This window comes from Anastrepha obliqua, chromosome 5 (assembly GCF_027943255.1).
Source record: "Anastrepha obliqua isolate idAnaObli1 chromosome 5, idAnaObli1_1.0, whole genome shotgun sequence".
In the NCBI taxonomy this organism is placed as follows: Eukaryota; Metazoa; Arthropoda; class Insecta; order Diptera; family Tephritidae; genus Anastrepha; species Anastrepha obliqua.
Window position 1 is genome coordinate 88513418 of NC_072896.1, and position 122320 is coordinate 88635737.

Consider the following 122320-nt stretch of genomic DNA (forward strand, 5'->3'; position numbering starts at 1 on the left):
ATCATCCAGTGACCGATAAACACAGCTGCGAGTTTGGAAATTGAATGGCGAGGAGTCCAAAGGAATCCCCCGTATATTATACTGGGGCCAAAGGGTTTTCGAATAGGCACATGAAGAAATGGAGCTCCATCTTTTCTACGCTTTCCTGAGAAATAATTTGTGACGTTCCCCTTTAATCCCCCTGTCAGGGGGATGCCGATGACCGGGTAGAAGGTCTCTGAGACCAATTCAGTCCTCTTTCTGGCAAGGTTATTAGCAATTTCATTTTCCTCTATGTTCCTATGCCCTGGAACCCAGATTAGAGAAATGTTACCTGCACACCCAAGAGATTTCATCTCCTCCACTAATTTCGTTTTGCACCATGGTGTCTTCAGAGCCTTGATTGCGACTCGACAATTGGAGAAAATGTTAAAATCTCCCTCACTCCCGCGTTCCCTAAGCATTTTGCATGCCTACAGGATCGCAAAGGCGATAGAGAGATCTGTTCGAAGTTCGGAAAATTACGGTGTTAACTGCCCGAAAATGCTACCATGTCCCTTGAGAGATTGGCGTCAGAGGCTAACCTCCTTTAACCTGATTGCACTTTGAGCTACGATGGAAATAACAGAAAAGTCGATGGGAAGTAAGTGCAAAAGGACATTCAGCGCAGTACTGGGGCAAGTTTTACATGCTCCGGTGATGCCAATGCATGCAGTCCTTTGCACCTTCCCCAGTTTAGTGTTATTATAGCCATTTCGAAGAGCTCTCCACCAAACCAGGCATCCATACGTTAAAATTGGCAAAACCACTGCGCTGTACATCTACAGCACGACCTATGGCTTGAGCCCCCATATTTTACCGAACATAGATTTGAACAGGAGTAGAAGCCTATACTAGTCTTCTTTCCCCGATTTTCAATGTGTAGCTTCCAATGGAGTTTGAAGTCAAGTATCACTCCAAGATACCTAACTACCGATAAGAGTGGGAGAACGTGGTTGTTTAATTTGGGAAGTCGAAAGGGTCTAGTCTGGGTCTAGTCAGAATTGACTCGGAGGCCGCAATTAGCAGCCCAGCGATTGAGTACTGAGTGATACTGGACTATATTTGACGATAATTTGTGCGCAAAAAAGGAAAGTTTAACCTAACTCGGCATAAATGAGAAATAAATAATTCCAGAGCTCTGTCGCATCGTGCGCTCTGCCAAATACTGGCACAGAATACTTCACACTTCACTAAACCCGGTATAACAAATTTGATGCCGATTTGACCGTGTCTAGGCCTTAAGACTTTGTCATTTAAAACCTGTTCTAACATTTTACTTAACAATAGCTTACATGCCATGAATATTTATTGATACGCTTTTGGCTACAGTGACTAGTTGCAGTAGAGGTGACTATCCCATGCACTCTGCTCTTTAATTCAACAAAACTCTCTTTTTTAGCAAATGCTGGGCTGACTGGCAATGTACACATCTTTTAAGCCAGCAATCTATTCTATACCATCAACTGATTTTGTCAGTTTGTCAGGAATTATTTAGTTGATTCGATGCTATAAGTTTTAAATAATCTCGCTTATGCATACCCTGCTGGAAAATTTATTCATTTCGAACTGGTGATTTTCTAGTCAGTTTGCAACCATATAGACGATAAAGATCAGCTCTTTATGGAAGTCAGTAATTTATGAATTGGTTCAGCGCTGTTGTCCGGGAAAATTAATTCCGCAGAGTGACTGTGTCACTTACTTTGAGCCCATCTGGAAGAGAAACCGGCTTGGCGAGAGCACATCGAAATTAAGAAAATTCAGTGAAACCCAAGAGACAGTACAAGGCGAATTCATTCAGGGTGATAGCAGAAGAACAAAAGCAAAAAGTTACATGTACTTGTAATTTGTTTTTGCTTTTTGGGCACAAGTGGCAAAATAATTATTTCGAAGGCGAATTGGGTTATAAATAATAAAGAAACGTAAACAAAGTTTTTCGAGTGTCGCGTTAAATTGTTCGAAGTTTATTTGTCTTATTACGAGTAATAGTAAAATTATTAATTTCTGGGATTATTATTTACTACTAAGCTGAGAAGTTGCAGCATTTATGATAACAAAGTGTGCAATATAGACAGTAGTTGTCACTGGACGATTAATGGTGCTCACAGTTACCAACTTAAACGCAGGCTCGTGTCAGCTGACACGATGAAACTAATGAGAGACCCTTGTAAATGGATTCTCACCACTCTTCCGTTCCGTAGTATCGTAGATTTTATCATAGGATTAACTCTTGCTGGCTGCTCTGCTTGGAGCAAGGCGAAACTATAAAATGTGCATCGATTGACCAGCTGATTTGTTATATTTTTCTGTGTATATTCAGATGCAAGCGCAAAATGAAATGTCGAAAAGCCGTTCCATTCGCACAATCGTGGTATGCTTCCAGCTTCAAATGCATGTCGGCTGTTCAACGCACATCGTCTTTTCTTTTTTCTTTTCTATTTTCTTCTGTCGACATTCCAGTATACAAAATGTTCTTGTTGGTCTAGTGCTATCACTTTGGCTTGGCGTGTAAAGTTCTGCTTTTTATCACCATACGACAACCAATCTGGACGCATCAGCCTGAATTAAGGCGCAACACAAGCAACAGCAATATCGAAATTATTCGGCGAGTGCTATCAAAAATACTGCGAATGATCACTGGTATGCTAGGACAAGTTAAATTAAAAAAAAGTATCATTAATAAATGCTGAAAGAGGAATACTAGGGAAAGATTTGAAATCTTATCTGGCATTTGTGAAAGCGAATTCATTGAAAACGGTCAGCATTGTAGCGGAAAAACTTACTGCTTTTGCACCACTTAATCGCACTCACTCACAAAACTATTATTGTGAATGCGTTTCTATCCACTCGGGCTCCAGCTCACCTTTTTCTCTCTCCAAAGCTCACCTTAACTCTTCGAAGCGTTGAATCGCTTGTGCTAAAATCGTATTAAAAAAATAAATCGGTTTATTATATATTATAAAAATCTTGCTCTCATAAGAACGTTGTAAGTCATCGAAACAGTTGACCAAGATTTTTTTTCGCATACAATAAATGGAACTAGAGGATCGGCCTTAATAGCCGCCGGCTAGTGATTAAGGCTTTTGTTCTTCGCTCGTAGTTTGTTTTAGGACGCTGGATAAACGCTAAAAAAAAAACACTTTTTTCATGAATTTATTGTAGCGAAACGGTTCAAGTCAGTTAATTAAAAGTTGTTGCATATTATAAAGTAACATTTCAAAAATATATGATAAATTTTTCATGTAAAAATATTGCAAAATGAGCGAATGAGAGCACATTTACGTAGACGTCTTTTCAAAAATACATTTTGCAGTAGTCAGCATATCTTAGCGTAGAATCATCTGAAATCAAAAAAATCGAATAATTTAGTTAAAGTATGAGTTAAACTTCCCCCCAACGTTTATTTTGACGATTTATTTTCATTTTCAGCCATTTGGTAGTCGTTTGAAGTAAAAAGTGATTTTTGACGAAAAAATGCCGCCATTTTGTAGGTGTAAAACCACCTTAATATAAAAAAAAATGGCGAAAAAAAAACGTTGGGAGGAGGTTTTTTATATGTAAAATATGTGTGCAAAATTTAAAAAGTATCGGTTGAGTAGTTTTCAAATGCCAATGACTACGCACTTTAAAAAAAAAGGTTCGAGAAAACCGCGTTTAAAGTTTGTAACGGACTACGCGCGCAACTGCTGCGTCTCGGCAGATGTTTGAGGCGGCTCGGCTTTATGCTCTATAACTTAAAAAGTTTTGCTCGGATTGACTTAAAATTTTAACACGGTATTTTTGAAATGTTTTACTACAATAACATGCAAAAAAAAAATCGATTTTTATCCCTTACCCCCCCCTTAAAAAGAGAATTAAGTGATATAAAAAGTTCTTTTTAAAGTTCACTTAAGAATTTATTTCGTGCATACACATTTTAATTGATTAAATATATTATAAAAAATAAATTAATGGATAAGTTCGTGCGGTTTTACAACAGATGGCGTAACTTGATTATTATTCCATCGATCCACATTTCCAAACATTCATTGGAGAGCTACTGTCGTAAGGCACAAACGTCAGTATAAGTTTTTTATTTGAAGCGTAAACAACAATATTTTTACCACACTTGAAAATGTCGAATTTCGTGCCAAATAATGTGTTTTTGCGGGGAATTCTTCTTCATTATTTTAATATGAAGAAAAAAGCAGCCGAAAGTCATCGTATCTTGGTGGAAGTTTATGGTGAGCATGCTCTAGCTGAGCGAACGTGCCAGAAGTGGTTTGCACGCTTTAAAAGTGGTGATTTTGGCCGCGCCGCCAAAGTTCATGGATACCGAATTGGAGGAATTGCTCGATCAAGATCCGGCTCAAACGCAAGAAGAGGTTGCAAAAACTTTGGGAGTTGATCAATCAACCATTTCCAAACGTTTAAAAGCCATGGGAATGATCCGAAATTCAAATTCCGAAAAAAAAACCGCACGAACTTATTCATAGACCTATTATTAAACGGCGAACGCAACGTCTACCGAGTCTTAGCGAATTTTGCTGAGTCTAAGTTAACCGCTTCGTACATGCGCCGAAAAATCTCACACTATTTGCTCTATGAGATTCAAGAAAAATTCGTAAAATATTGAAAACCGCGTTAAAACAAAAAAATTCGTGTAAAAAAATTATTTTTTATCTTTTTCACTCTTGTTAAAATAGAATAAGGTGCATTTCAAAATTTTTTAACTCGTGTACAAAAAGAATTAGGTGCATTTCAAAATTTTCCTGCAGGACATGTATGTGCGCGCCTACTCTATGACTAGTATGTGGGTACCTATGTTAATTTAATTATTGTTGTATTGTTTTTCATCTCTGCTTTCCCAGCTTGGTGTAATCACCTAAGCCGGCAACCGTGCTCATTAATCTGCTCATGCTCTGCTAGTGGTATCTCATGTGAGAGTATTACAACAACTGCTTGGTTGTGGTCGCAATCAATCGATTAGCTTGCATTCTCCTATCTCTCTCTCGCGCTCGCTCTTTTCGAACGCCAATCAACCATGCCATTGGTGGCGGCATTTCTTACAATTCTCTTACACTTCTCCTACCATTTTACGCATTTCATTGTTGTTGGCGGTCGTTTACTTATTTGTATCGTTACATATTTGTATTGTGATCGTGTATGCCCATCTCCCAAGTGTGAATATACTTACTTACTAGTTTTCAGTGAGTTGACTATGAGCAAATCAGTCAACGTTGTTGATGTATTCGTTTGCGTTCATGTGAATGTGCTGTGTGCGCTGGTTTTAATTCACATAAAAAAAAAACAAAAAAAGAAAAGGTTTTATTTAAAATTCAAATTTGATTTTTTAAAAACATTTACAAGTTCAGTTTCGTCTGAGACGTGCGCGTGTACGGACGTTAATTCGTGTTTAAGTGCTCGTAAATAAATAAAACTTAAATAAAGGGGGTAAATGTGCAAATAAGCACAAACAAAAAAATAAAAGTGTGGAGAATTGAATTTTGTAAATATTGAAGTGCAACAGGTTGGTGCCATGAGTGAGCAAAAATAAAAATAAAAAAAATATTTATTTAGTGATGAAAGTGTTTTTTCTGAAGAGCATGAAAAAAAAAAAAATTGTATAAGTATAAATTAAATGCTGATTAATAAACGATTCAAATGCATTTCACTTGAGTTTATAGAAAAATATATATATTTTTATATCAGGGTAGTTCGCAGTTGAATGCAAATTATGATGCAAATATTTACAGTTTAATATTTATATATTTTAGTTGTTGTTTTGCTAGGGCATTCTTAAAATTCCATATTGCCAATTTATTTGCACTTAATTGTGAACTATCCTATTACATATAAATTTTTCTAGACATATTTAATTATTTTATATAAATGGCGTTTAAGCCCCTTAGTTAGAAATTTTTTCGGGAGCGCGTCCTAAAAATGGAATAGCGTAAAGTTTTTATTTTTTATTTATTTTTATTTATTTATTTTTTTTTTTGTTTTTTTTTTAGTTTTTGTTTTTTTTTTTTAGTTTTACTTTTTTATTTTAGTTTTACTTTTTATTACAATATTTTTTTTTTAATTTTTCATGGAAAGCTTTTTCAAGGCAAAAATTTACTTTTTCCATCATTCGATGCTTCCTGTGTCCACAGTGGCCATCAAATGGTAGCCTAGTGAAAACCACTCAACCACTCAGCTACCTACGATAATGACTTTTATAATAAATAAAATACTATCATTGGAAAACACAATCAAAATTAGCAAAAAAAGCAATTAAGACCCCAATTTCAAGTGCACTTTAGTCTTATCAATTTTTTATAGAGCTCAGTCTTAGAGTTCATCATTCAATTAAGATTTTCCTCCCAACTTGCAGAACTTGACATTGCGGCTTAAGTTCAAAAAATACATATCAATGTTTTCGCTTATATGTATGTGTGCCTGCATGTACATATGTATGTATGCACGAAGTCTATTGTTTTATATTTCTTATTGTTTGTCTGGCCGCTGTGATCCATTAAGAGGTTATCTTTCTTGAGCTCGTGAGCTGCAGCTACTCGCATTCGCTATTTTTAGTTATCAAAATTCTTTAAAGTGAATCACAGAGTGATTTTCCTTTGCTAAATGTGTTAGCTATTGACAGATAAATACATGCATAATCAGCAAGCAAAAGAAGAAAATATAATAAATAGTGACAAAAAAAAAAAAAAATGGTTTACTTAGCTGAGGGAAATCTCTTTCGTCGACTTGATGCCTTTTAACTATGAAGCATTAAATTTGGTTGTTTTTATGCAATATTTCAACTATTATTGCCTTCTTTACAAAAGCAAACATTTTTTTAAGAAAAATTTAATTAAATAATAAAATTTTTTTATTAGAGTTAGGAGAAGCCGTGATTTTAATCTGAGAGCATAAACTGTTGAGACGAATAAGCAAACAAACAAAAATACATTCCGTCAAAAAAGTACCGGGAGTTGTTCAATAGAAGGCAAAATAATTGTTTAATTATCAAACTTTATTTTGTCGCCTTCAAAATAGGCTCCATTCGAAGCAATACACATATGCCAACAATTAGTCCAGTCAGCAAAGCACATTTTAAACGCGCACCTTTCAAGAGACCTTCTTCAGCTCCTTCAGCGAATTCTGCTTAATGGCCTCTATCGATTCAAAGCGGCGTCCGCTGAGTGGCAATTTAAGTTTTGGGAAAAGGAAAAAGTCACAGGGTGCTAAATCCGGTGAATACGGTGGTTGCTCGATGATATTTGTCGAGTTTTTGGTCGAAAAAGTGTTCACAATATGAGCCTTGTGAGACGGTGCGTTGTCATGGTGCAAGATCAAGGAGTTTTCTTTCCACAAATTGGGCCGTGTGCTACGCACATACTCGCTCAAACGTCGCATAACTTCCAAATAATATTCTTTATTTACCCTAGAACCATTTGGAATGAATTCCGAGATTCCGAGTGCACTACTCCATGATAATCAAAGAAAACGAGTCACTTTTGACCGACTTCTACGTGGTTTTTTGGGTTTCGGCTCATGTGGTAAGCGCCATTCCAAGTAAAGCGCGCTTTTTAAATGAACAATTGCCGTTATTTTTTTAACAGAATGTAAACTAAGATGTACTGCTGGGTGTGGTTTTTGTTTTGGTGGAATAATTGGCCCGTTTTTTCATCGAAGATGAAAATGATAGAGCAATTACTGTCAATGGGCATCGCCATAGACAACTGATTGAAGATTTTTTGAAGGAATAAACATATGGTAAACGATTTTTTTTCAACAGGATGGAACCACATAGAATACATTGCATTATTGCGATCTAAGTTTCCCGGTCGACTAATTTCCCGTAATGGTAACAAAAACTGGCCACCTAAATCATGCGATCTAGTACCACTAGACTAAGACGCAAAATTCAAAAGTTTTTCTCCCACAAAGCTGGCCATTTTTGACGAATTCGCGCTCGCAAATGCCGCCTAACGCCTCGATAATATTCGCAATTCACCGTCTAACCTTTGCTTTTTGAAATTGAAATTTTAAATAATCTGTTGATAGAATTAATTTATGATAAATAAAAAAAAAAAAATGTGTGGTAATGCAAACTTTTTTGTTGCTTTTTATGAAATTTGCACCATCTTTTCCTAAATTTTTTAGCTTTAATCACAAACCGCCTGAAGAGATACTGAGCTTCGTGGATTACTGCATTAAATCCGGATATCGACTACTTCAATTTGTACTCCATGAAATTGAGGCCATTTCTTGGTTTTTTAACTCAAAATAGCCTAACTTTGGCTGAATTATGATAGAGTGAAACCACTGTTCTATCGTTTCCATGTGCTTAGATTTTTCCAATATTCTCTGTCTTCCAGTTTTTCTTTGATAAAGGCGAAAATGCGAAAATGCAAGACAGACCGCTGAAATTGTGAATGGTGTTTATGCTGCCGATCCTGTAACAATTAATTTGGTGCAATTTTGGTTTCGTCGATTCCGTTCTGGCATTTTTCATGTTAAAAAAATATCGAAAATGTCAATAAAATCACAGAATTATTGAAATTGACCGGCAGTAGTCGTAGCACCGCCCAGGAGCTAAAGATCGGCCATATTTTTTTTTTTTAAATCGAACAGTTTTAAACCATTTGCGCAAAAATTTTACTGATTCACTTTGTGATTGCACTGCTCACATTCCTATTCGATTAGACGGGCATTTTTAGGTATCAGTATTTTCAGCGATTGGTCTGCAATAGCGTGGCTCAACTTCAATGCTTATATTACCAGAACGGAAATGTTGGAATCACCGATTTGATGTTGTATTTTTTTTTCTTTTTTTTGGTTTTAGTTAATTTTTTAGTTTATATTTGCCCTGCGATTTTCTGCCATCGAAAAACATTTATCGATACATTTGAACTTTTCACAAAAAAAGCCGTTATCCTGCCTGAACAACCCAACTTTCTAAAGTTGACCCTTTATGACTTCGTTTGTGTTTTTTTTTTTCTTCTTCAGAACAGAAAATACCTCTGAAAAGACGAAGATTTGCGGATCGTTAGAAGCGCTATTTGGTCAGAGGTGGTTCAAAGTTTGAAAATAGCGTTGGATCTGGTGTATTATATCCAAAGAGGAGTTCTTCGTTCGTTATTTCGAATATTATAAATATCTTAAATGGCTGTGATTATAGGGCTTTTTTTTGTCGGGACAACTAATACAACAAATACAGCACTCAGACACAGTTAAGTCCATGTACTGCACTCGGATTCCCTTTTAATTTTCTAAATTCTTAAATCTACCCAACCTCCTAAGAAATCTGAGTAGATCTTGTGGTGCCAAGGTGGTCGCTTCTAAACACATTAATGACAAAGACCTCAAGCCTGACTCGAGCGAAGGCGGAGCTTTATATAAATATTTATCCTGCTGTCTCAAGTATAGGCAAATAGTTTTAAATGAATTTTCATAACTACTCTTCTGAGTTTAAACAATAATATTTTGTGCGTACTGGAGTTTTAGTTATCGTTTGCATTTTTGTAATAATGCACTTGAACCTTTAAATCCTTTGAATTAAAAATGCAGAAAATGTGCCATCAAATACTTATTGTAAATTATTCCGACTGGCAACATATCAATGCTATAGTCATACATTCTCATAGATACATGCATACTTCAAAGGGGGCAAAATAGATGTTGATGCAATAAATATTTTTCGAGAAAAATAAAAAGGTGAACATACCTCGTTTTCGTTTTCGTTTCTTTTTTTTGTTTGTTTTGTTTTAGGAAGCCTTGTAATTTCCATTACCGCAAATTCGCTTGCGGTTTCTCGAATTATTAAAAAAAAAAGATAATATAAAGCAAGTAACTTAATTTTAAGGCGGCTGCGGTTACCGAATGGCTTGGTGTGTGACTACCGTTCGGGAGTGCGTAGGTTCGAAACTCCGTACAAGAAAGAGCAAAATGATATGGTGGAAAAAGTTTTTAAAAGCGGTCGCCCCTCGGCGGGGAGTGTATATCTGCCACGAAAAAGCTCCTCATAAAAAATATCTGCTGTTCGGAGTCGGCTTGAAGCTGTAGATATCTCGATTTGTGGAACAACATCAAGACGGACACCAAAAATATGAGGAGGAGCGCGGCCAAACACCTAACAGAAGAGTACACGACAATTATTTATTTTAAGTATTATATTTGATCTACAAAAAAAAAAATAGGACAATTTTCCCACTTTAAAAAAATGGGAAACCTTAAAATATTAAACCTTAAATCTTAAAAAAAGTAATTTATTTGTAAAAACTGAAAACCAAACACTTTACATATTAATTTTATTTTTAAATAAAACCTTGCATTACAATTTTTTTTTATACATTCTGTCAAAAAAATATCCGGAATTGTTCATTTAAAAAGCGCGCATTGCACATAAATCTAATATATTTTTTTTTTGCTGGAATATTGATACAACTGTCCACTATAGTGTCGCAGAGTTTAAGGGTGTTCTGTGCATTAGCTTGTTTTTGGCAGTTAATTATATCAGTCAACCGCAGGTGTGCTCTGCGATTTGCACTATGGATAAACATATCGAACAAAGAATTTATTTTAAATTTTGTTTTCTGAACGAGATTTTGTGTGCCGAATCGTTAAAAGTGTGGAAGAAAGCCTACGGCAAGTGTGCCTTATCAAAAACACGGGTCTACGAGTGGGGCAAGGCTTTTGCAGAGGGCCGTGAAGACGTAAAAGATGTGCCGCGATCTGGTCGCCCATCAACGTCTTCAACGGATGAAAATGTCGACTAAGTCAAGGAAATGGTGCTAGAAAACCATCATTTAAGTTTAAGGAAGGCAGCTCATGACCTTAGCGTGTCTCACGAATCGATTCGCAATATTTTACACCATCAAATGGGCATGAGACGCCAGGACGCGTGGTTGTTCGACTCGTTCCAAAAGAGTTGAATTTCTTTCAAAAAATTCATCGGAAAAAGATGGGTGAAGACATGCTTGAGCAAGAGAATTCGGACCCAACCATAACCCAAATCCAGCGCATCTTAGCAGGTGATCAGACGTGGGTAAATGCGCTTGCCATGCAAACTAATCAACAGGCGGCTGAATGGCGCTATCCACATGAGCGAAAATCCAAAAAAACACGTCAAAGTCGGTGAAAAGTCAGTCGTGAAAGTCATGCTACTTTCATATCAAGGGGTTCTACGGTAAATAAATCGTATTATTTGGAAGTTATGCGACGTTTGAGCGAGTATGTGCGTAGCACACGGCCCAATTTGTGGAAATAAATCTCCTTGATCTTGCAACATGATAACGCACCGTCTCACAAGCCTCATATTGTGAACAGTTTTTTGACCAAAAACTCGACTAACATCATCGAACAACCAAACTTAAATTGTCACTCCACGGATGCCGCTTTGAGTCGATACAGGCCAGATGCGGCAATTTTGTTTATTGACAAATCTATATAGTGTGAGATGAGCGTAAAAAACCAAAATTATGTTCAAAAAACTAATTCACGAAATTCTGTTGGCTTGAATTCTTGTGTTAATTAAACTTTGTAAGGATGCAAATGCAAATCCATATGTGAAATTCGCCAAAAAATCGATTCATGAATGCCTAACTGTTGAGAACGTTGAGTTACCGTTTTTGGAGGTTATTCGGCAACATTTTGCGCTACAGCAGCAATATTTTCAACATAACGGCCAGATTTTGGGTCTGCCAGTCAATTTTCTATTCTTGAAAGAATCAGGTTTTTGGCATTAATGCACCAACCTTTGAATTGTCGACTCATTTGGATGATTACAACCAACAGAATAAACAACGAATTTCACCATATGTTGTTCTTAAAGATTGCCAGTTTTCATAATAAGTTTCAATAGTCTTAGCGCGTTGTTCCATCGTGTAAAGATGTGCGTCTGTCTACTTGGCAAATGTCAAAGATGACATGAAAAAGGTATCGTCTAGGAATTATTCACTACTGACACCTTGGCGTCACTTTTGAAAGACTTTATTATTGTGAGCTCCGGTTCCACGGACCTTTTTCCCTTTCTAAAACACGCAGAAGACATAAAATGGAATTCCCCGCTAGTACTGAAATCGATTCTGACGACTGGATTATTGATCTCATTTCAACAGCTGCCTAGTTTGAAGGTGACACAATAAATTGAATTGAAGCGTAAATATTTTTTTTATTTTATTGTCCAAATTCACGGTGCTTCCTTTACAGACTGCACAATGCCTTAGGCGTTACTATTTTCTTTAGTTAGTGGAACAGTAAAATATTCCAAGAAAACAATAATATAAGCAAACATACAACTGCTTGTGACAATTCATCGAACAGGTTTTTGAGAAATTTAAATAACTTTTACGATTACGAACAAATAGTAAAAAGCTAGAAGTAAATATGCAAATAGTTTGCATAGCTAATGAGGCGATTCCAACTTCTGTCTGTATTTCCATTGTGCTTCTATGCTGTTTTCTAGCCTCTTTGTTTTTGTATGCCTCACTTTTAATTGTGTAATAAAAATGTTTACCACCAATCAAGAAGAAAAACGAAAAAAAAACGAGCAAGAATGTTTAGTAGCGTAAATAACAGTAAAGTGCGTTGTAGAAAAAAAAATAAAAAATTAATGCGTGAAAAAATGCACGAAAGATATAAAGTTTTCGATTGTGCACGTGTATGTGGCTTACGTCAATTCAAAGTTTTTTGTTTTTTTTTTTTGCTATGATATTTATTTATTTATTTATTGTCTTACAGCCTAATACAATTAGTTAAAGTTTACAAAAATATTAAGTTTGACTTGTATTTAAGTCACCTCTGTTTCGTTAACCTCAAATTTATGTTTCAAGAAAAATGCAAAAACTGAGAACCCACAAAACTGTTTGTACAAATATTCCTGCGCTCGATGCCTTATTCCTTGTAAATGTGAGAAATTTTCGTTTTTGTGTAACTTCGAGCATCTCTATGCAATTACACTGTGTCACAAATTTCAAATCGGAACAATCGAAATAAAAAAAATGAAATTTTAAATTTTTGGGTAATTCTGTAATTTTTTTTTATTAATTTTATCTCGTAGGTCGCATTTATTTAATTTTTAAGCATGAAATGTGCACCGAAGTATCGGATGCATTTTTGTATTAGCTGCATGAGAAATATCGACATCGATAACTATGATTCGACAGCTGAGAATGGCAAGTCGGGTTGATATTTGTGTTCAGTTAGGCTTAGGGCAAAATCGCGTTAGCGGTTGTCGTGCCAATCAAGAAGAAGGAGACGGTTTGGCAAGTCATTATAAATGGTTGAAGGGGTTAAGAGTAATCAGAGGCCCGCAAAAATGATGATTTTCAATAAATTTTTTTTGCTAGTCAATTGCTTTATTTTACAAAAATAAAAACAAAGCATTAATACATCAGCTTTCGAGTTGACTTTAGCAAAATTTCAAACAAAAAAAAAATTAATAACTGTGAAAGTTATCGCTGTTTATGTGGAGCTCGTTTCTCCAGAAGTCCCCTGCGGTGATCATCACAAGCTCTTGGATGTTCATCTAAAATCAATCGGACAAGAGAAATTATTTTTATTAATAGATAATCTTGTGCCTGAAAAGAAAAAGAAAAAAAAATTCTGCTCACGAAATTCATAGAGCGAAGTGTTGAAGAATGCGCCGAAATGTCGACTTCTTCGACTACGTGAAGCATTTTGGCTTAGGTTAGGCTAAGTGTTTGTCGGTTTAGAATAGTCAACTCACTTAGACAAGGTGGGTACATTGTGTTAGCACTGCGTAACACGGGAACCTCAGTGTTTATTCAGCATGGAACCTTTCAAACGTTCTTATGAAGCGTAGGATAGGTTTTATCCCAACACCGGAAACTTCCGGAAGGGAGTCAAAACCAAATTTTCCTAAAAACCTTGCTCTACTCTTAGCTAAGGCTGGACAATTACAGAGGCAGTGTTCTACTGTTTTTTCTTCTTCCTCGTCTCTTGTGAGAAAATACTCCTAGTTTAGAAGAGTGCCTACCTAACAGCCAATGATCGGTGACACCAGCCATCACCTTCGAAATGTTTAGTCCGGGAGCCAGGGGTTATTTTGACCTCATCATTTCATGCCGACTGATTTTAATATTGAAGGCAGACGCCATCCAATGGATGACGAAACCAACCGTCAGCTGGTCCAGTAGCGGTGGATACGTGCGTGGGATGCTGCGAAACGTGCCGAAAAAAATTTTTAACAACTCATTTAATAACGGCTGAATTTTTTTGAGTATTGTTGACCTTTAGTAGAAAAAAAAGTCGGTTGCGCCGTAGAGGGGGGGGGGGGAAATACGTCAGCTGAACAGGCGAACTTGTAAAATAAATTAAAAAGTAAAACTACTTATGCCGATTGAAATTTTTTTACATAATTTTGAACACATATGAAAATATAATAATGATGGTCAGCTGCGTTTATAGCGGTGGAAAGACCGTCAGCCGAAGCATTGAAAATTAATTAATTAACTATTTTTATTTATTATTCATTCCTTAACTCGTTCTGAAACTAAAACAAAAGAAGGAATATTGCGAGGCCAATAAAATCTATAGTTCTTACATATTTTGACTTTTAAATTCGGTCGGGTTCACGATATTATCACGCATGTGAGCGCATTAGATCCTGCAATGCGAACACACACACACACACACACACACGCGAACGCGCAATGTTTGTATAGGAAGAATAAAAGGGCTATTTTAGGGCTTTCCCGGAAATTATTCGAATTTTTCTCACCGTACACACCATCCTTGGACTTCAAGGAACATTTTAAAAAAATAATTGTTAAGATTGGTCCATGAGTTGGTCCGTTGAGTTATGAGCTTACCAACACATTTTGCGATTCATTTTTATATTATAGATTTGCAAGTTGTCATAGGAATTCCAATATTGCCTTTGTTTTCAAGCAGTGGAACATTAGTGCTCTTTCTGGCTAGGCATTCCTGCCCAACCTTTGATCTTAGTATAATTGACTCCATTGATTTGATGGCCGTCTGGCCGTTCGAGAAGATATTTATCGTAGTTGTTGTTGTCGGTTGTGTGTTAAGGTACACAGTTATGGCTAAGATTTCTGCCTGGTAGACGCTACAGTAGTCCAGAAATCGTTCAGATAATTCTAGTCCTAATTCTTTTGAAAAAACTCCACAGCCTACTTTAATTTGTAGCTTGGATACATCCATGTAAAAATGTATGTCCCCTCTTCTCTGTGGTCTTTAAGTTTGCCACTCTCTTCTTGACGGGATGTTAGTCTTAAAGAGCCGGTTGAAGGTGGGTTTAGGGAAAGAGTAGTCGTATTTTCTTATAAAAATATTCTAAATTCTAACAAATGCTATTTTACTTACGAAACAAAGAAATTTGTATTAAAAAGTATTCTAAATTCTATAAATATTCTATTTTAATAAAAAAGTAATTTTCCTTATGAAAATATTATTTTTTCTTATAGATGGCTGTAGTGATCGATATCTCGTAAAGTGTTGATAAAAAAATTCATAAATTGTCAAGGGGACATTTCGCACTAAAAAAATTCTTTAGCTGTTTTTTGTTTGTTCCATACAGTTGTGAGTTAAAGGCTGTTAGCAATGAAAGTCAAGAAAGAGAAAATTCCGTACATTTTACAGTTTTTCTTTGATAAAGTCGAAAATGCAAGGCCTGGCTGAAATTGTTAATGGTGTTTATGGTGCCGATACTGGAACAGCTAATTGCGTGTAATTTCGGTTTCGCCGATTTTGTTTAGACATTTTTGATGTTAAAGAAAATGCCGATAAAATCACAAAAATAATCACCCGGGGACTAAAGATCGAGCATAAAACAGTTTTAAACCAATTGCGTAAAAATTTTACGCAAAAACAAAGGATTTATTTTTTCCCAAACTAATACTTAACACACATTTTTTTTCGCATGAATGTAAAAGTAATTGCAGATAATGCAAATAATTAAAATTGTTAAGTTCTTTAAATTCTTATTTTAATTTTATATTTCTATTAACTAAAAACAATTATTATTACAATTTGGCCTTCGACTTTAATTCATAAAATTTTTTGATATATTTTATTATTAATTAAATTTTACTTTTTCTCTTTGCAGTTTTGTAAATATATTAAGTGGAACGCCCCCATAACAATACTTGCTGAAGTCTCGATTTTAAAGTTTTTGCAGTAAAATAATATTTCACTAAAAGTATTATAAAGTTATTTATTAAATACTGAGTGCTATTAACAACAACAACGCTAGAAAATGGCATTCTCCACAGCATCCAACTCGGCTTTCATCTCTCTAACTGTGATAGTTACAATATTTTCCACTTTTATCTTATCAGGTAAGTTTTAATTAATCCAAAGATGCGAATGTGGATATGTATTATTTTAAGTATTTACATACAGTGAAGGGATGCCATTTAAAATAGTTTTAATTTAACGAAAAATTAATTAATTAATTTTCATTATCTTGTTTTAATATTTTTTTCAATTAATACATAATTTTTTAAAGCAAAGTTTGTTGCTTTCATAATTTTTTAAATTCAGTAATTGGTTCTCATTATTTTTTTATATCTGAAAATGTCTATATTTGAAAAAAATATTAAGCAAATAATAAAAAAAAAATATATAACTTTCTGCTTTCAAATATTTTCTTTCAAATATAACCTACCTAGTATCTTTTATTTTGAATGCGCCCTGTTATGAAAGTCTGGCGTTTTCAAGAGTTAATAATTAACCTTCCGTTGGACATCCGGGTCTGGCCAGATGTCTCTGGCTAGACCTTTTCGTCTTTATCCTTGAATTTAACATATTTTTATTAAAGCTAAAGACTAGAGCTTCCAGGTAGCTTCCTTAAATTTAATTGTTTATCGATTTATGTATATAACATTTTAAAAAGGGTCTTCGAACAGGGCGAAGGTTTTAAAAAAGAGGTCTAACGTATGGTTAAGCTTCCTAATCTGAAGTTATAAGTATCTACTCATGGTAATGAATGACGCAAAACATCCCTCATGCATGAATGCTTACATATATGTACTACCTATACTACTACTTACATTAGGATGGGTCCCAAAATATGTAAATTTTTTGTTGTCAGAATTATAAAATTTATTAAATTTGAAGACTTCCGCCCAACAATTTCTTTAAAGTTTTCTCCAAAAACAGTCAAAAATAGCATAAAAATGACAAAATAAATTTTAAAAAAATTTAACATTATTTAGAATTTTTAGTGGCCTCGATTTGGAACAGAAACAACCAGGAGTTTCTGAAGATTACTGCTAAAAAAGATCGAAATATCTAAAAATAAATAAAGGAATAATTTAACTTGTTTTTTTATTTCAAATGCAACCTTGAGCTTATAAAAAAAGTGCGTATAGCGTAGTACACATAACAGAAGTGAAACTTTCAAGGCAGACAAAGAAAGAGGGACAGACTCGAGAGAGAATGAGAGAGAGAGAAAAGAATATATTTCTAAATAAATTCACAACATTTGCAGGGAATACAAATAGACAAAATTTACAAAAAACGGAGAAGGGTCGACCGGTATAGGTAAACGCCGGACACAAACCGTGTCAACAACGCGCACTACTCCGAGCTTTTATCACCCAAACGGCACAAATTACCGCAAGGCAAAACCAATAAATCCGACGCCGGCATGGATAGCACTTTATAGTACGCACAAGCACTAGCCAGGAAACAGAATTAAGCGCCAAAAAGTAGGCAGAAAAAAACACCAAAAAATTAGGACCAAAAAACGCCCCAAACAGTAGGCACCAAGGAAATATAATGCCAAAAAGTAGGCCCCAAAAATATATTTCCTATAAGTTTGCACCAACAAACAAGCGCCAAAAAGTAGGCAGTGTTATTTCTCACTAGAAATTGACAACCTCAAGGAAAAACTCAGGAAAAATAGCCTATAGTGTATCTAAGATATAGCTCTCTCTCTCTCCTTTTCCTCTACGATATATCTTTTTTCTCTCTCGCGGAACGAAAATGCCCAAAACGTTGCATGGCCTTGAAATTTTACTCTCCATTCTCGCTCGTCCATCGACGCCTATGAAGTGTCACTTTAAAAAATACAAAAAATATATATTAAACATTTTTATACACATCTTTTAGGCTTAGACCTTTCTATCATCAGAGGTGATGCTTAGGAAAAAATATTATTTTCATTTGTTTTATTATAACAGTTTTATTTATAAAAACTCAAATTTCGGAAGTACTACCAAATCAATTCGGCTCACTTAAATCTAAATGTTTTGTTTTTTCGAAATATTTTGACGGAAGTCCAAAATATAATACATTTTATAGTTCCGAGGGGAAAACGGTACTAATTTTTTTGTATGGCGAGTGATGCGCTCTAATGTGCATCTTTACTTATATTCCTTATTATAAAATATGAAAGAAATAATGAATAGATAAAATAGTTTTCCACTATAATAAGCTCCATTATTTAATTTACTCGTAAATTTTAAACGCACCCTTTTTTTCAGTAAGGAATGTTTTTTGATTCCACCCACACCACAAAGACTTGTTTAAATTAGAATTTGGTATCTGCTTTACTATCCAGTTTCCGTGTTTATAAGTATTATTATGCAACTTACTAACTGCTATGCATAAATTTTACGGTCGACTTTATTGCCGTTATAAAATGTTACTTACTGCTACGCGTCTAGATATAATGAGGGTATTCACATGGAGCTGTATTCTCGAACTGCAGACACAAAGTAGTTCAAAGTTCAACTCGATGTACAGGGTCCGGCACTCGAAGTGTAACCAATTAAAAAGGCCATAAATTTAGTTTGGATTATTACTTTTATTCAATTCAAAGGAAAAAATGTATGAAAATAATGCAAAATTAAGAATCAATTCACTTTTGCTCGATATGACCACCTTTTGCCGTGGCTAGGGCCTTGAGACGGTTCAGAAACGAATCGCAATCTGCCCGAATGTGATTCGCAGGTATTTTGGCCCACTCGCGGACAATTGCTTTTTTCAGCGCCTCGCGACCGCTGAATCTTTTAGTTCGGACTTTGCTCTCCAAAATAGCCCAAAGGGAATAATCCATCGGATTCGCGTCAGATGAATTTGTGAGCCATTGTGTGGACGTTATGAAGTTCGGCACGTTTTTATTTAGCCATTCTTGGTTCACTCGAGCTTTGTGAGACGGTGCCGAGTCCTGTTGAAACGTCTATGGTCTGTCACCAAAATGTTTGTCTGCGCACGGCTTCAAAGCAACCTCCAGAATACTTTACCGATAATATTTCGTATTTACGAGGAGAGCTTTCACGATTGGAGATCACCCATCTTCGATCAGAGCGGCCCAAACCATTACGTGGGGCGGGTGCTGTCTCCTGGTGGCCAATCGATGACTCAAATTATCGTATGAATAAACCCTATCGTTTTGGGAAAAAAATTTTCTCGTCAGAAAATACAATGTTTGGAAATTGACCGCTTTCGGATAAGCGAAACAACTCCTTCGCCCTCTCAAGTCTGACTTGTTGTTGCTTTGGTGTGAGATCATGCGTCTTTTGGATCGTGTAAGGTGTGACTTTGAGATAATTTTTCAGTATGCGGCGGATGCTATGGTCAGATATTTTCTGTTCTTTCGCCATTTGGTTGGCACTTCGTCGAGTATTTCGCTCAAGTCGTTTCTTCACTTTTTGAACCACTTCACGTGACGTTCCAGTCTTTTGATGACCACCTCCATGACGTTTCGCGATGCTACCAGTATCATTGTAACGAGTAATGGTGCGATAAACAAAAACTTTAGTTACTTTAAGGTGCTCCAGCTCACGAACAATTGTTAGTTGTGATTTTCCAGCCAAATATAATGCAATCACACTTTTACGTTTGAAATCCATTATTGATTTTCTTTTTTCGCGTTTACTCTCGAAAAAATGCTTTTGCAAGCTTGTAAACAATTGTCTGGACTGTTATTTAGCCTACTAACAGAGAGCTGATGCCGGTATATCACCTGCGCGAGTGGTCTGAAGTTGGTTACGCTTCGAGTGCCGGACCCTGTAATAATTCAATTGAAATATTGAAGAAATTGAAAACTTAAAAGTAAAAAAAAAAATGTAAATGAGGAATTACCCGCGCCCCTTTAGCCTTCAGTTCCTTTCTTAATTGACACAAAACTAAAAAAATTTCACCCTTCATGAATACCCATATTTTTTTATATTCAGCAAATTTTACAATGGCGCCTGTGGTTAAGCGGCTAAACGAGATTTCCATTCATAAATCAGTTGTAATCATTATCGCGCATCGTTGCTTACCTACTACGGTTTTTATTTAATTTTGCTGCTGTAATTATTGCATTAACTGGTTTCCTCCTCCAGGTACACTTGGCTTAAGCATCAAATAGCAGAGTAATGGCTCAATTACGAACATTTAAATATTTGATTAGTGCACAATGTAGGCAATGGCATATAATTTTACATTTGTTAAGTGGCTTAAATGAAGCTAGAAAAGTTAGTACCTACTGGGTAGGTTCGGGGGATTAGAACGATTTGTAAATGCTAGTTGACCTGTGTAACCAAATTAACTCACTCGTTGCGCTTGGTGTTTTCTAGAATTGGAGGGACCTACAGTTTCAAGCCGACACCGAACGGCAGATATTTTTTATGAGGAGCTTTTTCATCGCTGAAATACACTCGAAAGTTTGCCATTGCTTGCCGAAGGGTGACCGCTATTAGAAAAAAACTTTTTCTTCATTTTAGTCTTTCACACCGAGATTCGAACCTACGTTCTCTCTGAATTCCGAATGGTAGTCATGCACCAACCCACTCTGCACGGCATCCGACATAAAAGAATTAGAGGTCGAAAATTTTCCTACCGCTCTCAATGTCTTCTAACGTAAATGAAGTGTAACTAAGGTGCCGTTACCATAATCATATAAATCGGCTGTTCCAATTAACTTCATGGCCAACACTGCCTTAAAACACATAACTTGCGAATCTAAAACCTACAGTTCTTCCTGTTTTCCAAGTTAAGTGGAGTTTAGACTAATCAGAAAAAGGTGATGTTGCTACCATTGCAGTTATGTTATGTGTTAGTGGCCGAAGTTATGCAAAATTATGTCTAATAATATTTTTCCATCAAAGGCAAACCCAGAGTTTGCTAAGGATGCTCCAGAGCTACTTAAGTAATCATGAACTACTGTACGACACACCAGATGGTGAGGAAATACAAACGGTAACGTCTGGCGCAGCCCAACGATCTATTCTGAGCTCCGATCTCATTAATCTGGGCTATGATGAGATCTTGAGTATAGAAATTTCAGAAGTTGCATATCTGGTGGGATACGCGGACGATACAGTGCCGGTCATATCAGCCCGGGACACTGAATACCATGGCCTAGAACTCGCCAAGCATAAGACCGAAGTCATCTTGATGACATGAGGTCACATGCCACTCGAGGTCAGCATGCAAATAGGTGACACGTTCCTAGTGACCCAAAAAGTAGTGAAATACTTAGGTATTCAACTTGACTGCAGGCTTACTTTCTGGACCCAGATACGGCATGCGGCTACCAAGGTAGCAAAGGTCACAGGAATGCTAAGTAGATCAATGGCAAACACAGGACAAAAGAAGGCTAATTACGGCGGCCCAAAACTCAATTCTCCTGTACGACAGCGAAGTGTGGGGATATGCGTTAAACTGCAAAACTCAAGCGCAAAGCACTGGAGACTGTGCAACAAACTGCGGCACTTAGAGTTGCTTCAGCCTATCGCACTGTCTCTGGTGCTGCAGTCTTTGTGATCAGCGGGGAGATACCCGTCGACCGCATGGCCCGGGAACGAATGGCTGTGCGGAACTCCAAACTTTTAACAAACACGTTATCACTAGCGTCGCGGAACGGAGTTGCCAAACCATGCTGGGGTGGCAAAGCCGATGGGACACTGACAGACCGAGTGACAGATGGACGACCGAACTCATTCCATCAATACGACAATGGGTACAAAGGAACTTCGGGTCAGCAGGATTTTGGCTCTTCGTCACATCTGAAACAAAAAAGTTAAACTGATTATTATTCTGCAGGCTTGTCATTCTAGCAGGTGCTACTTTCGTTTCTTTTCAGCCTTGGTTCCACCCGAAAAACATTACTTTTCATTTCAAAAGTCCGCCATTTTGTTATTTTTCAAAAACATTTTCCCTTAAGCTCGATAATTTCATGCATATTTTCATCGTTAAGGGTCCCGGTAGTCTAGAGCTCGAAAATATAGGGTATTTTCGGGAATTTTTTTTACAGTAGAAAAAATGAAAAACGATATTTAAATTTTTTACGCTTTCTATTTAACTTCTTTTACATACAAAAATGAAAAAGTTTTCTTTTTTTTAATTTTAATAATTTAAAAATGGCACTCAAGTGGACCCTTCCGAAAAAATTGAACCTGCCCATTTTGGCTCCTCTATTTACATGAAACACAAGAACCAAAAAAGTTATTTATCAGTATGACTGTCCCGTACTAGAATAAAAAAAAATTGATAAAATGGCGCGATTTTGAAATCGGATTTTTTCAGTTAAAAAAAAAAAAAAAAAATACGAAGTGATTAAAATAATAACATGGTTTTAGTACGGACGATAGCCATTGATGTTGTGAACCAAATATTAAAATTTCAGACGATTCGGTTGAATAGTCGAAAAAATTCGTTTCGAGATAAATGAGTTTAAAGTTTGTGGTATAGGAGCGCGCGGCCCGCTTTCTACCTAGCTAATGGGCTGTAGAAGCTGTAATATTTGGAATTTCCGCATGAAAATTTCACAGTATATTCTTAAGAAATATCTAAAAAACAGAAAATGGATTTTTTTTTTAATTTCTAGACCACCGGGTTCCATTAAAGGGACAGATACCTGTAAACGGCCATATTTTCCCTGATTTTCATTAAAATTATAGAAAGTGAAGAAGTTCATATATTTTTTTCAAAATTGGGTTACAGTTTATTTATACATTAAAATAATATAATTTTTTTTATTTTAATTATTTAATCAAATCTTCCAGGAAGGTCGCAGCGGGGCTTCTTAATCGGCGGGCATTGTAGCATCGGCGTCAGTGACCTAAATACATAAAACCAAACATTTTTTTGTTCATTAATGTCATAATTTCTATATGAATTAAAAAAAATGGAGGAAAAAATTGAATTATGGGGCGAATTTTCCTACTATTTTTGCTTCGAAACAATTATTTTTTCGAAAACTTGTAAATTCACATAGAAAGTAATGTCATAAAAAAGATGTGTGCAAAATTTCAGGGAGATCGGTCAATAACTTTTCGAGTTATCGTGTACGCCAATTCGAAAAATATAGTTTTGAGAAAAACGCTTCTAAAGTCGGCAACGTAACTATACCTCTACCAGCGCTCGAACGCAAAGAATAGAGTCGTCACGGTTGACGACCTATAATATAAGATATACTTAAATTTACGTTCTAAATTTTTTTTTAAATATTCTTAAAGGATTATATTAACATTATATGAAAAAACAAAATCGAAATTTTTTAGGTTTCCGTCTACTTAAATGTAGATACATTTGATTTTAGATGCTATGATAAATATTGGTTCTTTTGAGAAGTTAAGTTATTAGGGATATTGATTCCACAGAAGGGACTAAGAGGTATCAAAATGGGGATTGTGTTAGTAAATATTTGTTCGCTATAGGTGGCAATGGGCAGCTCAGTAGAAGATGAGTGACTGTGGCTATGATAGCTTTGCAGTCTATTGGGTTAGTATTATTCATAAAATGGCCGTGTGTTATTTTCGGGTATCCTAACCCAAGGCGTTCGAATTGTATAATGCTTAGTCGGGTATGGGTTTGTTTTTTGTAGGAAGTCTGTTTTATGGGTATTTGTGTAGTTAATGTTTTTATGCCAGTCATTGGTTACGTTCCATTCGGGGCGTTGTTTGTTGTGGAAGTATTGTTCAATACGATTTTTAATATCGAGTAAGTTGAAGTTGTCTGTGCTCTAGTTAGTGGACTTTAATTAGCGGCTGGATGGGCGAGGTTATTCCCAACAATATTATTCTGATTAAAATAGTTGTGGGATAATATTTCTGATATTGGTTGTGTAATAACTGCTGTTATTTATATTGGCTATGGAATTAAGACCGGAGAGAGTCTGAGCGCATGGCAAACTTTTTCCTTTTGTGTTTTACTAGGTTATGTTTTTAGGATATTGTGCGGTTCTAGGATATGACAATAATTTCGGCTGAATACACAGAACTATTATATGGAATTATTGATATTTTTATAATATAATTTCATTTTTTAAAGGTTATGCTGTGTGCTTCGATTATCTTAACAAGAATAAATCCAAAATAAGGCAATTCAAAGTGGAATTTTCATGTCAACACTAAATCACCAATTTAAAACTTTACATTCCTTTTATAACCAAATATAAAATTGCTCAGTAATCAAAAAAGCGTTTTAAAAGATTTGAATCAAAAGTAAGCCTACAAAAAAAGGTAAAATGTTCAATAGCAAAGGTCTTAGATAGGTTGCTATTGAAATGTACCCCATGCGCAGCTCAACACGTGCTCGTATACCTAAGCACTAATACATATGCAGATCCAAATATAACCTACGTAGGTATTGTGTGAATGTTTATTTTTGCATCTGCACCATTGTCGATTGGGCCTTTATTTCAAATAAATGTGCAAAGTGTGCGCCAAGAACAAAAGCGCCACATACGAACAACTGCAAGGCGCCGATGCGAAACGATACATTGACGCTTTGACCTTTGTGGATGAATAAATCTGTACAATTGCCAAAAAAAAAAAAAAATAAATAAAAAGAATTAAAAAAACAGATAATGAAAAAGACAAATAAAAAGAAAATAAGAAAGGGAAAAACAAAGTAAAAAAAAAAAACAAAATAAAAATAAAATAATAAAATTGCGAATAAAAATAGATAGAGGTATAAACAAGTAACGAAGTCTATGTATGTATGTATAATATAATATATAAATTTGTACTGTCCCTAACCACAATTAATTCATTTCCCAACGATTTCTTTTCATATACAACGCGTTGCAAAATTTTAAGCACACCACTATTTATTATTTTTTTATATTTTTTTTAATACAGCATCCAACCATATAAGACGAAATTTCAAACTGTGTAGAAAATTTTCAAACTTTAATCAAAATTTTAAACTTTTCACCAGCATTTAAAAAAAATTTCTTGGTACTACGTAATTCAATAGTCCATGAAGTTTATTATCAGAAAGTACACGTTTACCTGAAAGGGAATCAGCCTTACACGAGGTCGTAGGGACTGTGGAAAAATCTCTGAAAGGCAAACAATTCACTTTGGCGGCCTTCATAAATATAGAAGGAGCTTTTAATAACAACAGAGCGGAATCAATTATCATTGCGTTTGATAGACTAGAAGTGGAAAGACCTATCTGTCTCTGGATATCACTCATGCTTAGCTACAGGGAAGTTAATGGGGTCACTAGAGGGGCTAAAGTCACTAGATTCGTTCACAGGAGGACGCCGCAGGGTGGTGTTCTTTCGCTCCTACTTTGGCTAGTTGCTATTGCCGAAGTTCTGATAATGCTAAATAAGGGTGGGGTTGAGGTAGTAGCATACGCCGATAATTTCGTCGGCTCCTCTGGAGCCAATCTCTCAAGGGACATGGTAGCATTTTCGGGCAGTTAACATCGTATTTCTCCGAACTTCGAACAGATCTCTCTATCCGCAAACTAGAGTTTGAGGGCTGTGGTAGGGCAATCTTTCCAAATAGGCAGGATTGGATCGAGGGGAAAATCTGCACCAAAGCTTGTACCTGTCTTCACTGACGGTTCCAAGATGGAATTGGAAGTCGGAGCAGGGGTTTTCTCTAAATCAGCCAATTTATCTACATCTTTTGAACTGCTGAACACTGCTAGTGTTTTTTAACAGAAGTCTTTGCGGTTCTGCAGGATGGCATGCAAAATGCTTAGGGAACGCGGGACCGAGGGAAATATTAATATTTTCTGCAATAGTCAAGCCGCGATCAAGGCTCTCACTACGCTAGAAACAAAATTAGTAAACTCCGCAGAACGATATTAGCAAACTCTTGTAAGGAGGAGATCAAATCTCTACGGTGCGCAGGTAACATTTCTCTTATCTGGGTTCCAGGATATAGGAATATAGAGGGAAATGAAATTACGGATGAGCTTGCAAAGAAGGGGACTCTGAATTGGCCTCAGAGACCTCCTACCTGGGCATCGGCATCCCCCTGACAGTAGTTAAAGGGGAACTGCAGAAATTATTTTTCAGGAAGGCGCAGAAAAGATGGAGCTCCATTTCTTCATGTTCTAATTCGAATACCCTTTGGCCCCAATACGATATACGAAGGACTCAGAAAGTTCTTTGGACTCCTCGCCATTCAACTTCTAAACTCGTAGCAGTGTTTACCGGTCACTGGTCGATCGGCACATACGCGGAAAAGCTAGGGTTACCACTTAACCCCCATTGTAGAAGCTGTGGGGACCTTTCAGAGAAGGAAACTGTAGAGCACTTTCTCTGTAAATGTCCGGGCTTGGGTGCTAGGCGATTAAGATCACTGGGGGCTCCTTTCTTCGACAGCCTGGGACAGTGCGCCAACCTAAATCCCATCCACCTTCTCCATTACACCAACTGCTCTGACTGGCTGTGGATATCTGCCTGTTGGAGGTCTCACGTTTCAAGTGATTTTTTGCAATTTTTTTTTTGACACCTCAGCGAAAAAAAATTATTTTTTTTTATAAAAAATGTTTCAACATTTCATCGAAACTTTAAACTTTTAGTGACAATTTTTAAATTTTTTTGGGTTCGCAATTTTATAGCCCATGAAGTTTATTATCACAGTGCGCAATCATCAAGTGACTACAAAAAAACATTGATTTTTGGGAAGTTTTTTGCTTATCATTTTCTTATATTTAAAAAATTACGGGAGATATTTCGTATGGAAGAAATGTCGTGGCACCTCAGCGAAAAAAAAAAATAATCAACAGTATTTTGCACTTACCTACTTGAAACTCAGTGAAACATAACCTCAAATATTCTTCAAAATCGCATTTTTTGCACTTTATGCAATCAATTCTGATTCCGTATTTGGACCCAACCTATCGAAAACATTCGTAAAATTATACACAGATTTCTAGTAAAACAAAAATGTGTTATTATTCAAGTTAAGGCACGTGTTGAAAATTTGCCCAGATCACAAAGTTACATATTTGCTATAGGTTAATTTATACTCCATTTATTTTTATATGATTCTACAAATGAAATCTCTAAATATGATTTAATTACCTCCAGACACGTACATTTGATTCCCACAGTGGTGCTAATCAATTCCACATACAATTAAAAATATTCATTCATTACGAAAAACTGCCTAATAACAACTTAAAATGCGCCTTAGTAATCGTGTCTATTAATTAAAAATATTGTTTTAATATTCCAACACGCGAAGTAATGGGTGCTTGTTTTAAAGATTTACAGGCATGCGACTTGAAATCATTGCGATTTAAAAATTCCATTTCGGAGATACCTTAGCAAAAAAATAAGTGTTTCTATCAGTTTCCATTTGGAAAATTTATTATTTCCATTACATTATGCAGGATTTGCCTGATAGAATTTTTTTTATAAATAACGAACAAAATTGAGAAGGAAGCTGATATTTCGGCATTCAGTATTTATAAATAATTTTAAGAATCCGGTCAATCTAATTAATGCAGTCCTAAAAATTGTACAATCTTTATAGACTTACCTCCACCAAACCTTACCAGTTTTGTTGGCAGTCAAGTAGCGATTAAGGCACTGAACTCAGCGCACATCAATTCAAGATGTGTTAAATAATGCAGAAGGTCGCTCTCGCTTATCCAACAACACAACACCAAACTTTACTGGTGTGGAGGGAAAGAAATGAAAGAGCGGATGAGTGTACCTGAGCTTAACCTTCAGCGGGTGGTAGAAGACATTAGCATTCTTTTATACCCTGCGATTGACTTGAGCGTAATCGCGGAAACCAATAGAAGGTGGTCGCTGATTACTAACTGCAAGGTCTCCAAAACTGAATCTTAAAAGAACAAAATGCCTGGATTCAACAGATCAACTACCAGCGTCTTTACAGGTTTTATAAAGGGTCATTGCACTATTGGCACTCTAGTCAGTAGAACGGGTGTACCTCTTAAAGGCATATACAGGAGTTGTGGAGATGAAGAAGAAATTGAGTCGGTACAACACCTCCTCTGTGAATTCGTTGTGCTTCAAAGAAGCCGTGCCAAATATCTTGACGATTATTTCTTTGTCGATCAAGGAAATTTGTATAATGTCTCATTGGAGGGAATAGTTACCTTCTTTAAAAAATCTAAGTGGTTTAAGCAACTTAGTTAGAGAATGGAAATAAAATGCAGGTATCCCAACGCGGCCGCCGTAGCCGAATGGGTTAGTGCGTGACTGCCATTCGCAATTCACAGAGAGAACGTCGGTTCGAATCTCGGTGAAACACCAAAATTAAGATAAACATTTTTCTAATAGCGGTCGCCCCTCGGCAGGCAATGGCAAACCTCCGAGTGTATTTCTGCATTAAAAAGCTCCTCATAAAAATATCTGCCGTTCGGAGTCGGCTTAAAACTATAGGTCCCTCCATATGTGGAACAACTTCTAGACGCACACCACAAATAGGAGGAGGAGCTCGGCCAAACACCCAAAAAGGCTGTACGCGCCAATTATATATAAAATCCCAACGCGCCTTAAGGGCACCGAATGTCTTGTCTTAGACAAGCAACTTGGCTATCCTAACCTAAACTTATTGATTATTACAAGTCTCCCTCATATTCTTCAAAGTAATTCCCCTTCGCCAAAATAAATACACCCACAAAACACATATACCATAGTTTCTTTCATTGGTTTCACTCTTAACACCTAAATAATTGCCACTTTCGCTGCACGCTAGAGAGTTCCGCTGCTCGACAAACGGAGAATTTGTATTTGAAAGTAACAACAGTTTAGCGATGATTAACCGCCTCCGTTTATAGCCGCTTAACTCACAAGCGATATGCTTAGGCCAGTGCTTCAAAGTATAAGTAGGATATTTTTTTATCATATCTACAAGATGGCGCAAAATTAACCATTCTATATTGTTCTTGAATAAATTTTTTTACTAGATAAAAAATTGGTTTTGAGTGATGGAATTCTTTATACTGTAGTATGATTATAAGTCGGATATTCCTTAACATTAATATTCATAAACATTTATTGTTTTGTTTTGGTTTTAAAATAATTTATTGTCCACTTATGCATTCACTTTGCTGTGCCGTTTAAATAATATCATATTTCTTAAAAAAGGTTCATTATACTTGAAATTAAATGCAAACATAGCTAACGTAATTCTTTTATGTTCGGCGCGTGAATGCTAGAATCATATTACATAAGTAAACACCGAAAAATTATTATTGATTTGCATTGACTAAAATTCCTATAAAAATGCTTGTACGTAGTATGTAAGAAATCAGAAATAAAACAATTGCTTTACAAGCTAGATGCCCAGCTTGAAGTAAAAATAAAGAAATATAAAAGAATTTTTATAAATTATTTGATTACAATACTGCAGCTGTCCAGTTCACAACTGTCAACTATGATTGACGTATGACGTCATTTGCAAAAATTATAAACTTGCGATAAGAAGATTAATTTTGAGCCACCTTGAGTTTTTCAAAATGAAATTAATGCAGAGCTGTCATATCATATGCAACGTTGGATTCAAGAGATACTTTTTGTTTCATCCACTACTCGGACTACAGACTCCCAGGAATGTCTTCGAAGAGGCATACGCAGTGCCAATATCAACATTCTCTCTGACAGTCAAGCAGCTCTAAAACCGCTAGACAGCTTCTCATTGCAATCAGGGTTGGTCTGGGAATGTTTTGAAATTCTCGAAACTCTATCATCAAGAAACTTTGTTACTTTGATGTGGGTACCGGGACATGAAGGGCACGAAGAGAATTAAATTGCGGACACTTTAGCGAAAAAGAATGAAAACACTCCCTTCATGGGTCCTGAACCTTTCTGCGGAATAAACAACAGCTTCAAAGGTGACTTTTCACGTGAGCCCGAACAACGAGGCTTAAAAATACAAGTTGTATAAAGGTAGAGGCAATCCTAAACCACAGCAGAAAAGGCATAAAAATCTACATTGAACTATTTACGGGACATTGTAAACATAATTACCACAAAAAAATTGATGTGGTGGAAAATGATTCTTGTAGACTCTGTAAAGAGGCACAAGAAAGAACAGAAAATGTTCTATGCGACTGCCCAGCAGTGGCACGACGCAAGACTGACCTGTGAAGCGAGGTTTTAGATCCAAATCTCCTGGTCGAAATTAAGTGTATAGCAGTTTTAAGATTTATCAATAGCTCAAAACTGTTTGAGTAGGCTACATGGCCGCACAATATATCTTTTTAGGTCGCAGTGCCCAAATATCCATTTATAATAATAATATAATGAAGTATTACGGCAGCCGCCATATTTCAATTCGATATGACCGCGAAGCTGAAATTGTATGGTTTCATTATTTGAAAGAAGTGCCAAAAATTTGCATTTCGTGATTTCCCCTTATTTAAATTGGTCTCGCATGACGTCAATACTTCGTCAGCAAAGCTAAAAGCTAAGGGTGACATATTATTTTACAGCTGTACACTTTTAAAATCACCCTTTACATAATTTACTGCCTTTGCCCATTGCTAATTAGCTTTTGCTCCGCTATTAATAAGCAATAATTTCACAGGCGTACATTAATTAAATTTACAAATTCAAACACAAATTTTCACATGCGTATGTAAAATACTTAAATTTAATCTCCCAATGCTTACAAAGTATTATATTTAGCACTAATTCAATTATAACCGCATTGCTAACGATATATGAAATACGTGTTTAAGAGCAAAAATTTGCGGCTATTAATTCAGTAGGTAAAAGATTAAGGATTTTTCCACCAGTTAATTGTGACTGGCAGGCAATCGGCTGCCTCGGAAATGTAAAAAAATTGACAGGTGTAGAATGGAATTCGAATGTTCGCAGTGCCGGCCGAGCGGGGGGCGTGTGAAAAGAAAAGAAAAACACTTTTTCTTATCACTTTGATATTTCAAGTTCGATTAGCAGATGATATGCCATACAAAAGCGTATACCGTAATTGAAATATGTAAATACACACAGTCACTCGCACCTTATTTGTCACAGATACGATTTTTTTATAAAGAGTTCCATAATTCATTATATTTTGCGAAAATAGAAAAACTGAGTATGCAGAAATTGTATTTATTTTGTTTTATCTCATTTATCTCTCAACGTACAAAAAAGTATCCCCTCCTTTCATTGGAATGCAAAAAAAAAAAAACCAACATACAGAGAATTCACGCCGCAGCAAAAAAAAGGAGTAGGTATAAAATATGGCGTGAGTGACTGTAGATGTTTTACGAAGAAAGAAAAATGAACGAAAACAAAAAATAAATACCTTTTAGCCACCTAAGGTAATCTAAATTTAAAAATATTTTAAACGTTTAAATTAATATAATTTTCACAGCGATGCGGATTATACTTATACTTATACTTATACTTATACTTATACTTATACTCATACTTATACTTATACTTATACTTATACTTATACTTATACTTATACTTATACTTATACTCATACTTATACTTATACTTATACTTATACTTATACTTATACTTATACTTATACTTATACTTATACTTATACTTATACTTATACTTATACTTATACTTATACTTATACTTATACTTATACTTATACTTATACTTATACTTATACTTATACTTATACTTATACTTATACTTATACTTATACTTATACTTATACTTATACTTATACTTATACTTATACTTATACTTATACTTATACTTATACTTATACTTATACTTATACTTATACTTATACTTATACTTATACTTATACTTATACTTATACTTATACTTATACTTATACTTATACTTATACTTATACTTATACTTATACTTATACTTATACTTATACTTATACTTATACTTATACTTATACTTATACTTATACTTATACTTATACTTATACTTATACTTATACTTATACTTATACTTATACTTATACTTATACTTATACTTATACTTATACTTATACTTATACTTATACTTATACTTATACTTATACTTATACTTATACTTATACTTATACTTATACTTATACTTATACTTATACTTATACTTATACTTATACTTATACTTATACTTATACTTATACTTATACTTATACTTATACTTATACTTATACTTATACTTATACTTATACTTATACTTATACTTATACTTATACTTATACTTATACTTATACTTATACTTATACTTATACTTATACTTATACTTATACTTATTTTTGTTTTTAGTAAAAGAGTTATTTAAAAGCAAAATTGGATGATTATTTATGCGCCACCTTGTACACTTACATAATCAAATACCTAAGGGGGAGTATTTAAACTTTTATTTTTAAATTTTTCTATTTTTTTGGTATGAAAACATAATACGAGGTTTGTTTGAAAAGTTCATGCCAAGCAAGAGAGATGTCATTACTGGCACGTATCGAAGTTATGTTTAGTTAATAGCATCTCTTGAAAGAAGACACACCGAGTTTCAGCCGGACCGGTCTATTTCTTTGTGTTTGGCATTCGTTTTAATCGAGGAAGTCGAATGATTTTCCTTTTTCATCGCAACAAAGCACCAGTTGAGGTCGCAAATTTAATGGAAATTGGACTCCAACTCGTTTCACATCCCACCTATTCTCCAGACCTGGCTCCCTCGGACTACTATTTGTTCCCCTAGTGGAAGAAATGGTTGGCGGAAAAGAGATTTATTTCGAATGAGGAGTGGATTGCAGAAGCGAATGGCTATTTTTCAGACTTGGAGAGAGATGAATAAACTAGAACAGCGTTGGACGAAGTGTCGAAAAATAAAATAGGCTTACCCCAAACAAATAAGTATTTTTTAATTTGGCACGGACTTTTCAAGCCACCCTCGTATCTCAAGAATATTTTGTAAAAATTTCAATTCGATCGGATCAAAATTGTCGGTACTCCCGATCGGGTGTCTATATTTGCAAAAATTTAAAGAATTTTTTCTGAAGCTGATGTACGCGATAACTCAAAATATAACGGACCAATCGCTAAATTGAGAGAAATATTGTTCAAATGGTGCATTATTATATGAAAATCGATGGATTAAATAAAAATAACTCTCTCTTTATCGCCAAGAGAAATTCTTAAAATCATGCCTTTTTTCACTGCATCAACCTTATCCTGCTAGAGCCTGAGCCACCTTGCAGGCGAGTCAGGAGACACTAAACGACATTCACCGGCAGACTCTCACTACCTTCCTAAACTTCCGACCTCCGAATGCCGTTATCGGAGTCTAGCCCGCATTAATTACAGACGAAGATTTCAGCTGTCTCGTGAGACCAGCGTAATTTAGGCTCAATTGTTCTTCTTCTTCTTAGCATCACATTCCTTTGTGAACTATTGCCTCATTCACAACCTTGCGCCACCCGTCTCTATTTGAAGCTACCTCTTCCTACCGCCGCACGTTCAGCTTTGCAAGGTCATCTTCGAGCCATCTCTTTCTGAGGCGTCCTCTTCTTCGGCCTCCAACAGCAATTCAACTGCCTTTCGAGTTATTATCTCCTTGGGCATTCTAAACACGTGTCCAAGCTATCTTATCCTCTGAATTACGGTCCGGATATTGTAGCAGTTAACTCCTACTTATACAGAATCGACCTCGATATACTCAATATCTGTGCGGCACGTGAAGTTATCCCGCAAGATACTCATCATCTATTCACATGCACTCTTAAACCCACTCACCGAACACCCCTCTCCCGTTAGACTCAACCTATTGTAACACCACGTTTCCTGGGCCTCCGTTGGATGGGTAGGATGATGAATATAGGGCACGTCCGCACTGGTAGGGCTTAGTGAACTGCTACAACATTCTCAAACCTCTTCTGATTTCGTTAGTGCATTTTTTTATTTCCTATATAATTCCTAATTTGCTATAGAAATTCCCATGCAATTCCGTGTAATAAAACTCAACGCTGTAAAGCCGATGCAAATAAATGGCAATGAATTGAAAATAGGCGGCCTTAATGGGACACCTGATATGCATTTAAATTTATTTGAATCTCTGCTGTTTGCTCTCATGGTTGTATTTGCATTTCCTCATATTTTTGGTTTAGCTTTGTAGAAATGTTCGCATGTAATTTGTTAATATGCGGTTGTGTAAGTAAGTAAACCAAATAAACCAGCCGCCAGAGTTTTGCTTTTCTTGTTGTTTAGAAAATGTGAAAAATATGATAAAAATAAAAAAATAAAAATTAAATACTTTGGCAACTAAGTGATAACAATGGCGATCACTATGGCGAAAAAATTAGAAGTCAATAGAAATATGAATGCCTGTGAAGGAATTTTCTCACTATTTGCTCACACTGGCACGCTAAACTAATGTACATACAGACATTTACACACAAATATCTATGCACACACACTCTGTGTGTTTTTTCCAAATGCTGGCTTTCAGTAATTTATAGGTAAATGTATTGTATGTTTTCTATGTAGTGACATTCCATACAGCACTCAAGCAGCTCTTATTCGCATTGGATATCTTTCATGTAATGAGAATACTAAGCTAAATACAATAGAATATTTTATAAAGGGTGGTTAAATTTCGAGGGCCGATGTAATATTTATTATTTATTTAGCCCAAGTTTTTTTGGTAGAAATTAAAATGCTGCTTAAAGCTGGAAAACCAGGCGACGAAGTGAAATCTTATCATCCTAACAGCCTTCTACCAGCTCTGCCAAAAGTTTTTGAAATTTTTTTTCTTAAACATTTAATGGTTGTTATTGGAGGCAAACAAATAATCCCAAAACATCAGTTCGGTTTCAGGAAAGAGCATTCGAAATTGGAGTAGCTCCATAGACTCCACATAGGTTCATAGGTCTAAAAAATACCAACAGCGCTCGACCAAAAACAAATTTGTTCAGCAGTTTTCCTGGACATATCAGAAGCTTTCGACCAAGTGTGTCACTAATGTCTACTCCTTAAAATAAAAAAGAAATTACCGCTAATTGTCTACTTCCTTCTTAAATCGTATCTAAGTCAAAGTCTGTTCTATGTAAATGATGAAAATGAATTCTCCAAATTCTAACAAATTAAAGCTGGGGTCCCATAAGGCAGCATATTAGGTCCAATCCTGCACCTAATTTTTAAAGTCGATCTGCCAATCACAAATGGTGTTCTAACCGGTACTTTTGCTGATGGCGACAGCAACAGATCCCACAGAAATATCTTCGAAGTTCCAAATCGGCATAAATAAAATCTGGCGCTGGCGCTTGAAAGAGAACGAAAATAAATCTTCAAATGTGACCTTTACCACTCAATAATGCACTCAACAAACTGGCCACTCATAATCAGGTCTCACTGATTTGGTTACTAGGGCATGAGGGACACGAAGGAATCGAGAAGGCAGGTTTTTATGCCAAAAAAGGGGCAGAAGGCATATTTATTGGGCCAACCCAATTTTTCGGCTTTAACAAAAATGATATAAAACAGGAAACCAAAAAATGGTTTCAAACTAAAATCAGGGAACACTGGAACGGCACAAGCGGCCTTAATCACTCCAAAAAGTTTTTGAACTTCAATGGCAATAGAGCAAAATCTGCGAGATAAAAAGAGCCTCAGATTACTCTGTGGAGCACTTACAGGCCACGAGGTTCTTAAAATAATCTTTGCATATAAGGTGATCTATATAATTTTGAGGTATGCCTGAAGATGGCACAAAAGGTTGCTAAGACCCATTATTGAAGGCTACCACATAATGCCTATTATTTAGTAAATAAATTGTACTCGAATTCAAAAGCTGAATTTTTGGATGTAAAAACTCTTGTGAAACTCTGTTGTTGGCTTTCAAAAAATCGATCGACTTGATTATCTTCCAGAAAGGCATCGACACAGTCTCATGACAATTTTGAGCCAGAAAAACTTTAAAGATAAAAAATCGTTTGTAGTGAAATTATAATAAAAAACCTGCAATGAGATTTAAAAATAAAACATTTTTCTAATAGCGGTCGCCCCTCGGCAGGGAATGGCAAACCTCCGAGTGTTTTTCTGCCATGAAAAAGCTCTTTATAAAAAAAATTTGCCGTTCGGAGTCGGCTTAAAACTGTAGGTCCCTCCATTTGTGGAACAACATCAAGACGCGCACCACAAATAGGAGGAGGAGCTCGACCAAACACCCAATAAGGGTGTACGCGCCAATTATATATACAGTGGCCGACATAACTATGCATACCCTACCTAAGGAAAAATTCAAACACAAATAATTTTTTCTATTATATCATTCAAATTTCGATTAACTTATTATTTTATTTATAATATAGTAACATTATAAAAACACAAATCGAAATATTTCAATTCCAAAAACAAAATATTATTTTCATATTTTTTTTTATAAATGCCCAGAAACTTGTAGCGACAAAATTTGCGTACCCTTGTACCCTACTAGTAATAGTAAAAGTAATAACGTAATGCAAATGACTCAATACTTAGTGTTGCCGCCTTTTGCGTTAATTACAGCCAAAAGGCGGCGTGGCATACTGTGGACTAATCTCTTAAGAAGCTCTTCAGGTATTTTATTCCAGGTTTCTTGCAGTTTCTGAAAAAATTCTGCTTTCTTTGAGCGGCAACTTCATCGATGGATTTTGTTGTCTAAATATTGCCATAAGTGCTCGATAGGATTTAAGTCGGGGCTTTGAGCGGGCCATTCTAAAAGCTCTATTGAGTTTTGTCTAAAGTATTCCTTTGCTACGCGACTGGTATGTTTGGGGTCGTTGTCTTGTTGATAGATGAAATTGTGTCCAAGACCAATTCTTCGCGCCGAGGGCTCCTTGAATATGTATGTGGTACATATATATACCGCTATAGGGAAAGCAGCCCCAGATAAGCACACTCCCCCTGCCAAACTTAATTGTGCTTTGCTCGCACTTTGATTGGAGCCTCTCATTACTTTTTCGCCACACTTGTTCTCTTATTTTAGTATTTTTAAACTCAAACTTACTCTCATCGCTCCATATAACCCTCTCCCAGAAGCTCAATGGCATATTGAAGTACTTTTTGGCAAATGCTAGTCGCGCTTTCATGTTTTTATTGCTGATGAAAGGTTCCCTGATCTTGTAATGACTAAAAAAACCCTCTTCACGAATTCTCCGCTGAATTGTTCGCTCGCTTACATTAATTTGAAGACTTTCTTGCCGAAGTTGTCGGGTCTTTCTTAATTTCCCTTACTATTTGCGTGTCATCGCGAGAATTGGTTACCCTTGGCCGACCTGTTATTGGAGCGCTCGCAAAGCCGCCATTGTTTTTTTAACTTTTTATAACTCTCTGGATTGTTGACTTGCATCTATTATATTTTTTAGCAATTTTGCCATACCCCGATCCATATTTGTGGGCCTGAACACTTAGTTTTTTTAAATCAATGCTTATTTCCTTCTACACTTTAGGCACTACAATATGCTAATATAATAATATTTGTTGTAAAATACAGGGTAAAATAAACACCAAAAGATTGTTTCGATTACCTTTTCACTACGAATTTGGGAAATATTTAAAACGAAGGACAACACACGCAAATATTTTAGTGGTATGCACACTTTTGTCGAATCCGAAGAGCAACTGAGACGCAATTAGTGAAAATTGTTCCGCCATGAGAAAAGATAATTAAATTCGAGGAACAGCTTACGGACTTATTTCCATAACAAAATATTTCTTCAAGGGGTATTCATAGTTATGTCGGCCACTGTATATATATCCTCGAGAGCGGAATAACAAACTGAGTTAGATTTCTTGTGGATAAGCAGAGCACATTTTTTTTAGTCTGTTGGCATCTATCCGAAAAAATTCTCATAAGAATTAGCTTTCAATCGGAGGCGCTTACATGGTAAACGTTGGCTGCTCTACCAAAAGGGTGTACTTATAGGAGCTTTTCCTCTCAGATGAAGGGATGGACATTTGTGTGAATCTGCTTAGTAAGACCGACTAATATTAAAAATCTAAAAAAATTTATTTTTGCCTTTCATATCGGGCAAATAGTTAGTTCATAAGCTATGTTCAGTAATTTTCTACTTTTTCATACTTGTGCCGGCAGGGGAAGTATTTAATGCGTAGTGACCACGCACATACGTCAAACGCTTGACATTTGCCTAATTGACAGAGGTAGCAGTAAATGTAATTACAACTTACAACTGAACCATTTAGCTGCTATCCACTTGTCACTCCAGTTGTTGGCTGATAGTTTAGACAGTTGCATGCCACTTTGCACCACTTAGTTGCTTATATCTGCATGCATACACATACATATGTAGGGATATTGCTGCAATTTGTTGCGGGTACCAATTTCTTGTCACGTCTGACACTTTCCATTTCACGATATATAAAGTCTCGCATTTCTATTGTAAAATAAAAATGGAAGGGCGATTAGCCTATCAGTTAGATCTGATAATTTTAATAGACGCGAATTTTAATTCGTTGCAATGAAATATAATTTCTAACTCATTGGAAAGTCTACAAGTATAAATGTTGATGAGAGGGCAAGCGACAAGGTCTTTCCGTCAAAACCGCACAAAACCAGCTTAGTGTTGTTCACAAGAGAACGGAAATTGTATGGACTTAGTCTTCCAGCACTGAAAAATGAGACAGTCAGTCTTGACGAAGTTAAATATCTGGAAGAAATCTTCGGTAAGATACTGCCTTGGATGACGCATGTTTCGCTGAAGTGGGATCGGGCATTAACGATTTTTCAACAACGCCGTAGAGCATTTGGAAAAAGCTGGTGTCTGAAACCTGCTGTGGTCTTGTGGATACATACAGCACTTATCAGACCAATAACCACTTATGCTTCTGAGGTGGCGACGGATCATGGTTGAGCCCACACATCAGGAATTTTAGAGACTGCAAAGAAGTGTAATACAGCAAAAAGCAATAAAATCAATGTGTAGATTTCATAAATATGTTCTCTGGCACGAAGACGGAATTTTGGGACACAGAAAAGTCTTTAAGATGCTGTCTGAGCAGTATCCAAAACATGCTGATAGTCAGGCCGCACTGAAGGTCCTGGAGAACGTAAAGCAAACCTCCAACGGTTACCCCTCAGGGACCAGAGCCAAGCATCGGAATCAGTTCTGCAGGAATCATGAAGTGGATCAGCGATTACGTATGCAATTTACATAAAGAGCGATGGACCGGTCTAAGATGCTGCAGAACCACAAAGTGTTTTGTGACCACCCAGAACAGAAAACTGTCGAACTTTGTTCTAAAATGTGTAAGAAAAGACATTCGGTTGATGGTCGGTATTATTACAGGACACAACCTATGGGGTGAGCATGTGACCACCATTGGAATCATTGAGCACGCGATCTGCGTGTCTTGCTTAGAGGAGGCGGATAGCACTGAGAGCTTTCTCTATGAGTACGCTCATGGCCTTAGACAGGCCCTCAACCACTTCAAGGGTAGTCGAGTTCTGTAAATCCAGGCTGAATTATGTCGGTAGACATAATAGCCTGATGCAACATGGGTCGCGGGACACGTGGGTATCGCGGGTAACGAGATCTCCGGCTCTTTAGCCAGAATAGGCTCAGAGGCCAACTTTCTTGGCCAGGAGCCCGTTCTGCCACTCCCTCCTGCAGCTATCAAAGCCACAGTTAGCAAACGGTTTACTCTAACCCACCCACAAGCGAGCTTGGCAGGCTGAGAGAGGCTGCAGATGGACAAAATAGATGTTACCTGTCATGACCGACTGACTGTCGCAGTTCCTCCTGTCACTAAGCAGAGGGAACTGTAGGAGGCTGGTTGTACTGATAACGGGCCACTTTCTACGGGCAAGGCACATGGAAAAGGTGGGCATCTCAGACAGTGCACTCTGCCCAGCATGTGGAGAGAAGGACGAGACGGCGGACTACTTTCTCTGTGTCTGCCCCGCCTTCGCTCGAATCAGGCGTGAGGTCTTTGGCACTGACGCTTTAAAAAGCAACCACCTTGACTCCTTGGAACCCCAAGATCTACTCAGATTTCTTCGGTGGTCGAGTAGATTTAAGGAAAATTAAAAAGGGAATCCGAGTGCAGTACAATGGATTTAATTGTGTCTGAGTGCTGTACTTGCTAGTCTGTCCCGACAAAAAAATAAAAAATTAGTGTTTTACATTTATTAGAGATGTCATGAGATTGATGAGCATTTTCCAGATTTTTTGATAAATCTGAATGAATTTCACTGGTCCTCTGAAACTGGATTATAATTTCAGATTTATCAAAGAAACTGGAAAATTCTCACAGGACTAGCTATCTTTGTCTCTGTCCCTATTCTGTCCTATCTCTTTCGCTCGATCACTTCTCTCCTTTCCGCCTTGACTATCTACCCTTTTACTTTCCAGAGCTTTTATTACGATGGGCTTTTTAGTCTGAGTGTTTTAGGAGTTACCATTCTCGCGGTGCTCCTTGGCTCGCCTTTTTCAAATTTCAAGCGGGTAAGAGAAAGCTATTGTGAAATAGTTTAGATCCAATGAATTGAAAATATCCGTTAAAGAAGTTAACTTCACACTTAGAAAGCCAATCCTAAATTAACATTTCCTAAGCCATTTACATTTAACGTGGGCTGCTTTTAAAATCCTCCGAGTAAAGAATATTTGAACGAGCTGGATATATAGACTCTACTAGAGATGATTTTACAACAAATATCTCAAAATTAAATGGAGCGAAAGTATTGCGAGTACTAAGCAGCAGTGGATTTGTGTGTGTGAAAGCCGACTGATCTGCTAAGCAAAATCCTTTACATGGTGATTTGCTTAGGACATCTGATGGTTTTGAAATACTGAACACAAAAATGTCTACTGCATGAAAACTATCGATATCGGTAACTATGGTTTTGACAAATGAAAATGGCGAACTATTTAGTAAGGTTTGGCAAGTCACCAGGAATCACCAGGAAAATAGTGAATATTTATTTTGAAAAGAATCGGTTCGCGAAGTTCTTAGAGCGAAGTGTTGAAGAAGACGTCGAAATGTCGATTCGACATCGTTCTCATCCCTTTGGCCTTTGTCGCTTGACTAGGTGGAAAATCGTACATAAGGATCTTGGCTTGTGTGCCTAAAAAATACAGCTCGTGCAAGAATTGAAGCCAAACGATCATCGCTTGCGTCGAAGTTTCGCTGATTGCGCTCATTTAGATTTGTTATTCAGATTTATTGGAAAAAATAATCAAAAATTGGACTGATCGAATGAGACTGTTCATAGTCAAAAATTAAATGCCAGGAAATTATCTACCAGATTATAATAAAAAAAATTCTTTCCAACAATACTTCTGTTTTGTATTTTAATTTCAATCATTTCATAATGGGACCAATAAATCAGCTAAGGCAAAATGGAAAATAATTTGGCAAGCCTTAGCTCGAAATTCGTGGCGTATTTCTTGACATTTTCCAGCTAACTAACGGTCCTACAGTTTTATGCTGTCTCCAAAAGGCATATGACAAGTTTTTCTTTATGCCCAAAAATACTTACAATCGGATGTTTGCGATTATTTCTAGTGAGGCGATCACTATTACAACTACTACAAAAGCAACAACTTTTGCTATTATTTGATGCTGCATATCCGCATTTCTCATTAGTTGCGACTAATTTCATGTAGCTTTCGTTAACGAAATTATGAATGAAGGAAAAATTGGAGTGTCAACAAAATGTAAGTGGTAATAAAAATGGAATTAAGTGCAGCCATGACACTCGAAACTTCGACATCATTAATATATCGGTTCTTCGTCCTTCAAATCCGCCATGTCCCCTGCTGCTTGACAACACTTAAATTCAATTAATTTGAAGCAAGGAAAAAGAAGAAAGTGAAATTTATTTTCTTCAGAGATAAATGTGTTTAGCAAAGCTTATTGCATTTTAATGGGCAACACTTGTCTGCAATGGCCGTAAGGGTTTTTTTTTTGTGTGATGTTTTGCCCCTATTCTGCTTTTGTCCTTACTGCCTTAACTACTATAATGAGTTTTTTGCCAACTTGTTAAGTTAACTGTGGCGCCAAGTACTTCCATTCTTTTCCATAGTAAAAACCAAAATAGACATTTTGGAGTGATTGAATTGAATGTTAAAGTGAGTTTGACAATTAGTTATTAATTTTCTGCTTATTTTGTAGTCTGAGGAAAAGTTTCTTAGTTTCTTTCTTAGTTAGAAGTTTGTAAAAAGAAACGAGTCAACAATGGAAGAAAATTTTGCAAACTTGTTTTATTTTTTAATATTTTATTTTTTATATTTTATGTTTTATATTTTATATTTCACTAGCAAACCCGGCCCCCTTCGCTGGGCACACTAAAATAGAATAGATATGGTTTAGAACAGAAAATATATGATTTTCATATTATTTATTTCTTTATTCTTTATTCAAGCGCTTTGGCATAAACAATATATTTTGTTTTTCTATTTGTTTTTGAGTAAATATAAAATATAAATTGAAAATCAGGAAAAAAGAAGATTGTTTTTAAATTTCAAATCAACGCATATGAATAAACAATCGTCTTTTTTCCTGATCATCCATGATTTTTTCATTTCGATTTATGTTTTATTAAGCATTGGAGCTTTTTTAACCATTATCCATTTATATTTTTCAAAAAAAAAAACGAAAAAAATTTTTTTTTCCACGAACACATAATTTCATTCGGATTTCACATTAAATTCTCAAATTTCGTAAGAAATTATTCACTGTTCCAAAATCCACTCCAAAAAAATTCACAAACAATTTTTACATGTTGCACTTACGTTTTTTCCTTATGGCATCCAAATCAGAAAGAAATATTGACACATTGTAACTCACTCTGTCAATTTGACAGTTCAGTTCCGCCCCAAGCGTTAAAAAAGTAAGCGACATTATGGCTGGTTCAAAAGAACGCTGTACCCGTTGCCACTGCTCCGAATTACAACCAAACTTTACGAAACCCATTTTCAATACTTACTTAACAATGTGCATAAGTTTGGTTTAATTCGGTTTAAAGACACGGCGGGTCCACGTTTTGGCATATATTTCGAGACCCTAGTCATCAATAGGTATGAAAATTACCCCGTATTAAAGCACTTATCAACAGCTTTCATTTGATACCCATATTGTACATACACAACCAAAGGTTACCCGGGTCCACGTTTTGACCTATATCTCGAGACCCCAGTCACGGAGCGGAATGAAAAATACTCTGTACAAAAGCATTCACCAACAGCTTCAATTTGATATCCACATTGTACAAACACATTCTAGGGTCCACGTTTTGGTCTCTATCTGGAGACCCTAGTCACGGAGCGGCATGAAAAATACTCTGGACTAAAGCATTCACCAGCAGCTTCCATTTGATACCCATATTGTACATACACATCCGAGGGTTACCCGGGTCCACGTTTTGACCTATATCTTGAGCCCTATTTCCAAAATAAAATATAATCCATGTTACTCGTGGATGATGTAGCTTTCGAATGGGGAAAGAATTTTTAAAATCGGTCCAGTAGTTTTTGAGCCTATTCATTACAACCAAACAAACAAACAAACAAACAAAGTTTTCCTCTATATAATATTAGTATAGATATAGGGTTGGAGGAAAAGTTCTGTCGTACTTTAAATAGGCAGGTCATTTTCTTGTAAACAAACAAAAAACAAAACATCTGGTTGGTAAGCCATTGGGATTTTTTTTTGTATTTTTACCTGCTTTTCAATATAAAAGGAGTCCCTCTTTACCGTTCATCATTTACTTGTGATATTAAAGGGAAATAAAATGTCAGTAGATGGAGTGCATTTACGTTTGAATTCCAAAAGGGGATCGGTTGCAAGTACAAATTTATGTGCGGTTTCGGAAAAGATATTGTAAATAGCTTCCAATATTGTGAGCCTCCAAGAAACAGATCGATCTGGACGACCATTCAAGATCGATAATGACGTTTTGCGATCCATGTTGAAGAATAATTCCCATTTAACAAGCCAAGAAATTACAGAAGAGTTTGACATTCATCATACAACTACTGGATATCAGATTAAATCTCTTGGGTTTGTGTTAAAGCAAAGTTTTTTGAGTTCCACATGAAATATTTTCTTTAAAATACGACAGAGCTTTCCCTTCAACCCAATATTTTATATTTTATATTTTATATTTTATATTTTATATTTTATATTTTATATTTTATATTTTATATTTTATATTTTATATTTTATATTTTATATTTTATATTTTATATTTTATATTTTATATTTTATATTTTATATTTTATATTTTATATTTTATATTTTATATAATATTTTATATTTTATATTTTATATTTTATATTTTATATTTTATATTTTATATTTTATATTTTATATAATATTTTATATTTTATATTTTATATTTTATATTTTATATTTTATATTTTATATTTTATATTTTATATTTTATATTTTATATTTTATAATTATTTTATATTTTATATTTAAGGTGAAAGTTTCAAATTTCGCTGGCTACGAACATTCGACTTTCGATTATTATTTTTTCTTATGTTGGTTCACGTCTCGAAGATATGTTCACGGTTTAAGCAATATTGCATGTTTAGTTTGTTTGTGAGAGACATAAATAACACAAGTGTTTCACGTATTCGGCGATTTTCTGCTATCGAAAATACGGATCCAAGCAGTTGCATAAAATTTTGTTTAAAAAATGGAATTAAGTGCTCAAAACCACTTGAAATGTTTACAGTAGCATAGATGAGAGTAATTTGAGTCAAAAAAATGTTCACAAGTCGTACAAGCTTTTCACAGAAGCTCGAGAAAATGTGAATGGCGACGCGTACTCTGGACGCCCCAGCGCATGAACAACCGATGAAAATGTTGAGAAAGTGAAGAAAATTGTTAGGGAGAATCGTCGAAGCACAATTAGAGAAGTTGCTGAGGATGTCGGCATATCGACATATCGGTTGGCTCATGCCATGCAATCTTTTCGGAAATTTTGAGCATGAAGCGTGTGGCAGCGAAGTTCCTTCAAAAATTGCTGAATTTTGACCAAAAACCACGTCGCATGAGCATAGCTCAGAAATTGTCGATTGACGTCAACAATGATCCAGATTTGCTTAAAAGAGTCATAACTGGCGGTGAATCATGGATATACCTACTCCTTTGGTTATGACATCGAAACCAAAGTCCAATCGTTCCAATGGAAGAGTCTAGGAGAGCAAGGACCAAAAGAAAGCACGCCAAGTTCGATCAAATGTCAAGGTTTTGCTCACTGTTTTTTGCGATTACCATGGCGTAGTGCATCAGGAGTTCTTACCACAAGGTCGTACGGTAAATAAAGAGTATTACCTTGAAGTTATCATATCAAAACTGCTTCGGGGCTTGGAAAAAATCCTGGTCTACTACTTTGAAGGAGATAAAATAGAAATTGATGAATAAATAAATATTGTTTGAGAAAAATGAAAATTCGCCTAATTTTTTGAATACACCTCGTATGCACATAAATACACCGGTGAACAACTAGTTTTGATAATTGTTTTTTTTTTTTAATTTTCATTAATTTTTTATAAAAATGTAGTTCATTCTACAACTAATATCATGTACATGAAAGTTTTTAACTCTGTAAGAAAATATAAAAATTCGACAAATTTTCATGAAAATTTCAAACTTTTTAATCAGAATTTAAAAAAAATAGTAAATGGCATACTATATAAAAAGTCGCCAAATTTTCAAAAAATTTCAAACTTTTTGATGAGAATTTTCAAAAAAAAAATAAATAAAAAATATAAAAATTTGACAAATTTTCAAAAAAATATAAATGGCAAATAAAAATTCGACGAATTTTCATAAACATTTCCAACTTTTTAATCAGGATTAAAAAAAAAAAAAAATTATAAATGGCATATAAAAATTCGATAAATTCTCATGAAAATTTCACACTTTTTAATCAGAATTTTCAAAAAGAAAAAAAAAGAAATTATAAATGGCATATAAAAATTCGACAAATTTTCATGAAAATTTCAAGCTTTTTAATCAGAATTAAAGAAAATATAAAAGACATATAAAAATTCGACAAATTTTCAAGAGCATTTCAAACTTTTTAATCATAATTAAGAAAAATTGGGTAGGTGGTTTTATAACCCATTAAATTTTAGTACAATGAACTGCAGGTTTGAAGTGACTCACGATTTTCGTTGATTTACGAAAATTTTTTTTCCTGAGGGTGTTGCGCATTTTCGCCATTTAACGAATGCAATAATTTTTTTTTTTAGTTTTAGAATTAAATATTATTTTGATATTGGAGGTGCTGCGCCTATTGATTAATTTAGAGTCCTTTTGTGTGTTGGGGAAAAAAATTAGCTACAAATATAATAAGGGAATAAGTTTAATTGGAATCGGAATTGATTAACGACAAAATTGGCTTAGGAATTCCTACAAACAGCATAAATTCACCAGGCCCTTGTAACAGCGAATTTCCTGGAACGATCATTAACTGGTATCGCTGACTACAAATGCTGTAATACACACATTTTCTTATTCTTTTGGCTTCAATTTCCCCATCTCATATTTCTGCACTTAGTATTATTACCCTAGTACCCCCTTTCGGGAGATTTCTAATTTTTGCAAATGGCGTCGTACGTCAATCATATTTGACACTTGTGAACTGGACAGCTGTAGAACGCACAGAGAAAAACAACGGCGAGCGTAAAGGTCAAAATAAAGGTTTCTATCACACAAAATATTTTTTTGAATTTCAAGAATAAAATTGGATGTTTAATTTTGTGCCACCTTGTACAAATTCTTTTATGCTGGAACTTTTCTACATTATTTCGGAACTTAATCAAAATATATTTTTTCTAGCAATGTGATAAGCCAGGCCTCGTCATATATGTACAATATAAGTATAAGTTTTTAGAATTTTTTTTAATCCTATTTTTTAAGATTAAAACACTCCAAATTTCAAATTTTAATTCCATTTATTTCTATTCTCTCTTTCAATTTCTCACTTCTCTTTCTTTATTTTTTCTTTGCCAGTGAACGGCTTACGCTGTCATCAATGTAATTCCCACTTGCAGGAGGATTGCATGCTATTGCGTTTGGTCACGCCACGTGCGCCACGCGATGACCAATACCTTGAGGAATGTGCCTCGCCTGAGATGTTTTGCCGCAAAACGGTCACACACATCGAAGTGACCGGCGAGAGTCGCATCATACGCAGCTGTGGTCGGCTGGATAGCTTCGTGCAGGAGAAGAAAAATTACTGCTTTGATGCTGACAACGAGGGGTACAAGCAGACCATCTGCACCTGCTATGAGGATGGCTGCAATGCGGCACCGCCCCGTCTGGGCAATGGCAACCACGTGACTATGCTGAGCGCGACTGGTTTGTGTGTATTGGTGGCGCGTTTGTTGCGGATTAGCGCCTAGATAGCGTACATATATAAATAGAATATGTCTGTATGTATGTATGTAGTTGCTAGTTGCGTAAAGGATACTAAAGATAGCCGAATAGTGTAAAATGTAAGTGCCTTGCGCTCAGGCAGATTGCGTAAAACGTGAAATCTATGTTTAATAAAGATACTGGAAATCATTAGCGGTACATTTTCTGAGCATTTCGATATTTCGATATTTCAATACTGTTTTGTTTTAATTTTTTCGAAATAAATTTACGTGAATGCAAATGTAACTTAATGTGCAAACGTTTAGACTCGATTTATCAAATTTCGACTTAATAAATTTAAATGCATACATTTTTAGCATAAGTTTTTATGTACACGAAAAATATTTTTAATGCCTCTAGATTTACAAAAGTGTAAAGATTTCTTAAATAAAAAATACATATTTTACTAAACGAGAAAAAAATATATACAAACTAAAAACAATATAATTTTTTACTTTTTTTCGGATGAAAATATTAATTTAGACCTCTACCCAAGGCAGATTGAATAGGTAACTGCAGTGTACCAAAAACAATAAGCGCAATGTATTGGGTCGGGGAATAAGTTCATATAGTTTTTACCGAAGACTTTTATTTAAACAAAAATTATATCAATAAGTTAATCAATTAATATTCGCCGTTTCTGATTACAACCTCTTCCCACCTCTCGACCGTTCCGCCAAAAATCGCCAGGTCTGGTGTCAAAGAAGTTGTTGAGCCAGAACCTCTTTGTTATCGAAGGAAACGCCCTTCATATGGTTTGACAGGGAGTGGAAAAGCTGGTAATTGGTTGGAGTAAGGTTCGGAGAATACGGTGGATGCTGAAGGACCTCCCATTCGAGCTCTTGCAGTGCGACTTTGATGATTTGTGCAACATGGGGCCTAACGTTGACGTGAAGGAGTATTGTTTGATCATGTCGATCAGGTCTTTTCAGTCGAATAGACTCATGACAAATCAAATGCTTAGAAACCCACCAGATAGCATTACGAGAATGGCACTGAATTGGAACCCGCATGGGAGCAGAGGTTGTTTTCGGCTAAAAAATACTTGAAGAAGGTCAATGTTGCGCATTTATTCGCAGAAATATCGCATTTTTTATCTTTTTATCATTTCACGCCCTTTGCTTATCATCCTTAAGGCGGTCTCCGCAAACGAATGTGCTAGGTATTGAGCTAAGCTATTGAAAAAATATCCTACTAGATTTACTAGTCTCTCCGTGGCCGATTATACCTTCGTATGTTAGTACCGGTGAAGCTCTTTGCTGTCTGAAATTGCTTGAAAAGTTACACACCCAACATTAAGTCTTCAATTCACAAGCACAAAAAGTAGTATTTTTAAATAATAATGATAAATAAAGTTATAATTAAATATAAAATACAAAAATATATAACAAATAATTTGCTCTTACTTTCAATGTAATTCCCTCTTTGTTCATTTCTCATGCCGCCATACAATTCAACTGCATTATTCGACTACATTGCATACACATTTATATACGAATATTTATATATCTGTACTACTCTTACAATGCAGTCGCTAGCGTCTCCAGCATGTCTACGCATATCAAGAAGAAGACACCACTCTCAAGTAATGCACTCTCAAAATGCACATCGTCCCACTATCGAACGGTACTTCATTGTTTGCTCTCTCCAATTATGTTTTATTTTCTTCCACTACTTACTTTAAATGGCTTTTTAATGTTCAACGACAAAAGCGTAAAGTTTTTTATTTGTTGCTGCTATTCTTGTCAGAGAGTTTGCTTAATATAATTTTCAACATCACCTTTTTATTGTGTAGAGGCTGCATGAATCATGGAAAATTATTCACAAATGGAAAATTAATCTATTTTTTGACAGTTTATATATGTATATGTAAGTATGTATACAAGCACTGTTTCTTGCTTTTAGGAACTGAAAATAATTATTCGATAATATTTTATAATATTTCTGAAGTTTTTTTTTTCACAAAATTTCTGCCAGAATATAGGTTAGGTTAGGTTGGTTTGGTTCCCAGGGAATAGGCACACTTGGACGAAGAAAGATTCGTCCTTTGTGATACCATTATGAAGGGGTGAGGCGGGAGAGAAAGACCGATGGGATGCAGAGAGAGGGCGAGGAGAGGTAGTGCTGGTATGGTTAGGAGCGTGCGGATTACGAACGATGACTATGTTTGCGTCGACCGCTTTATGCTGCTGATGAAATTCATCAGACTTTTAATGTCAGCGCCAGCTATATAAGCAGGCGTGGCAGAAGTAGGTTCCAAGATGCCTAGATCTTAGCTCCGCCAGAGCAGGGCAGATAAAGAGAAGGTGCTGAGATGATTCCACCTCATCCTCCATACATCCAGCGCAAAAAGGACTCGAGGTAATTCCAAGTCTCACAGCATGCATTCCTCGCGCATTGTGAGAGAACTCACGAGATTAGAGAGCTGATATTTTGTCAGCCTCAGAAGCTCGCCCGAGCACCTCCGGCCCACACGTGGCCAGAAGGATTTCGCGACCTTACACGTTTGTGTACTTGCCCAGCGCTCGCTGAGTTGGTGCGATGCCCATCTTTCCAGGAGCAGACCGCAGGTAGTCAGGGGGATACCAATTCTCTCCCTTCGCGGGAAATCACCTCACATGTCCCTTGTCTGGCCAGCTCATCCGCTCAGTTGAAAGTGAGGTCAAGCATTCCTTGACCAATTCCGAATGCACCGTCATAGACCCGAGGGCCCTTATTGCCGCTTGGCTGTTGGAGTAAATATTCACTTTCTTGACCGTTAGTACGCATTTGAGCAGCCAATCAGCTGCCTCCTTGATTGCGGCTACCTCTGCCTGGAACACACTGCAGTGGTCCGGTAGCCTGAATTTGAGTCTGATGGGGAGCTCCTCTCAAAAGACTCCTCCGCCAACCTTTCCTTCCAACTTCGACCTATCCGTGAACAAGTTCACCAGGCCCTGCCCCCAAGTGTAGCCCTCCGTCCACTCTTCCTTTGACGGAATATAAGTGGAGAAGGCTCCGGTTGGACTAAACGAGGGTATACATTGATCCGTTGACAGAGGGATGAACGCGAAGTTTCTGAAGATGCTTGAGGTTGAGCTTATAGCTCCTGCCCCTCAGTCTGATTGCGGTACGCGTAGCGGCAATTCTGCCTGCGATGTCTACGGGTACCACATTTAACATTGCGTTGAGCGCCAGAGTAGGAGTCGTTCGAAGCGCCCCACTGATTCCAATGAGTGCCGACCTCTGAACTCTCTCCAGCTTCTTCACCAATGTCGTCTTCTCTAGTGAGTTTCACCAGACTATGACTCCATATAACAAGATAGGCTTTACAATAGTATTATATAGCCAGAAAGCAACTCAACGTGCAAAGGTCGAAAAATCATCCGCAGAATCTTACTCTGAAACCAAGGCTCTCCAAGGGATGACTCATCGGATGTTGCCATCGCCCAAGCTTCTGCGCAATACGTTAGGACGGGAATGATGAGGACATTGTAGAGTATTACTTTTGTTTCGTCTATAGAGGACTGTACTACTCAATTCCGTTCTTAGTCCAAAGTAGCTCTTGTTGGCAAGAGAGACTCTTCGTCGGATTTGAAGGCTGACATTATTATCGGCGTTAATGCTGTTTTCTAGATAAACGAAGTCTCTTACAACATCGAAATCAATACAGTTAACAGTGACGATGACATGGTTGCCGATACATGAGTGCGCCGACTGTTTCTTTGATGACAGAAGGTACTTCGTTTTGTCCTCGTTCACCATCAGCTCTTTTCGATTTGCTTCTTTATTCAGTTTGGATAAGACAGAACTAATAACGCGGTTGTTAATGTCGATGATATCAATATCGACGGCAACCGCCAGCAATCGTACGCTCTTATAAAAACTTGTGCCTGATTGATTTAGTTCTGCGGCTCGCACGTCTTTTTCCAGCATCAGGTTAAAGAAATTACACTACAGCAAGTCACCCGGTTTGAAACTTCGTTTAGTATCAAACGACTTGGAGAGCTCCTTCCTAATTCTAATAGCGCTGCTGGTATTGAGTAACGCTGTCTCCCACAGCCGTATCACCTTTACGGGGATACCAAATTCAGACATCGCGGCATATGGGCAACTCCTTTTCGTGCTGCCGAATGCAGCTTTAAAATCGAGAAAAAGTGGTGTGTGGCGATTCTTGGTGTATTGTGGATATCTGGTCGATTGTCGACTTTCCAGGTCTAAAGGTTCAATCGGATAGTTTATGGTGGGCTTCAGCGTATTGGCTTTCACACAATACGCTCGCTTGGACCTTACAGGCGAGATTTAGAAGACTAATCCCGCGGTAATTGGCGCAGCTTGCAGGATAACTCTTCTTATGGATTAGGCTGACCACTGCTAAATTCCAATCGCCAGTCATGCTCAATATTTTATTAGTTTGTGTTATACAACTCCACTCGACGTAGCTACACTTTCGCTTTTCGTAATTTTAATTAAAACTCTGCCTATAAATAGTTCATTAAATTACAAATATTTTTCCTATTCATCCCAGTAAATCTACAATTTGTTCGTTCTTTAGAAGTTCTGCCAAGTTTCATGCATTACTTAATCGCTTAACTTCCTAAAGTTTTAGCCATTAAATTGAGTTCCACCCCGCTCGCTCGCCACTTGTGTGCCACAAGTGCCATTGGATTGGTAAGTGGGGTTGTTACTAATTTCTGTTTGCATTGTTTTCTTTATTTACTTCATTGTGGGCAAATAAACTTGTTTAATATCTGCTGTGTAAAAATTTAATTAGAAGCAAAAGTTTTAATATCAAACAGAAAACAGCTTCGTAAAACCCATCAACTGGTGCAAACGAACGAAACTCAACGCTCAAAGGGTGAAGTCGAGTAAAAGCGGCCCATCCAATTGCGCAGGCGGCCTGAAGCGACTGGCGGCTGTAGCAAAAGTTGAATAAGAAAGTTTTAAACAAAAATGTTTGACTTCTCGACAAGCGCTAATCCAGAAGCACAGCTCAACATTTGTTTTGTGGTTGTTGCTGTTGGTACAGCTGCTGTTGGCGGTGTACGAAGACGACGCGATTTTGCTATTTGCTGCGTTTGCTATGGCAGTGAATCAGCACTACGAGCACAACTTATAATTAGTCCACAGCGACTTTTAATAGATCCATCAGGGAGCGCAGCTGGTAATTTTATATTTCGCGGTTGGTTGAGTTAAAAATTATGAGCCCGAATGTTGAGTGAAGATACTCAAATAGAAATGTTTAATTGTTGTTGGGATTACTCAGTTGGCAAACTATTTGACCTTTGAAGTGAATTTAGTCTTAAAAGTATAATTATGTGCGCATTTTGCGAAAAAAAAAACAAAAAAAGAAGAAAAATAAAAATATGGTCATAAATTGATTGCGAGTGGAATCTTTAAATTGGCACGAAACTGCCACTCGTGAGCAAACTAAAAGCAAAAAACAAAGGGTTAAAGTATACGCAATTTTTTATCGTATTGAAGGGTGTTTATTTAAGGGGTTTAGCATTTTGAACTTAAGAACTTCAAGCTCAGGCGAAACAAATGAATATAAATAAAAAAAGTGCGTGTAGCGTCGTACAAATAACAGAAGTGAATCTTTCTAGGCAGACAAAGAAAGAGGGAGAGACCCGAGAGAGAATGAGAGAGTGAGAGGGAGAGAAAGAATATATATATCTAAATAAATTCACAACATTTGCAGAGAATACAAATAGACGAAATTTACAAAAAACGGAGAACGGACACGAACCGTGACAACAACGCGCGCTACTCCGAGCTTTTATCACCCGCACAAACGCAGCGATTCCAGGACTGCAGCAACGGCACAAATTACCGCAAGGCAATACCAATAAATCCGACGCCGGAATGGGTAGGACTTTATAGTATGCACAATCACTAGCTAGGAAACGGAAATAAGCGCCAAAACGTAGGCACCAAAAAAAAAAACGCCAAAAAAATTGGGACCAAAAAACGCCCCAAACAGTAGGCACCAAGGAAATATAACGCAAAAAAGTAGGCACAAAAAATATATTTCGTACAAGTTTGCACCAACAAAAAAGCGCTAAAAAGTAGGCAGCGTTATTTCTCACCATAAGGAAAAACTCAGGAAAAATAGCCTAAAGTGTATCTAAGATATATATATTTATATACATATATGTGTATATATATCATTTTCCTCTACGTTATATCTTTTTTCACTCTCGCGGAACGAAAATGCCCAAAACGTTGCATGGCCTTGAAATTTTACTCCCCGTTCTCGCTCGTCCATCGACGCCTAAGATGTTTCGCTTCAAAAATTTTGGGAATCTATACTAAGGTAGGAGACATTGTTGAAATTCCACCCTGGCACTCCCCTTAAGCGCTACCCCCCTCATTACAGCGCTACCAGTAATGAGACCGCCAACAGGCAGATATCTACAGCCAGCCAGAGCTGTTGTTGTAATGGAGAAGATTGATGGGACTTAGATTGGTGCACTGCCACAGGCTGTCGAAGAAAGGAGCGCCTAGTGAATTTTATCGTCCAGTTGCCAAACTCGTACATTTATGTGGAAAGTGTAATGAACACTCTCCTTCTCTGAAATGTCCCCACAACTTCTGCAATGGGGGCTACATGGTAAACCTACCCATTAAACACAACTATGAGGTTGGATATTGAGTGGCGTGAGGTCCCCAGCACGTTCTGAGTCCTCCGTTTATTGTACTGGGCCCAAAGGGTATTCGAAATAACACCTGAAAAAATGGAGCTCCACTTTGTCTGCACTTTCCTGAGAAATAAGTTGTGCAATTCCCCTTTAGCAACAGTGAGGGGGATGCCGATGGCCGGGTAGGAAGTCTCTTAGACTAATTCGGTCTCCTTTCTGGCAAGCTCATCAGCAATTTAATTTCTTTATATGTTCCTATGTCCTGGAACCCAGATCAGAGAAATGTTAGCTGCACACGCAAGAAATTTGATCTGCTTCTTACAGGAGTTGACTAGTTTGATCTGCACCATGACGTGTAACGTGACTATCGGACAAGATGTTAATATCTCCCTCGGTCCCTCGGCCCTAAGCGTTTTGCATGCCTGCAAGAACGCAAAGACTTCTACCTGAAAAACACTAGCACTAATCGGCAATTTTAAGGAAATGGATAAGTTGGCTGATTTAGCGAAAACTCCGATTCAACTTTGGAGTCGCCAGTCAAGATAGAGTTACCAGGTTTGGTGCAGATTTTTTCCTGGTTCCAATCTTGTCTGCTTGGAAATATTGCCCTGGCACGACCCTCAAACTCCTTGCGGATAGAGAGATCTGTCCGAAGTTCAGAGAAATATCCGTCGGGGAAAAGCTGCGAATTGGAAGGCCCACTACGAATATGCAGATATTGGTCACTGAACCCATGTGAAATCAAAAATATTGCTTCCATACTCGAATACCACATGGCGGCCGCCGTAGCCGATTAGATTGGTGTGTGACTGCCGTTCGGTTGTGCGCCTGACATGGCACTAAATGAGTGAAACAGTTTTTTATAAAAGCGTTTGTCCCTCGGTAGACAATGACAAACTTCCGGGTTTATTTCTGCCTTGATATTTGAATAATTAGAGGAGTTACAATCATTCGAAGACAACGTCGCAGGAGATCGCATAGCACATTTCAAATTTTATTTTGGGTTTTTCTTGACACCACATCTTTTCAAAACTATGGACATGATAACAGGAATCTCTGTAGGATTGGAACACAGCCATCTCTTATTTCCCTGTTGTTGGTTTTTGGCCTTTTGGTTTTGACGCAAATTTTTTTCGTCAGAAAAAAACTATAACATCTCAGGCGCTACTTGATGTGTCAAAGGCCATAGTGTTGAGTATTGTAAAGATAGTCGAGGTAACGAAACATTACCTTTAGATTCCCAAATAAATAGGAAAAACTGATGGGGAGTTCATAATACAACATCGAGAATTGGTCGCAGAATCGTACCTAAAGTTTCAGATAATCTAAATGCATCACATCGAGATATTTAAGGGGGTAGGGGTAGTCAGAGGCTCGAAAAAATGATGATTTTCACGAATTTTTTTTTGTTACTTAATTAATTTATTTAACAAAAATAAAAACATAGCATAAAAACATCATGTTTTAACTTGACTTCACCAAAATTAAAAAAAAAAAAATTAATAATTGCAAAAGTTATCGCTGTTTGTGTGAAGCCCGTTTCTCCAGAAGTCCCTTGCGGTGAACATCACAAGTCCTTGCAGATTCATCTAAAACCAATCGGACAAGAAAAATTAGTTTTATTAATAGATAATCTTGTGCCTGATCGAAGCTTTTTTTTTTTTCAAAATGAACAAAATGGCGGCCTCAGAAAATTTTTTTCCAGATTTTCGGGAAAAAACCAACAGTTAATTGTTAAAAAAAAATCGAAATTTTTGAAAAAAAAAAAAATCCTTCGATCAGGCACAAGTTTTTTATGTTTTTCAAAAGCTGTATAAATTTTATTGAAATCTACGTAGCGGTTTTTAAGTTACAGTGTTCACCAGTTTGAAAAACATAGTTTTGAGAAAAACGCATTTAAAGTGTTGCTATCTGCTCCGGAGCGCCCGAGCGCCCTTTGTTAATTGTTGAATAACTCGAAAAGTATTTGTCGGATTCACTTCAAATTTTCACACAATATTTTCAAGATATTCTACATTAAGAAAATGTAAAAAAAAGAAATTCAAGTTCTTGAAAATTCTGACTACCCCTACCCCCTTAAGAAGACCTTAATGATTCTGAGTACAGTGAATACACTGCATCGTCGTTTACAAGTATACGAAAGAACGTAAGTAAAGATTTTTTTAAGATTTTTAACAAATTTGCTATAAAAACATTTTTTTGTTTAATTTTATTCTCTTAGATGGCTTATTTTTAGAGATGAAATCAATATTTGACAGCCCCGCAGAGAGGACATACCTATGTCTCCAAGAATGATAGAAAGAAGATTGCGCCCATCAGAGTGTACGTGACGTCACGTTTGCTGAGTTGTGCAGTATTGCCAACCATTTGCTCTTCGCAATACATTTAGTGCTTTTTTATACCGAAAATACGAAAATTTTGAAGTTTCGTGTTTGTTTCTTTTTTTTTTAATTTAAAGCTACCGAAACTTTAGGTTAAAAAAAACTGTATTATTATACAAAAGAAGATTAAAAAAAGCCACTCTCAGAAGGTTTTAGTGCTAATGAAAAAAGTGTGAATTTTATTTTTTGCTCTTTTTAAGGTTATGGAAGAATATTAAATGTCCCTCTCTCAACTCTTCTTAAGATTGAAAGCTTTTTACACATTTTAAAAGGCGTTTAAATTTACTGAATGCGGATTAAAACCATAGAGGTGTAATCGTTTCTTCCGGCCATCAATCCTTAGTGGGACATAGGGCATCAAGAGGTGTATTCATTATAAAAATAAGCAACAAAATACCAGAAAATACTAAAGAAACCATACTGACATTTTTACAAAAAGAGTACCTTATCTAGTTACATAACCTCAAATATAGCAAATAAGTGGTTCCCTTAACAAAAGAGTCTCGCTTGACAGAAATAACTTATAAAATAAATTGTACATAAGCACAACACATTTATTAAAAACAAAACGCACATTCTAAAGACAATTTGTCACGCATACAAAGTTCTTTAAATGATTCAATAAAAATTTGTTGTGTTATTTTCTTTGAATGGGAATTTTAGTGCGTTTTTATATCCACTGGTAGGCAATACTGCAGTAGAGAGGCAGAGATTTTACTGCCGAAATCAGAAGAACACCAACAACACCTGCAATCGCGTTCAATGCCACCTGATGTTAAAAAAAGTAAAGCTAAATAAAACTAAGTGAATTATTAAACTTATTTAAAAAAAAAGTATATTTTACAAAATTATAAACATTACTTTTAATTAGAACAGGTTAGAATAATGTCATGAAGAAAGAACTAAAACTCCCAGACTAAATAACAAAAAAAAATGCTAAATCAAGTTACGAAAATGGTAATCTGGCCATACTGGAGCTAAAATAACGTAACTCGTTGTCAAATTCGCTGAGAGCAAAGTAACGGGACCACGATAGGCGCCATCTCATTATTTTTTCCATCATGCTATGTCTCCATTCAAGATGCTGCACTTTGTCCCACGTCGTGATCAAGTGTAGTTGCTCTCACTGAAGCATTGCTCTCACTGAATCACTGCTCTCAATTTACCAGCGTTGGCGTGTTCCCCTTATCTTAGTGCAATATCAAAAACTTAAAATATCTATATAAACGGAGAAACCTCACGATAGCAGTTTTCAAGGAAAATATATTAAAAATTTGGAACAATGTCGTCCCATTGGTTTCTAAAGGTGGTCAGACAAAATAGTAATCATACGAAACTTTTTTTACATTTTATGGCGAGTTTCTCAACTCTCAATTGATATTCCATTCACGCTCTATTTTCCCCTCATTAGTTTTTGTTGTGTCGATGGTAAAAGTCGCAATTCTCAAATATACTCATCGCTCATAGTTTGACGAGTAAGCACTGCATTGTACTGTATACTCACCAACTGCATAGAATTAGTAACAATATTTTTGACTTCCTAAACAAACCTCTAAATACACCCTGTACTTACATTTATTGAAAACTCCACTAAAGCATGAATCATACAATCATACCACAAAAGCTGCTTACATTGCAAATTGCATGGTCACAATAAACTCGACTACAAATATCTGTCTGTATGTATCTACATACTAGTATACTTATATATGTATGTATGTATGTAGGTATGCCATTTCCCAACTCGACAATTGGCTGCTGCTGTTGGCGGGACCATCACTTTCCATTGTACAAATACGTAGTGACAGTGTAGCATGAAATTTATGAGTGCAAATTATTTTATTACCACAGCACACACACACAAATGAACAAGAATATGCAAAATAGAAGCACACCAAAGATGTTCGCGACGTCAATTGTGTATGCAAGCTGCCGCCCAAACACATTCATGACTCCATCCATATCCGGCAACGTCACCGACGCCAACCCGTCAATGGCCCTTTTTATATTTATTTATTTCTTTTTTTTTTTGTTTTTGTTTTTTTGGAATGCCATATTGCAATTATTGGCTTTGCTCGATTTACTTGTCGACGTAGCCATGAACAATAATAGAAATTATTGCACAAATAGTAGTAAGTAAATTCTAGTATATTCGTACGTACTTACTGTGTATGTTTGTATGTCGTTATTGTAGCGGAGACAGTGACTTGATACTCATAAAGAACTGTATGGTTGAGAGTGAGGGGAAAATTACATCTCATATTCGTACACAAAAGAGTTGCCGGAGTTGAAAAGTTTGTGTAATCATTTTCTTCTGGTCAATGGACAGTGTGAGTGCTACGAGAGATACTTAGAGCTGCCTGGGGAAAATCCTCATAGAAGTTGTTTTTGATATGCAGCTATCTCCCCCAACACTTTCCCGTAGTTTAAAAACAAAATTTGTGTTTTTCTATTTTTATTTATTTACTGCCAAAGTCAATAAACTATAAAAGTGACTTAAACGACAAATGTTGTATGATTCTGATTTACAGGGTCTTTTCAATTTGAGTTTATTTTTGGAGCTCAACGCTGATCGGAAATCTAACTTCGATTCAAACCTATCACTCGTTGAAACTGGCTACCAAATATGACTGATTATTTTTATTACACTAGGAGATGCTTCTTCGATTGATTAGATTGAAATTTATTGAAGATTTCCACTTCGACCTCATGGTTTTGTATGCCCTTTTCTCATCACAGTAGCTCATCCAGACCCAGTTCCTTATTAAACTTAAGATACCGCTGAGTTGGACTGATCGTTTATGTCTTTCTGCTTTAGCTTTTCACTCCTCAGTTTCTTCTTTATGGTGTGTTGTCCCATAGCAAGGGAACGCTCGGGTTCTATTAATGACGAGGCTGTAGCCTCTCTGGTCAATGCGTCCGCTCCAAAGTTAAGGGACTCTTAAAAGTTCTTATGTAGCTGATGGTAATAGTTGAGGTGAGTTTCACTGGGTCAAAGTACACTGCGACCTCTGATATGGTTTTTTGTACTTGGCCGCGAGCTTATAATTGGAGGCGTCTAATGAACTGCAGCACTTCAGGCATTTTATTTCAAATCATCAATGGATTTAGAGTTACACCACCTAGGCCCGTGAGCCATCGTCTTGGGAAAGCTGCCCATTCGTATATGAATCGCCCTGACATTTCATCGCTAAACTCGCAAAAACGTCAGAAGCTTCTTTCTGCCTAGTTTCCTGGGAAGGCTTCAAAGTTTACAGTGTCCGGTATAGTTAACAGTGAGAGTTTGTAAGCCCTCTTTATCCAGATTTGGGAGCCTAGTTGATACTCTTCTAGCAGGAAGGAACATGTTTTGCTTGCCTCTGTCTTGGATTTTTCATCAAGTGTCGTGTGAATTCCGTGTCCTCACAGTTGTTGACAACTTCCTTTATGCGGGCTTTGATAAGTCCTCAAAGGGTTTCTAGTCCATTGATGTTGTACCTAATTTCGTCTTCATGCCTTAGTACCCAGCCCAGTAAGACGGGATTCCTTGCCTTCAGGGTATTGAAGACATTACATATAAGACTGCCTGCGGTCTGATGAAGTACAGACGCATATAGAAATTTCTAAGCCACGGATATCCGCTTGAAAGGCTGTGAGTATTACTCAATGCCAATTTTCTTTGCTTGTTTTTGTTTTCATTGTTTTCATTCTTTGGCGGTACAAATTCTTATGAATTTTGTGAGGAGTGGATAAACAGCTGCTTATGTGACATTTTTAATGTGATGTGGGATGATTAACTACAGGAGCGCTTAGCACCAGTCCTACTGAAGCGCTCAATATACTAACTCATCTATCACCATTAGACTTGCATATAAAAACAATCGCTACTTTCAGTGCGGTGAGACTCAGAAACATAGGAAGCTGGACAACAAGATCGTACGGTCACAGCAAGATCCTCCTAAAGAGACCCTCGCTCAAAAATAGATCAGATAACTTCAAGAAAGATTTTACGGTACGTTTTCCACCGAGAGTCGAATGGGGCAAAGGGAAGGTGATTGGAAGATATGATATTGAAATCTACACTGACGGTTCTAAGATGAACTGTGGTGTATGAGCTGACTTCCGTTCGTATCCAGTCAATTCGACTTCCTGACTATGCCAGAACTTTAAGATATCAGAGAAGCATGCAAATCACTTAAACTCTACATGGAAGTTGGTGCAAGAGTAGCTATCTTTTCAGACAGTCAAGCAGCTATAGAGGCCTTAGACTTCAATTCCATTTCATCCAAAAATAGTCTTGCAGTGAAAAGAGGAACTAGAATTGCTTAGCCATTGACATGAAATTACTTTGATATGGTTCTCCGGTCATAGATGATAATGAGATAGCAGATGAACTAGCAAGCAAAGGTTCGACACTAGACATAGCAGAGGCGCTGGCAATTTCCACCCCATTCAACACAATAAAAGCATCCACCGCCTCACACTATCATGCTTTAACCGAAAGAAGGAGGAAGCAATTAACTACATGGACTACAACGAAAAACACATGGCCGTCATACAAAATCCAAAGGACGAATCACCTGTTAGGATGTTCTCGACCAAATATTTCACGTATCACTGCAAACCTTACAGATCATTGGAAGGTAGGTGGTCCTGCAGCCAGACTCAACCACCCCTTCAATCCCATCTGCAGAAGCTGTTAAGCGGAAGGGGCGAAGGAAAGTCTTTTCCACTACTTATGTGAATGTCCAGGGCTAACTAGGGCACGTCTCTGCTCCTTCGGTAATCCTTTCTTACAGCAAATTAATGCGATCTCAGACATCGTCATAAAGAATTTGCTGTTATACTTGGATCTCACAAAATGGATCTGACTTAGAAGAAGGATCTGACCAAAAAAAAAACAAAAAGCAAGACATCATCATACGAGGACAGTGAAAAAATTGTTCACAAAATTTATGAAAGCTGAGACAAGTTTTGGCCCAAAATTGATTTTTTTCTCGGGCTGAACTTGTTTCTTGATAATTTAGATAGAACAGATTTCTTATTACAGAGATGCTTTTGAAGTTTTAGTTAAGTTTTGCCCTTTTATTTGGCACCTTTTATTTCGCAACATTGGCAACACTGATACGCACACACTTACACTGTACATCTGTTTATTCTATTTTGCGCTTGGCTGCTGCCAAATTGTCTGCGGTATATTTCTCCAACAAAATTTCTCCAACCCACACACAAACGTGCAGGCTAAACAAATATACGCACATAGCAGTGCCACTTATCATATTCGAGTGTGCATTTGGGAATTGTCGTTTTCCCAGTGGAAGTATTTCTAATGTACGAAAAAGTCAGCTGAAGCGTTGCTATTGCAGAGGTGGGACGAAATTAAGTTTTGTGAACCTCGACTTGGTTGGTTGGTGCAGTGCTCGACAAGTGGCTACTTAGGAATCAATTTGCTCGTAGAGACACCATTTTTTTACTTGGCTGCATTTAGCAGGCGGTTATTTCTTATGGAAAGTTTTGTTTGACTAGGAATCTGCAAATTTTCAAATCTCAATGCTAGGAATCCGAAAGAATCAAACCTTTCCAAACCTCAAAAAATTTACATGTGGTCAGCGTCCCCATTCAAATGAAGAAGTTATAATCGCCATATGCGGGCATTTTGAAGGCGTTCCCGAAAATCACTTCAGAGGTGAGTTTAATAAATTGGATAATAGCGGGAAGAAATGTTTTGAGTTTAATAGGGAGAAGTAAAAGTAAAAAGTTAAAGATATTTAAGTTCACTGCCGTACAAAGTTAATTGCACGCTCAAAAAAATTGCGTACAAGACTATAATTCTAAGTCCCTGAATTTAGACGTACTAAACCACCGAGCTTATCCTCCAATTTGTGTCTCTTAATGTTGTCCTAAAAATGGAGTGACCTAAATTTGTATGCCGCTTCCGAAAGACAGATGGATTTTATGAGGAGCTTTTTCACTCGGGGTGTTGCCATTGCCTGCCGAGAGATTTTGTTTTATTTTTGTCGGGACAACTAACAAGTACAACACTAAGACAACTTTAAGTCCATTGTACTGCACTCGGGTTCGCTTTTTTATTTGCTTTAAATCTACCCGACCTCCGAAGAGATCTGAGCAGATCTTGTGGTGCCAAGGAGCCAAGGTAATCATCAGTGTCAAAGACCTCAGGCCTGATGCGGGGGAAGGCCGAGTAGACGCACAAAAAGTAATTCGCCGCCTCGTCCTCCTCTCCACATGCTGAGCAGTGTTCATTGTCTGAGATGCTTATCTTCTCCATGTGCCTTGATCACGCAACGTGGCCCGTCATCACTCCAACCAGATGCCTACAGTCCCTGCACTGCTTAATGACTGGAGGATCTGCGACAATCGGCCGGACATGACAGGTAACATCAGATTTGCTCATCTGCAGTCTCTCTCAGCCTGCCAGGCGCACTTGTGGGTTAAAGATATACGTTTGCTAACCGTGGTTTTGATGGCTGCAGAAGGGAGTGGCAGAACGAGCTCCGGGCCAAAGCAGTTGGGCTCACAGCCCGTACTAGTTAAGAGTGAGAGATGTCATTACCCGCGATACGCACGTGTCCCGGGACCGATGTTAGCATCAGGCTATTATGTCTACCGACATAGTTCAGCCTGGACTTAACTGCACTTGAAGGGGTTGGAGGGCTGTCTAAGGCCATGAGCGTAGCTCTGCTGTCGCTGCAGACACATACAAATCTGCTTCTCCACCTTCCACAACAAAGTTCATTGTTTCTTGAACAACATACACCTCCGCTTGAAACACAGATGCATGCATTCCAAGAGAAAAGTGTAGTTTTCTCCCGCTGGATTCTACGTGAACCCCAGAGCCGGAACCGAGCCATCCGTGAAAATGCAAAAACAATGTTTGCCGTGCTCATTTTCAGAGTTTGACCACAATTGAGCCGCTGGCAGCACCACACTGTATCTCTTTTCAAGTACGACTCCTGATGGCATGAAGTCAAGGGGCATGGAGAGAATCGTTGGATCGAAGTCCATGCCTTCTCTGTTGTCCAATGCCGGACAGAGGCCGTACCAATTCCCATTGTATTTCAGCCTGCAGATGGCCTTCAAGGCCTCTCCTTGAATGAAAACGTCAAGTGGTGGTAGAATAACTAGAGCTTCTAATGCCAGGCATGAAGTAGTTGAAAAAGCTTCGATGCAACAGATGGCCACAGTGAATTGTAGTCTCGGTAAGGTGCTGCTGACTCCCACGAAAGAGAGTCTACTCGACCAGACCAGTGATGCATAGGTGATAATAGGTCTTATGGACTCGTTCTGCCTAAGCTAAAAGGAGTCACAATCCAGCTATCCAAAGAAATCAAATATCTTGAAATCACACTTTTTCCCAAAGACACCCTTGCACTGCCAGAAGGCCGTCAGTTCTTTGGATGTCTTTGCTTCGACGTGTGACTTCTAAAGGAGTTTACTATCGAGGATTACTCCAAGATATTTGATTTCTTTGGATAGCTGGATTGTGACTCCTTTTAGCTTAGGCAGAACGAGTCCGTCAAGCTTCCACCTTCTGGTAAAGAGGACAATACCAGTCTTGGTAGGGTTTTCTGCACTCTTCTACCTGCCGAAGGATATGTACATAACCACTATTAGGAGAAAAGTTTTTCTATATTATAATTTGCTGTTTCCTACCACCAGTGAGTTTAGAACCTGGAAATGATAGTCACGCAGATCATATCATCTATACTTCTTGTAGAATTTCCAACAGTCTTCACTGGGCTATTTCTGTCTAAAGTATATTAGCAGACGCCCATTTGTCCCTTATTGATGTTATTGCCATGCTAATACACACAACTGCACATATTTGCGAGTACTTGAATAGATGAAAATAACCACATACACATCGACAATTGTATCTCCACATAAATACTCATACGCTTAGAGAGTCTCAACGCTTGTGGAAATATTTTTATCTCACATTCTTTAGCATTTTAACTGCATTTGTTTGCATGTGACTGTATGCAGTTTCGCATATATTAGCAGAGATTTCACAGTTTGTTATTGTTAACTCTATAAATACATATATTAATTTCAAACAAAAGAAAAGCAAAAAAATATGTTAAAATAAATAAAAAATAAAACTTTACAAGGCTTCCTTAAATGTATGGGTGTGTGCAAACACGATCTGACACGCCCGGCAAAGAGGACATTCACAGCTTCATCGGCGTCAGGTGACCTCGTTTCGAGAGTTCAAACGATTTGTCGTTGAAAAAGTTCGTACGAAAGCGCCAAGGACATTACTGTGTGCGTGTGCGTGTGCTTACCTAAATGTAAAAGTGTATGCGAATATTGCTTGTGTGTAAGTTTGTAACTAAATCTACATACTTTCTTTTATATTTACAGAAGTGAGTCAATATGTTTGCCAACGCGCATGTTTGTGTGTGTCAGCTTTTGAGAAAGTGGAGTTTACTAAGGCAATGAATTTCTATTCCTTCGCATGTTTGTGTGCTGATCCGCGTCCATTCAATACGTTTGTTTTTCTGTGTTTGTAGTAATGCTACCGCGTTGCGTCAAGGCGCCACATTGACGCCATTTTTATAGCACTTCCATTGGCAGCAGAGCACAGACACGACAGCAACAGTAGCAGTACGCATACATACACACCAAAGAATTTGCAGAAGCATCACTGTCACTACAATTGGTTACACACCCACTTCCCCTTCATTATTGTCGTTACTTTTGTTGTCGCTCGCTCATTACAAATTCGTCCCCCACCAGTGCGGAGAGCACCTAATCACTAGCAGCTAGCAGCCAGTTATCATTGAACAGTGCAGTAATAAAATGTATTCCATGTACTTGTATTTGACTTTACTCTCATCCACAAACGCACTTCTCCCCACTGTCACTAGCAGTGAGACAGACAAATGAGTGCGTGGTTGGCAGCTTTGAGGCGACGACCAAATGTTTGGACTATTCGACTCGTTGGCGCCGAAACATTTCAATGGAGGAAAAGTGAACATAAAAACTTTTTTTGTGTACTTGTATGTGTGTGAGTGTATGAGTGCGTAAGTACTGGAGCGTTACTCGACTTGCATGGTTTCGCTTTGCGTGGCTTAGTTAGTAGCTTGCGCTGATGTCCTGATGCATTTGCAATGCATTTTTTGCACTGCAGTTCTCTACTGTGGGATAAGTGCTTTCATTTATATAATTTAAATGGGATATTTCATGGAAAGCAGAATAGTCGTACACTTGAAATTTGATTCCTAAATATTTTAAGATCAAAACGAGTCATTCAACAGTGGCCTGAGTTTTATAGCCGAGTGGACTGGTGTATGTTTTTTATTTTTCTAAGGAGGAAGCAGCGAAGGCCTAATCTTGTCAGTGTACGATTTTAACCCGAACTAAAACTGCTACCGCCCTAGTCGGATCTGTACGCCCCCTACCACCATGACCACGATTGATTTAAAAAATCAGAGAAAAATCGTGGCTCGAGTTAATACTTTATCACAAAAAATCTAAGCGTGCTTATTAACAGACTGTTGTTGGTTTCGTCTACTTGAAAAATCATAGAAAATCATTAATCGGAATGTACAGTATTTAATTCCTTTTTCCTTTACCCAGAATGACAAAATATACTAAGTGCAATTACCATTAGAAAGTCCAAACATTACTGTAATAATGTCAGGTTTAACGTAATCGTACAGGTGTTGCCATATCTCAAAACTGAAAAAGCAACTCTGGAATATCGATTGAGATCAGAAAGAGAAATGCGGTTACTTAAAAATGTTGGGGATCTTGACAATATTCGCTCTAATGTTAAAATTATTTACTAAATCTGGTCTCTTTGGATTTTGGCCAGTCTCGGTCAATCCAGATCGTTTAAGTGGTTCATAAGATGTCGTCTCGTCTTATGTTCTAAAATTTGGAACGGTTAAATAAATGTCAGTGGACTTGGAATACAAAACCGACACTGTTTTACTGGGTTAAAATTCATATAAGGACTTGTACGGTATATTGAGAATCATATGATTATATTTTTCATCCGTTCAAGGTTGACAACATGCAATAATACAACACTTAGGACGGCCCTGTGAATACCACAAATCTTTTCAAGGAATACACTTCACTTTAACTTAAAAGTAATTGAATTTTATAACCCATTAACCTTCTCCATTACATCAACACAGCTCTGACTGGCTGTAGATATCTGCCCGTTGGAGGTCTGAAAATGATATCAAACAGGCGCTTTAGAGCTAATTGGGGAGTATCAAACTCGAACTTCAATAATTTGACCTAACTGCTTAATATACAAAATAAACAAGACTGAGCTAAAATAAAAACGACAGGAGCTTTGTTCTGATAACTTCGAGTTTTTTTTATTCAAAATGGTCCCCTCTGTCCTCGGATGGCCAATACGGACGCAAAACGTTTTCCTTTTATGGCCAAATGCAATCTTCCAAATAGTTAGAAGTCATAGCAGAAGTCATGCAACAAACGTTTCAAAAGGCCAAGATAGAGAATTGCATTGACGGTTTGGCCCATTGTGGACAATTCCCTACGAATCGTAAAAAAAAATGAGCACCGACTTCATTTTTGAATGGAGTTTTCGGTGATTACTAATTTTGGGCTGCCCGTCTGTTCATTGTCATTGTATAAGAAAACGAGGAATAGATGTCGCAAAAACGAATTGTTTGGAAAAATTGAGCGAAGATAAATTTATTGACCTTCTATATTTCTCCGTCTTCTTCTTCTTCCTCCTGGTTTGGGTCGGCCTTTCTCCTACGCAATCTCTATTTTACAGGTTCAGAGTTGTCCCTTCGCTGACTTCATTCCGCTGCATATCAATTTTAATGCTGCTTAACTAGGATTTAATAGGTCTGCCGCATCCCATTGATGGAATCAGCTGAATCACCAATTACTTTGCTACGGTCGGATCTGGACTTCTGACGATATGCCCATACCACCGCAAGCAGTTTTCACTCAATTTCTCAATTATTATTGGCGCCACATGACAGCTGCCTCTGATGTGCTTATTGCTTATTTTGACCAATTTTGTTAGGCTCGAAGCCCAACGCAGCATTCTCATCTCATTCTCATGAAACTTTAGCTTCTGCTTCTGCGGCCAGCATTTCTTTATTCAAAGCAAAAAATTGTTTTGTACATTTTAGAAAAAATTCAAAGAAAAATCTGGAATTGCTCTGAAAGGTTTATGGAATTACTTATATAAGAATAAATAATGCATCGGTTGATTTTTAATAGTAACTTTAGTAAACACAAATCTTGTTAGAATTATGAGTAAGAAAATATCAAATAAAACTCACAACAAAACAGGAATCAGCTCTGTAGCCAGCTTCTGTCTAATCGCAATGCAAACTTTGTGAACTCTTCCCTTAATTATTGATCTTTTTCTTCTTATTTATTGGCGTGATAACCGCTTGAGCGATTTTGGCCGAGTTTAACAAAGCGCGCCAGTCGTTCCTTTCTCATGCTAACCGGCACCAATTGGACACACCATGTGAAGCCAAGTCGTTCTGCAACTGATCTTTCCCACGCAGAGGAGGCCTTCTTCTTCAGCTGGTACTTCATCGAATACTTTCAGAGCCGGATCATTTGCATCCATTCGGACGCCGCGATCGATCGGAGGTAAGCTAATCAGACCTTGGTGAAAAACAAAAATGTCATTGCAAGCTATCAGGCCGCTATATTAACCGCAGATTAAAAGCTAAACGACCCAAATATTTTCACTTTGCTCTCGTTATAGAGCTGATCTACACTCGATAGAGGTGGATTGATATCTCAAAGCTATTTTTTTAACCGAAAGTGTTAAAAATGTTACAGGAATTCAGTGTTCAAAAATTTTACAAAAAAGTTTATACAATTTATGAACAAAAAAATGTAATGAAATATTTGACCAATTGAGAGAAGCCGATTCGAAACCATATTGAACTTTTGTTGACCGATGCCCAAGTCGAAGCCGAAGTTTCACCGCTCTCCATGAAGGAAAGAATAATGAGATGACGCCTATCATGGTACCGTTACTTTTCTCTCAGCAAATTTGACAATGAGTGACGTCGTATTAGCACCAGTATGGCCATATTACCATATCCGTAACTTGATTTAATATTTTTTTTGTTATTTAGTCTCGGAGTTTTAGTTCTTTCTTCATGATATTTTTCTAGCCTGTTCTAATTAAAATGTAATGTTTATAATTTTGTAAAATATACATTTTTAAAAATTAGTTCAATATTTCACTCAGTTTTATTTAGCTTTACTTTTTTCTAACATCTGGTCGCATTGCCCGCGATTGCACTTATTGTTGGTGTTCTTCCCCATTCAGCAGTCAAATCTCTCTCTCGCTACTAGAGTGTTGCCTAGCTTTGGATATAAAAACGCACTCAAATGCCCATCTAAAGAAAATAAAATACCAAATATTTATTGAATTACTTAAAGAACTTTGTATGCGTGGAAAATTCTCTTTAAAATGTGCTTTTTTTAAATAAATGTGGTTATGTAGAAATTAATTTATGAGTTTTTTTGTTAAGAGAAAAACTCTTTTGTTACTTCTTTGATATATTTGAGTTTATACAGCAAGATAAGCTACTCTTTTTGTAAAATTGTCCTTATGAATTCTTCAGCATTTTTTGTTTTTTTTTTTTTGCTTATTTTTACTATGAATACACCTCTTGTTGCCCCATGTGCCACTAAGAATTGAGGACCGGAAGAAACGATTACACCTGTATGCTTTTAATTCGCATTCAGTAAATTCAAACGCTTTTTAAAATGTGTATTAAGGTGTTCAATGTTAAGAAGAGTTGAGAGAAGAATATTTAATATTCTTGCATGAACTTAAAAGGAGCAAAATTTTAAATTTTCACTTTGAAAATATAAAATTTTATAAGAATCAACTAATTTTAATTTGCACTAAAAGCTTCTCAGAGTGACCGTTTTGAAGCTTCTTTTGTTTAGTAGTACGGTTTTTTTTAACTTACAGTTTCGGTAGCTTTAAATTTAAAAACAGATACAAACACCAAACTTAAAAATTTTCGCATTTTCGGTATAAAAATGCACTAAATTTATAGCGAAGAGCAAATGGTTGCCAATACTGCACAACTCAGCTAATGTGACGTCACACACTCTCTGATGGGCGCAATTTTGTTTCTGCCATACTTGCCGCTCTCTAGCAAAAAGCCACCATTTCATACACTTTTATACTCTCTCAAATGTCTCTGTAACTCCCCTCTTCAAAAAAATTCTCTACGCAGTGCTGTTTACCATAAAATGTTTACATACATCTGGGAAATGTCAGAAGCTCTGTTTAATTACAAGAAAATTAGTAATCGAAGAACTTTATGTTTTTTACGCTGGTATTTCATGCAAGCCTTGAAAAATCTTCGACGCGTTGTAAATAAATTAAACTTTTCTTAAATAAAAAGTCCCCATTTGCTGCCACTTTCTTCCGAATGTCCCTTCCATGCAAGGGCTACGTATACTCGTGTGCAAGTTCTTATGCGATTATTTTGCTATGTTTTTCCGCTATGCATTACAATTATCCTTCCGTTATTTATACCAGTTGCTGCATTGTGTGCGCTCTACTTTTTATCGTTTCCATATCCTTCTGTTTATTTACTTGTTCCCGCTTTTTTTTGGTTTTCTAAAGTTTTTCTCATTTTCCTTATTTGTATGTGCACTTTTTGCTGTCGCAACTGAAAGCATTTAACATTTTCAAGGATTATTCTTAGTCCGTTTGTTGGGTTGTGCATCAAATCTGTATGCACGGGCGTGTGTGCGCTGCATTCTCTTTTGGTGTTTGCACATTATCAGCAGCTTTGAGTTGTACCAGACTGGAATTTTTCTCCGCTCATACTAAAAATAGAAATTATTTTCGTTTGCTTTTCTTGACTTTTTTCTATTTTTCTCTACTTTTACTTTGTACACGGGGCTCCACTCACCACCGATAGTTACATGAAAGTTGGTTTTACGTTTTGATTGCGCTTTCTATGTACGTACGCTGACAAGTTCAAAGTATTACAGAGCTTTATTTGTAAATGGATTTAAAGGTAAGGCAATACGTGAGTTGATAGTGGACGACATTATGAAGGAAATGAGGAAAGTTAAAGGCTCTTGGGTGAATCACTATTTCGTTTCTAAAAAGGTTAAAAAAATGTTGACTCGAACGTAAAGTGCCAGATATATTTGTTGTAATCTAGAGATGCCGCTTAAGCTTTTTGTAATGCAGATAAATAATTTCCAATATTGAAGGTGAGGTGAATTTTCGTTTGTCTCAAAAAATATTTATTTATTCCACAATTTCTATTTCATTTCCTTCAAAGTAGTCTCCCTCAGATATAATACACTTCTGCCAGCGTTTTTTCCAACCCTCGAAACAGTTATCATATGCACTTTTTGGTATGTCCTTCAGCTCTCTCAGCGATGCGGCTTTTATCTCCTCAATCGTCGCAAAACGCTGTCCTTTCATGGGTCTCTTCAATCTTGAGAACAGGAAAAAGTCGTAGGGGGCTAAATCTGGTGAATGCGGTGGCTGAGGCATGATAACGGTATTGTTATAATCAGTCAGAAGCAGAGAGGAGTGAGTAGGTGCATTATTGTGAGGCAAAGGTCATGCTTTTTTTTCACAATTCCGGGCATTTTTTTCGTATTGCTTCACGCAAACGGCGCATAACTTCAAGGTAATACTCCTTATTTACTGTACGACCTTGTGGTAAGAACTCCTGATGCACTACGCTAAGGTAATCGAAGAAAACAGTGAGCAAAACTTTGACATTTGATCGAACTTGGCGTGCGTTTTTTTGGTCTTGGCTCTCCTGGACTCTTCCTTTGGAACGATTGGGTTTGGTTTCGATGTCATAACCAAACGGGTATACCCATGGTTCACCACCTGTTATGACTAAATCTGGATCATTGTTGACGTCATTCAACAATTCCTGAGCTATGCTCATGCGACGTGGTTTTTGGCCAAAATTCGCCAATTTCGGAACGAACTTCGCTGCCACACGCTTCATGCCGAAAAAATTGCATTTCCGAAAAGATTGCATGGCATGAGCCAACCGATATGTCGTTATGCCGACATCCTCAGCAACTTCTCTAATTGTGCTTCGACGATTCTCCCTAACAATTTTCTTCACTTTCTCAACATTTTCATCGGTTGTTCATGCGCTGGGGCGTCCAGAGCGAGCATCGTCATTCACGTCTTCTCGAGCTTCTGTGAAAAGCTTCTACCACTTGTGAGCATTTCTTTGACGCAGAGTACTCTCACCGTATGCCACTGTCAACATTTGATGCAACTTTTTTGATCCATTTTTTTCGATAGCAGATAAACAAACTAAATTAATTAGCTTTTTTGCTAAAACCATGAACGTATCTTTGAGAGGTGTGTACCAACATAAAAAAATATAATCGAAAGTCGAATCTACGTAGCCAGCCCGAAATTTGATAATTCTACCTATTTTTTTAATAGCCCTCGTATAGTCGTAAAATAATGGTTAGGCTGGGTTAAATGATTGTGAAGAAACTCAACGCGCAACTACATAAGTAAGTGTAGCTCTGATCTCTCTCTCTCTTAGCTTCACAGTCAATAGTGGACCATAGCTTCACCAACAATCCTCCTCCAATTCAGTCTCTCTCTCTTGCCTAATTTCTTCCATTACGAACGTTCATCGCTTTTAATTCTCCTTCGACATCTCTCTCTTGGTCGGCCGCTCCCTTTCTTCCTCCAATTGGACGGAAAGAAAACATCCGTTTTTGGGTTCTTTTGCGGGCCACTCTTATGCACTCTTCCGCTGCGCTTTAATAAAACATATTACATTTTCACCACCAATAAGGCTATCAATTTCGTTGTCATAACGGACGCGATACGTGTCGTTTTCAAGCCATAGGACCGTAGATTTTTCTCATTATGGTTCTTTCAAATCGCAATAGCTGGTTTATATCATTAGCTTTCAGTGTCCAGATTTAACCACCATAAGTAAGAACCGGACGTATCAAAGTTTAATACATCTTGATTTCCTGCATTCGTGATAAAACCTTTGATCTGAACAATCTTATATTTGCATAGTACGTCTTATTAGCAGATTTAATTCTTTCATCTATTGCAATTGATGTGTCTTTACTCGCTGATCTGATCTCATAAATGTTAAATCGTCTATTAAAATCAGCCATCGCAATTGATATACCTGTAGTTGAGAATACTCTGGAAGCTAAGGTTGGAGAAATACTGCAAAATATTTTAGAATTTTATTCACAAAAAAAAATTTTTTGGGAATAAATTTTTGTTGACATCAACATATCACACCGAGCGACCCTGAACCAAGGCTTTTTTTGGTAGTTGGCTTAGAGTGGCCGACTGTCTAAGGCCTAAGTGACTATGTGATTATGTAGGTCAGTTGTGGTACGGGAACCTAAGTGTTTATTCATCATGGAATCATTTAGATGCGTAGATAGGTTTTAACTCAACACCGGATAGTTTTGTAAGAGAGGAAAAAGAGTATTTTCCTTTTTGATCTACTTATAGCGAAGGCTGGATAATTACAGAGGAAGTGTTCTACTGTTTTTTTCTAGTCCTTACAACATCTGCAGTATTCCTGAGAAAATACTCCTAGTTTAGAAGAGTGCCTACCTAACAGCCAATGAGCGGTGAAATCAGCCATGACCTTCGGGATGTTCTCTCCTTAGAGTTTGAGCTGTTCTCTCCTGACCGTTTCTTATCTATTTGTGGCCAAATTAGCCTGGTTGTAACACAAGTATTTTCTTCTCTCCATGACCTATTGGTATTCTGGCGAATATTATTATTTTTCCGTAATTTTCAAAATGTCATAGGAAAAAATATTAAATTATTAATTTTGCGCTACTAAGAAAAAAAAGAGGGGTAAAACATAAAAATAAGAAATATAAAAAGAAAAATAAAAAAAAATCCTTTCTTGTGAAACAGTGCAGAAAATTAAGCGCAATTCTCGTCAAGTTCTCAAATAGCTTTCAAGCCGATCGTCTGATTGAAAAGTGTCCTTTGTACGTTTCTGATAGGAAATTTATTTATATTATATTAAGGGGATATTCTAATGCAGAGTTTTGAAAAAATCGAAATTTTTTCGTTTTGCATATTTTCAAAGTTTAGACATTTAAGAAAATGCCATTAAGAGGATTTTTTTTAAATCCTATTACTTTGTGAGTTATAGCCTTTTGGTGATGTGACATCGATTCCGATCCGTCTTGTATGAAAACTTTGAACGAGTTTTTCTGCAAATTACTTCTATTAAATTATTAATTTTTTTAATATTTTTCTGGGTGTTTTGTGTAGATTTCAGCTGTATGTAGATTTTAAGTTATATTTCATTTTTTTTCTAAGTCTTACAAAAACAAAGTTAAAGTTACATGCAACATTTTTTTTTTTTTTCAAATTAATTTAAAATATTTTTTTTTTTACAAATTATAATTATTTCCATAACAAAAACCACATAAATACAAGTTTCAATCACAATAAAAAAAAGGAAAAATTTTAGGCGGTTTCATCTTCGATTTAATTCAAGTACAAGGTGGCGTAAAATTAAGTTCCACGGGAAGATTTATAATTTTTGCATATGTTTACGTACGTCAATCATATTTGACACTTGTGAACTAGACAGCTGCAGTATACGAGGTGTGTTTAGAAAGTATCGCGAATTTTGAATTTTTGCAGGTTACGTATATTGGAATTTCAATTTTTTTGTGGCTATATGTTGGCCATTTTGAATGTTCAGTTAATTGTTGACAGCTGCTTTGCTTGCATGTTTTTCGGCTCGTCTTCGATTTTTACCTATTAAAAAAGATGGACCAAAGAACCTGTATCAAATTTTATGTGAAAAACGAAAATTTGTGTGAAAAGCGAAGTTAAGTGCGCGGATGTGCATTTCGAATGTTGACTGTGTCGTACGGAGAAGCTACTTTGGACCAAAGCAACGTTTATCGGTGGTAAATATGTTCTCAGAAGGCCGAGAATATGTGAACGACGAAAAGCGTGCCGGACGCCCGATCACTTCAACAACAGACGAAAAAATTGATGAAGTGAAGAAAATGGTACTGGCCAATCGTCAAATCACCGTTAGAGAATTTGCTGAGGACCTAGACATATTGATTGGCTCGTGCTATTCGATTTTTTTCAACGATTTCGACATGAGACGGGTCGCGGCAAAATTCGTACTAAAACTGCTCAATTTCGACCAAAAGCAGCATCGCATGAACTTTGCTAATGAGATGTTGGACTCTGTCCGCGATGACCCAAATTTGTCCAGAGGGTCATAACTGGGGACGAATCGTGGGCTTATGGTTATAACGTGGAAACCAAAGCTCAATCATCTCAATGGAAGCTGCCGCACGAACCAAGACCGAAGAAAGCGCGTCAAGTTCGGTCGAATGTAAAAGTTTTGCTTACCGTTTTCTTCGATTGCAGGGGCGTTGTGCATTATGAGTTCTTGCCACAGGGTAAAACGGTCAATGAGGAATATTACCTGCAAGTTATGCGCAATTTGCGCGAAGCAATCCGCCAGAAACGCCGGATTTGTGGAAGAACAAAAATTGGCTCTTGCATCACAATAACGCCCCTGCTCACACATCGGTGCTTGTGCGCGACTTTTTGGCCAAAAACAACACACTAATGATGCCACAGCCACCGTATTCCTCAGATCTGGCCCGCTGTGAATGTTTCTTGTTCCCGAAACTGAAGAGGCCCATGAAAGGACGACGCTACGCTACCATTGACGAGATAAAGATGGCATCGAAGGAGGAGCTGAATAAGATAAAAAGAAAATGATTTTTTGAAGTGCCTCGAAGATTGAAAAAAACGTTGGCACAAGTGCATAATATCTCATGGGGATTACTTTGAAGGAGACAAAATAGATATTAGTGAATAAATAAATAATTTTTGAGAAAACACAAAATTCGCGATACTTTTTGAACGCAGCTCGTACAAAGAGACAAGCAATTGAGCGCATCAAAATAAAGATTTTCATCACTTAAAATCAGTTTTTTTATTCAGTAAAAAAATTATTCAAAAATATAGTTTTATTATTAGTTTTATGCCACTTTGTACCAAAATCAATGGGTTATGAAATATTAAATATTAATTATGTTATATATACCCAATTTTTTTATTTTTATTTTGATTAAAAAGTTTGCACAGAGTTTCAAATTTGGAGTAATACAGTCTTCGTTAAAAAATGAAATATATTTTGTTTTATAAAAAATATTTGAAATTTTATTTTATATTTTTTTTATTTTTGTTTATTTTGAAATTTTGCTTTATAAAAAATATTTTAAATTAATAAAAAAATAAAAAATAAATAAATAAGCAACATCTGGTGGCTTTATGATTTTGCCATGGAAGCTATCGCCGAACTTACTTATCCGAGTGCTTTTTTTCAATACAAATTCTGTCAATATTCTGTGCTAACTCTATACACACATGCACTTTAGTGTCAGTATGTATGCGTAGCTCTCTATTTAATGCGTAAAAATTTAGCGAAAACGCGTGCGAACGCACAAAACACTACGTCACACTTTGGAACTGGCAAAGAAAAATAAATCAATGTCACGACGGACAAAACAGATAACCCACAGAAAATTAGATAAGCACATATGTATATGTGTATGTATGTATGGATGTATGTATGTAAGTATGTATGTATGTAGTACATAAGAAATAAAAAAGGAAAGCCAGCATGACATAAAGGTTGTAAAATTGTGTAAGCAGAAAAAATGAAAACATATGAAAGTCGGCTACTATGCGTTGAGCAGCGACGCTTTGCGGTATTTAATGGTATTTAATACATACTAACATACATAAATATATACTAAATAACATATTTACACATACATGTGTATGTCTAACTGTCAGTGCTCTAACACAGAAGTCTCTCTGCAGGGCCTCCTGTACTATCTGATGACGAAAAACGCCTAGGCGTAGCCACATTGACGTTCCCAAAAGATTTTTATATTCAAATGAGTACACGCATATGAAGTTAATAAGTGAAAACAACGCTGATGTAGGTAATTTGATGTGATGATTTTGTTGTTTTTTTTTATGTGATGATAAGTCTGTGTATGTGTTTATAAATCCTTGGATATGTTGATCAGCTGTGAGTTGAAAGGAGCCAGTCATGGTTATGGTAAAATAGCCACCACATTTGTGTAATGAAATTTGTAACCATTGTTTGAAAATGACCGTGAAATGTATATTTTCTAGGTTATGGTGAAAAATGGCGCCTAACAGCAGACTACTATGATCTAAAATGAAGTTTATGTTTGCAGTTGACTCGAATAAGAAATAAAATAATTTTGTACAATATGAATCAGCGAAAGAAATTTACTAATATACGAGTCAGTAATAATAAATATATCGCATGAAACTGTACAGATGTTGAAATCTGCTGTTGGGAAATCGAATAGCCATGAAAGGAAATAGTTTATGGGTTTTTTAGTGGAAATGCTGCTAATTTCATAAACCTAGAATTAAATATAGTACGGTGTAATAGGGGGACTTTCAAATATTTGAAAAATAATTACACTGGCACACAAAAAAAAAAAGTTGTCTGTACACCGGGCGCCACCTATCTACGGGCGTGTTCGACCCGCTGAATACGTATTTCAAGTCAGTTTGGGCCGCCCAGCCTTCAATTTAGAGTAAATTGCAAAAAACCCCAAAAAATAGTGAAAATTCGAATAAAATAGCAAAAAATGTATAAAATAGTAGAAAATTGCTGCTGAAAAAATGGAAAAAAATCTTTTAAACACAATTAAATAAATTTATTGCATTGTGGCGCCCGGTGTACAGACAACTTTGGTTTTTTGTGTGTGCCAGTATTATTTATTAACATAATTATTATAATTATATAATTAAAATAATAATACTTTGAAAAAATTAAAGAATTAACAGATTTTATGGGAAACAAAACCTTAACCCTTTTTTTCTTTTTTGATAAGAAAGCTTCAACCTACTCTATTTCCATCTCGGGAGGAATGGAGTTAGGGTCTTTCAGTAAACAGCTGCGAACCTACAGTCTATACAGATGGTTTAAAATTGGGTTGTCGTTTTAGAAGAATTGAAGAAACTGTGCGTCTTCCTAATACTTGCAGTGTTTTCCAGGGGGAAGTATTGGCAATAGAGGAAGAGTATATGCATTTATCGTATACTACTTTTTCGAGGGCAATATCGCAAACGTTTTTAAGCATATCTTTGTTATCGAAGGAAACGCCCTTCAAATGGTTTGACAGGGAGCGGAAAAGCTAGTAATCGGTCGGTGCAAGGTCCGGAGAATACAGCAGATGCTGAAGCATATCCCATTCGAGTTCTTGGAGTGCGCCTTTGATGACTTGTGCAACATGGGGCCTGGCGTTGTCGTGAAGGAGTATGGTTTGACCGTCTCGATCAGGTCTTTCCAGTCGAATAGCCTCATTCACGCGGTGTAGCTGGGCAACGTAGAGCTCCTTGTTGACCGTGACATTCTTTTCGAGCATTTTTCCGTGTACCATACCCTCCTAGTCTCACCAAATACATAGCATGATTTTTTTTTATGAAGATCCGGTTTGACTTTCGGCTTTGGCGTATCTCCTGGAGCCACCCACTTCTTTCTTTGCTTCGGTACAAAAAGTGCTGTTGATGCAGCGATTTGAAGGCGCCTTCCCACCAATCCACGACTGGTTTGGCGGCCGTTCTCCCTCAAAAGTGATTTTGAGACGTTCCTCATCGAATTAAAAAACTCATAAAAAATCGTCTGCCGTCCGGAAGTGGCATAAATTATCCACACCCCACAGAATATATATATATATATATGTATATATATTATATAAGGCGCTTACACCCTTTTTGAGTATTTGGTCAAACTCTTCCTTCTATTTGGGGTGTGGATAATTTTACACCGCTTCCGGACGGCAGACGATTTTTTATGAGTTTTTCCTTGTCAGAAATATTTCATGCCCAGGGTTTCGAAACCATCAAATTACATAGAACTATTATTACAAAAGCCTCAGAGCCTCCTCGTTGGCAAATCCGATTCGTTTACAACATAAGCGCGTGAGCTTGGGCAAAGCGAGGAAGTTCTTCATAATAAAAGGAATATTTTTATTGCTAAAAGGTAAGGAAGTCGCTGGTAATAACAAATCAGCAACAATAAAAGCACAAAACAAGTGAAAGCGCCACGAAGTATGTCATGAGCTGAAGCACAAATTAGATATTTTTTTATGAGCTGAATTGTTTGAGTCTTACCATCAAAGGAAGTGGATATTTTAATGTAGAATTTCTAATGTTGTTTTTGGAAATACTTTTGATGAGTGGCGAGCGCTATTGAGCCATATTGACTGTATGCAAAGGTTTGTTTCAAAGAAGTAATCAGCTAAACGCTGTCTTAAGTGTTCTTCCAAGAAGCAATCAGCAAAACATCTCCGACATTTGATTCCAACAAGACGGCTCAACTTGCTATAAAGCGCGCAAAAAATCGAATTATTGCAAAATCAATGTGATGAAAATTTCTTTCCAGGTGTGGTCCTGTCCACTGGTCGCCTCGGTCGTGCGATTTAACGCCTCTGGATTACTTTTTGTGGGACTATTTTAAGTCATTGACTTGGAAGCCAATATTCAAGCCACCAGCCAGTAACGCCATACGGCCAGATTTATAGAAAAAAGTAGTAGAAAATTTGATTGATTGAATGGACCATGTAACTCGTAGGTGCGGCGAGCATATTCCGAATATCATACTCAAGAAGAAAATGCATATTATCTACCAATTTATAATAAAAAAATGCATTTGTACAATATTTTCGTTTTTTGTTATCATTTTACGTCCTCAAGCTCTTAAAAAAGCACCCGATGCTAACTCTATGATCTTAGACAAAAGAAGATATATCCAGCTATTACAATCATTTTTTTTTTTTTACTTTTCGCCAAAGACATATATTGTTAAAGAAATCCTTTGAAAAATATAGCCCTAAATATTCTGAAAGTTTTTCACTAATTATTTTGAATACAAAAAAAAAAAATACAATATATATATATATATATGCTAAAGTTACACATACATATGTAACAGTACATTCCTTAAATTTGTCATATTTTGTAAAAAAGTCCTCCTATGAAATAAAGTCCTCCTATGAAGTCAAGTATACGCCATGACCACCTCTGTTACGCTTTCTTCTTTTCCCCCGCAAAGTCTTTAAATAAACTCTCGGTACAAAGTATGCAAATTTATGCTTTTAGGATAAAATATGCTCCCTTTATACGGATAAATAATTAAACGCACTGTTTTTTTGATTTGCCAAAAGAAGTAAGCATGTAAATTTGCCATTTGAAACCTTACTGTAGGTCCGCTAGTTAATACCATTCGAATTTAATTCAGCAGAATACGATTTTTTTGTTTGACAATCGGTAACACTGCTTTTTATTACATCACCCAAGTGTGACGTCATCCAAGTGTGGCGTCCAGTAATGCCGCAACATCGTCTGACCTCGAATAAAAAATACAAAGCAAAAAACTACAAAAAACCACAAAAAAATGATTGTTGCAAGAAAGAAAAGCACATAAAAAGAAAGAACACAAAAAGCACGCACAAATTAATTATTGTAGGTTAGTGTGGAAATGGCAACCGGAAACGGAAATGAAGGTGGAAATGTGTGTATTTAAGGATATCAGAAATTATGTTGTGCCCAACAGGATGGCCTTAAAGAGCGGTGCACCAGGCGAAGTAAAGGCAAGGCGGGTTTACCTTAAAGCGTAAGTACAACCAGAATATATACAGCAAGCCGCCAAAAAAGAAAGCACATAAATCTTCGCATACTGTTTGTGCCAACAGTTACTGCCTGCAGCACGCAATTTCAATTGAAATCATAATACAGTAAAATTGAAGCTTTCCTATCAATGCCACCCAACAGAGTTTCGTGTTTATTTATGTCTGTAAATGTGGATTTTAGGCAAATGGGTTTTTGGGTTTAGGTTTCAGTGACGTTGTTGACTCTTCATCATACTAAAATCGTTATTTTACCGTATTTATTTCCGAATCAAAAAGTGGAAAATAAGAAAAAATAATTGCATTTGTTGCTTTTTCGTTACTTTAATTTCGTTGTTGCAAAAAGAAAGAAAAATGCGAAAATGAAACGAAAAATTCTTGAAAAAGTATTTTCATTGTGACTGAATATTTGTAAAATACATATAAAAGGTGATCAATTTAGAGGTATTGGATTTTTAATTAAAATAAAACAACGAAAATTCAGTTTGATTGGACAATCTTTTTTTATTATTATATTTTTGTGTAGAATCATTCATGACATTTATTTTTAAAGATAATCACAGCAGTTTTGAAGGACTCGCTGGAGGACTTCGGTCGATATCTCGTGAATAACTTTAGTAATTTTAGCTTTCAATGCCTTAATCGAAGCTGATTTAAACACAAAGCATTTAGACTTTGCATACCTCCCAAATAAATAAGAGTCCAAGGGTGTGATATCACACGATCTTGGTGGCTAATCCACTGCTCCAAGACGAGATATAAGTTGCTCACCAAATTGGGAAACGACGACGCAGTAAATCCATTATTTTACGGGATGTATGTCAAATAGCACCGTCTTGTTGGAAGCAAATGTTGTCGAGATCACGGGCTCCAATTTCCGGCATCCGACATCAAAAAGGCATTTATCATTGCACGATAGCGTTCGCCATACACTGTTACATTGGCGTCAGTCTTTGAAGAAATATGTGCCGATGATCCCTCCAGCCCATTGGCCACACAAAGGGGTTGGTTTCAATGGATATAATGGCTGTTTTGGAATGGCTTTGGGCTTGCTTATTGACGTAGCCATTAATCCAAAAATGGGTTTCATCGCTGAACACGATAAGTTGGCCTGAACGCGCGATGAATACTTTTCGATTTTCGTAATTCAATTTGAACGATTTGTAATCTTTGTTGCGGCGTCGGTCTTTCCATGTTGAAATGTTAGTGAATACTGAAAAAATATGAATTTGGTTTGACAGTAGTCCCGCGTGATCTGTCAAAAAAACCCTATTGGAAAAAGTACCTCCAAACTGATCGCCCTGATCCCAGGTAAAGCTGGACCTTTTTTTTCTTCCTTGCTCACTCCTTTCGGGAGCATAGGGCCTTGACAAGGCTCTTCCTTCGTACACGGTTGTGTGCTGTTGTTTTTGCACCGTCTCATGAGATGTCGGCATCTGCTAGGTCGACTTTCTCCAAGTGTTTGTTGGTCGACCTCGACTTCTGCTCCCTTGCGGGTTCCTGTCCAATGGCATTCTTGTGCCAACTGTACCATTTATTTGCTCCAAAAATGTCATCATTTCGAAGCTGTCATCATATCAGTTTTCTAGTTTATTTTTCAACTGTGTACGACATTGTTAGTGGAAGTGGCGTACATACAATATTTATTTTTTCAATTTATTAAATGAATTCGCAATGCAGGCCGCGCTGTCAGACGCAAACAATTTAAGGCACAAAATAAATACGAGGATAAAAATACTTTCACCTATCAAATGCAGTTGAGGCGCTGGCTGTCTGACTGTTGATTTCTCGTTAGAGTTTGTGTTCTTGTTTTTGTCAAACTTTGCATGTACTTTTTTGGATTGTTGGAATTATTACATTTATTTTCGTGTATTTGCGCTAAAGTGACTCAGTGCTGTTGATGGAATGTTTTACATATTTGAGTAATTTCTTTGTTATATGTACTTGCCCACATATATGTAAGCTTAAGGTAGGAGGAAATGTTTTTATGAAGAGTAGTTGAAATATTACTTTAAAACTATTTTCTAAGTTCGACCTTCATTTGAGGTAAGTGTCACAGTAAGGGTAGGGAAAAAGTGTTTTTGTGACAAGTTTTTTTGACGGCGGAAGGAAAGTTGATAGAGATATATTGTTCATGATGTTTATTAAGTCTATTTTGAAGGATATTAGAAGGACAAATTATAGACAATTATATAACACACAAAACAAAAAAAAATTAAAAAAAAAACAAGTATCTAAGTAATCTAAATGAGTGTAGCTAGTGAATTACATCAGATATTTTAGAAAGGTAGTTTTCTTTTGTTATTTTTTTTAATTGGTATTGCAATAAAGTAGCTAAATTTTCACCAAAAAAGAGCAAACATTTTTTAATATATATATATTTGATCCTTATACGTCTGTATGATACATAAGGCCTCGAATCGCGTCCTTGATTTCACGCAAAAGTTTGTTAACTTGGATCTTAAGATACAGCAGGAAGCAATAAAAGCAATGTGTAGATATCATAAATATGTTTACTGGCACGAAGACAGAGCTTAGGGACACAGAGAAAGCTTTAAGGTGCTATCTGAGCAGTATCCCCTATTCATCTGGCTTCTGAGGATGACCTCACACCCATAGTTTCATTTCGAAGAAAATTCGATGTCACGCCATGGAGTAATCCAGAGATTCAAAGAGGTTTAACAGATATATTTTTTGCCGATGGGGTTGAAATAAGTTCTGGAGCCGGATGGTACTTAAACGATAGTAATATATATAGTATTACGATATGGGAGGAATGGCAACGGTTATCGGAAATAAATTTATCGCCATTCTGAAAGTATCTAGCAGAATGGATCACTGAGGGGAGATGGAGCAGAAAACAGATTGGAGTCTTTAGTGACAATTAGCCTACATTAAACGTTCTGGAGAGTGTAAGAAGAAGCATACTTCTGATGCAAGACTGAATGAGCTCGTACTTATATGGATTCCAGGCACCGTAAGGGACCAGAGCCAATAATCGGCAGCAGTTCTACAGAAATCATGAGTTGGATCAGCGAGTATGAATGCAATTTTATAATAAAGCGCGATGGTTCAGCCTAGAACGCTGTAGAGCTGCAAAGTGTTTTGTGACAAGTTAGAACAGAAAACTGTTGAACTTTCATCTAAAACTTGGACGACGTTTAGTTGATGGTCGGTTTTATGGCAGGACACAACCCATGGGGTCCATGACCACCATTGGAATTATTGAGGATTTGCCTGTCTTGCTTGGAGGAGGCGGATATCACTGAAGCCTTTCCTCTGTGAGTGTCCTGGATTTGCTAGAGCAAGGTTGGGAGTTTTTAGTGCCGATGTCTCGAGAATGAGTAAAATTCGTTCTCTGAAACTGGATCAAAGAATCTGAAAAATTCTCATAGGTCTAACTACTTCTACTTCTCTATTCTATCCTATTTTTTCACTCTGTTACTTTTCTCCTCTCCTCTTTGACCTTCTGCCCTATCACTTTCCAGAGTTTTAAATACAATGTGCTTTTTAGGCTTTACCACTCTCGCGGTGCTCCTTGGCTCGCCTTTTCCAAATTTCATTTCAATTTCCACCTTAAAACAAATGTAGATATTGACAGACTTCAGCATTTCCCATGTGCGCTTGTAGTTTACACCGTCTAGCTTCGCTCGTCAGAGCCTCGCTTGTCTTAGCAGGATGCACCACATGCGGGCGATATTGGCAGTTGGAAAGTAGTGGCTGTGTTTCACGCATATCTCTCCCATTTTTCAATAAATATTATTTAAGTCGTGTTGGAATTTTAATGTAAAGTTTTGGCAAAATTTTCAAATAAAATAATTCGACCAAAAAGGCTTCAGGTTCGAAAATATGTTAGTGAGTGAACCGAGGTGTGTAAAAAAGTGTTTCAGTGATTAAACTTTTTGCTTCATAGGAGGTACAAAGCGCTTTCAAACAAAAACAAAAAAATTGATGATTTCAAAATTCCATAGAGGTGAAAGTTACTCATACGCAATGGAGAACAATTTTGAATTGCGTACTAACGCGAGTGATAAAGTTTATTGATATAATGTAGGATAAAGAATAAGCAAAATTATATTGATAAGATCCGACTAGTTTTCTTGTTAATTAATTTTAATTATCTTTTTATAAATATTTTTCTTTCTATCACAAAAGCCACATAAATTGAAGTTTCAAACTTCAATTCTTAAACATTCCAAATTTTAATTTAAATTTAAAAAAATGATGGGTTATTGAATTTTATAGCCTATTTAATACTAGCATTATAAACGCCCTATGCTCCAATTGGAGTGAAAAGAAAAAAAAAATTACAAAATAAATAGTAAAGGACAAGCTGGAGGCGACTCAGCAATACCTAATTTACAAATACTTATACTCCTGAATTACTCTACGCATCATTTGTTTGTTCTAAAATGGAATATGCATCTTTCATCTGGAGATCTTATCACACCTGCATGACATGAGCCAGCTTTTGAGGAGGTTAGCCTTGGTGGTCGATTGCAGCGCATTCAAGAGCCAACTGCCCGTCTGTTTTCATGGAAAATCATTTCCACTCGCTGGACGAGGACGTTAACCAGAAAGCGGAAGGCAGCAAATCACTCTATTTGAATTTTTGTTTACTTTTTCTTTTCTAAAAAAAGAGGAAATCTGTATTGCATTTTGCTTCACTTTCATAACCCTCTGTACATAGGTAGTTGCCAATAGAATGATTGTAATATTTACTATATCAAGCATCCCACGCTTTTAACTCTAATTTGAATTACTCTATTTGTATCTTAATTTTTGTTATAATTCTGTTCTGAGGTAGTTGACTATGACTGATCCTTCGATTTGCTATTACTTCATTATAGGTCCCTTTGTCATTAAAACTTATTTTCTACTTTTTAGTTCGATTAGCAATAAAAGCGTGTTTTTTAGTTTTTTTTTAACTATTTTTTATTTTTAGTATATGTAGGTGTTTACGAGTAATATACTATTACACAACCGCACACTAAATACTAACCTCAATCGTGGTGTGGAAACTAAAAATTTCCCAATTTTTGTTTAAAAAAATACCCAATTCATGTTTCTACCGGTATGGCAATATTGGCAAATGTTATAAAAAATGCACATTTTTCAGCGCTCTCACGAGAAAAAGAGTTTCCCATCTAGTCATCTATGTTGTGTGTTCTGAGTCGATCAGATTTTTAGAAGCCAGTGAAAATTAAGCTCAAAGATTCCGTTACAGTCATTCATACATACAACCCGAGCTAATAAAAGTGTGTTAAAAAAATAAAATATTAATCCTGGCAATCCTAATAAGGATAATGGAAATTTTATCTCACATGTCTCACACTGCACTCGTTCTTCGTGACTATTTCGCCAAAAATTCCACGCATATCGTTCCGCAACCACCGTATTCGCCTGATTTGGCTCCGTGCGACTTCTGGCTATTCCCAAAACTCAAGAGACCACTACCGGAAATGAACTATTTGGCATGTTTCTGGGATTGGAAAACTCGTTGGCATAAGTGTATTTCATCGAGAGGGCATTATTTTGAAGGGGATGAAATTGATTTACAAGAATAAATGACGATTTTTCATATTGCAACCAAATTCACCTTAGTTTTTGCCCACAGATAAAAAAAGAAAATATTAATCCTGGCAATCCCAATAAGGATAATGGAAAATTTGTATCAAATTATTGCATTGTCATCGGTCCTTGATAGGTGTGCAAAATTTCAAGTCGATCAGATGTTTAGAAGCCAATGAAAATTAAGCTCAAAGGTTCCCCTTACATACATACATACATACATACATGCATACATACATACATACATACATACATACATACATACATACATACAACCCGTCCTAATAAAAGTGTGTTAAAAAGGCAACCAAAGATACATTATACATGTTTGAATACACTATTCCAGAAAATATAAAAAAACTGGCGAAAGGATGGCTTTAGGTTTTCTTTATTTCTCTAAAATCGTAAGCTTTTATTTCACTTATAAAATTATCAATAGAATAATTGAAATGATCGCATTTGGTTCATTCCATCTCATTGGCTGCGCGGTAACCGACTGCCCAAAAAGAATATCGTGCTCAGTCGTTACCGCCGCTGGTTGCTGTCTTCATCTGGGTTGCCATCGGTGTTTGCTTACACTGGTACGGAGTACAACAGTTCCCTGATCAAATGGAACCAGTACCTACATCACTACAAGTCCTTCAATCCTTCAAAAATGCCTTTCTATAAAAAAAAATTCACTTCAACTTGGTATAAAAATCTTGAAAATTTTTTTTAATCTATTTTGTTAGTTCAAATAGAAGAGAATTTAATACTGCAGGGAACAAGCTATGATTTATTTCAAAAGGTTCATTAGTTTTTTTTTCATTCATGCACGCCAATTCAAAGAAATCATAAAAATGAAAAGTTGAGAAAAGAAGATAAAGTTTGTACTATAGCTGTCCGGTCACAGCGTAACTACCTAACTCTCGCCTACCTTTGGCTTTGTATCTACGGAAATATTGAGAATTAGGCCTGTAACTTTGTGTGAATATTCTGAAATATATTAGGAATCGCTTAAAACGAAAAAAAAAAAATTGATTTTTTTGACCTTATAAACCAGGCTCCCCCCTTAAGTTTTAAGGGGCGGTGTTGATTTTGAGTAAAATACAATTTTTTAAGACATTACTGTCATTTCTCTTTATCATGATAATATTGGTATGGCCCAATTACGTATGAAACAAAATATCGGCCAAATGGCCGCCGTGGCCTCGGCGGCACACCTCCATCCGATGGTCCAAATTTTCGATGACGCTGAGGCATAATTGAGGTTCTATGCCGTTAATGTGCCGAATTATCTCATCCTTTAGCTCTTGAATTGTTGCTGGCTTATTGACGTATAACTTTTCAATCAAATAACTCCAAAGAAAGAAGTCCAACGGTGTCGTTGACGTTTAGGTGTGGTTCACATTCAACATAGGCCATTGAAATTTAACCACCCTTTAGTAGTGGTTAGAACCACAAACCTTCGAATGTACAATCTTCATCTTCTCCAGTTTAGTTATAATATGTATTAGGGCGGGTCGATTTAAAAATCGCTCATTGCTCTGTGAAAATCGTATTCTAGGGATCAAAATAAGAAACTTTGCCGACGGAACCATACCTCTAAAACGAATTTTGATGTCCCCCAATTTGGGTAAAGTTTCTTATTTTGATCCCTAGAATATGATTTTCACAGAGCAATGGGCGATTTTTTTGCCTCCCCACAAATCGACCCCGCCTAATATGTATATTATTATCTGGAAGCTAGCATTTTTATTTGTACCCAAAATATTTTCCACTGATTCTCCAACAAACTGCGCAAAAGGCAAAAGGTTATTAATAACTGCATTTAAATTAAATTTTTCCAATACGCGTACGCACATAAATATATAAAAATTATGTTTATTTGTGAAGCTGACCTCAATTAAATTTTTTTCTAATTTAATATTCTTGCCTACTTCGTTTGCATTGGCTGCATGTGAATTATTGAAGCACCACATCCACACAGCGACCATCAAGTTTTGCGCAGCAGCATTACGACGGCTTGCTTTCCGCTGCTTTCGTTTCTCTTTCTTGGGACGCCACTATTATGCACCGAAATCATATTTTCTTCTTCAACAATTTTGAACATTTTGAGGATTTTTTACATCAAGGCAAAAAAAACCCACAAAACTACACAGTCACGCAAGCACTTGCATGGCGTATAACCATGAATGCGCATTTTCCACAGCAATACAAATATGAGTGTGAGCGCAATGCAAATGCGGAGTAGTAACGAAAACTGCTCAAAAGCCGAAAGTAAAGTAATTCGGCTTTATGAATTTGACTGCGCGCAGACTAGCGGCATACGAGTTTCTAAGTTCTGGTTGAGGCAGTCTAAAGTGCGCGTGTATTTGTTTGTTGTGAGCGCTTTTTGTACACCAATTGCACCAGAAATGCATTTCGCTCCTGAATGGTTTTTCAATTTTCCTTGTTACCGCCACTTTCGTTGTAACAAATTCGAACAAACAACAGACAGGCAAAATGCAAAAGCAATGCGGAGCAGGAGTTATGAGAATATGATTTGAACAAATATTTGTATGTAGATACTTTCATGTTATTTTGTTTTTTTTTATGAGGAGGAAGCGTTGAAAGCCTCACCCCTTCAGTGTGGGACTCTAACCCGAACTAAACCTCCTACCGTCAAAGTACTGATCCCCCCGGTACTGCCATCAAGTATTTCGTCGGGAGGCGGTTTGAGCGTTGCACTCAACGTCAGTTACTGTTCTGATGCAAAATGTCACAAGCTGCATCTGCCTATTACCACCACTGTTAAGTCATATCTGAAGAGAACCACCACTGTCGGATCTATACGCCCCCTCCCCCCATGTCCCTGTTCGTACTGCTTCACGTTCTTATTTTTCGTTCGCGCATCCTCCTTGCCTGCTCGCTATGTCGGAGTTGCTGCATTATTTCAGCAGCCATGTGTTGGAGTTTGCTCCAATTGTCCTGGCTCTTCAACATCAGTGGCACTAAATTCTCGGGCGTGATGCTGCTGCCAAGGCTGTCTTACTCTTCTGAAGCGGGGACATGTGAGAAGCACATGTTCTGCGTCCTTCTCACCTGCTGGTGTGCACTGCTCGCAGTATGGACTTTCTTCGAGCCCAAAGTGGTGAAGGTACGCTTTAAAGCAGCCATGACCACTTAGGATTTGACAGAGATAGAAGTCTACTTCTCCGTCCTTTCTCTGGCGCCAAGCTTCAACGTTAGGTATGAGACGGTGGGTCCACCTGCCTTTATTAGCACTGTCCCATCGCGTATGCCACTGGTCCACGCAGCGGTGGTTTATTAATTTTCTCAGTGCCAGGTGGTCGCATTGGGCTTGGTTGTTCCTCATACGTCTCGCGCTATCAAGCCGAGTGAGCATAGACCAGCGATGATGAGCACCGCATCTTCTGAGACTGTCCTGAAGGCAGGGCAGACTCTAAGAGCACACAAGCGGTACGTGGAGCTACTACTTCGTACATACACATATGAAGCGTGCTCGAATGCATGGCGCCAAACTGTCGCGCTATATGTATGGATAGACCTCACTACTCCAACCAGGACCTGTCTTACCTGCTTTCTTGGTTCTCCAATGTTCGCCATTATTCTAGCCAGGGCTACCGTCGCAGTTGCAGCTTTGTTGCTATCGTATTCCTAGTGGTCTCGGAAGCTAGTTCGGTGGTCTACCAAGAAGCCTAGATATTTGACATATGGCTTTTACTCGATAATGCTGTCCCCAACTGAAGTCTTGACCTTTTCAACTCTCTTTCGGCTGCTGATGAGTATGGCTTCTGTTTTATGCGTAGCTAACTTTAAACCGTTCGCGCCTAGCCATCTCTGAGCCGCTTCTATAGCTTGTTGCGCGATGTTTACGATTTCCGCGAGCATTTTCGCGGTTACAACGATTGATATATCGTCCGCGAAGCCAACGAATGATACTCTCTTGTGTACCTTTAGCCGCAAAATGCCGTCGTACATAATGTTCCACCACAGAAGAGGCCCAAGTACGGATACTTGTGGCACATCAGCTGTGACCTTGTAGTCAACGATGCCGGCGTCGCTGTCGTAACGTAACACCCCATCAGACAGATAACTGGATATGATACGCTGTAGATAGGTAGGAACTTGCATCGCGCGGAGGGCGTCTAGTATGTCTATCCATTTGGCACTGTTGAACGCATTTTTGACATCTAATGTTACTACCAGGCAATAGTCTTTTGCGTCACCTAACCATCGCTTGCCTTCAATTGCCTTTTCCGCAATTACTTTTACGGCCTCTATCGCGTCTGTGGTACATCGCTTCCTCCTAAAGCCAAACCGGTAGCTTGACAGCTGCCCATCTACATATGTTTCACAAGCTCAAACAACTTACCAATGGCGTCTAGCATGCATAGTGGACGGTATTCATTTGGAGAGCAAGCACCTGGTTTTTTTGGTACAAGTACCAATTTTTGTAATTTCCAGATATTAGGAATACTTCATGTGTATGTGTGTGTGTGTGTGTCAATGATGAAAATGGAAAATGAAGTAAGGCAAGCCTCAAAATGCTTGCTTAAACCCAGTTTTTCAGTGCAAACTTAACTCTGGTTTCCAGCTGAACTAAGTGCAAATGCTCAGTTTTACAGAGCTAAACTTTCAAGAATTCAAGAATTCAATTTCAGAGTTTAATTTTCAAATACTTCAATCTACTACATATCATTAACACTTTCAGCAAATAATTTCTGGCTCATGCATTTCCCTTAAGGAAGGTGCATAAAGTGCATTTGTAAGCAATAAAATTGCAGCTGAAATTGCAGTCATGTGCGACGAATCCCTGAGGCACCAAACTAAATTCCTGCTACATCCATAGATTTGCTCGCTTAAGGCAATAAATATCTGTCGATCGAGTATTCATAAATTTATATTTCGATTTGAATTGCATATGTGTGGGTATGTAAAAGGAGAAATTTAACAAAAAACCAAATAGAGATGATATTAAACGCACACAAATGATTGCAAATCGAACTTTATGCCACTCACAGGTCAATACGCTTCACTTGATACCAATAAGTATTCGTACTATGCCCGCAAATCCACTAGCAAGGAGAGGGTCTTTCAATGGGGGCATAACACATTTGTGTTTAAATTTAAACGCATCTTTAAAATATTGAAACAATTTTTTCTTAAATTACTACCAAAATTCTGAGTCGACGGCGGTAACTTTAAGTTGCTCGTAATAATTAACACTAGATTTACCAGAGCAGTCATTTTGACTGATTGTGCAATTTTAATTCAAAATTTCTACTACATATAACATTTGCTTTTCGAAATGATGCTTTAACTTTTGTAGCTACATATAAGTGGATAATAAATTTTATGAACTTAATGTTACTTTATATACATTAATAACAAATATATTTTTTGCTATTGACATTTATACCAATACCAGTACAAAACTGATGTTACCTGTCATATCCGATCGATTATCGCAAACCCTTCTGTCATTAGGCAGAGGGGAGTGTAGACGGCTGGTTGGACTGATGACGGGCCACTTTCTGTGGGCAAAGCACATGGAAAGGTTGGGCATCTCAGACAGTGCACTCTGCCCAGCTTGTGAAGAGGAGGATGAGACGGCGGACCACTTCCTGTGTGTCTGCCCCGCTTTCGCTCGAATCAGGTTTGAGGTCTTTGGCACTGATGTGTTAAGAAGCGACCATCTTGGCTCCTTGGCACCACAAGCTCTACTCAGATTTTTTCGGAGATCGGGTAGATTTAAAGAAAATTAAAAGGGAATCCAAGTGTAGTACAATGGACCTAATTAATGTCTGAGTGCTGCACTTGCTAGTTGCCCCGACAAAAAAAAAAAAAAAAAATACCAGTCAAAATTACTGGTGCAAGCTTCTGTGAAGAAACGTGTGATTTCGGAGCAATCATGAGGAATATATCGCCAAGTGGCTTCGTTCGTTTCGTTATCGGCATTGAGCCGTTGCAATTGTGTTCCTATTACAACCATATTTTGGAACACATAAGTATTTGTATTGAGTTAGAAGCCTCTTGAGTTTTGGCGAAAAACTGGACAATTACGCAAGCAAAATTGAAGGTATTTCTTGCAATATTGTTCGCACGTGGGGCGCACGAAGGAAATACTTTGAGGCTTCAATATTTGTAGAACAACCAGTGGGGACCATCATTTTTCTCCTGTTCTTTGTGTAGACGATATTTTATTCAGTTTCTGCAATGCATTCGTTTCGACAAAAGAAATCAGTGAAGTCAACGTTTGCAAACAGACGGATGCTCTAGTTTCAGCAGTTTGGAACAAAGTTATTGAAAACAGTCAAAACTGTTTCGAACCGGGAGATCATATTGCCGCGGATGAGCAACTGTTTCCAACGAAGGCCAGATACAGATTTACTTCGTATGTGCCAAACAAACCACATAAAATTGGCATACATTTTTGGCTGGCGTCTGAGGTAGAGACGAAATTTGGCTAACCTTCTTCTTCTTAATTGGCGCTATAACCGCTTACGCGATTTTGGCCGAGTTTAACAAAGCGCGCCAGTCGTTTCTTTCTCGTGCTAACCGGCGCCAGTTGGACACACCAAGTGAAGCCAAGTCCTTCTCCACCTGATCTTTCCAACGCAGAGGAGGCCGCCCTCTTCCTCTGCTACCACCAGCTGGTACCGCATCGAATACTTTCAAAGCCGGAGCGTTTGTATCCATTCGGACGACATGACCCAGCCAACGTAGCCGCTGGATCTTTATTCGCTAACCGTATTTAGAAAAAGACGAGTCCAGAAATGCACCAACCTCCTAAGCGAGTTTGTCGTAATCAAACTTCTTGAACTGTATACTAAAGTATTCCTTTGGCGTTAAAATTAAGATCTAAAAATACTTTGTTGCTTCGAACAATACGTGCAAACAAAAGGGAATTTTCGTAAACATCCACGTTTCTCAACCTTGCTGTACCAACCCAATAGATGCACATGAACCGTTTATAAAAGCAAACCAAATAAAAAAGTGTTTATACTAAGTACAAAGCATAAACACATCAAAATTGATAAAGCTGCTAGGAAATTACCTGAAATTGTATCATCTTATAATATTCCCGGAATAAACCTACTGTGGGCAAAAAGTAAGGTGAATTTATTTTTCAAACTTCGCGGGATTAAAATTTCGCTCTAGTTATTTTTTTCATGAGTTGGCAGCACTGTTAATAACATCTGGGCCAACTTTCATGTGAATGTCATTATCAGTAATATATTTACGCTTGTGTTTACCAAACGATTGATTGAGCAGAGAAGTGCCATCAAATTTTGTCTGCGGAAACGTTTAGCTTGTTGCAGAAGGCATTTGGTGATTCGACCATGTCGCAAGAAAATGTTTATAAGTGGTACAAAGACTTCAAAGAGGGTCGAGAACGTGTTGATGACTTGGAGCGCTCCGGACGATCATCGACGATAACAAATGACCAACACGTCAATAAAGTGAAGGAGTTAGTGCTCAAAAATCGTGGGTTGACTGTTAAAGACCTTACTGATGTGATCGGAATATCAGAAGGGTCTGTGAAAACCATTTTGAAATACTATTTGGGCCTACGAAAAGTCAAATCTCGTTTGGTACCGAAAACTCTCAATTTCTTGGAAAAAAGTCGTCGCGTTGATGTGTGTGAAACAATGCTCTCAGACTATCAGGACAAGCTCAAATGCATCATTACGGGAGATGAGACTTGGATTTATACTCATGACCCTGAAACAACCGACCAATCAAGCGAATATCGTGCTAAAGGCGAGGCCAGACCGAAAAGAGAACGTCAAAGTCGTTCAAAAATAAAGGTCATGATGACAGTTTTTTTCGATTTTCGTGGTGTGGTGCACTATGAATTCCTTCCACCTGGCCGAACTGTTGATAAGGAATATTATTTGAGCGTTATGCGTTGTTTACGTGAAGCAATTCGTCTAAAAAGATCAGAATTATGGGCCAACAACTCTTGGTTTTTGCATCACGATAATGCACCGTCTCACACTGCATTCGTTCTTCGTGACCATTTCGCCAAAAATTCCATGCATATCGTTCCGCAACCACGGTATTCGCCTGATTTGGCTCCGTGTGACTTCTGGATATTCCCAAAACTCAAGAGACCACTCCGGGGAACGCGTTTCGAGTCGATTGAGGTGATAAAAGCTGAATCGTAGAAGGTGCTGATGGCTATACCGGAAATGGACTATTTGGCATGTTTCGGGGATTGGAAAAATCGTTGGCATAAGTGTATTTCATAGAGAGGGGATTATTTTGAAGGGGATGAAATTGATTTACAATAATAAATAAAAAATTTTAATTTTACAACCAAATTCACCTTACATTTTGCCCACAGTAGTGTATTGTACAAAAACACAGCAGAAGAAAATATCTCACATTCTCATAGACTTTCTGTTTAGATTAGTTGTTGTTGTTGTGTTGGAGTAGCATGCACGAGGAGTGCTGCTGAAGTGACAGTCCTTGACCGGATATATAGTAAATCTGGGTCGTTCCGTTAACTAGAACCGACTATCGGGGCACGTATTTAGATTAGTAAAAGAAATTGCTGCAGAATTTCAGACTTCACGGCAAAAACTACACGAATATGATATTCCAACTACAAGTGTTACGGTTTCTGTACGCAAATGGTGCCAAATAGAATATTGCAATAATAATCAGATTACAAATATTTGTAAGACATGCAAAAAAAATATATGCGGAGAGTGTACACACATGAAAATCTACCTATGTAGAAATTGTCACCGACAATTTGTAAACAATTAAGTATTTTGCTATTTGACGATGTCTTTAAATTCATGTATCTATTACAACTAATGATGTTCAACGTTTTTTGTATTTTTTTAGGATTTTATAAAGACTGGAAGTCACAATAAGCAGTTTTTCTTATACACCCGTCATTGTGACTGGTTTTAGTAGAAATTGGTATATTTAAATAGCTGGTAAATCTAGTGTTAACTGTATGTATTTGTTGCGGCGCTAGAATAGTCAATTGGACTGTTTACGTAGGGTAGCAGTGCACTAGAGCAGTATTGTGCTTTGATTTGCTTTACGAATTTGAATACAACTCGTAAAGTAATGGGCATCTCATTATGATACTCACAGGGCTTGCGGAGCATAGTTTCGGCTATTAATCAAAATATAAATAAATAAGAAGAAAATCTGTGGCACGTGGTTTCCCAAGACCAAATTAAAACCATTTTTTAGACCAAATTAAAAAAACACCTATAATTTTTAATGTTTTCTGTTTTTAAATAATTAATAATCTTTTTTCTTAAAAAAATTTGTTTGAAAATTTTTTTCAAAACAATTTTTTTTTATTCAAAAATTAAATATATTTTATCCTAAAATTAAAAAAAGAAGATATTTCACTTTAAACATTTTTTAGCCCAAATTAAAAAAAAACCTATAATTTGTAATGTTTTTTGTTTTTAATAATTAATAATTTTTTTTCTTAAAACATTTTTTTTTTCAAAAAATTACATATATTTTATCCTAAAATTAAAAAAAAAAGGAATTTCACTTTAAAATTTGTTTAGCCTAAATTAAAAAATTCCTATAATTTTTAATGTTTTTTGTTTTAAAATAATTAATAATTTTTTTTTCTTAAAATTTTTTTTTTTCAAAAAATTACATATATACATATATATTTTATCTTAAACAATTAAAAAAAGTTGATATTTCACTTTAAAAATTCTCTACCAAACTCTACTGAACCTTCGCAAAATTATCAATTTTTTTCAAATTTTTTTCAGTTCAACTGAAACTAGTGAAGTCTACAAATAAAGCAAATTTTTGAAGAATGGACGAAAATATCCAAAATTCTGGGATCACTTGACATGAAATCGCTCAGCTCTAAATTTTTCAGTTCTAAATGAACCAAATTTACACCGTTCTCACGAAATGGGAATCTCTCTACGCACATTGCGATGAATTTCGATTAAAATTCTTGGCCTTAAATTAACATAAAGATTAAAAAGAGCATGGAAAAAATATTTTAGTTTCGAACAGTTATTCCTTATCGAAGAAAATGTTCGCTATGTCACCTCCAATGACGTTCGCTATGGTCCATTTTGAGAAAGTATTTCCAGCCTAAATTGCGTGGGCTTGACATGAGTGATATAAAGTCTAAAAACGTTTAGAGTAGCCGCTTGTGGCACATTTGGTCATGTGGAAATGTGTGTACTGAAGCTGTTTTTTTTTTCTTTTTTTTTTAGTTTTGAAACATTGACACCAGTTTTGTAATCAGCGATCAAAAAAACCCTCCAAGTAGAAACTTTTATGAACCCAGCTCATTTAAAATTCAATCAAAATCACTGGACCTTAATGGCTTGACCCAAGGCACATTGGGCAGTTAGTGGAAATAGAGCAGCTGATTTAATTTTTTTCTATTTATTTGGTCTCTAAATTACACTTTTTTTTAAACTACTCTAAACGGTCAATCTTTGTTTATGATTTTTACATTTTAGGGATCAAAAGGAAAATTGATTACTTACGCCGTTTTTGCGTTACTGCGTGCTCAAAATCGTTTATAGTTTTTTCAGCTTGCATGCAACCATCTCGATCAACAAGTTTTCGGAATATATACAGAAAATTCATTTTTTCATTCATTCGCCGTAGTAGTTCTTTGACTTTATCAAACAGAAAATAGTTGCAGAGAACCATAATAGATGAATTCGGTGGCTGTTGGATGGTATTCGTTACGCTCTCGGTCAAAACTCACCGATAATGATGGCACTGTGTGACGGAGCGTTATCATACAAAAAGCAAAACACACGAGTTTTTTTCTCACAAATGCTTTCTTTTTTGACGTATTTCTTCATGTAAACGTCTCATAATGCCCAAATGACAGTCCTTATTAACTGTCTGACCTGCTGGCGACAATTCGAAGTGTATAATACCGTTGTAATCCATATTAACCGTGAACTTTGCTATCCTTTTTGATTGAAAACGACGTGGGTTTTTTTGGTATTGGTTCATTCGGAGCACTCCACTCACTTGCCTGACGTCTGTATTACGTGTGGTACTCATAAACCTACGTCTCGTCTCCAATAATGATGCATTTGATGAATGTTAGGTCGGATTCAGTCTTGGATGTTATGTCTTTGGCGGTATTCGATATCATAAGCAATGTTCAAGTCCTCGGTCAGCTCTCTGATGGTTAATTTGCGGTTATTGATTAACTTTTCTTTCACTCTATTGATGTTTTCATCAGTTTCCGATGTCAATGTCCTGCCACTACGGATTTCATTCTCGATGGACTCACCTTCTCTTCTGAAGCATTCATACCACTTGTAAGCGGCTGTTTTCTTTAGAGTGTCATTGCTGAAACAGTTTCCCAATACTTCAAAGATTATTCCACAATTGCATCTATTTTTAAAGCAAAATTTAATACAAACTCGTTGTTGCAAATTCAAATCCAAGATGGCGTAACTTTTACAAGTGTCAAATAGCCGCCGAAGTCGAATGGGTTGGTGCGTGACTACCGTTCAGAAGTGCGTAGGTTCGAATATCCGTGCATGAAAGAGCAAAATGATAGAAAAACTTTTTTCTAATAGCAGTCGCCCTTCGGCAGGCAATGGAGGGTATATTTCTGCCATGCAAGAGCTCCTCATAATAAATATCTGTCGTTCGGAATCAGCTTAAGTCCCTGTAACTGCCCCCATTTGTGGAATAACATCAAGACGCGCACCACTAAAGGGAGGAGGAGCTCGGCCAAACACATAACAGAAGTATGTGCGCTAATTATTTATTTTATTTTTAAGGGGGGAACACCACTTTAATTTTTCAAAAAAATTGATTTTCTTTTTTTGCATTTCCTTAAAGTAGGTATATTCAAAAATATGTAAAAAAAATGCTAACTTAAAAACTTGAAAATTGACGAAGTTATACCCAATACAATAAGTGCAGGTAGTGAGTTACAACGGCCAATGAAAATTTTAAACGCGTTTTTCTCAAAACGATTTTTCTGAACACGGTGGCCTCGATTTCTCAAAGACTTATGAACCGATTTTAATTGTTTTTTGTTTTTGCACATGTATTGGCTACAGTCGTACATAGCTGTTTTTAAAAATTTCAAAAATTAATATTTTTTCAAGCCTTTCGAAAACAAAAAAATACCCAAACGGACCGAAGAAACAGACTTACAAATTTCTTCCATTTTCGTCTACTTGTATTCATATAAAAATTTATGTCTCTTCCCACCAAAGCTAAATGTATTAGTATATTTTTTCTTGTATTTATTCAAGGCTGAAATCCAAAAAACTGTTTTCAATAAATAATCAGAAATGTCCTACAATGCAAATTTCAAAAAAAAAAAAAAATTTTATTTCTTGTGATTCGAACCAAGAATTTTGGATCGGAAGCTCACATTGCTAGCCGCTCGGCAATCGCGCCATACTGTCGGTGTTGGCCTAAAAATTATTTAGTTCGTCGCTACGTTTATATGTAATTCGTTTCACTTTTTCCCAAATCACTCCCAACGATTCTAAAGAAGTTTTCACTTCAAAAATTAATGTACGAAATATTTATACCGATTCACTTAAACTGACTTTCAGTATCTAAACCAAAAATAGAAAAGCCAAAAAACTGTTTTCAATAAATAATCAGAAATGTCCTACAATGCAAATTTCAAAAAAAAAATTCCATTTTCGTCTACATGTATTCATATAAAAATTTATGGCTCTTCCCACCAAAGCTAAATGTATTAGTATATTTTTTCTTGTATTTATTCCAGGCTGAAATCCCGGCGGTACTGCAATACCGGGTCAACCCGTGGCAGAGGCGGAGCAAGCCCATAAAACACTCCGCGCATTTCCAAAAATTAGTTTAACATTTGTTGTCCTCCGATGGAGGATCTATCAGATGTTAAGCTGATAGGAACAGATACCACACTACCTACTTCAATAGATTTTCTAATAAACCTTTTGAGAATTTACACGCTCACAAAAATTAATGTACGAAATATTTATACCGATTCACTTAAACTGACTTTCAGTATCTAAACCAAAAAACTGTTCAATAAATAATCAGAAATGTCCTACAATGCAAATTTCAAAAAAAAAATTCCATTTTCGTCTGCATGTATTCATATAAAAATTTATGGCTCTTCCCACCAAAGCTAAATGTATTAGTATATTTTTTCTTGTATTTATTCAAAGCCGAAATCCCGGCGGTACTGCAATACCGGGTCAACCCGTGGCAGAAAGGAGCAAGCCCCTAAAACACTCCGCCCATTTCCAAAAATCAGTTTAACATTTGTTGTCCTCCGATGGAGGATCTATCAGATGTTAAGCTGATAACCACACTACCTAGTCAATACATTTTAAATAATAAACCTAATAAAACTTTTGAGAATTACACGCTCACAATAATTATTTATATCAACATATAATATAACGCTTCGTAACTAAATAACTTTTAGGCCAGCGACGACAGCATGGCGCGGTAGCCGAGCGACTAGCAATGTGAGCTTCCGATCCAAAATCCTTGGTTCAAATCACAAGAAAAAATAAAAGTTATTTTTATTTATTTCGTCGCTACTTTTATATCAACATATAATATAACGCTTCGTAGCCAAGTTGGTCGCTTTTTTCGTTTCACTTTTCCTCAAATCACTCCCAACGATTCTAAAGAAGTTTTCACTTAAAAAAAAAATTCCATTTTCGTCTGCATGTATTCATATAAAAATTTATGGCTCTTCCCACCAAAGCTAAATGTATTAGTATATTTTTTCTTGTATTTATTCAAAGCCGAAATCCCGGCGGTACTGCAATACCGGGTCAACCCGTGGCAGAAAGGAGCAAGCCCATAAAACACTCCGCCCATTTCCAAAAATCAGTTTAACATTTGTTGTCCTCCGATGGAGGATCTATCAGATGTTAAGCTGATAACCACACTACCTAGTCAATACATTTTAAATAATAAACCTAATAAAACTTTTGAGAATTACACGCTCACAATAATTATTTATATCAACATATAATATAACGCTTCGTAACTAAATAACTTTTAGGCCAGCGACGACAGCATGGCGCGGTAGCCGAGCGACTAGCAATGTGAGCTTCCGATCCAAAATCCTTGGTTCAAATCACAAGAAAAAATAAAAGTTATTTTTATTTATTTCGTCGCTACTTTTATATCAACATATAATATAACGCTTCGTAGCCAAGTTGGTCGCTTTTTTCGTTTCACTTTTCCTCAAATCACTCCCAACGATTCTAAAGAAGTTTTCACTTCAAAAAAAGGGTAAAAACGCATAGTCATTTTTCCAACCTGCACCATTTTCTCAAAAAAAAAATAATAAAAAACCACCACGTATGACGATAGCCATTGATGTATAGATTAAGAATTTTCTTGGCTTTTTGCTTTCAGTTGATTTGTCACCGCTGTATTGTGGCCACCAGGGTGCATCAGTATTTTAAGACGTCATTGCATTAATATTAATAACAATTGTAATTTTTAATATTTTTTAATAAAAATTTGCGCCAGTATAGTTGAATATATCGCACCCTAAATATAAAAGGGTCACAACTCAAAATGTTCCTTCTGCTCAAATATGAACGAGACGTTATCAACAAAACGGTCCGCGGATGACATATGGCAAAAATATTTTTTTTGTTTTTTGGTAGGACTGTTATAAGCTTACATGGCAAATTTCAGCGTGATATGTCACATAGTTTGTTTTCTGTGCTACTGTAAACAAGTCAAGCTCGAATGTGGAAAATTTTGAGTTGTGACCCTTTTGTATTTAGGGTGCGATAGGTTAAATAAATTATAATTTGTCCGATCCTCAAATAATCATCCCTACTTATAAAAAAACTGCATGAAAAGCACTTATTTTTCATGCATTCACAGTGGTGTTCCCCCTTAAGCAAAGATTATACAATTTTGATGTGACAATCTAACAAGAAAAAGAACAGAACTCAAATAACTTCACTTAGAGTGCCACCTGGTAGTTGTTTGCGGAACTGTTTGATCAAGGTATACCGCCTTGGTTACTATAGCGTAAGATTCAGGCTTTAATTTGAGTACAAGTTGAAGTCGCTAGCATATCAGGCTTTTGAGAAAGGATGGGTAAAATAACCAAATAAAGTTTTTATGGGTGTTTTTCCAAAAACTTTCTCGAAACCTTGACGTGATGAGCACTTTGAAGAATTGTGTTGAAAGCCACTTTCATACCAAAAAATAAAAAAAACTATGTGGGCCTGTTTTATATGAGTATTACAATTTTTTTTGTTAAGTTTTCATTGCGGCTAGTTACAAAATATTTAAAACTAACGAGCACTTTATAATGAGTTTGTATAAAATAAATTTGCATTGGGATACTCTACTTAAAGGCCATCTCTAGGGGTCCGTTCTGGTGTTTCATCTTTATCTAACCATAGCCGTGTGCGAACAGGATTATTGTAAAGGACCCATTTTTCATCACCAGTATTGATACGGTTAAAAAAACTTTCATTTTCAAGCCGTTGCAACAGCTGAGAACACACATTCACTCTCTGCTGCAGGTTGGCGACGGAAAGTCTTTTCGGAACCCATTTTCCCAGCTTTGAAACCTTTCCCAACTGAACCAGGTGCCTGTGAACTGTTCCATGCGATGAATTTAACCTCTGAGCTATCATATCGACTGTCAAGTTTGGCTCAGCTTCCACGAGTTCGAACAAGGCGTCGGAGTTAAAGACTTCAGGACGAACAGCGCGCGGGGCATCCTCCACGCCGCAGTTACCACTTCGGAATTTTGAAAACCGCTTTTGCGCAGTCCTTACACTCACTGTATCCTCTCCGCGAACAGTGATTATTTCTGCAGTAGCAGTTGTTGCATTTTTATATTATATTCCGTTATATTCCGCTAATAATTTTTGTATGCAAAAATCGTACAAAAGTGAAATTATGGGTAAAATACGCACGAACTTATGGACTGACCCGATTTTTTTTTTGTTTTAATTTACCAGACCTGTGACTTTGACTTTTTGCGCTTAAGCCTTCTTCTCCATTGATTTGTGTCAGCAAGAATGAAGACTTTTGTGTTTATGTGTTTATTTAGTCTCCCTTTGTGAGAATTGGCTATGTTCTTTATTGCGTCTGGAGTTGAATCAAGAGCGAGGTCATGTTCGATATCAGAACTACGTATATAAAAAGGAGCACCAACGGCACTTTTTAGCCCTTCATTTTGAAACATTTGAATTAGTTGAATATTGCTTTGACTGGAACAACCCCATATCTGAGCGCCGTAAGTCCACACAAAATTATTTAAATTTAATAAAACACTTGAAATAAATTTCATTCCCATATCTTAATTTGTCTGTACTTTACATTTATTTTACGTAAATAGAAAATTGGTAATGGAAAACCCTTTACAACACTTACAAGTAGATATGCAAATGCCCGAACATTTACAGGTACACGCATACAATGCTCACATACATACATATGCTCGCCCATGAATGCACTGGTGTGGTCCAATTCTCATTTTCATTTCAGTTTTGCCTCATAAATATTAACTGTTGTTCATTTGTCTCACAACTCGTCGCCGGCACACAGAAGTGCTACGTGCAGGTGCATGCACACAAAAGTTATCATTCATACACCTCATTTTTTTATTTCATTTTTCTGCTTGCACCTGTTTGGCTGAGAAAAATATTAACTTCGCATAGCGCACAAGCAGTAGGGTTTTATGGATGTACTCGTATGTATATATACTTCCATTAACATACCAATTTTTTTTTATTAGAATAACACGAAAAGGTTTAAGAGCTTGCATTTTTATTTTAATGTTTTCTTTCAAAGTATTTTTTTTTTATTAGAGTAGCACGAGAAAGTTAAAAAGCGTGAATTGTTTTATTTTAGTATTTACTTTCAACGTATTAGACTTTTTTTCTGTACGACTCGTGCGGAGATTACCTAAAACGAGGTCAGGTTGATAGTTGCAGGAATATTATAGAATGCCCGTATTTTGAGCAGGACTCATGAAGAGTTGTTTGCTTCGTTTTCTTGCTAGTTTGCCCGCTGCGCAGTTTCCAGTCATGCCCTTGCAGAAACGAACCCATACAACATTTGGGATACATGAGCCGGTTTCTTTGAAGGGGGTGTGGGTATATTTTATTTTATACGGAGATATTTATTAATATACAAATATTCTACCAACTTACTTCTTCACCATTGACATTTTTTCGATGCAACGATGAGTTGTATGAACTTTACGACGACATAGACATAGCGCAGCGAATAAAGATCCAGCGGCTCCACTGGCTGGGTAATGTCGTCCGAATGAATACAAACGCTCCGGCTTTGAAAGTATTTGATGCGGTACCAGCTGGTGGTAGTAGAGGAAGAGGAAGAGGAAGGCCTCTTCTGCGTTGGAAAGATCAGGTGAAGAAGGACTTGGCTTCACTTGGTGTGTCCAATTGGCCCCGGTTAGCGTGAGAAAGCACGCGTAAGCGGTTATCGTGCCAATTAAGAAGAAAAACCTTTTCATTTGATTAACTCTCGCTTATAGGAATATAATATTTGATTTATTTATAGGCCGAGGAGTAAAAATCGTTACTTGCCCTCTCCATAATCTGTTTGAAATGCGTGCTATTCCAAAAATTAATTTTTTTCTTTCCATTTTTCGTAAATTCTTCAAAGTAGCTTCTCAAAAAATTAACCACAATTCTGTGCCTTTTGTTTTTGCTTTTGTATAAATACTATCCGCTCTAGTGCACTAAGGCACACAGGCAGGCATGAAGATATGTGCGAAGAATTTACTTATGCATTTTCGAGTTCATGCAGCTGACATGCAAGTGCACCTAAATTTATTTTACACTTTTTCTTAGTTTTTTTTTTCTTTTTCAGTGTTATTGATTTCGTTCTTACATTTGTGCTTAGTTTATTGCTGATGGCTTTTTGTAATAACTTTTTCCGCAGCTTTCACATGGCTGCTGGCTCTGTTTGCGTCTTGCATATTTTTTGATGATTCTTTGTGAATTGTCATGCATTTGCTACGTGACTCAGTTTTGGGAGGTTGTCGCCTTTTGCTGCTCTATTGAATTTCAATTCACTTATATTTTCACTTATATTCACAAATATTTTCGATTACAGGTGCGCATGAAAAATTCAGATTTCAATATATAATTGACGCTTACATCCTTTTTGGGTGTTTGGCCGAGCTCCGTCTCGTGCTTGTGGCGTGCGTCTCGATGTTGTTCCACAAATGCATACAAATATAATTGAGAATATGAAAGGCATTCAATAAAAAAGGCATTCAAAGCATAGACGAAGAACTTGAATTGCTTTGCTAGACTCAGTTTACGAATAAGTCACTTTCAACAACGAAGATGCTCCAAAAAGGCAAAAGCACCAAAAATGATTAGTGGAGTTTTCTGTGAATGTTATTGTTGGGCATATCTATAAGTATACTGATGGCTTCTTGAGGAAAGTTTGTTCGAATCATTTGAATACCTTATCTTTTATTGTGCCACAGTAGTTGATGTGCTTTAAAAACATCTTTTAATATTCTGTTCTTTTGTGATTCTGTTCTTCAAACTTATGACTTCAGTTCGATTATAGCTACGTTTCTTGTCACAGAGTCTTTGACATTTTCGAACATTTATTTAATTTATAATTTTAACAAAAAACGCAATTTTTCCACACTTACAATGTAAAGTCTCCCAAATTGCAGGACTTCATACTCATCTCCAGAGCTTAACTGATTTACTTCATGTTATGTGGCAATACCAATAATTTTTGAATTAAAAATTGAGTGGCAACATCATTAAAAATACTTAAAAATACCCACAACCTAATACTTAACATTACTGTGCGAACACTATAGCCTACCATTTTCGCGTTAAGAATCAGGTGGCAGCATAATAAACAAATAATTTTAAGAACGTTTTCCCATTCTTTTGACGAAATATTGTTTGACGCTTATGTCCCCAGGTCAAATTTAATTTTGTTATTAATTGAATATTTTTAATTTGAATTTTCATGGCAACGCCATTTAAAAATATGTTTGGTTTCAAGCTATTTTTACCTACATATATAATACATTGTTATACTATGTACCTAAATAGAAACAATAAATATAATACATTTTTGTATTCTATTAGAAAATTAACAAAAAACAAAAAAAAAAAAAAATGGATGGCAGCGCCAGACACCAATATTTTTTATTAAATTTTATTTAAACTTCTTTTACTTACTAGTTTCTTAGCAAGCAAATGAAATGTTTGTTAGATATTTTCGCAAGTGAAATCATGTGGCATCATTAGATAAAAATTATTTTTATTAAATCTTATTTAAATGCCTTTTATTTGATATTCATGATTTATTAGCTTATTTAAACGTCTTTCACTTTATTTGCAAATAAAGCTGATCACAAGCTAATATTTTTGCAATACAAGTAATATGGCAACGCTCGATAAAACTATTTTCTTATTAAAGCTTATTTGAACGTCTTTTATTTGATATTAAAATGAAATTTGTCATAAGCTAATATTTTTGCAGTTAAAATAATGTGGCAATACTAAAAAAAAACAAAAATATTTTCTATTATAGCTTATTTAAACGCCTATGATTTGGTATTCAAATTAAATTTATTATAATATTTTTGCAATTAAAATAATGTGGCAGCGCCAGATAAAAATATTACATATAAAATCTTATTTAAACGCCTTTAACCAGTTTTTATATCGTAGTATTCAAATGAAAACTTTCTAAAATTGAGATTTTTGTAATTAAAATCATATGGCAACACCCGATAAAAATATTTTTCATTAAAGCTTATTTAAGCGTCTTTTGCTGATATTCAAATGATATTTGTCATAATTTAATTTTTTTTACAATCAGAATAATGTGGCAGCACCAGATAAGAATATTATATATAAAATCTTATTTAAACGCCTTTAACCAGTTTTTATATCGTAGTATTCAAATGAAATTTTTCTAAAATTTTGTTTTTTGTAATTAAAATCATATGGCAACACCTGATAAAACTATTATCTTATTAAAGCTTATTTATACGTGTTTTATTGATATTCAAATGAAATGTGTCATAAGTGAATATTTTTACAATTAAAATAACGTGGCAGCGTCAGATAAAAATATTATATTACAAAATTTTATTTAAACGTCTTTCATCTGATGTTCATATCTAAGTATTCTAATGAAATTTGCCATAAGTTAACAATTAAAATCATGTGGCAACACTAGATGAAAATATTTTTCTTTAGAATCTTATTTAGACGACTTCCATCTGATATACATTTCGTACTATTCAAATGAAATTTGTTATACGACGATATTTTTGGAATTAAAACCAAGTGGTAACACCAGATACAAATATTTTTTTAAAGCTTTTTGGAGTGCCTTTCATTTGATAAGTATACTTTAATTATTGAAGTAAAATTTGTGATAAGTTGCTATTTTGCAATAAAATACAGGTGGCAACGCTATAAAAAGAATGGTTTTTGAAAGAGAGCTTTTGTTTTAATATTTGCTTTGATTTCATATTTTAATACTCTTATCTCATTTTTAATAAATTATTAAGTGCAAATAGATGGCAACACTTTCTATACTGCGATCCACAAGCTTTTCAGAAATACAAAAATTTGAGTAATGCTTCTCGTTTTCATATTTGGTGGTGGTGGAGGTGTAGTCCAGACCCAATTAGCATTAAAATATGGCATTTTGATACACCACTTTTAGAACCATTACTTTTATTAGTCGAATCAGCTTGATTTGACTATGGATCTGCCTATGTTGTCTATGTATTTCCTTTTCAGTAATTTCTTTCAAATTAACCGTCGAGAATTCCCCCAACATTCTACTACTATTACTATTATTGGTAGAGCACCCAGACTTAGGCACTCACACAGATAGTAGAAGACTGTTTCTTTAGACCCTTCTTGATTACAGCTTCTGCATCTATCGTTGTACGGCCACCCCATTTTCCTGACATGGTCTCCAAAAGGCCGTAATTCTGTGTATGTATGTCTGCTCGTAGCTTTCTTAACAACTCATCAGTACAGGATTTGTTGAAACTGGGCCATGTTTGTTTAGTTATTTTGCAGGTATCCGTGTTAGTTTGTCGTTCAACGGCGTGCTTCGGAAATAGCGAAAAGATCTCCATTTTGCGTAAGCCTAGGATGGTCTCGGGTTTGCCAGCTTATCAGTTTTCTGATTTCCTTCTACCTTGCTATGGCCAGATACCCAGATAAGAGTTAAGTTCTTCTTTGCACTGCCTGACGATTTTTGAATTGGTTATAGGTGCCTTTAAAGCTAAGATGGCTAAAAAAAAATAAAAAAAATAAATAATTACCCTGCAAGTTTCCCTTATCCCGAGAACTTCTGTTTGAGAGTTACCATTCGAATTACCCAGGCGAAAAGACTTGGAAGTTTCGAGCTCTTTCGAATACACACCGGAGCCGATGCCGTAGATTGTAGGCTTTTTGTTAAATCTTTTAAATATTTTAATTAATATTATTTTAATTAATTTCATGTCTTTTACTTTATATTAATTCAATTTAATTTATTTACTTTATTTAATTTTTTATATTTTATATGGTTTTAGTTAAAATAAAGTACTTACATTTTGTTTGTATTCTAGTGGATTTTCTATTTTATTATAATTTACATTTTTTTTATACTTATTATATTTTCCTATTTTATTTTAGTTTAAACGCGCTGGGTTAGAAACTTGAAGCGAGAGCGCAGAATACAAAATGTAAAAAATTTATGTCTATACATACATACGTAAGGAATTCGTAAATATGCATAAATATACGCATACACGGTTACACACACACATGGGTACGTGTAAATAAAGTAACGCAGTCCAGACAATATGACTCCGAAATTTTCAAGGCTGCACATTATGGAATATATTAAATAATATGCTGAGAGTTATTTTCATTACACAAACAAGCTTACAAGTTGGTATGTATGTGTAAATGAGTTAAAAAAATAGCTAATACTGCTTCGCGCATACAATTTGTTTGCTGAATACATACATACATTTATATGTATTTAAAAATCTGTATTACTTAGTGTAATGCCAAATAAAAAACGCCTTGGGAAAGGATATAAAATATTTCGTAGCAAATAGAAAAAATAGAGATTCCTTTAATACGCACACACACACACACATACTCGTATGTCTGCTCATCTCAACGCACGCAGGACGTGCTTTATTCATTCTGCGTTTGCTTAGTTGTATACAAATGTACACATTTCCGAGAGATTTAACCCGCTGCATATATTAAATATCCAAAACAATTTTAAAGCAAAAAAAAAGTTGAAATATGTGTGGGTATTAAATTGTTACTCGAAAGGATAACTTTGCTTTCTTTACACTTTTATTTGTTCAGATTACACGCATTACTCGAGTAAAGTTCTTTTTGCAGGCACTTTGGCCGCTGACTAAGCCATTTATTATGCTATACATACACACACATATACATAGACACGCACACACCAGTACTACTTAAGTTATAGTACTAACTGGCATATCAGCAATTTATAAATTTATATGGCGCACATAAACATGCGCAATATGTGAAGACACACATCCATACATCCATGTATGCGTAAGAGTATTGTAGCCACGACGCTTCATTGGTGATGACCACGCTAATTCACATTTTTTTAGTTGGTTGGCCTTTTTCTTCTGGAAAGTTTAGTTTTGGGCAGGGCGTTTGCTCCACTAAAGGAGGCTTCTACAGATTTATGCCAGCTTCAAATGGCAGATATATTGGAGGTTGAATTAGTTTTAAAGGTTTTTTTCGAAGATTTGGGGCTTTATTGTGAAAAAACGGTACAAAATATTTTATTCGAAGTATTGGCCATCGCTAGCTACAACTTTCGCCCATCTTTCGGGCAATTTCCGGATGCCGTTTCTCCAAAATTCTGGCCGCTGCTTGGCTATCCATGACTCAACCCATATTTTGGTAGCCTCGTACGAGGAGAACCGCTGGTCCGCCAAATCGAGACTCATATGCCGGAACAAATGATAATCGTCTGGACTATACGGCGGGTGGGGTAACACTTCCCAGCCAAGCGTTCCAAGGTATTTTTTGACAGGTTGAGCAACATGCGGCCGAGCGTTGTCATGTTGCAAAATAACCTTGTCGTGCCTTTTTACCGTTTCCGGCCGTTTTTCTTTCAATGCCCGGCTTAAACGCATCAATTGCAGTCGGTAACGATCCCCCGTGATTGTTTCGCCCGGTTGGAGCAGCTCAAAATATACGACGCCGACCTGATCGCACCAAATGCAGAGCATGATTTTCTTGCCGTGAATATTCTGCTTGGCCGTCGACGTTGATGCGTGGCCGGGCAAACCCCATGATTTTTTGCGTTTTGGGTTATCGTAGTGGATCCATTTTTCGTCGCCAGTCACCACCCGATTCAAAAACCCCTTCCGATTTTGTCGCTCCATCAGCAATTCGCACGTAAAAAATCGCCGTTCGACGTCGCGCAGCTTCAACTCGTACGGGACCCAATGTCCTTGCTTTTGGATCATTCCCATCGCTTTTAGACGCTTGCAAACGGTTGATTTATCAACGCCCATTGATTCAGCAAGCTCTTCTTGGGTTTGGCACGAGTCCTCGTTTACCAATTCTCCCAATTCCGCGTCCTCGAACTTTTTGGGCTGGCCAAGACGCTCCTTGTCTTCGGTGTGAAAATCACCACTTTTGAATCGTCGAAACCAGTACTCACATGTTGAAATCGACGGAGTATGGTCTGGGTAGGCCTTCTGCAGCAATTCACGGGCTTGGGCTGTATTTTTTTTCAAATTGAAGCAGAAAAGCAAAGCTTCCCGCAAATTGCGTTTCGACGGCACGAAAGTTGACATACTCGGAGCACGAAAACACTGCGTTGTTTATACTTCAGCGAAATGACAGATACTGATAAACAAAGCCTAGGGATGAGGCTTTGTCATGAATATATATTCAGTATTGCCAACGCGATAAAGTGATAAATAGCGCCATCTGTGTGTCACCTTTAAAACTAATTCAACCTCCAATATAATTATTTTATGCAAAGCTTTTTAAAGGGGAAATACAGTCTAATGCCGGTATTCAGGATTTCATACCAATCTCAAGTCACTGAACTTGAGATTTTATGTTAGGTTCGAAGATTGAAACACTATTTCGGCAGTGAAAATCATGGCCAGCTACCTTTGGGGGTAGAACGCAGAAGGTTAAGACAAGCAAATTAATATCTCAGCCTAGATTTGCGCACTGTGGTGTTCCACAAAGGTCTATCCTTAGTCCAATTCTATTCGGTATCTTTTTCAATGATGTTTTTACCGTTTGTCAGTATGGGAATGCCCATCCGCATGCTGATAATATACAGTTGTTCTTGTCCAGTCGTATTGGTCTCGTTGAAGATTTATGACTCAAAATAAACAGTGAATTATCATCTATTTCTGTTTGGGCTAGTGATAACTCTCGATGTTTGAACGCGACAAAATCATTTGTTTTACCTCTAAACATATAAAAGTGTGGCGTATGTTGATAATATCTCTAAATTGTGGATCGGTACCAGTTTCCTTAGCTTTACGGATAAGGTAATGGATTTGGAGTTTATTCTTAACTCCAAACTTACCTGTGCTGACCATATGAACAGGGTTGTGAGAAATAACACATGGGCTGAAAAGTCCCGGGCCTAACAATGAACACATTTTCTTTTTTTCAAAATTAGCTTTATTCGTCAACGTAATTTCCACCAAGAACAACGTAATCACTACAGCGCCGCTTTAATATTTCAATACCATACTACCAGAGTTTCAGCGAGCATTTTTTTAGGTTTCGAACAGCCATTAGTCGCTGGGAGCCAAATATGACGTTACGGGGATGGGGAAGCAACTCGAAGTTCAATGCATGTAGTCATGGCAGTGTTTTGATTTACTTGTGACTGACTTTCTTTTTGGCCAACTCAGAGCACACGCGGCACCCACTTTGAACAGAGCTTTCTCATAGTCAAATGATTATGCAGTACGCCAACGTTCTTTTGATATCTTCATGATAATCAGCTAACTCACGCAGCTTCATTTTTCGATCATTCAAAATGGTTGTATGGATTTTTTTGATGTTTTCTGGAGTTACGGCCTCATTTGGATGTCGACTGCGTTGTGCATCATCGGTGTCTTTACGACCACGTTTGAAGTCAGCAAACCATCGTTGTATTGTTGTTTCTAATGAAGGAGAGTCCCCATAACACTTTTCAAGCTATTTATTTGCTTGAACGGTATTTTTTGCCATCAAGAAGTAGTGTAAAATTAAAACACGAAATTCTTTTTGATTCAATATTGAAATAAATGAAAATATGAAATAAGAAAATAACAAAAGTAGCGCCACTCATTGCACAAGAACTCACGAACTAACTGTCTTTTTAAGGTTAGTTCTAACTGAAAAAGAGGTGAATGCAATAAACCTAGTGCCGTCTAGGTGTTAGGACTTTTCCGCTCATATGTTAGTTTCCGAAATATCCAAATCCAAAGTTTTTGAGAGAATGTTTTCCACTGTTCAACGTCTATTAAATAATTATAAGTAAACCGGGATTTTAACATCGAAGTTCAGGTCTGAGCGTCCAAGAGCACTATTGGTTCGAAAAAAGCGCAGCATAATAATATGGCCCATTTTTTCAGACGAAAGTAAATTTGATTTGGATTTTAAAAAGAAATTTGGCATAGAGCGCCGAAGAACTGGGCTTATCAAGAATGTTTTGGTTCCAACAAAAGAAGGACGCAAAACACACAGCTGAGATCGTTAAGTTTTGGCTCTTGTACAACGTTCCAAAAGATTACAACTGAGAAAACAGAGAAGTTAGAAATCTCAATGCCAAACAGATTGAGTGAAGTCCCAAAGCATCATGGCTTTCGAACAAAATATTAATTTTCGTTTTTGTATATTATTTATAAAGCTTTTTCCACATGTTTTAAAACTGTGCGCAAACTTTCTGCTTGCTTTTGTAACCTATGAATATAATGAAAGCATAAATAAATAAAATATAGTATAGGAATAAGTTTCCGCCTTCCTAAAAGAGGGGTCGCTGCTGATATTATTTTTGTGTTCGCTCTAGTAATATACTGCTGATTTGAAGGTGTATATGTGAGACCTCGATCTCTGTAGTTAACATTCGTTTGAAGCGCAAATATCCCTTTTTATCTGACGTTAAAAGTGTCTACGTTCGTCCCAAACAGCATTTGCGGGAAGTCATACTTCATTATTACATTTCAAAGAAAAGTACAGCTGAAGTGTGAGGTATATTGATAAATATTTACGGTAATCGCGCTCCATCAAATACAACTTGCAAAGAGTGGTTTCGATGCTTTCAAAGTGGCAATTTCTACGTGAGTGATAAAGATCGCGATGGGGCACCGAGAAAATTCGACGATACTCAACTACAATAATTATTGGATGAAGACGCATGTCGAACCCTTGATGATATGTCTAAAGAGTTGGATGTTGACAGACCAACCGTCAGTAAAAGTTTGCATGCGATGGGGATGGCCAAGAAAGCAGGTAACTGGGTGCCACATCAATTGAAGGAAAGAGATTCGAAAGACATTTAGTGATGTGTGAGATGCTTCTCGAGCAGAGAAAGGCAGATAAGAAAGAGTTTCCTGCATAACATCGTCACTGGCGATGAAAAATGGAGCTATTATGATAACCGTAAGCGTTGAAAATGTTGGAGCCTGTCAGGTGAACCAGGTGCATCGACAGCGAAACAAAATATTCATGCTTCAAAGGTTTTGTTGTGCATCTGGATGGATCAGAAGGGTGCCATCTATTATGAACTCCTTAAACCATCATGCGTTTGAATCGAGTTCTCAAAGAAAACGGACCGGAATGGGACGGTAGGTATGACAAACTGATTTTGCTGCATGACAACGCCAGATCACACGTTGCTAAATCGTTCCAGAAATATTTAAAGTCACTGAATTGAGAAATCTTGCCCCACCCGCCGTATTTCCTAGACATTGCACCTTCGCATTACCATTTGTTCCGATCAATGCAGTCAGCCCTTATTGGAGAGCAGTTCACTTCTAACGAGAGCATCGCAAACTGGCTCAGCGAATGGATCAAATCAAAAGAAATCGAATTTTTCGTCAGAGGAATTCGTATACTGCCTGGAAAAATGGAGTAAAGTAGCTTCAATGGCACGTACTTCACATAATATCATGTATTATTTAACTGTTTAAATAATTCGTAATTTTGGCTAAGAAAGAACGGAAACTTATACTCATACCCAATAGAATTTTTTAAATACATACAAATTTATTTTGTGGTTTTAATTAATTTCAAAATATTTGTAAGGTGTACGCAGACTTTATGGGCTATGTGTATATTTGCAAATGCATAAATAAGCGCTGGCGTATGTCATGCCGCAGCACACCACTACAGGGGTAATAAAAAAAAACATAAAAGGCTTGCTTAGCCTTCGAGCACTTTGTAAATACAGTACGAATGAAAAGCGCTTTAATTATATTTAAGATTGTTGATATAGAATTGTTGCATACATTTTGGCGACTATTAAAAACGCCTACAGCGGAAAGTAAGCAACCATAATTCTAGTTGAAATTTGGCACTTAACTAAAATTACTGTACAATGCAATTTATGATGCAATCAGTGTGTGGGTGGTTAGGAAAATTAAATCATCGTAAATACTTATATTAGGTGTTGTTGCTTTTGTAGCAACACAACCGCTATAATGCAGCGAAGTGCGCAGAGGCAAGCAACAGCGGCAATAGTGAAGTGTGTAAAACAGCCCAAGCTCACAAAAGCTGGGAACGAGCAATAAATTGCGAGTAGCATTCGTTATGTGACAGGAAAGGCAGGGGAATACATACATATATGTACATAAGTATATGTGTGGGCATATATCGGTACTTTCACCCACAAGCAGCCGGCGAGTAAGCGGAACTGCATGTGTGTGTGAGTGTGTGTGTCTAATAAAATATGCATTTGCCATGTTTGTGTGAAATTTGCTGATGACAGCCAAAACGAGTGGCCGTGTGCGTGTGTGTGTTTATAATGCACGCACACAAACGTGCACTCTGGCGTATACACAAATATTGCCAAGCAAATGTACACAAACAAGCACTTGCAGCGCGGTTAACTCCTTGCTTGTATTTGTTTATTTGCACTTCTTGTGCGTCTTGCGCCACTGCAACGCTGAGATAAAATCACAAACGGAAGCACAAATGCCACAACCGAAGGCGAACAACAAGTGTGCGGCGGCATATGTAACAAATATTTACATATACATAAATATGCTTGCGTGCGTGTGTGTGAAAACCCTTCATCGGCGAAATCGCAATGGCGACGCTGCAGTGACTGCAAAACGCCAAAGTCAGCCACAAAAAAACGCACAAACACACACACAGAGAAATGAATAAAAATATGCAAATATTCTTTGTTGAAAGTTTAACAAGCAGGAAAGCCGCTGCTGGTGGAAGTGCGGGCAGAACCCGCCGAGTAGCCTTGTTTTCGAGATATCGCACATCAACACGTCAAAACACAGACTTTAGCGCTCGGCATTTAACGGCACATTAAAGGCATTCGCGACGGACTATCTCTATTGGAAGGTGGAGCAGTTGAACACTCAGGCAGGCAAGTAGCAGCAGTTGCTGTCCAACAGGCGTGTAACGAGGCAGCCACTTGACTTCCGTCATCTTGACATGCGCCGCCAACATGGCATTTGACCTCAGCGGCGCATGGTATGCCACAAGTTGATTGTTGCAGCAACTCGTTTTCATATCTTCTTCAAATTTCTGTTAATTTCTTCACTCCTTCCACTTATCCAATAACGGCTGCTTTCACAAATTGATTTGCATTTCTCCATCCCAACAATCGCTCATTCGATTTTCTTCTTTCTTTCTTTCTTTCATTCATTTCTTCACTTTCCAGCGCTATAACTAACTGTTCTCTGACAATTGATGTGGAAGTCAAGTGCGGGGCTGGATTGTTGGTCGCCATCATCACTGCTTTAGTGTCGCCGTCAGCGAATGTAAATACAAAGCAGTCGTGGCTGTCGCCAATGTCGTTGCCGCGTGGCCGGAAGTGGTATTGCTGGCAAATTTATTATAATTTCTGCTGATCCAACGATAATCAAACGAAATTCGATGCGGCCACCATCAGAGCATTGCTGGTGCAATGAAATATGCCTTGCATTTGTATGGGCGTATATGTGTTGGAGCTCGAGAATGCAAAGTGGTATGCAAATATGAGTAATTGAAACTGGCATGCGGTGCGGGCAGTGAGAATTGAGAATAATGAATTTAAAGCACAGGTTGTGGTCGATAATCAAATGCTAATGCGGCACAGATTTTAGGTTATATTTGCATTGATTATATTTTATGGCATTTCTTGAATAAGCACAAGTTTGAATTGGAAAAATTCTTAATAATTTGCTTGACCAGAAGGAGCACTAAAGCCTTGGGGGAAAGCACTTTACTTTATTACTACAATAAACAAAGTTGTTGTACCTTTTGTGGGGTTGATCCATTGCTGAACCTTTCAAATGTTTGTTAAAAATTTTCGAACTTTTGAAAAATTTGTGCAACTAAACCAAAGTTTTATATTTTATTATTATTATTTATAGGGGATATATACAACACAACCCTAACTTAATTAGCACATTGGCTAGGGATTGTATATTTTATTTATCAGCATTTTTTTAGTTTTCCAACTACGTTAGCACTGTATATAAATAATTTTTAAAATTAAAAAAAGTGCAGACAAGAAGTCAAAATAATCAAAAGTATTGCTCGAATTACTCGGAAAAATTTCTATATACTCGAGCTCTTGTTCGAAAATTGTCGAGTGGTATGAACAGCGTAAAGTGTGCGAGTATTTGTTACTTATACGCTCGGGTTGCTCGAAAATGTACGAACAAAATCGAGAGCTTTAGTTTCAGTATTTCGTATGGGTGGTTTAGTTTCTTTAATGAAAAACACATATACATAAATTTATGTATAAAACTGTTGTTAATTTCAACGGCGAATACCGAAACCGGTATAACAAGGAACTAATTGACCTAAGCAACTCCGAAGACGTTGTAAAGTTTACTAAGGCGCAACGACTACGCTGGGCCGGTCAAATAGTGCGTATGGAATAAACGCGACCACAGAAAAAAGTAGTAATCTTTGATCCAATCATCGTGAGAGTTAAAGGCAGACCCAAGCTGACATGGTTGCAAAACTTAACCGAAGACTTGAAGAAATTAGAAGTAAAAAACTGGAAGATGGAAGCTCTTGACTGAGTTAAATGAAAGAAGATCGTTGAGGAAGCTACCCGAGCTGTAACGCTGATGAATTATGATGAAATTTCTTCGGAACGGTATCCTCAAAAACTTGTATGTTGATTTTTGTGATTTTTTAGTTTATTTGCAAGCTTATCGGTTGCATATAGACGGCTGGTGCGTGACATGCAAAATATAGCCACCTATGACTAATTTATTTCAAAATATTATAAAATGGTTAGATCAACTTTAATCCAAAAACACAGCTGATTTAAATATTGGTTATTTTAAAAAAAATCAAATTCTAAGGCGATTTAAGGACGCCCTTTGCTACAAAAACTTTCTTTGATAATTTTGTGCCTGGTGAAGCCAATTATATGCTACAACGTTCCAAAATAAAGGTAAAAAGAGAAAATTCTATACATTTCGCAGTACCGCTACGGCTAAAGTAAAATGTTGGATCAAACGGTCATACAATTTCTAGCTGTTCACTATCGGATGCTATAGCGAAGCGGTAGTTGTCAAAGCTGAGGTACGCCCGAGTAGAGTAAACATCGAAAATTTCGTTAAATTCATGGAAAATATCAAGTGAGCACTAATCCATTGAACTGCAATTGAAGTTTAGTCAAAAAAAAGGAATCATTGGAAAAGGATTTTTATAATTATGTTAATTTCATTATCGTAATAAAGCGAAAAACGTTGAGAACTCTTTACTAAGACATACTATTTATAGCCAGCCAAATATATTTAATAAAAAAAAAATATTGAGTGGAGTTGCCATCTAATTTTTAAAATTAAAATATTAACAATAAATATTCTAAAAAAAATAAAACTTTATTAAGAAATATTTCTGAATAGTGTTGCCATCTAATGTAATAAAAAAATTGTAATTAGTTACAAAATTTAGTTCAATATTAGAACATTACTACGACAAACATTCCAAATAGAGAAAAAAGTCTTAATAAAAAAAATTTCTGAATAGTAAAGCCACTTATTTTTTATGGAAAAACAGTAATTCGTTTAAAAATTTAATTCTATATTAGAATATTGCCACGATAAATATTCCAAAGAGAGAATACAACTTTAATTAAGAAATATTTCTGAATAGTGTTGCCACTTAATTTTTGCATAGTCAAACAGTAGTAAAGTACAATATATAATTCAAGTCATGACAAATATTCCAAAGAGAGAATAAAGTCTTAATTAAAAAATATTTTTGAATAATGTTGCCACCTAGTTTTTCTTAAAAGCAGTAACTAGTTACAAAATTTTATTCAATATTAGAATATTGCTACAATAAATATTCGAAGGACATAATACAATTTTAATTATGAAATATTGTAGTGTTGCCACTTAATTTTTCACAGAAAAACAGTAATTAGTTACAATTTTTTTTAATATTAAAATATTGCTACGATAAACATTCAAAAGAGATAATAAAGTTTTAATTAAAAAATATTTCTGAATAGTATTGCCACCTAATTTTTCATAGAAAAACAGTAACTCGCTTAAAAATTTAATTCTATACTAGAACATTGCCACGATAAATATAACAAAGAGGGAAGAAAGTTTCAATTAAGAAATATTTCTGGATGGTGTTGCCACCTAATTCTTAATAAACAATTTTAATTAGATTCAGATTTTAATTCAATATTAGAATATTGTCACGATAAACATTTCAAAGAAAGAATACAACTTTCATTAAGAAATATTTCTGATTAGGGTTGCCCCCTAATTTTTAACAGAAAAACAGTAATTAGTTACCAAATTTAATTAAATATTAGAATATTGCTACGATAAATATTCAGTAGGAAAAATAAAACTTTAATTAATAAATATTTTTAATAAAAAAGTAGTAAATAGTTAAACAATTTAATTCAATACAAGAATATTGTTAAAATAAACATATCAAAGAAAGAATACAACTTTGAATATAATATAATTATGGGTAGTGTTGCCACAGAGAAATAAGTTAGTTAGTTACAAAATTTAATTCAATATTAGCAAATTGCAACAATAAATATTCAGAGGACATAATAAAGTCTTAATTAAGAAATATTTCTAAATAATGTTGCCATCTATTTGTTCATAGAAAAAATTTGTTACAAAATTTAGTTAAAAACTAGAATATTGCTACGATAAAGATTCCAAAGAAAGAATAAAACTTTCAGTAAGAAATATTTCTGTATAGTGTTGCCACCTAATTTTTCATAGAAAAACAGTAATGAGTTGAAAAATTTAATTAAATAATAGTTTATTGCAACTCACACATTACCTTTAAAATTAAAAAAAAAAACCTGAATTATAAAAAACTTTCTACCAATGGCGTTGCCATCTAAATTTTAATGTGAAAAAAGTAAATAATTGCACAGTTCGTTAAGTGTTGAGAGTAAAATCAGAGTATGTTTATCATTTTTGGACCCAGCTTACACGGCGACATTACATTCTGCGGCGTTTCTTGTCTCCCTAACCAAACTCACCAGGGGCGGCCGAGGGACAAAAACTATTAGAAATAACTTTATAGTTTGGTGCTTCATACCCATAGCTGGTTTGGATGCTGAACGCAACCTAACGGTAGTCATACACCATTTCATTCGGCTAATACGGCTATCATGTCGATTGACTGGAATCGATTGGATAGTTTTCGAATAATGATGGCAGCCGAATAAAAAAAAGCAAGCATACATTTCAATCTCATCCGGCCTATGTACGATGGACAAATTCTATATTAAATACACACAGATGTAATTTATCAAAAAAAATTATAATAATAATAAACAAATAAAAAAAGTTAAAAAAGATATGTAAAACAATTTTTAAAAAATATTAAAAAAATAGAACTTTTTACGGAACACACGGGATGACCCGCTTGAGAAACTTTCTGTTTCCCTACCTCTTTCCCAATGAAACGTATTCAATTAAAATAATTTACACTCGAATCCACGTATATGCATGTATATGTGTATGTCCGTATACGTACGTGCCAAAATTTACACATAAAATTTAATTTGTTGTGAAAAAGTTGTTTCGCACTTTTAGCACTTCCCAACTTTTGTCAGGCAATTCTGCTTTTATTTTCATTTTCACTTTAATTGGCATTATCTCTGTTAAAACTGCGTCCACACATAGACAGTGGCGCTGAGTAAGCGAATGCCCAGCAAACGAGAACATAGATGTCCTTCTACACACCTCGACGCAGCAAAGTTGTCCAACTTTAACTTGAAAAAGAAAGGAATGTGTAAAGAAAATATGAGGACAAACACGTGCAATGGCAGCAATAAAAGATTCCAGCCCTCAAGAAAATGCTACAACGAAACTAATTTAGTTGCATTGAATTTACGCAGTTCGCTGGCGTCAAGCGAAACAGTGAAGAGTTCTCGTTTCCTCATTGCTGCGTTTATTATCTATGCATCTTCGTCCGACTTCTACCAATCTCGGCTAAATTTTGCATGACTACATAAATATAAATTTCATTACATACAGTAGCAGAAATAAAAATACTGACACTCAAAAACAGGTAATCTTTTGTTGGATTAGTTTTTTGCTTGCGAAGGGTTTGCAACACTGATTTACAGCAAAATGGTAAATTGCGAATATCTCGGAAATGTATATAAACAAAAAATTAACTTAATCTTCAGAATGAGTGAGTGATTTTCATAGGAATCAAAAAGGTGCATCTTATGCGCAAAAAAAAACCAAGATTGCAGATCAGTGTATTTTTCGTTTTTAGTCCCAGGTCCATGTAAAATATTTCTGCTCAGAGAAAATATCGAAAACCGGATACTTCATCAGTATGGAACTTTAATATAATTATCCTACTCTCGAAGTAACGATACCCCTTCTTGGCACTACCGTTAAGTATGCAAATTGCTGGAAAGCGGATTGAGTTTCCAGCTCTACGCCACTTCTTACTCTAATCCAGTACGGCAAAAGTTGCATCCAGTTGACTCTTTGTACGCACTGCTTATTTGTTTTCAAAACGACTCCAGTAGTGCTTGCTCGCCTTTTCTCTCAACATTTACATTAAATATTTTTATTTTTGGAGCCCTTTTCTTTAACCAGTATCATCTGCTTTGTTGCTGCTTATCTCACCACTCAGCTTCCTCGACTCACTTCCGTCTCAGTTTATTACTTCTGGGGGGGATTCTGGTACAAATCATTTCCCGAGTATGCTTTGAAGTAAGTACGAGGGTCGTTTGAAAAGTGCACTACCGCACAGAGATGACACTACTGGTGCGTATCGAGGTTATGATTAGTTGGTAGCATCTCTTGGAAGAACACAAACCAAGTTTCAGCCAGATCCGTCTATTTTTTTGGTGCTTGGCATTCATTTGAATGGAGGAAATCGAGTGATTGTCCAACACACCAACTCACACCTCACCAATTATGGTCCCAAAATTAATGGAAATAGGGTTCCAACTCATTTCACATCCCCCCTATTCTCCAGACTTACTCACTCAGTTCCCTTGGACTACTATTTGTTGCCCATTTGAAGAAATGCTGACGGGAAAAAAGATTTTATTCAAACGAGGAGGTGATTGCAGAAACGAATGGCTATTTTTCAGACTTGGACAAATCCTATTATTCGCAAGGGGATCAACAAAATGGCGTATGGCATCTCCTTTAACAGATCTTAAACAGAAAATCTTAAACTAAATAAAATGCATAAAAATAATTGAAATTCACTTTAAAAAATGCTGGATCTGTGAAAATTGCATTTTGTGAAATTGCAAATACTTTCTGTGCTCGAGAACGGGTTAGTACTTAAAGGGTTACATACGTTCAGAATTTTGAAAAAATCGTTTTTTTTTACTTTTTATTATTTTTATAGCTTTAGCTATATTTCTGTGGAAGTCGATCGAAAAATTCCGCATAGATTCGAAGTTATGGTAGAAAATGTAACTGCCCGACGAGAGTTTGATGCGTACAGGTAGTTGTCCTTCCTTCCTTTTTGAAATTGGTTCTTCTAGAAACTATTTTTTCCGGCACGGTCAGCATGAAAATTCATACACTTTTTAATATTTTTGATACGGTTCTTTTCAAATATTCGAAAGTGTTTTCTCTATAGTATGTCGAGCCTAATTTTTAATATTTTTATTAAACAATTTTGTAAACATAATTAAAGTGTGACATTTATGACGTAAAACGCATAATTTTTTTATTTGCCGTAAATTGCATTTTTTCGAAATTCACAAATCTGTCGAGTAGACTATAACTACAACTTTATTTTACAAGTTTTTTTTACTTCTTACAGATTCATCAACATTTCAAGGAGAAATGATGCAGACCGTGGAGGAACTTTTTTTTCATTGTACTTTGGGCCACGTGATTTTTATATACTAATTTTTGTAAAGAAAAATTCAAATAATTTTGTTTATAAAGTTTAAGTACTAGTAAACAATGTACAACATTTTTTTATGTTTATTTCTATTGTTGTCCCTTCTAAAAACAGTTTTTCTTTTAGCGCAATTTTGGCGCTGCTGGGCCTAAGTAACCTCTTAAGTTTAGAAATTTTCAATTAAATTTAAATTTTAAATTATTATTTTTTATTTTTTTAATATTGCCCTTAAATATCAATACGCATTTGCATGCACCAATTTTAGAGGAAATTTTTTCAAGCGGATGTAAAATATAAATCTGTCTACATCCATTTTTGGATGACCTTCACAAAATTCGTTCGAGAAATCTACATTTATTCTGATAGCCAATCGGCGATAAAATTTCCTGGTAGGGCTGTCACTTAGTGATATATGAGTAAGTGCCAGCCAAATCAATGGCTGTGCACTCTTAAAACAAAATGGTTTACGGAGGAGTAGAAAGTAAACTGCTACTATAGTATTGCAATGGATCGGCTACGGTCTAAGTAAGTGGGCTTAAAGGCCGACTACTGCTTCTACCTATCTACCAACCTACCTAAGTGCGATCACGATTGATGTGAGGAAAAGAAAGCGAAACACCGTGACTCAAAAAACTCGAAGCAGTCCACGAATCGATCTTTGTTCTTGGTTTTGTCTACTTCGAAAGTCATAGAAAATCAACGCACGAAAATGTTCGCGCATTAATTCCGCTGCTTGACCCAGATGAATGTTTCAAGTACTTTTAAACAACACAAATATCATTCGTATGAAAAACCGTACTGAGTACGATTACCGTTAAAAATGTTAAACTTTATAATTAAAATGTCAGATTTGACATATCCACACTGCTGTTGCCATGTCTCGCAATTTAAGGGGTTAGAGATAGTTAGAGGCCTGAAAAAATGATGATTTTTAATAATTCTTTTTTTCCTAGTCAATGGCTTTATTTTACAAAAATAACAA

General features: G+C 36.4%; 1 protein-coding gene and 3 pseudogenes across 1 annotated transcript; 1 reads left to right on the plus strand and 3 right to left on the minus strand.

The window, feature by feature from the left end:
- The first annotated feature begins 5358 nt into the window (after positions 1 to 5358).
- LOC129247402 (uncharacterized) lies at positions 5359 to 47724 on the plus strand. Its single transcript, XM_054886521.1, has 3 exons — positions 5359 to 5527; positions 16073 to 16304; positions 47074 to 47724. Exons 2-3 carry the CDS (start codon positions 16223 to 16225, stop codon positions 47463 to 47465), a joined length of 474 nt encoding a protein of 157 aa, XP_054742496.1. The 5' UTR covers positions 5359 to 5527; positions 16073 to 16222; the 3' UTR covers positions 47466 to 47724.
- Positions 47725 to 98498: 50774 nt separating this feature from the next.
- LOC129249511 (U2 spliceosomal RNA) lies at positions 98499 to 98684 on the minus strand (annotated as a pseudogene).
- Positions 98685 to 98921: 237 nt separating this feature from the next.
- On the minus strand, positions 98922 to 99104 carry LOC129249565 (U2 spliceosomal RNA; annotated as a pseudogene).
- Positions 99105 to 99512: 408 nt separating this feature from the next.
- On the minus strand, positions 99513 to 99695 carry LOC129249583 (U2 spliceosomal RNA; annotated as a pseudogene).
- Positions 99696 to 122320: the final 22625 nt, after the last annotated feature.

Bases quoted from the DNA above. Each gene is read 5' to 3' on its own strand.
- LOC129247402 (XM_054886521.1), top strand. From the start codon at position 16,223: ATGGCATTCTCCACAGCATCCAACTCGGCTTTCATCTCTCTAACTGTG. The intron at 16,305-47,073 runs GTAAGTTTTAAT...TTTCTTTGCCAG, and splicing joins TTCCACTTTTATCTTATCAG to TGAACGGCTTACGCTGTCAT.